Below are 140860 nucleotides of genomic sequence, written 5' to 3' on the forward strand. Positions count from 1 at the left end.
TCGCTCCCGTTGCTCTGGTCGAGGGGAAACGACCACGAGGGGGCGCGCTGTGTCAACAAATGCTCAGCCCTGGCCGGCATCCCGAGCTGCGCGCCCCGGCATCCCGGTTAGACCGCAGGTTGCGGGGGGGACCTGGAACTTGACAGACGACCTGGATGATAGAGGTGGCCGCCGATCAGGCCCCACAGCCTGCCCGGGCTCCCGCTCCGCTCCTTCTTCGCGCCAGGCTCTTATAAGGAAGAGAGAGGCAGGGACCTCACCCCTACCCTCCCTATGGGATGGGGTACCTGTGGCCTCCAGCAGCCCAGCTGACATCCAGAATCTCAACTCACGGGTTGCAGCTGGCCCTGGCAGCCGATCCTTGGGCTTGTGAGGTCACAGTGAGCTTCCAAGATCCTTCCCTGCACCACGGGGCGCCTGCCTCAGTGTCCACGCCCAGCCCTCCTGCTCCGCCCCGCCCTGATTCCTCCCAGCCAGTCCTGGAACGTTGACTCCCGGCCAAAAACAGAGCCAAGGCGCCTAGTGCCCTGGTTCCAGCGCCTCCGCTTACCTTAAACTTTCTGATCCTCACAACCAAAACCAAGACCACGACCACCCCTTAAAACCTCTTCTAAGGATTAACCTCAGAGACATGCACAGGGTGTATCTGCCATGAAAAATGTCTGCATCATTTACAAGTAAAAAATTGAAAACAACATAAATGTCAGATAAGAGATTAGTTAGGAAATTATGGCAGATCCATAAAACACTACCTGACAGTCATTAAAAGTCATGTTGTCACGTGGTGATCTTGAGCTGAATTCAAGGTCAAGCAAAAGAGCAGAGCCCCATGCATTAGACAGATCCTAATTTTTTTCTAGTAGATATCCACCTCCAGGTTGTAAGATTGCGAATAAGGTTTCTTTTCTTCTTTATTCTGTGTTTTCCGATTTTCTATCATCAGCATGTATTATTTTTATAATCAGAAAAAAGTGTTATTTTAAGGTTAATTTGTAAACACTTTCTTATAATTGAAAAACAGTGAATTGATAAGCAAAATTTGTCCCCAAATATCATTTTTTTAAACATTGACAGTTTTTGTTTTAATAAAATGTTTTGAGTTCATTATTAATGCAAACAGACTTTTAAAAATTAACTACATTGCTTTAAGTCATTACTCTTAAAACCCAAAAATCTGCTATTGGAGGGTTGATTAACTTTATTGTGCGTTTACTTCTGAAAACATTTCTTTGAGTTTGGTCTGTAGGGCCTAACCTTCTTTGCCTTTGGACTTTTTTAACCCCAGATTTCCAGGAACTTTCTATATCAGAGCAATTGTAGTCCACAGAATGAGGAAAACCTGGTTTTCCAGCCAGCTGACTTCCATGGAGTTCTGTAATGCACAGCCATACCCAGCATTCCTCTTTCTCAAGGGTAAGAGAAACAGCTGGGGCCGATTTCTCTCAGCCCACCCAGAAGTTACCTGGGGTATCTAGGAAATCTGTGTATACACCAACACTTAGGAACTGCATAGGACTCTTGCAACGTGCCTTTGGAGCTAGGGCATAGGAAGCAGTTAACTTATGATGTTCCTGTGTAATGGTTGCTGGGGGGATGTTTGATGATGTTACACAGGAAGCTGCTGTGAATAAGGGGGATTTGTTTTCAAGTGGGACTCTGGGTAGGAAGTGAATCTTCACATCAAAGCAGGCGTCCTCAAACTACGGCCCATGGGCTACATGCGGGTGTTTTTCCCCCGCTTGTTTTTTTACTTCAAGATAAGATATGTGCAGTGTGCATAGGGATTTGTTCATAGTTTTTTTGTTTTTTTTAACTATAGTCCGGCCCTCCAATGGTCTGAGGGACAGTGAACTGGCCCCCTGTTTAAAAAGCGTGAGGACCCCTGCATTAAAGGAAGCAATCAAAACTCTATCTTTGGCTTTTCCTGCCTGAGCCCGGGAGGCCTACAGGCACAGGGGGCTGAGGAGGAGCTAGAACAGCCCTGCCTGGGCCACTCCATAAAACAGCCAACATTTTGCAGAGCCTAGGGAAGAGTGAAAAGTGATCTGGGGCATTCGTAGACATGACACTGGGAACCTGATGACAACATCCCTGAAGCAAAACACCAGCATGTACTGGGCAGGACTTAGGGGAAGCAAGACAGGTCATCCAAAGATGGCAAACATGGCAGAGTCCATTCTGCGGGCCCTCTCAGTAGAGCTATGTAGACAAGCCCATCATGGTTTGCCCAGGACTTTCCTGGTTTTAATACTAAAAGCCCTGTGTCCTGGGAAGTCCCTCAGTGCCAGGCCAGGTGGTCCAGTGGTCAGACTGGGAGCTCTGGAAGTTGGCAATCCTGGGAGTGACTCAGCACTCTCCACTAATAGGCAAAGGCATGTTTATTAACCTCTCTGAGCCACAGTTTTTTCATCTGTAAATAAAACAGGGGTAATACTAGAATGCCTACTCTAAGAGTTTATGTGAAATTCAAAGAAAATAAATCCTGAAAAGAGAACAGAACTGAATCTGGTACATAGTAATTTCTCAATGTTAAGAGGAAAAAAGGGAGGGAGAGGGAGACAGAGGAAGAAAATGTTAAAGGATTGTATTTTTAACACTAAAATCATATACTCTTTACTAATAACAAATATAAAATGAATATGTGTCAAAGATTTTATTTAATTCATTAGTTTATGATGGAACCAGTAGGATGTTACAACCCATTCAAAGGATTATTCAAAGAATCACATGCACATAAGCAGTAAGGAATGCTGAAATGAACTTACAAACATAAAACTGGTCTACCCAAAGGGTTAAAGATCAACTGCATTCCATTGGACACAATCATCTGAACTCTTGTGGACATGAGAAATAAAAATAAAATCCTAAGCTCCCAATGAACTGAACAGACCTCCTCTTGGCCAAGGGGATCCAGAGAAACCTTAAAAATTGAAATCCTGGCCATGATGGGATGGGAGGTGTAACACACTTCATTACACCCTCTCCTTCATTAACTGCCTTTGGGCTTTCTACCCTAAGGGTTAAACAGAAACCAGCATTTTGGAAGGACTTGCTCCACTGAGGATTTCAACCAGCATCCCTTGTTCACACAAACTTAATATATCCCTCCAACAGAGCCCTTGTCACATGGTGCTGAGATCATCTATGGTCTCTCCCTGAGCACCCAAAGGGCAGGGCCTGCATCAGGTTCATCCCCATGTCTCCAAAGCTAGCAACAGTAATAACCAACCAGGACTTACTCTGGTCAAATCAATGAATGAACGAATATTTGGGTGAATGGATGAATTAATGTGAATGGGATCTAGCACGTTCCTCCATCGTCCCTGAGAAAAGCCCAGGCTCATCATTGGAGAATGACTCTCTGAACCTGGTGGGGGCTGAGCTGAATGACCCTTTGCTACCACAGCTGACCCTTCTCCCTAACCCCTCAGGGCCACACGACCCCTTCAGTGAGTGCTTCGGGGCTGTAAGGCTCAGCACACTAGTCCCCCTTCCCACATCCACTCCCCACGTCCCCCAGCAGGCCTGGCAGAGAGAGAGAGAGAGAGATCTCGGATCACGTGACTCCAGGGAAGTGTGCACGCCAGGCCTGCCAGTCCTGGAGCCTCCCCTAATTGTTACCAAAGGGGACAACTGGAGAAAGCTGTGCAGGGGAGGAAGAGCAGGAAGGAATCTTCGTCCATCCCAAGGTCAATGTGCATGGCTAATTGCATAATCGACTGAAATTAGCAGTCGATGGGGAGCTCTGCCTATGACAGCCAGAGGAACCTCCAAGGTCAAGAAACACTAATCACCTCCTCATGAAGCTTTGCTCTCTAACTGACTCTTGATCCAGAAAATCCCAAGGGAAGCCAGGAGGAAGAGAGGAGGAAAGGAAAACCAGCATTTATCCAGAACCCACCCTACAAGAAGGCCTCCAGGAACTTCAATCATCTGGAAACCAACCAGGAACCAGGAACAAATAAAAAGCTCCTATGGAAAAGATCAGTTCCCATCAGGGGAGTCAAGGTCACGAGAACAAGGGAAGGATGAGGAACTGTCACAAATTGGAAGAGTCTGAAGAGACCCAAGAGCTATGAGCCACGTGGGATCCTGAATCAGATCCTGAAACAGAAAAAGAATATTAGAGAAAAACCAGTGAAATGTGCAAAAGGTACAATAGTAGTAATGTACCAATGTCAATTTCCTGGTTTTGACCATTGTGTTATGGATGTGTAAGTTGTGAGCATTAGGGGAAGCCGGGTGAAGGGTATACATTTAACTCTCTATACTATTTTTGTCATTTTTATGTAAGTCTAAAATTATCTTTAAAAGTGTGCTTTGTTTTTTGTTTGTTTTTCTTTTTTTTTTTTTCTTTTAAAAGACTTCTACGCAGCCAGCAACATCCTGGTAAGAATGAAGTCATTCCCACCAAACCAGGTTTTGCTGAATTGTCCATGAATGTAGCTTATTTATTTAGCAATCATGGATATTGTTCCCTCCAGAAACATACAGTTCCTCCGTGAAGATTAGACATCTCAAACGGAAGGAGGAAGAGAGCTAGAAGTGCCACGCTGAGAAGTGACAGGAAGAGAGAAAGGACTAGTACAGGCAGGTTGGAGCTATTTAGTGCAAAGGCAGATGGGACTGCACGCCCAAAGAGCCTCCAGACACAGACCCCTGTTCCAGCACAGTCGCTGGGGTCTTTATGATCCAGCTCCATTTGGGCAGCAGATGTTTGTGGAGCCCTTAAGCCACACCCTGAGCTGGGGACACAGTGCTGAAGTCCACAGTCCTTTGGAGAGCAGGACTCAGTTTCTACCCTCCAGAGGCTCACGAATAGAGAGGCAAGTATGCACAAATGCAAAAGAAAATCTTGTGTGATTTCGATCATTTTGAAATGTGAGGTGTATTATAGGGCCAGAGAGGAAGGAGCTACTCATTCAACCTGCAGGAAGACAAGGTCAGAGAAGCCTCCAAAGAAGGGGGTATTGGGGTGTTAAAGGTACAGAGTGGTTGGAATACAACCCGGGGAAGGTGGGCAGGGACCAGATCGGGAAGGACCTTGACGGTCGTGGTACATACAGGGCCATGTGGACCTGACCCTGCAGCACTGGGTCACTCCTGCAGGGCGTAAGCAAGGGCGTGGCTTGATTTAAGGAAGCCCCCGAGGCTGCAGTGGGGACGTGTCCTTCCTTCAAGAGTCTGAGTCAGGGGAGGTCACAGTGGGGCCAGTCTGTGCTCTGCTGGAGAGGGTGGGATGCCCGCAGCACACTGTGTGACAGTGACAATGATCAAAGTGATAATCCAAACAGAGATGCTGAGCTTCTTCCCCACAGGGCCGAATTCCCGCACAAGCCTCCACTGCCCACCAGCCCGCCCTCCCTTTCCCCACATGCAAAAGCTCAGCTGCTCTGGGCCGGGGGTGCCAACTGTTCATGCGCTACGCTGCATTCAGATGACACGATGCACGCTCTGCTCAGGAACAGCTTCCCCGGCAGCATTTCAAGTCCATGGTCAGCTCAGGACGAATGGCAGAAAGACTCAGCTCTCCTAGCACCTGCAGGGGGCAGGGAAGCCCCCCACAGCCATAGCACTGGGCTCTGGGATTCCCCGTCCCTGTTCTTCTAAGTGTAGTGAATGGGTGTGGGTGATATGGAGGACATTCTTGAGTCCCCAGGCAGAAGACACTGTAGAGCACCCAGGTCCCAAGCGGTGCCCAAGGGAGACCCCTGCTGCTGGCTCTGAAACATGTGATTTGTTCCTGGACACACAGCAGGTAGATGGCAGAGGGGTGATTTGAACCCAGATCTTCTGGCTCCAAACCCAGAGCTCCTGAACCAATCCAGAGTGAGCATCTCTGGGCTTTCTGGAACTTAGAGAAAGCAAAGATCTCGAACGGCCCCCTGTGTTCCCTCCCTATCCCCTGCTGGGCAATGCCCCACAAGCGTATAGGGCACCTACTAGGTGCCAGGCCACCCACTGGGTGGCTGAACCGCAGCCCTTGCCCCTTTATCCTCTGAAATGAACGGCAGAAATGCCTCAAACACACACAGATCTTCTATAAATGTTTTCTGCACCATTTTGTTTATCCCTAAGCCATCTTAATCCAAAAAGAATGAAAGGCACTTGAAAACACATACACAATACAATGTTTTCTCCAACAAATGAGTAAATAAGGGCAAAGGAAAAATACACGCATCTCGATTCTTTTAAATCAGGGAGTGAATCAGGACAAAGGAAACACATATACATTACAGTTTAAAAAAAAAATAAGTGAGTGAATTGGGACAAAGGAAAAATCAGGGTAGAAAATAAAAGAAAAAGCCCAGGTGACACTGAAAGGTACAATTCCTGCACTTGCCAGAAGGGGATCCCCCAAAATTGTGTTTAAGTAGTGGTCACTCCACAGGGAAGCATTCTCTGTCGCAAGATTCACAATATCCAAGAGACATTTAAAAATAAACAAAAAGAAAAAAAAGTGTTGGTCATTAAAAAAATGAAACTATTTTTGTCTCTGAGACCAGAAAGTTCTCCCATAGACTGAATAAATATTACTCCCTTTCCTTTTGCCTCTTTTGCCTGGAATCCCAAATTCCTCCTCTTATCTTGAAGCTAGGAGCCTCTCTTGCCTTGACTGGGCAAATGCATAAAGATGGGACACTCTTTTTAAAATTAAAGTATAGAATACATACATTGAAATGCACATAAGTGTTCGGTGAATTTTCACACATAAAATGCACCTGTGTGCCCACCACCCAGCTCAAAAAACAACATCACTAGCAGCCTGAAGCCCCCTCCCAAGTCATTGCCTTACCCTGGGTAAGCACTTCCCAGACTTCCAACACCATAGATCTGCTTTCCCTGCCTTGGAATTTTATATAAATGGAATCATACAGCATCTGGCTTCTTTCGCTCAACCCTGTGTTTGTGAGTCATATTGTCACTTGTAGTTGTAAGACGCTCATTCTCGTTGCTGTAGAGTATGCCGAGCTGTGACTCTACCACAACTTCCTCTCGTGTGGATGGGCAGGTCCATCCATCCTTGGTAAGGAAAATACAGGTGATCACAGGTTGCACGTAGGTATTTTTATCCAAGGTAACGCTTAATAGTTCGTTTAAGTGCTTGAGTTCAGGAGCTGCCAACGTTATTTTTCTAAACTTTTAAATTAGACTCGAATGCAACATCTGAAAACTGTCAGTCTGGCAGCTGACATTATTTTGAACACTGAAATCTATCTATTTTTGTAACCAAAGATGTCCCAGTCCTGTGGCCAAGGAATCGAAAAACAAATAGAAGCCATAAGAAATGTTTTTTCTTATGAATAGACATTCAACATTTGTAGGCAACATTTGTTAAGACTTCACTGTGTGTTAGGGGCTGTACTAAACACTTTGCTTGTATTATTACATTTAATCATGATGACAACCGTGTGAAATAGTTTTACTTTTATTACTTCCATTTTTTAAACTTTGTGTCGCCCAGTACCTAGTGTAGAATCCAGTACAAACCGGGCACTCAATAAATGCTTATTAAATATAGCAATGAATGAATAATAGCAGCTGCCATTTATCAAGCCCTTGGTATATACCAGGCACTGTGCCAAATGTTTACATTCATGACCCTATTTAATCTTCCCAGCAAACTTGTGAGGTGACATAGGAGATACCCACAGGGATTTTGCCCAGCTCTCAAGTCCCATTTTCTCTGAGAACTACCCATGCTCATGTCCTCTGGCAGCCATGTCTGTGCTATATGATCCCACCCCTTTGGTCAGTTGATTGGACCAGGGATAGGCAGTTAATGCAACTCAGCCAATCAGATTCTTTCTTAGGAATTTTGACTTGTGGTTGAAAGATGGCCAGCGAGTCCCACTTGTGGCTAGAATTGAGGTGCCATAAACTCATTCCCAAGATGCAGTGTGGCTTTTTTTTTAAATGAAATAATGGAGAAAGAAGCTCTGCAGAGAGAAAAAAAAAATTAAGTAACTGGGCAGAGAGGCAGAGTCTTGCCTGGATTCCTGTCTGCTTCTGTTTCCCATTCCAAGACCTCAAAAAGCCCAGACTTGCATTCTAGTAAATTCTCCTTTTTTGCTTAAAATGGTTCAAGTTGGTTCCCATTAGTTACTATCAAAAAAAATCCAAACTAAGATAGGTAAATATTATTTTTTTCCATTCCACAGATGAAGAAACTGAGGCATAGAAGAAATAAAGTGACTTGCCCATGGCCACACATCCAGTGAGTGGCAGAGCAAAGACTTGAAGCCAAGCCCATCAATTCTGCAACCTGAGCCATTTCCCCTTCACACACTAGTTAGTGTTCCTTGGTCCAAGCTAATGGGACATCTGTTTTACACCAGTGCCACCCACTCACCCTACCCCCTGCTGCAAGCTTTTTGAGGTCTGTGGTTCTCTCTGACTCATTGTGGCAGCTCCACCTGGGCTGCACACTGTCAGGTGTCATTTGCAAGCCACCATGATGGAGATTTCACGGTGTTAGATGAAATGTCATGGTGTGACTGATGGGAAGCTAATGGGCACTGTGGATGCAAATTGTAGAGGCAGAAAAGTGGGACATGGAACTGAGACACTCTCTGGTGACCTTGACAGACAAGCCAGTGAGCAATTGATGAAAGTCCATGGCAGCCCTAAAGCTGGAGAGGGACCACCACAAGACTAAAGCCCTTAGTGGGATACTGCATGTCACCTGGGAAATGGAGAACCCCTAAACCTTCCCCATGCCCACACCTCTCAGCCTGGCTGCCTTGACTTCAGCCTTGGCAAGGTAAGTGGGGTGAGAACTGGGTTTGGGTGCAGGCCAAATGTGGAGGGGCTGGGCTGACCCTAAAGGCTGGCCCCAGAGAACCCTAAGTCCTCATTCTGCAGAGGCTGGACCATTGGATGCCCTCTGCACATACATACCCTGTCCCATCTTCCACATGGAAGCCAGAAAGATCTTTCTAAAACACAAGCCTGACCATGTCACCCATTCCTTGAAGCCTTTACATGGCCCCCATGGCCTTCAGCTGTCATTCAAAGCTTTATGACCTGCCTTTCCCATCTTCCCTCATAACACACCACTCATTCACACTCAACTTTGCTCGCAGTACTGCAAGTTACCCATGTCCCTGAATCCCCTTGGTCTCTTGACACCTATGCCACCATTATACACACAAGTTATTCCCTGTCCTGGAAATTCTCACCCTATCTCATCCACCTGGTGAAATCTTAATTAAACTTTAAGCTCAATGCAAGATGTACACCCTCAAAGAAGTCTTTTCTGACCTCCATGGATCCAGTTAAGTGGTCTTTCTTTATGCCTGGTGCAGAAAATGTATTGTTCTGTGACCATTTGTTCATATATCTGCCTCTCCTAACAGCTTGTGGGCTCCTAGAGAGCAGGGACCCGGTTTTTTATATCTTTTTTTTTCACCAGTTCATAGCAGAGTGTTGGGTCTGTGGTGGGCATCAGTGAGTATTATGGGATGTCTGGGTAGATGGGTGCAGATAGAATAAATGGATGGGTAGATGGGTGCAGATAAAGTAAATGGATGGGTAGATGGGTGCAGATAAAGTAAATGGATGGGTAGATGGGTGGAGACATGGGAGTTGGTATGGGTAGGTGGGTGGGTAGATGGAAGGAAGAATAAATGCATGTGTAGGAAGATGGGGAGGTGGAGAGAGGAGAGGAAGGAACGATGGATGAATGGATGGATGAACTGGAAGATGGGAGGAGGGACAGGTAGATAAGTGGGAAGATAGATAGGTGAATATGTGGATAAATGGATAGGTGGTAGGAGGATGGAGAAAGGATAGGTGGGCCCATGGGAGGACAGATGGGTGGATGGACAGATGGACAAATGGGTGGAGGAATGGATCAACCTTTTCTAATGTCTAAGCTCAGGGTTCAGTCCTTAAGTTGTCTTTGTGGCCTGGACTCCTCTTCAGAGTTCTGCTGCCTGCCAAAGACTCCTGAAATTCACCATGTGGATGATCAAACTCATATTCTTCTTTCCCACACTTGAATCCCTCCCAGCGTTCTGCTCCTCGGGGACAGGCTACACCAGCCATCCAGCTGCACCAACTAGAAATGTGGGCATCCTGGCTCCTGCCACCTCCTCCATCCCCACTCCAAGACATCGCCAAGTCCTGCAGTTCACCTCCGATGCATCTCTCCAACTGTCCCATCCCCCTCCAGCCCAGGGTCACCATCGCTTCTCTCCTGGGTCAGTACGATCACCACCTAGCCAGCTTCCCTGCCTCCATTCTGTCTTGCCAGGACCGTCCACCTTCCCAGTACCTATAAAGCTGTCTTTTCAAAACACAGGTCTGCTTGTGCCGCTCCAACATTGTTGAAAACACTCTAAGGCCTCTGCTGTCCTGATCACATTCAGTCCTTGGCCCTGCCCACTTCTCTGGCCTCATCCCACCCCCTGACAAGGTCAGACCTTGGTGGCACATCTATCGGTGCAACTTCGCATTTATCCCTGTGACTCCTTGATTAGCATGTGTCGCCCACTCTAGGCAGTGAGCCCCATGAAGGAGAGATTTTGTGTGGTTTTGCTTCACCTATTTGGGGCAGGCTTGGGCACACATCTGAAATCTGCCCCTAGTTGGCGCCTAGTGTGACCCCAAGGAAGTCACTTGACTTGTATAAACCTTTTTTTTGAGACAGAGTCTCGCTTTGTTGCCCAGGCTAGAGTGAGTGCCGTGGCGTCAGCCTCGCTCACAGCAACCTCAAACTCCTGGGCTCAAGCGATCCTGCTGCCTCAGCCTCCTCCAGGTGGCTGGGACTACAGGCATGCGCCACCATGCCCGGCTAATTTTTTCCTATATATATTAGTTGGCCAATTAATTTCTTCCTATTTATAGTAGAGATGGGGTCTCGCTCTTGCTCAGGTTGGTTTCGAACTCCTGACCTTGAGCGATCCTCCTGGCTCGGCCTCCCAGAGTGCTAGGATTACAGGCGTGAGCCACCGCGCCCGGCCAACATGTATAAACCTTGTTGCTGCATGTGGAAAATGAAGAAAATATTACCCGCCGCTCAGGATGTTGGGAGAATGGAATTAAATAACATGTAAGTGAGGACAGAAGAGGAGGGGCTGCCTTTTACCCTTCAGTACCTGGAGACCTCTCCCAGGCCCCTGGAAGGGAAGCTTCCCTCCTACAGGAAGATAGAAAGGGGTGGCCCCACCCAGCCCCTCCAGCCAGAAGAAAGACTGGGCAGGGTTTATAAAATCCCCAGAAGGATCTAGGACCCCAGAGAGTAAGCCTTCTTAACATGTCCACTTCATTAAGTCCCTGCTTCCCTCAAGAGTCTTCAGTGGCTCCCTACTGCCTTTAGCATCAATTGCAGCACCTTTTACCTGGAGTCTCACTCCCAGCTCCCATCTGGTCCCCAGCATCTCAGGGCCCACCCTCCATTCAGACAGGCCTCTTCTCCCGCCTCTATGCTCCTTCCTGACCCCAGGCCCATCCGTCTGGCCTAGAAAGCTCTCTACCCTCAGGTCTCACTCTATAAACCCTTCAAAGCCCCCTCTTCCAGAAAGCCCTCTAGGACTGACCCAGCCAACACTAATTTCCCCTCTTCTGAGGTCTAATGTCTCCAACAAAAGACAAAGCTCTGGTGTAAGACAGACCATCTGGATGAAATTCCGAGCTTACCACTGTTGGAGGACACTTTTTTTTTTTTTTTTTTTTTGAGACAGAGTCTCACTTTGTTGCCCAGGCTAGAATGAGTGCCGTGGCGTCAGCCTGGCTCACAGCAACCTCAATCTCCAGGGCTCAGCGATCCTACTGCCTCAGCCTCCCGAGTAGCTGGGACTACAGGCATGCGCCACCATGCCCGGCTAATTTTTTGTATATATATTTTTAGTTGGTCAATTAATTTATTTCTATTTTTGGTAGAGACGGGGTCTCGCTCAGGCTGGTTTCGAACTCCTGACCTTGAGCAATCCGCCCGCCTCGGCCTCCCAAAGTGCTAGGATTACAGGCGTGAGCCACCGCGCCCGGCCTGAGGACACGTTTTTTTAAAGGATAAAATCATGAATGTCAGACAACTATATAATGAACACATGTCAAAGATTTTATTTAACTGGTTAATGAGGAAACCAGTAAGGTGTTTATGCACAATTCAAAGGAGAATCCAAAGAGCTTTGACCACCCCCTACCCCAAGATCTCAATTGACCTCACCTGACAAAATTCATCTGCAGCTCAATGAACAAAAATAGCTTGCATTATTACCAGTTTTCTATAACTGACAGAATAATAAAATAGCTCACAAACCCCTACAGAAACAGGTAACATCTAATAGGCAATTAAAAGAACACCTGCTAATCTTTTTAATCTATTTTAAAGTGTTTCGTAATCTTACCTGGCACTACTCAACCAGCTGCGCCTCTCTGGAAAGTCGGTTAACTTCTGAGGGCCTCAGTTTGCTCATCTGTAAGGTGGGAGTAAAAGCACAAAACCCTCCAAGCTCTCAGCAGAGTGGCGCTGCAGAAGAAATGCTTCTGAGGTTACAGACATTTCTCTGCCCTGAGTTTCCTCCTTCTATGTCAGCTGCCACCTCTGAGCTTGTGGCCCTGGGAGGGCCCTGTTCCTTGTCCCCTCCACATCGCCCCCACCAGGTAGGAACCAAGGTCTCTTCCTGCGTCTACCCCCCCCCCCCCCAGCACTACCAAGGCATATTAAAGGGGACCTTTAAAAATCACATGGAAATGGGAAACATTTTTCACAAAACTGGTGAAATAGGTTTTCCCGCCTCCCTTTTTAAAGTAGGATGTGCTCCCATCCCCAAGGTCAAGACAATACAGAGAGCTGGGATTGCAATTTTAGGCTGGGAAGACACTTTCGATAGACAAGTACTCCTGTAAAAGGGATCTACTAGCAAGAGGTAACCTTCCAGAAAGGTCTGAAGGGTTTTTTAGACAGACATCCCACCCAGAGGCCAGGCCATCCTTTCCCCCTCACCTCTTCTACCCTTAATATCAGAAGACGCCCCTAACAATAAAATTGGCAAATTAACCATCACGGGGAGGGGGGGAGGGGAGAGGCAGCAGGACAGAAAGATTCAGAGGGGAAGGAAGGACGGTGGGGGAGGCAGAAGCTGAACAGGCCCAGAAGGCCACTCCGACATCTCCACCCCACGGGCTCTTTTAGAAGGAACGACATCATGGGCCTTGTTCTTTACAAACTGATAGCACGGTCCTTGGGATTCCCTGTGAGTGACTGGGGTGACACGAGAGACACCACTGTGCTTCCCCGGTGTCCAGTAGATGCCACCCCCGCAAATCTGACTCCACACAGAGGAAATTCTCAAAGATACAATATGCCTATTGACATTGAGAATAACCACGGACATGGACAAACTCACCCACAAAGATGTCCATTGCAGTGTTGTTTACACGTGTGAAAACCTGAAACAAACCAAATGCCCAGCAATAGGGGATTTGTTACATCAAATACAGTACAGGAAATGGGGGTTTAAAGAGACGAGGGGATTCAAATCTATTTAAGGACACTTGTAGAGTTATGCAACTCAAAAGAAAGGAAAAAAGAAACCTCCAGTATTAACAGTGACTGGTTTTTATTTTTTTCTTTCTCCTTCTGGTATTTGCCAAGTGTACTACACTAATGTGCATTTGTGGATGGTTAGATAGAGACAGGTAGGCAAACAGCCATAAGACAACTCCCTGAAACCAGCTAGATCTAACACCGCTGGAAAACAGTTCTAGGTCCCAGTCTGAGGAATATGCCCGGATTGCCAGATCAATGATGTTCAAATGGGGAATGGAGGGGAATGACATCTTTAGGGCTAGAACCTTCCACGAGGACTCAAAGTGAGCACCACCACCACCACACACACACACACACACACACACACACAGTCTTGCCAAAGGAGATGCTTCCAGGTAAAACTGCTCAACAACTAGAATAGCCATCTGTAAGGGTCAGCAGGTGTCTGCTCAGGGAGATCAAGGTCATCTTAGCGTTGTTGTTTCTCTTTATCCCGGCCCCATCCCCCGCACGGTGCAGATGTCCCCACGACAGCCCCAGATGGAGCAGGAATGCGACAGTCTGGGTCGTGACCCCCACAGTCTGCAGCAGGGATGGGGTAAGCAGTGCAGGAGGCAGAGCGCAGAAGGAACAGTGACCAAGGGTGGCTGGGAGGTGTCCTCACCCACCCAGGCCCTGGCCCTCAAGGCTCCCCCAAATACCCCCATGGAAGCCCAAGGCAGGACGATAGGCAGGGCCACCCCAGGTAGAGTAGGGTTGTTTCCCCACCCTTCCCTTCCACTCCGTCCCCGGGGCTCTCCCAAGGCTGATCATGAACACGTTCAGCTCCTTGTCACCATGTTTTATTTTTGAGAACCTTTCCAGGCAGGGTGGCAAGCCTTTGGCTTTTGAGACAAACCCAGCTTTGAATCCCCTGGCCTCCTTAAACCCCAGTTTCCTCATCAGCAAAACGGGGGCTTGGAGAGGGTTAGCAACAGTGTATTCCACTGGTTCATTTATCAGATTTGCTGAGTGCACGGGTGTGCAGACTCCTGTCTGTCCCCCACCCGGACCCTGCCCTCGTGGGGCCCCCAGGCAAGTAGAGGAGATGAAATAAACGATGCCACAAGGGAGGAACGCACAACATAGTAGGGGTGCAATAGCCTAATGAAAAAGGGGACTTGGGGGATGGACAGGGATTTGTCCAAGGCCCCAAAGTAGGCGAGGACAGAGCAGGTCCTGGAAGCCAGGAACCCTGCCCTGAGCCAGGCATCCTCTCGGGACAAGCTGGCATCTGCCAGGGCTGAGCTCCATGCCCTGAGGTTGGGGGCGGGAGGGGGCACCCAGGGTGGAGTGAGGGGTGAAGGAAACAGGCCTGCTGGTGGCTCAGAGGGAAGGCCTGGCTGCCACCCTGGCGCGCCCCAGAACTCACCTGCTAGCAACTGGGAGCAGGAGGCCCTGCCAGGCTGTGACCCCTCTCCACGCTGTCCTTCGATCTCTGCCTGTGGCAGGGTCCCCTGCTCAAGTGCCCAGCCTTGCCTCCGTCCAACCTGTCTGGCTGTCCTTCCCTGACATGTCGTTTATCTACCCTTCTCTGCACGTGTCAGTCCTCCGTTCCCATCTGCATGCCATTCTCTACACACGCCTGTCGTCTGTCCTTTTCACACGTCTGGCTGGTCGCCGGCCTCCCTGCGTCCCTCGGCCTCCCTGCCGCCCTGCCCCGCCTGCCTGCCGCTGTGTGGGTGTCGGGCTGGCTGTGCGCAGAGGGGCGCGGCTCGGCCCTCCCCCCTCAACCCGCGTCCCCAGTTCAGGGATGACCCGGGCCGCGGCGCAGCGCTGCTGAGGCCCGGGAGCCGCGCCGCCGCCGAGGGGGCCAAGCCAGTGACGGTGGCGTGGGTGGCGGCGCGGGGACGACAGGCTGCCGGGCGGGGCTGCGGCAGGGCAGGGCCGGGGCCGGGGCCGGGGCCTGGGAAGCCGCGGCCGCCGCCTCGGCCGGGGATCGCCGGCGGCGGGTCTGCTGGGCTCGGCTCGCCCGGCCCCGCCCCGCCCCGCCCCTGTGCGCCCTGCAGGCCGAGGCGGAGCGGCGCGCCCCCCGCGACGCCCCAGCCGGAGCCCGAGCGCGGTGGCATCCGAGCGGGAACCGGAGCGGGAGCGGGAGCGGGAGCCGGGGCCGGAGCGGGAACCGGAGCTGGAGCCGAAGCTGGAGCCGGCACTGCGGCGCACGGAGCGGAGCGCGGCAGCCAAGCCGAGTAAGGGGCGTGGGGCCGGGGGCGGCGCTGGGAAGGGGTCGGGGAGGGGGTCCCGGCCCCCTGCCCCCGCGCTCTGCGGTGGCCCCGGCGAACGCACACACCGGGGTCGCGCCGAGCCTCGCCGCGCCGGGCGGGCGGATGCGCGGTCCGGAGCGGAACCGCAGCGCGCTCGGAACGGAGCGGCACCGCAGGTCCCCTGCCTACCCGCGCCCCGGGCGGGCCACCTGGACCGGCGCGGGCCGAGGCTGCCCTGGAGCACGGGCCCCGAGAAAGGGGAGGTCTCTGCGGCTCCTGCCTGACTCGAGTCCCGGAGGAGCGCCCACCCCATGTGGGAGCCAAAGGCAGTCTCCCCATCTTCGCGCCCTCGGTTTGGGGACCCCTGAACAACCCACCCAAGAAGGGGAAACTGGGGCACACTCTCGGCCGCGGTGGGACAGGAAAGGGACTGGGGCTTTGCAGAGTTTGGAGCTTGAACCACCCCTTACCCCTTTGAGCCGGGAAGTTTGACCCTGTGACAGGCGGGTCACCCGGGCCATGCCCCTGTTTCCGTGCCTGCCGCGCTGGCCTATTTCAGCACCAGCGGGGGAGAGCGAGCGTCCCCGCCGCACCTTCTCCCCATTTGGGGCAGACTTTCCCTTGCGCTGTAGGAGTGACCCGAGGCTGAGTCCGAGGCGGTGGCCTCAGCGGGCTGCGCAGCGCCGAGCGGCATAGCTGCCCCTCCCAGGCGCCCTCGGAAGCTGGCAGTGCCCCTCGCCACGGCTGACTCGCGCGGCCCTTCTCTCCCCATCGGGCTCCGCGGGCTGAAGGCTGGTGAGCCGGGAGGACCCAGGGCTGCCCTCCTGATCCCGGGCTGGTGCCAGCGTTGGTGGCCGGGCGCAGGCCGGAAAGGGGGGGGGGGCTCAAGTGACCGGTGTGAGAGGCGTGGGTTTCCGGGGCCTGGGCCTGGGTCTTGATCCACGCAGTCCCACGGGCATCTGCCAAGAGGATGCCCGTCTGGACTTTCTCCTCAAACGTCATGACTGCTTAACTGGAACAAGTGGCTTCAAGACCCTGTGCCTCAGTTTGCTCATCTGAAAAGTAAGCAGGTTTCCATTGTAAGCAGAATGTGCGAGGGTTTTGGAACTGCAGGGTGGACTTGGATGACTTCCTGGCTGTGTGACCTTAGGCAAGACACGTAAGGTCTCAGAGCCTCAGTTTCCCCATCGGAAGCATGGGGAAGGTTCATTGGGAGGATTAAATGAGATGATGCTTGTGGGGGGCCTAGCCCAGAGCCTGACATATATCCAGTACTCAACTGCTGTTGGCCACAGGTGTCATTTTATGAGATGTCCAGCACCAGGAGATGCGGAGAGGAAGTGAGTTCCCCTGCAGCGGTGGGGACATGATGCCCTGCTCCTCCCCTCCAGGGAGGCCTTTGAATCCCGCATGGCCTACTGACATCTAACCGCAAAGCATAACTTTCTCCTTAGGGCCGGCCCTTTCTCCGCCACCCAGCCCAGTTCCCCACTGTCTGCCCACCCATCTCCTGGGCAGGCTGGACAAGGCTGTATCTGATCGTAGGGTGCTCGTTCCTCTCCCTCCTGGCTGATGTCTGCCACCACAGGCAGGGGAGCCCCACGTGTCGCACAGGGAATTTGCACACACCTCTCTCCACTCCGGGGTTTGGAGTCAAGGGGAGGGTTGCTTTCCCTGAGGGGTGACCCTCCAGGTGGCTTGGACATGCCCGTGGTGATGGTTCGGGCAGCCGGGAGGTCTGAGGCGTCCCAGCCTTGAGTCCTTGCTGACTGTGTTGTGTCTATCCAGGCGACTGGGGCACGGGGCACCCGAAACGATGGCCCCCAGGGAGGAAATGGTGACTGACTGAGAGGTTAGAACTGCAGAGCCAGGCGGTCCCCAGGAAGGGACCTGCCCCAGTCTGTGTAGCTGGGGCCTGAGGCCCAGAGCAGAGCGTGCCGAAACCCAGGGGAGGATGCTGGGGTCCTCGAGGTGGCATGGAGGGTATAGGTGTCAGGAGCATTGGTGGGAAGAAAGCATGGCCCAGCTTGGGGACACCCATGTCGGGACTTCAGATGAGGAAACATGTCCAGGTGTTGCCAGGTGGGGACCTGGGGAGACAGGCAGAATGAGCTACCTCCTCTCTCCTTCCTCTGTAGCCCTCCCTCCCTTCCCCCACACACCGCTAGGGTGTCACATTCCTGCATCTTCCATAATCCTCACTCCTCATCTTCCCAAAGGAGTTAATCAGATACTAATTAGGTGTGTGGCTACTGGTTCATACGGTGTTTGGAACAGCCAATAGGGAACATGGTGGGGATATGGACATTATCGTCAGTCTTTGGGACTAAGCCACTGGACAGCCTCAGAGGACCATAACCTGAAGTCCTTGCCCCGGAAATGCTCAGAGCAGAGGATGAGAGCCAGGAAGACATAAATCTGCTCTCAGCCTCCTAAAAGGAGAAATTGAGGCCAGAAGGGCTTCTGGAATCCCTCAGCAAGTGATTGCAAACAATAGTTGTGGCTGAGAGCACAGCTTCTTGGAGCTGGACTGCCTGGGTTTATAGCATGTGATTCTGGGCAGTTGACATCTTTCAAACCCTCAGTTCTCTCTTGAAAATGGGAATAAATATTGCATGCCTCCTGGGATAGTGTGAGAACTGAAGAAATAATATATAGAAAGCAAGTAGCAATGTCCAGTGGACCTCGGCCAGTGGCCCTGCTCGGTCTGCATTATGAACATGCATGACACATGGTTTCCTAAGCATGAGCATTCTCTCTTTGATTTCTGATAACAGCTCTCTGACTTAGATACTATAATCGTTCCCATTTTATTGATGGGAACACTGAGGCTTAGAAAGGTTAAGGGCCATCTCGCTCTGCTAGGTATAGAATCCTTAAAACCTCACTATGACTCATCATAATTTTATATGCACTTGTAAACTTGATAATTAGCACATTGTAACTTAGATGGCATGTGATTAGTTATTGGAATGATTCCCCGTGTATATCTTCAAACAGTTTATGTCTGAGAACTGAAAAAGAATATGTTAACGGTCCATGGGCTATAGAATTTTTAGACACCTTCATTTCTTTCTGTTCAAACAGGAATCAAACTGATTTAAAAGAGCAACCTCTCATACATTCCTGTCCTTTCGTCTCCATAACACTTATCAGCCCTAACATCTGTATATCTTATTCATTTGTTTATTATGTAATAATATAATGTGAGCTCCTCAAAGGCAGGAACTTTTGACCATTTTGTTCACTGAGACATCCCAAGAGCGTAGAATAGTACCCACGTTTCGTGTGCTTTGCAAAATTATAAAGTGTTTTACAAACATAAGGTCTATTATTGTTATTATTTTTGCTAAGTGTATATATTCATTGAAATTAAAACATTAAGGTTCATAGCAGAAAGCGTTCCTTCAAATATTTGGCAAATAAGACTTACTTAAGTGCCAGAGATAATTTGATAAAGGCTAAAAACAATGAAGATTATGTTCCTAATATTTTAACAAAGCTTCTTATCAGTTAAGTTCAAAGACATGTGCATGTTTTAAAAAATCTTTTCAATAGCAAATGACATCGTCACAGGTGATTAAATTAGCTTTAAAAACTTTCAATGAGTTAACTATCCTTGACTCGTTCACTTAATTACTTTTTTAGTTTGCTATCACAAAAGGTTTTTTCAAATCTTCACTTTAATGATTTTTCAGATTATGAAAGTCACACATGTTCATTGTAGAAAATTTGGAAAAATTCATAAAAAATATAAAGAACATAAAAATCCTCCTTAATCCCGCTACCACCCAAAGAGTACAATTTTTTTTTTACTCTTTTAGTCTATTTCCTTTCTGATCTTTTTTTTTATTGTGTATGAATATATTCTCTAGAGATTTTTTTCTTTTATAAAATAAGGATCATGGTGTATGCACAGTCCTATAACCTGGTGTTTTAATAACCTGATGTTCTTTTCCTCTTAACATTATACTGAAAGTCTTTATGTTATTAAAATTTCCTTGAAAACGTGATTTCACAGCATATAATATTTCATTGTAAGCTTAGCCTAGCCTTCCTTGCTGGACATTGGGTTTGCCTTCCATGTTTCACTGCTATAAATAATGCTCATCTATGTCTCTACTGGTATTTTCTGAATCTGGTTTTTCTAGCCACTTGGTCAGGACCTATTTGCAGCTTGCAGATGGACTGGTTTATGCAGTTAGACAGTAACTCAAGCCTTCTAAAATCGGGCCACAAGAGTGGGGAAGGGACTGGCAGTGGATCCTATAGAAGGCAACTCCAGGTAGATTAAGGCAACATGGAGACCCAGCAACCTCCAGGCATACCCTGACCACTGCCCAGGGGGTGCAAACATGTGGCCAGGTGTTGCTTGTAGCCAGAAAGCCGCCTTCCTGCAGGGGCAGCCAGAAAGCCTCACACACCTGGATCCCTTTTCTAATATCAGGACCACGTTACCTGTTTGCAAACCTGGATGCCTCCTGCCCACCTTTTTGTCATTGTCCTCTCGCTCTTTTGCCCCCTGCCCCAATTCATTCATTCCTCCTTTCAACCATATGACAAACATGACATTTATCTGCACTTGCCAAGGTATATTCTTCTCCATTAGGGAAGTTACCAGCTGGGTCCCAGCCTCACATAAAGACCTCTCATGATGAGAAAAAGGTTTTCAGCTGCCCAAGGACCCCCACCTGCAGCCCCAGGAGTTAGCCCCTGCCTTGCTGAGGCAGATGCAGGCCTTTCAAGATTAGCAGGTCCCTGGAATTCCTGACTTCCTCCCAGACCTGAGCAATCACACGCACACCCACAGATCCATGGAACGCCTGGGAGATACCACCACGCATTCATTCAGTAAACAGTCGCTGAGCACCTCCTATGCGCCAGCCACTGGGCTAGGCGCCAGGGACACAGTGGTTGTCCGGACTGCCTAGACCTGGAGTCACTACCTTTCCCATCTCGACTGTCCACCAGTCGCCCAGGCAGATGCAGAAAAGCGTCCTCCACTGCTCCCTGTTCCTCACTCTCCGTGTCAGATCCATCTGTCCCTAAAACCCGGCCAGCATGTTCCTGCCCCGGGCCCTTTGCACTCTCTGCTCCCTTTACCTGGGATCTCCTCCCCAGGTACCCGCCCCGCTGGCAGATGCATGTCATCCTCTCCCCAAGACCTTCTGCGGCTGCTGCATCTAAATGCGCAGTCCCCACCTGTACACGCTGCCTCCGTGTCTTCCCGTACTGCCATCTAAACAACGATGCCGTTACTGTTGTCGCTCCACCTGTAGCGGGCAAGCCCCCTGAGGACAGGGGCTGTCAAAGTGTGGCCATCCACTCCACCCCAGCACCCAAAGCCTGCCACACCAGGTGACAGAGGTCTCTCCCCCTCCTCTGCGGTCACTGTTGCCTCTACCGAGTCCCTATTGCCTCTGCCACAGCCTCTCATGCTCCTGCCACCTGCCTCCCACCCCTGTCCCACTCTCCACCTTCCTACAGAGAGGAAAGGTGACCAAGTCGAGCCCTGATTAGAATCCTCCTCGGGGCACTCTTGGGGCAGACCGTGCCCCTTCGTGCTTCTGAGTCTCAGCGTTGTCATCTGTGAAATGGGGGTTTGTTCTGAGACTCCAGTGAGCTGACAGCGTGTGACAGCGGTTGAGCAGGTGCCGTGTAAACAGGAGGATACCGTAGGCCCTCTCTCATGAGGCCAGCGGCTCCTGCAGCCCTTTCCGGTGTGCTGCCCGCGACACGTGGCTGCTGGGCTCCCCTCCCACTGGCGACCCGGCTGCCGTCCCCCGGCTCCCACTCTCATCCGCCCAGCTCTGAGTGTCACAGCAGAGCCCAGAGCGGAGGCATTCCAGGAGTAGGGACACGAAGGGGAGTGATGTGGACTCGCCACACACCATTCAGCCACTTCAAAGCCTGGAGTGCCACCCGCCCGCCCTGGAGCTCCCAGCCAGACAATCCAGTCGGAGATGAGTCACCAGCGGGAACAAGCCTCCTCGAATGCTGGGCTCTGGGCTCGGATCGGGGCGTGGGCCCACGCTTGCCCGGCAGCTGGGGGCCTGTCCCCACCCCCAGTGTCAGCCCGTCTGTGCCCTCATCCCTGTACCTTCACTGCGGCACTGGCCACACTGGCCACACGCAGGGAAGCCAGGGTGGGCACTGGCTCACGTGGCCCCCTCCCCCTTTGTGTTGATGGCCCCCAACAGAGCTCCCCCCCCCCCCCAGCCGAGGGGCTGATGCCACCAGGAAATGGTTTTCCTGCAGGGACCTCTTGCTGAAATCCTCAAGTAGGGGGAGGGGAGAAGGAAGCCGACACTCACAAAGCCAGTCCTTGCGTTTTCCCAGGGTTTCGTGGGACATCAGAGGTGCTTGGTAAATGAGTCAATGAATGCCAGCCCGGGTGCCAAGGGGCTGCGGCGGTGTGTGTAGAGTGCCACTTGTGCTGCACGAGGCAGGGAATGGTAGCCCTGGCTGATGTCAGCGTCATTGTCACCAAGGGTGACAAGATGCCTGGGAAGCATCTCAGCTCTTACTCAGGCATCCTCCTCCTCGGCAAGGTGAGCACCACTTAAAGGCGGCCTCCACGCCCCAGTCGTGTGTTCCCATCAGGCCGAAGCTGGCTCATCCTAGTGCTTCCGTGTGCTTTTGGATGTCCCCTCAGTGCCCAGCCCTGAGCTGGTTGGCAGAGGCCACGCTGGCCCTCCACACCCTCGAGGAGCTACTAGTCTAGAATAATTTAGGACCAGGGTCATCCTGGAAGGACGTCCAGGTGCCTCAGAAGCACAGCCAGCGTGACTGTCCTAGCAGTCAGGGGAGACCTGGCTGAAGAGGGGTCTCTTGAGCTGGGTGTTGACAGACACGTAGGAGTTTGCCGTGTGTGGGGGATGACATGCCAGGGAGAGGGAACAGCCTGCAAGAATGGCAGGCTCAGTGTGACCATGAAGCAGGCCAGCTAGAGCCCCAGAGCGGCAGGTGTCTGGGGGTGTTCCTGGCAGTAACTGAGGGGCACCGGGCATGACAGGGTCCCTCCCCACACAGCTCCTCCTACATCTCTCCTCTGTGCACTTGGATGGGTTTCTCCCTGAGCCTCAGTTTTCTCATCTGCAAAATGGGAGTGATGTTCTCTACCTCAGAGGGCTTGTTGGCATCACGTTGGTGACATTACCTGGCACATGCAGGTGTTTGGTGAGTGTGAGCCATACCTATAGCCCCCAGTGTCCAGAAGGCGTCCACATATGGGAATGCAGCCAGACTGCATTGACTGATGATTGGTTTTTCTCTTTAACAAATGAATCACAGCCCCATTTTTGCAGAATTTATGCTCAGAAATCTGATCCTCAAGTGCTCATAGCAGCCCTGCTGCTTCCTTGGCAGTGTGGCTTTGGGCAAAGCGTCTTGCCTCCCAAGCCTCAGTGTCCTCCCAGGGAAAGCAGTGATTAGAGGCATTCGCATACTTTGGGGACAAAGGGCATGCCCCACTCATGACACCTAGAGAGGGCCCGATCTTTTCCTGTTGGCTTCCCTACAAGAGCCCACTGGGCTTGGCACCCATGGGCCCCGCTCAGCACCCCCCAAAGGTGCAGCTTGGTTTCTGCAGGCTGAGTGACCACACCCCCTAGAGACCAGGAACCCTCTCTGCCTCCGGTTCCCAAAGCCTCATGTCACTTGAGGATACACCAAGAGAGACTGGACCAGTTCAGATCTTTAGCATCATGGGAGGATGGGTGACTTGTTGAAAATGTTCCCTCCATTGCCAATGGGTGTCAAGGGGACCTGGCACTCCCTCACTGCCCTGGACATCCAGGCTTCACACCAAGTTCATATGGGAAGGGGGCGGAGTTGGTGAAGAAGTATTTTCATTCCGTAGGCATTTATTTCCGAATCAGTAATTTAATATATAGATGCCTTCCAAAGGGGAGTGCTGGCTGACAGTGTGGGCTTTGGAATCCAGAAGACCTGGATTCTAGACCCAGCCTGTAGTTAGAAGCTGTGTGACCTTGGGTAGGCTCCATAACCTCTCTGAGCTTCAATTTCCTTATTTATAAAATGAGAATGAAAACTCCTCTTAGAGTTGTCAGGATAATAATAATAATAATAATAATATGGTTCAGGCTTGGTGTCAGTAACACAATTCCAAAACTATCTGTGAGACCTCGAACCAGCCCCTCACCCTCTGCAGGTGTCAGTTGTCCCAGCATGACGTTATAAGGTGCTCAGGATGCCGTGGTCTGTTGCGGTCGTCCAAGGCAAAGGGACCTCATGGGTTCATGAGACTGGAGAACTCCGTGACATCTCTAATTCCCAGTCAAGGGCCCACCCAAGAGAGATAGTCCTCTCCCCATCCGCCACTCTGCACCGGGGCCCCTGCAGGCCCCGCCCACCCCTGCACCCACACCCAAATACCCTGTAGCCCAGAGGTCCCCCAGGCCTTGCCCAGACTGGACTGTGTTCTCAAGATCACCGTCCTCTCCCCAAGAGGCTGAGAGCTTGGGAGATGTGAGCACCCAGCCTGCAGGGGCAGCGGGGGGTGCGGGCACCTCCAACACCTGCCTGTTTGTGTCTCTGCAGGTGAGTGGAGGTGCCTTCCCTGCGAGAAGTCAGAGCCGTGCCCGGGGCAGGCTGGCTCCGCTGTTCTGCTCCAAGGATTACATGTCCTTCAAACGTCCCTGCCCCTGTAAGTCTCCTCCCTGCATCGTGCCGCCGCTCGGGGCCAGGTGAGGGCAGAGCTTGGAGTCAGGTTTGCAGAGAATGGCTCTAGGATGTTCCGCCAAAGACCTCCAGGATCCAGCCAGAAGCTGATGTGGCATGCTGGGTGGGAAGAGGGCAAGAACCCTGCTGTCTGCAAGGTGCTCCCAGAAAATTAAAAATCCCACTTTGGCCAATTCCCCTGTATCAGCCCTTCCCAAAGTAGTGTGGATCGGAGTTCCTTTGAGGCATATTAATGGGATTTTATATACACACACACACACACACACACAGAGACTCTGTGGCCAAATATTAATGTGTGTGGGAAATGCTGGGTGAAACACGTTAAAAAAGTTTTGCTGCTGCAGGACTTTTCAGAGCCTTTAATATGATGATGAGTGTTATGGGGATCCCATGGGAAAGAGAAAGCCTGCCGCCCTTCCCGCACTTAACTGACCACAAGGAGTGTCTCACAGGACTGTGTTCCACAGGACACACTCCTTGGGGTTTGCTGTCCCAGGGAAACCCGTCCCGAGTGAGCATCCCTGCCAGGAAATTCCTCATTTACGGAGGCTGTTGGATGATCTTGCCCCTCCCAGTCTTCTCGTGACTTCCTCATGCCTGTGAGGCCAGGGCATGGGCTCAGCCGGGTGCACCCTGGGACCCAAGGCTGCAGCCCCCCTCAAGCTCCTCCCCAAGCCTCCCGGCTCTGTATTCACCAACTCACGCCACCACCCTGGCCCCGGGGTCCTTTTCTGCTTCCCCTGCGGCAGACACCTGCTTGCTCCCTTGATGTCCCCCTGAGCCCCCAAAGCCATTGACCACTTGCTAAAATTTGGGGGGACGTGCATAACAGCCCCATCCCTTCTGCTTGATTAATCAGGAGTGAATCAGGGACAGCCGACCTCGGCCGTCACCTCCCCTGTCCCGAGCCCAGGGTGGCTTCCCACAGGCTGGCGGGAATTGCAGCCTGGCAGGGCCTCTGGTGGGCTTGAGTCCGCCTCAGACTCAGTGTGACGACAGAAAATGCTTCAGTTCTGGCGAGCAGCTGTGTGACCCAGGGCCACCTACTGCGGGAGGCCACGGGAGGGCTGTGGCTTCTGCCACGTGGAAGGTTGGCCATTGGAGGGGTTTGAACTGAAACAGGATCCGATCACCCTGGTTGTGGCAGAAGAGGCTGGAGGGCAACCCAGGTGGGAGCGAGGAGGCCAGTTAGGGGGTTAGGACAGCAGTCCGGGTGATGACAACCAGGCCTCTGACTCGGAGGCTAGCGGCGGAGGTGACAAGACAGGATAGACTTGAAGGTGAAACTCTTAGGATTTGCAAAATCATTGGATTTGGGGTGGATGCGAAGGAAAGGAGTCAAAAAGGACAATGTGTGGGGTCTGGGACATGAAGGACAGAGCTGCCATGTGCTGGGATGGGAAAGATTGTGGCAGGTTTGGTGGAACGTGGCCCGTGAGTCGTTCTTTAGGGTTTGGACATGTTACATCTGAGCAGCTTTGCAGACACTGGAGTGAAGACACAGGGCCAGCAGCCAGACATATGAATCTGGGGTTCAGGGAAGAGTCAGGGGCTGGAGATGCAAATCTGGGGGCTGTCAGTGTGTGGATGCTGCTCGGTGCTGTGAAGCTCAGTGCTGTGTCACTCCCTTGGGTGACATCGCCCGGGGACCGAGTGTGGGAATGTGGGAAAAGAAGAGTCTAAAGACCGAGCTGGCAGAGGGAAAACGATTTCTGCGTCTGGAAGTCTTGCCAAGGAAAGCGTGATCCCCGGGGTTGTCACCCACGGCATCCCAAAGCCAAGCGCAAACAGGAACGAGTAGGGACACTTCTGTTTCTCCGCCCGAGATCACCCTAGGGCTACCCTAGATCAGCTACCTTGAGGCTCAGCCCTGCCTGCGCTCAGAACTGTGCCCGGGTGATTGGGAAAGACTGGTCGTGTTCTCCGATGTCTCTGCAGAAGTGTGCAGCCTGCATGCTTCAGAGACGAGAGAGAGAGGGACGTGGAGAGAGAAGTCACACGCCCGGGGACCCAGCAGCCGGAGCAGACAGGATTCAAAAGGAGGGCGTCTGGATCCAAGCCCAGGGCACTCCCCACACTGGACCCTCTGGAAGCTTGACTGCATTGTTATTTCCTTGAGTTCTATTTGCTTCTCTTTGCATTCAAAGCAGCATGTCCCCGTCAGTCCCCAAACCATCAGCATCTAGGGTCTGCTCCCCCTGGCCACCGGAGCCCACCTGGACTCCATGTCCCTCTGCAGCAGCCCAGGCCCTGCTAGAGAGAATCATTCCAGAGCCTTCCTCTGTCCATAGCCCAGGGCCTTCAGCGCCTGGGTGGCACTTGTCTTACCTCGGCAGGGGGCTAAGGGTGTGGGCTGGGGGTGCATGGGGCCTAATGCAGCAACAACGGCGAGAGCTGAAAGACCCAGGTTCTAAACCCACTGGAGCAAATGTTTCCATCATCTGAGCCTCTGTTTATTCGCCTGTAAAATGAGATAATTAGGCCCGTTTCCTTTGTGACTGTGAGGGTTTGGTGAACACATAGGTGCTCGACGAGGGTTTGTTCTTTTCTTTCTTCTCTGGTGTTGTCATCCCACAGTGATCGCTGCAGAATGACACACAGTCTTCTCGGCAGGGTCCTCCCCTGACTGCTCTGGGGGAGGACACGTCTTCTCTCTCCCTTCCCTTGAGTCGCGCGGCAGCTTGGCACCCTGGCCCACCTGCGTTTGCCAACCTCCCATCGGGGGCCCAGCCCTGTGCCAGCCCCTGGCACGAGCACTTGATGGGCATAACTCAAGCAAACGGGTTCCCTTTACCTTGTAGGTTGGACCCAAGACGGCATCTGCTGAGCCTACAGATCTTACCCTGGGGCTCTACCCCAACTGCCTCATATACAGCACATCACTAAATATACATATAGAGGTGGAAACTGAGTCCAGAGAAGGGACTGGACCAGATCACACAGCATGTTAGTAGCTGAAACTTCAATCTCCCGTCCTGACTTCACATGAACACTCTTTCCACATAAAAGTGGGAAAATGCCCTGGGAGGGAGCCTGTCGCTCTGTTCTCAGGGAAGATGCAGAGAAAGAGCAGCTCTCTCTTGAAAATAAAACTGGGACCCAAGCTATGTCTTTGTCTATGACAAAGGTTGTCACAACCAGGTCCCCGCCTGCCACTTACAAGGCAGTGGACAGACAGACCAGCAAACCTTCCCTTCCTGCCTGTTGCTGTTCCTCCCCTCTGGGACCCAAGACACCAGACAAATCTCTGAACATCTGGAGTAAGAACAGAAATTATTTCATGGGGAGATTCTCTAGAGATTTTTTGTTTTAGTAGAAATACCTGATACGTGCCCACAAGAGCCAATAGTTAAATAATCAGGAATTTCGTGAGCCAGTCATTGAACCACTGCTAGCTTGAAATCCACCATAATGGGAATGTTTACACCATGGAAATTGGCAAACAGTACAAATCAGGGCTCTTGCTTCCTTCTTTCTTTCCTTCCTTTCTTTTTCTTTTTTCTACTTTTTCTTTTATTCTTTTCAAAGCTGGTTTACCAGCACACCACTAAATATACATATAGAAAAGTGCAAAAATCAGTGTGCAGCTCTGCGAATTTTTACGAAATGAACACAGTCATATCAAGAAACACAATGCACCCCAGAACTCTCCCTGTGTCCTCTCCCCGTCACTGCCCAAGGCCAAACATTGTCTTGATCTCTGTCACCATAAATTAATTTTACCTGTTTTTGAACTTTATATATACGGAGTCATACAGTATGTTCTCTTTTGTGTCTGTCTTCTTTTGTTCAGCACTATGTGGTGACATTCACCCATGTTATGCAGCATAATTGTAGATCATGTATTGTCAGCACTATATATAGCATTCCATTGTGTGAATATACCACAAATAACTGATCCATTCTATTTTTCTTTTTCTTTTTTTTTTTTTTTGAGACAGAGTCTCGCTTTGTTGCCCAGGCTAGAGTGAGTGCCATGGCGTCAGCCTAGCTCACAGCAACCTCAAACTCCTGGGCTCAAGCAATCCTCCTGCCTCAGCCTCCCGAGTAGCTGGGACTACAGGCACACGCCACCATGCCCGGCCCATTTTTTCTATATATATTAGTTGGCCAATTAATTTCTTTCTATTTATAGTAGAGATGGGGTCTTGCTCTTGCTCAGGCTGGTTTCGAACTCCTGACCTCCAGCAATCCGCCCGCCTCGGCCTCCCAGAGTGCTAGGATTACAGGCGTGAGCCACCGCGCCCGGCCTGATCCATTCTACTTTAACGGGCATTTGAGTCATCTCCAGTTTGGGGTGGTGAATGCATAGTGCTGCCGTGAGCATTCTAGTCCAGTGCTGTCCAATAGAACTTTCTACAATAATGAAAATGGTCTATATCTTCACTGTCCAGTTTAATAGCTGCTAGCAACATGCAGCTATCAAGCATTTGAAATGTGGCTAGTGCAGCCGAGGAACTAAGATTTTAATTTAATGTAATTTGAATTTAAATAACTACTGGTGGCTCTGGCTATCATGTTGGAGAGTATAGTTCTATTACGTGGTGAACATGTGAGTGCTTTTCTGTTGGAGGATGCATTCTACCTAGGAGTGGAATTTCTGAGTTACAGGGTACACGTATGTTTGGATTTAATAGACAGAGCTAACCAGTTTTCCAAAGTGGCTATACTAATTCATATTCCCACCAGCAATGTTTGAGAGTTCTAGTTGCTCTACATCCTCACCCAACACTTGTCTGGATTTTTTTTTTCATTTTAGCCATTCTAGTGCATAGTAGAGATATCACATGGTGATTTTAATTTGAACTTCTTTAGTGACTAAATATAATTTAGCACCCTGAATAGTCTCATTTGTGAAGTGATTGTTCAAGTCTTTTTCACACTTATTTTATGGGATCTTTTCATTATTGATTTCTAGGAGTTCTTTATATATTATGAATATGAATCCTGTGTTGGATATATCATTGCAAAAATCTTCTCCCTCTCTGTGGATTGCCTTTTGATTTCCATAGTGGTGTAGTTAGATTAATGAACATTCTTAATTTATATATATATAAAGTATTTATTAATTTTAAATATGATTATTCCCTTTATGCATATTTATTATAATTTCAAAATATACAGAATTTAAGGTTATGGAAACCCCTCTTGCATGCCTTAGGAACAAGGGGTTTTATTGCTGGAGTGCAAAGAAACAAAATTTTATAAATGTGAAAGCCATCTTGGGCACATTTTAATTCAGATAGAAGCCTTGTGAAAGAGTTGTTCTCTATTCTTATTGAAATTTCAGGTTTTAGACGAAATAAAAGTTAAAACATTGCTCATGAAATAATTTAAACTTTTTCAAAAATTTTATTTTTTTTCCAAGATAAAAAGGTACCTTCAATACTTTAAAATACCAACAGTGATCCCAATAATTTAAGGATTATCACAGTATGTGTGGCTATTAACACACACAGTAGGTCACCAATATTCTCTCAACAGTGAGAACAGTAGCATCGTGACATCGGTCCCATATTGTTCTTGTGAGGAAGTAGAATGATCAATTACACCTGCAATACCAGTGTGCTGGCATGTCTACCAAGCGTGAAATCCAATTATCTAAAACAACACAACTATTGAACTCCTAGACAGTATGTAATTTATAACAGAATTTATATATTCAGAAACCTGTAGAGTATTCTTTTAAGTTCTTTTAAACTATAAATTAACCTGAGCATTAAATAAAAACAGTGAACTAAACAGTATAACCACAAGAGTGGCAGAAGTTGAAGATCTAGTTTAACAAATGTTTACCTATAATTTTGATATCAATCTTAGCGCATCCTGTGTTTCTCCTGCAGTGGGATTTGTTTTTCAGCATACAAGAATAAAAGGTCCAGCTCTATACGACTGTCTTACTGCAAAAGCCCTGGGAATGGCAAGTGGAGGAAACACACACAGGAAAACAAAGGGGCATACAGCATTTTCCCTTTGGCTTGACCTTGACTTTGGCTTTGATTTGGTTAGAGAATACAAAAATAATATGACAACTGAATGAAGGGCTGGGAATGGTGGCTCAAGCCTGTAATCCTAGTGCTTTGAGAGGCCAAGGCGGAGGAGGATTGCTTGAGGCCAGGATGCCTGAGGGCAGGAGTTCAAGACCAGCCTCAGCAAGAAAAAGACCCCATCTCTACAAAAAAATAGAAAAATTAGCCAGATGGTAGTGGTGCACACCTGCTGTCCCAGCTACTAAGGAGGCTGAGGCAAGAGCATCGCTTGAGCTCAGGAGTTCGAGGTTGCTGTGAGCTATGATGACACTACTGTACCTTAGCTGGGATGACAGAGGGAGACTTTGTCTAAAAAAAAAAAAAAACTGAATGAAGGTCTGTTTCTAAGTATAACTCAGTAACCAAGAACTGTACTTCCGACTACAAAAATGTTTGCGGGATGGGAAGTACTCACATGACACTTATACTAAAACATAGGTAAGCAGAGGTGCCACAGGCACTGATAACATGAATCGTCATCAAAAGACAGTCTGGGTAAATATCACACATTTCCTATCAGCTGCTGCTGAGACTTGGATATTTCGAACTGAAAAAATATCTGGGGGCTTTTCCCATGTCTCTTATTTCAAGAAAGACTGTTTTATTTTTATTTATTTATTTATTTATTTATTTATTTGAGACAGAGTCTCGCTTTGTTGCCCAGGCTAGAGTGAGTGCCATGGCGTCAGCCTAGCTCACAGCAACCTCAAACTCCTGGGCTCAAGCGATCCTCCTGCCTCAGCCTCCCAAGTAGCTGGGACTACAGGCATGCACCACAATGCCCAGCTCATTTTCTCTCTCTATATATGTTAGTTGGCCAATTAATTTCTTTCTATTTTCAGTAGGGACGGGGTCTCGCTCTTGCTCAGGCTGGTTTCAAACTCCTGACCTCAAGCAATCCGCCCACCTGGGCCTCCCAGAATGCTAGGATTACAGGTGTGAGCCACTGTGCCCAGCCTAGAAAGACTGTTTTAGGTCCCCTCATTGACCATAGGGCCTAGGTTTCAAATTAGTTTTCTGGTATCACCACAAGACACATTCCTCTCTGTTAATACTGTTTGCCATTGAAGTGCTGTCATTGATGATGAGACTACTCTCTTGGCTATAGCACAGAACAAACTTATTAGAGTGAAAAGCTAATCATGAAAAACAAAAATAGATAATTCCGTAAAGATGTGAAGAAGGGCCTTTTAGTGTCTTGGGATCTCTTGACCCCTTCCAGGCATCTGTGTAGACAGATCCCTCCGTGAAAAGCATTGTCCCGTATCCTGGCGGGTCACAAATGACGAATGCATCTAGAGAGTCTTTCAGAAATCTTGCAATTTCTCCAGCCATCGCCTGACTCTTTGTGTTTCTCGGTCCCTGTACAACCTCTTAGCACCCAGCCACTTTGCAACTCAAAAACTCTTGCCAAATGTCTTTATTTTAACACAGTCCATTTTTTTAAGTGGTTAGTACCCTTTGTGTCCTGTTTAAGAAATCCAGGGTCACGAAGATGTTCTCCGATGTTTTTCTTCTCAAGCTTTTATCGTTTTGCCTTTCACATTTAGATCTATGTCTAGGGAATATCTTTAAGAGTTTAAGATTCGCTTGTCATATATTGCACACCTATTATGAGCCGTGTGTCCTGCTAGGCGGTGTGCTTTTTGTCTTTTGGTTTTTTTTTTTTGAGACAGAGTCTCACTTTGTTGCCCAGGCTAGAGTGAGTGCTGTGGCATCAGCCTAGCTCACAGCAACCTCAAACTCCTGGGCTCAAGCAATCCTTCTGCCTCAGCCTCCCGAGTAGCTGGGACGCATGCACCACCATGCCCGGCTCATTTTTTCTATATATGTTAGTTGGCCAATTAATTTCTTTCAATTTATAGTAGAGACGGAGTCTTGCTCTTGCTCAGGCTGGTTTCGAACTCCTGACCTCGAGCAATCCGCCCACCTCGGCCTCCCAGAGTGCTAGGATTACAGGCATGAGCCACCACGCCCAGCCTAGGCGGTGTGCTTTGATAAGCTCATAGCAGAGATTGCTGTTCCCATTTTACAGATGAGATAATAGAGGCTCAGAAACCTGACTTGCTCAGTGGGCACCGCCTGCAAGAGGCAGGGTCAGAATTTGAACTCAGGACTGTCTGTGTCTTACTTAGCCAGCATGCTGTCCTAGGGGACGACAAAGGTCAGCTGTGGCAGAGGGGCTCTGGGCTTTGGCTGCCCCAAGGAAGGTGGTTTCCTCCTCCCAGAGGACCCTAAGACCATTCACCTTCGCAGGATACTGGATGTTGGTGGACAAAAGGCCTGGGACCAGGACTGGTTTGACCCTCAAGACAGCTCAGAGCTGCAAGGCGATCTGATGAGGGGAAGAGAGGGAGAAGGGGCTTGTCTCCAAACACCCCATAATGATTTTTGGAATCCATGTTCCATGAATCGCATGCTGGGAAAGTACTCCAAACCTCCACGGTTTAGTGTGATGTTGCAATCAGTTGAGATCATCAGAATTTATCATGATGAAAACGTTTCTGTCTTTTCCTAGTCCACTACTTTGTTTCGTCTTACCTAATAAAGGAACATTATGGTAATAGATTTTCTGATCTTAAACCATGTATTGCATTCCCAGAATAAGTCCTGCAACTTGTGATACATTATTTTTAAGACACTGCTACCCTGATGCTGGTTTCTCAGATGCCCTGTACATGTCTCCTTTTCCTCCCCCCACTTTTATGCTTTTATTTTCATATAATAATATAATAAGCATATATATAACATAATAAAATATTATAATTATTATTTATACAATATTTTATCTATTAAAAAAGAGAAAAAATGAGAAAGAATATATTTATAGAATATTTTATATTTATCTACAAATTTACTATATCCAGAACTTCTCATTTCTTCCTGTTGACTCAAGTTAACATCCGGCATCATTTCTTCTAAGCCTGAAGGACTACTTTATTATTTCTTATAAGGCAGGTTTGCTGGCAACAGAATCTCTCATTTTTTTGTTTATCTGCAGATGTCTTTGTTTCACCTTCAATTTTGAAGGATAGTTTTGCTAATACAGAACTCTTGTTTGGGCTCACGCCTATAATCTTAGCACTTTGGGAGGCCAAAGTGGGAGGATTGCTTGAGGCCAGGAGTTCGAGACCAGCCTGAACAAAAGTGAGAACCCCCATCTCTACAAAAAATAGAAAAATTAGCCGGGTGTGGTGGTGCTCACCTGTAGTCCCAGCTACCTGGGAGGCTGAGGCAGGAAGGTCACTCAAACCCAGGAGTTTGAGGTTGCAGTGAGCTATAATGATGCCATAGCACTCTAGCCTGGGAGACAGAGCAACACCCTGTGTCAGGTCATGGTAAGCCTTTGGTCAATTTCCAGAGAACGGAAATGGTAGTTTCACAGTTTGGTCTGGCTTTTTAGTTGCATTTTCAGAGTGCTTATGTAACTTATGTAAACTGTCTCACTTAATCCTCACAGAAGCACTCTGAGCAATCATTACCCTGTTTTAGAGACCAGGAAACTAAGGAACATAAGTGGCAAGTGACCTGGACAATGTCACTGAGCCAGGCTCTTAAATGCTGCATTTACTGCCTCCAGGGGGATCCTCTCCCTACAGGTTTTTAAAGCAATTTGGGAAACACACGCAAAGCAGGATGGTTATTCATAGCTACGCAGCAAGTAATATAATGGTGACCTGCACAGACCCTAAGTGAACCTTGTCCCCCAAATTGGCCTCAAAGAGGGAGTCGGTGAATGGGCTGTGTGGGATGATGCGAACCAGCCCCAGAGAGCCAAGGAAGGACTGGTTTCCTTTCCTGTTGAAGTTGGAAAGCAACAGAGTATCTCTGGGCTTCCCAGGGCCCAAAGCAAAAAAGGCAAAAAGATTAAATTGCATGATTCTCCTCGTCTATAAGGAGAAAGTAGCTCTTTGGAGAAAACAAAGCTTTTCATGGCCCTCATATCTTGGAGAAATGTCTCACCTAGGGATACTGAGAGCTATAGTGGACAGACACCTTCAGAAACACACTTGTGATAAAGCTAGTTGTTAAGCTAGTGCCCTCAATATGGGCTCTGAGGCATAAGGCCAAAGCAACACTCCAGGAATACAGTTCTGGGGAGGGAAGCTCAGCCACTGGCTGGTCCAGCCAGTTCCAGGGACTAAAACCTTTATTGTGCAGAGCAGCGTGTGCCTGGCGTGGCCTTCGCATCATCCTCCATAATTTATCATCTCTCCCTTAGGTGGGTTAGCTGATGAAAATTCACAGCATTCATGAATTTAACATTTTATTTGTCCATTATTCACGAGCTTCCTGGAAAGTCCATATTCTGGGCAATGGTCACTTTTCTGAGCTACGACTTTGAGTCTCATAATGCAAGCTGGGGGGTGGGAGCTAATCCCCTGGCTCCGGGGAGAGTGGCTCCTACTCACCAGGCATGCGCAGCGACTCTAACGGTGTTATAAAAACCCATGTCCTTTGTGGGAGATGGCCCAAGAGCCAACTTGAGGTGGTGACGGAAGAGAAGAGAAAATGAGGAGGTGGAGGCCGGTGATGATGATTCTAGCAAGAAAGTGAGTTTGGTGTGAGTTCAAGAGCAATGTCTAATGCTACCGTGGCTTGGTTCTGTGCTGTCAGCCCGTTCACAGTTTCCATTGCAGAAAGGAGAAAAAAATGGTTTGTGAAACTGTTTCAGTGAGTTTTCCAGCCAATAAATAAATTGTTCTTCAAGCCAAGTGATAAAACCTTGGTGGATGATGACAAGGTGGTAAACTTGCGGAATTTGGATATGCAGAGGAACATGTGAGTTAATTTTAGTGAGTTTATTTAAGAGGCAGAATGTATCTTAATAGCGGAATAAATCACTTTCATCTTGTATTTATAGAATCATTAAGGGTTTGTGGGTGGTCACTTATATTTTTCCAGTTATATTTTAACACGGTGGTTGAAAACCTTCTACTTGGCAGGGGGAGCGTTCTCCTATTACTTCTGACATGTGAGACAGGTGGAAGCAGAGCTGCTCTGCCGAAGTGGGAGCAGGGAGCTCCATGATGCACCTAGACCCCCACCCCCAGCACCGGGCACCTGTGCGGAGTCCCCTTGCTTTCCATAGTTTCAGAGGTTCATCTTAGCGTGATTCATATTCGTGTTGCCAGTGTCTAGCATATATCCAAGCATGGAGTAAGCGCTTGGTGAGTACTGATGTGTAGATGGATGGATGGGTGGATATATGGATGGATGGGTGGTTGGGCAGGCGGTTGGGTGGGCGGATGGATGGGCAGATTCATGGGTGAATGGATAGGCTTATGGATGGTGGGAAGCATGGGTGAATGCATGGGTGAATGGTTGGGTGGATGCATGGGTGGGTGGATGAGTGGATTCATGGGTGAATGAGTGGGTGGATGCATGGATGGATACATGGAGGAATGGATGTGCAAATGAATGGGTGATGGATGGTTGGATGGATGGGCAGATGCATGGGTGGATGGAGTGATGGATGGGCAGATGCATGGAGGAATGGATGTGCAGATGCATGGATGATGGATGGGTGGATGGATGGGCAGATGCATGGGTGGATGGAGTTATGGATGCGTGGATTCATGGGTGAATGGATGGGCAGATGCATGGATGATGGATGGGTGGATGGATGGGCAGATGCATGGGTGGATGGAGTAGATGGACAGGTGGATTCGTGGGTGGATGGATGGGTAGATGAACAAGGAAATAGATGGGTGGATGCACAGATGGATGCACACACTGGTAGTTGGATGATTGAGTGGATGCTGAGTAGACACCTAGGCAGATAAATGCCTGGGAGGATACATGATTTGTTGGTTGAGTGAATTGATGGGGGATTGATGAACAGGTGGATGACTTTATATCCCATTTCTCCTTTCCACCATAATCTGCCCCAATCCCAATGCCACACATGCCATGTAAAGGTGTCAGGACCATGATATGACATTAGTTGACTTCTTGTAGGGATATATCCCCAGTGTAAAAAGAATCCTGAACACCAAATACCCTTTTACCCAGCCCATGATCCCAACATTCAGCTGTCACAAGGTGACACCCCACAGCCTCACCCCAGGAGCAGCCCCTTTCCCGAGCTCTGCTGGGACCACACCCCTCTGTGTTCCTGTCTGTGCTGCTCCCTCCCTCCCCTGACCTTCTTCTGCTGGTTCATCCTTCCAGACCCACCTTCTGTGTCCTCCCTGAGATGTCCCTGGCCTGCCCCCAGCCCTCTAACATCCCTCTGCCAGTCTCCTGGTGGCCAGAGGGTGGGTACCAGCAAGAGAGCTGAGAAGTCACCCAGAAAAGTAGGGGAGGAGACTCAGAAGTGCCCAAGCCAACGAGCCCCTCTCCAGCTCGCTGCTGGGGGGCGGGGGGCCCCGGCTGGTGGGCAGAGGGAAGACGGTGCCTGATCACGTTTCCCGCACCCCCTCCGGTGACTCCTCGGCCTCCCCCTGGCCGTTTCAGCAGCGGAGGAAGAGTGCACCGCTGAGGCCAGTCTTGCCAGGGAAGTGGACCCATGACAAATGTCCTCAGAATTTTTGTGATAGGAGCCATCAATCCGATCTGAGTCCTTGGTCCCCCTTCTCCCTGAAAACAGCATCTCTGAGGGGCTGGGCAGGATTGGCAGTCTAAAGACGTTGACTCAGCACCCCCATGTCTTTGTGCCTTCCCTTTGTCACTGCGGCTAAGGTAGCTTGGGGCTGCGAAGAGCAATTCCCTGTACCCAGAGAGGGGGGCTGTGGAGCTGCCTGCACGCTATACTCAGCAAGGTCTTATGAGCGATGTTCTGCCTCAGTTTCCCTGCCCTGCATCTTTCCCAGCTTCCCCATACTTGAGCCAGCCCTGACCTCAGCCCTGTGACACGGGCCTGGATCTCCCATTGCCTCCCCTCATAGTTCCTGGGCCCTTCCCCACGCCCCCAAGCCTATTTACCCACCCTGGAGAGAGAACAGTTCATGAATAAGTGCCTCTTTGGACAGGCAGTCAGTGGGCCCAGAGAGGGCAAGGGCATTTTACTTTCACAAGATTCAGAAAACATGAACTCCCAGTGCACAGTTCCTGGTAGCCACAGAATAACGCCTTGACTAAGAGCACAGGGCTTCAGCTTTCCACTGACCCAGGTCCCCGTGTGTGGGGCTGTGTGACCTTAGGGTAGTTGCTTAACCTCTCTGTTTCCTTACCTGTTAACTGGGGATCCAATCACAAGCCATCATGAGGATTAAGAGAGATAATATAGCGCTTGGAAAGTACTGAGCATCGTGTGGTGCACACAGTAGGTGCTCAGGAGATGGTGTGGGGGGAAGGCGGACTCTCAGGGAAAAGCCTATATTTGGAGGTATCATTTCCGCTTGATCATGGCACCTTTGGAGAAGCTGCTTGGGAAGAAAGTCCAGGACGGAGGCGAAGCTTATTTGGTCCCCTGTCCTTGCTGCCACTGGTGCAGGGGGACAGGGAGGCCAAGGGTTGGAAAGAGGGGGCTGTCGTCATGTTATTCCTCTGCAGTCCTATTTATCTTGTTGGTAAAATGGGCCCTGGGTTTGGAAATTTGGAAGAGTTTCCATCGTAATTTAAAGCAGCGCCTACCTCTGGCAGTTGCAGTGACAGGGAGATTGATTTCCCAGCCGGCCACGCAGGCAGATGCCTGCGCCAACTGGCCCGGTCTGCAGGCACGGCTGATGCCACCTCCTGCCCGGCCGGTGGACAGCCTGGCGCTGCCGAGCGAGGGCGAGGCTGGCTGTCATCTGGTGGAGGGAGGGGCGTCTCCAAGGCGACCCTGTGGGGCTGGCCCCTCCGTGGCAGGTTCTGCGGGCTGCACGGGCAGGTGCACGTGCACACACACACATGCGCGTGCACACACACACACACATGCACACGCGTGTGCACACACACACTCACACGCACACACAGATCCAGCCCCAGGTTTGTGGTCTGGGCACCTGCAGCCCTGCCACGGCCAGCTCTCCAGCAGTGTGTCTGCCTCGGATCGTGGAGCCACCAGTGCGTCCCAAACCACTGCAGCAGCTGGGGTCAGAACAGAACATTCCAGATCCCTGCTGGGGGCAAGATTCTCGGAGCCAGCCCACTATTCCACAGCAGGGCGAGCCCCACACACTCCTACCCTCCCCATGGACAGCTGGTGTCCCTGACACCCCCAGGTCCTGCCCTTGGCCCTGAAGGTGAGAGAATGAGTGGATACGTGTTCTCTCTTCTTCTGTTTTTTAGACAAATTTGTGAAATTGGTATCATTTCTTTTTTTAGCATTTTTCATTGTGGTAAAATATATATAACATAAAATGTACCATTTTAACCTTTTTTTTTTTTTTTTTTTTGAGACAGAGTCTCACTCTGTTGCCCAGGCTAGAGTGAGTGCCGTGGCGTCAGCCTAGCTCACAGCAACCTCAAACTCCTGGGCTCAAGCAATCCTCCTGCCTCAGCCTCCCGAGTAGCTGGGACTACAGGCATGCGCCACCATGCCCGGCTAATTTTTTCCATATGGTTTTAGTTGGCCAATTAATTTCTTGCTATTTTCAGTAGAGACGGGGTCTCTCTTGCTCAGGCTGGTCTCAAACTCCTGAGCTCAAGGAATCCTCCCGCCTCAGCCTCCCAGAGTGCTAGGATTACAGGTGTGAGCCACAATTTTAACCAGCTTTAACTGTATAGTTCAGTGACATTAAGTACATTCATATTGTTGTGTGACCATCACCACCATCCATCTCCAGAACTTTTCTCATCTTCTCAAACTAAAAACCTATGCCCATTAAAGTTATTATTTATTCTTTAAATGTTTGGTAGAATTCTCCAGTGAAGCTACCTGGTCCTGGGCTTTTCTTGTAGAAAGTTTTGGGGTTTTTTATATTACTAATTCAATCTGTTTACTTCGTATAGGTCTATTCAAACTTTCTGCTTCTTCTTGAGTCTGTTTGCTTAGTTTTATGTCCTTCTAGGAATTTGTACATTTCATACAAGCTATCCAATTTGTTGGCATATAATTGTTCATAGTACTCCCTGATAATTCCTATTTCTATATGGTCTGTGGCAATGTCCCCTCTTTCATTTCTGATTTCAGTAGTTTGAGTCTTCTCTTTTTTGCTTGGTCATTCTACTTAAAGGCTTGTCTATGTTGTTAATCTTTTTAAAGAACCAACTTCTGGTTTCATTGCTTTTTCTCTATTGTTTTTCTCATCTCTATTTCCCTAATGTCCACTCTAATCTTTATTATTTCCTTCCTTCTGCTTGCTTAGGATTTAGTTTGCTCTTCTTTTTCCAGCATCTTAAAGTAGAAGGTTAGGTTTGTTTATTTGAGATCTTTTTTTCTTTTTTTAATGTGACATTTACAGATATCAATTTTCCTCTAAACACTGCTTTAGCTGCATCCCACAAGTTTTGGGGCAATGTCATGTTAATTCATCTCAAAGGATTTTCTAAGGCCGGGCGCGGTGGCTCACGCCTGTAATCTTCTGGGAGGCCGAGGTGGGCGGATTGTTTGAGCTCAGGAGTTCGAAACCAACCTGGGCAAGAGCGAGACCTCATCTCTAATATAAATAGAAAGAAATTAATTGGCCAACTAATATATATAGAAAAAAATTAGCCGGGCATGGTGGCACATGCCTGTAGTCCCAGCTACTTGGGAGGCTGAGACAGGATTGCTTGAGCCCAGGAGTTTGAGGTTGCTGTGAGCCAGGCTGACGCCACGGCACTCACTCTAGCCTGGGCAACAAAGAGAGACTCTGTCTCAAAAAAAAAAAAGGATTTTCTAATTTTCCTTATGATTGCCTCTTTCACTCATTGGTTATTTATTAATGTGTTAATTTCCACATATTTGTGAATTTCACAGATTTCTTTCTGTTAATTTCCAATTCTACTTCATTATGATAGAGAACATATTTTGTATAATTTCAATCATTTAAAATCCATTAAGCTTGTTTTATAGCTTCATATGGCCTATCTGGAGAAAGTTCCATGTGTGTTGTAGAAGAATGTTTATTCTGCTGTTGTTGGGTGTAATGTTCTACAGATGTCTGTTAGACCTAGTTTGTGTAGTGTTGTTCATGTCATACTTTATTGATCTTCTGCCTAGCTTTCCTATAACTTATTGAAAATGGGGTATTGAAGTCTCCAACTGTTCTTGTTGTATTGTATGTATTTCCCCTCAATTTTTCAGACTTTGTTTTACATATTTTGGGACTCTTTTGTTAGGTGCATACATGTTCATAATTGTTATAACTTCCTGATAGATTAACCTTTTTATAATTATTAAATGTCCCTCTTATCGCAAATGACATTTTTTGTTTTAAAGTCTATTTTTTATGGGTTTTTCTTTGTTTGTTTTTGTTTCATTTTATTTGTTTGTTTTCTTTTCTTTTGTTTAACATGGTCTCTCTCTGCCATCCCAGCTAGAGTGCAGTGGTGTCATCATAGCTCACAACAACCTCAAACTCCGGGGCTCAAGCAATCCTCCTGCCTCAGTCTTCTGAGGAGCTAGTGCTATCAGCATGTGCCATAATTCCCAGCTAATTTTTTCTATTTTTAGTAAAGATGGGGTCTCACTCTTGCTCAGGCTGGTCTCAAACTCCTTAGCTTAAGCAATCCTCCCACTTCAGCCTCCCAGAGTGCTAGTATTAAAGGAGTGAGCCACCACACCCAGCCTATTTTTTTCTGATATTATTATAGCCACTCTACCTTTTTTATGATTGCCATTTGCATGGTATATCTTTTTTTCATTCTTTTACTTTCAACCTCATTGTGTCTTTGGTTCTCAAGAAGTGAGACTCATATAGACAGTATATTGCTGGATCTTATTTTTTACCTGGCTTGACAATCTCTGCCTTCAATTAGATTGTTTAATCAATTCACATTATTATTGATGCAGTTATTATTGATACTGTTGGATTTACATTTGCTGTTTTACTTTTTGTCTTATATATGTCCTGTGTATTGTATATTTTTTGTTCCTCTATATCTTCTTTTTGCTTTAAGTGAATATTTTATAGTGTAATATTTTAATTCCTCAGTGATTTTTTTCACTATATTTGAGTTATGTCCTTAGTGATTGCTCTAGGACTTACCATATACATCTTAACTTACCTGAACCTACTTTGTACTTATATTAAGAGAATTAAGTTACTCCTATACAACTCTATCCCCTCGTCCCCCTTTTTGTGCTATTATTGTTATACATTAGAGAGCTTCTAATGTGACTCCTTATGGGAGTTTAAATGGGAGACCAAAGCCCAGAGACAGTCTGGCTTGGTCTTATACTAGCTGTATGACTGTGGGTAAGACATTTAATATCTTTGAGCCTCAGTGTCCTCACCTATAAAATGGGGAGAATTGAATGAACATAGCTCCAAGGATAAAGTGGGCTCTCAGCACTGATCCTACACATAGTAGGGGCTCTGGAAACAGAGGCCCGTGTTCGGCCCTCAAAGAATCCCAGGAATCCACTCACCCCAGCATGCTTACATCAGGGTCCAGAGCACGCATGCCCAGTCAAAGCCCGGGGAGCTCCTTCTCCCTAGCACATGCCTCTGCAGGGGAGCATCTTCCAGTGACCTTCAGCAAAGGCTTGGATCTCAGGCTGGGATGACTCACTGGCCCATCCTCTGAGCCAGCCCCTCCTGATGAAGGTCAGTAGGCTGCAAGAACGACCAGCATGGGCCAGAAATGCCCCCAGGGCATGTTTTAGCCCCAGCTAAGGTCCTGCATTTGTGCTTTAACACCTGTCTCTGCCACAGGCTGAATGCGATGGAGGCTTTTGGAGCCAGTGCTGGGAAGGGATGGGAAGGGGGAAGCAGCCAAAGCTGAGTGTCCAACCTCTGATTGGTAGATGTCCAGGCCCTCATGTGCCCTCCTACAGCTACTCTGTAGGTGGCCACCCAAACTCTGCTTGACAGAGGCCACATGCCCCTGGACAGCTCAAAGCCTCCCTGCCCATTTCCCCACTTGGTCACTCACTCAGTACATGCATCAGGCACCTTGGTGTGCCCAGCCCCATTGCTGAGTTTGAGAACACAGAGAGTGATCAGACAGAAGTCATGGAAACCACACATGCTGATGTGCAACCGATGCAAAGCAGGGACCAGGACATGGGCTCTGGGAGATCACGCAAGGGGACCCTCTCAGAACAGGGCCCAGGAATGATCTAGCATCTCCCCACGCTTGCTCCTGCCCCTGTGGTCCATTGAGTGTCGGAAGCTGGCTCCCTGATGCTGTCCAGAGATCAGGCCGGGAGAATTCAGGAAGGACTCCAAGCTAGGGCAGGGGACACTGGAGAGTGAGCCCTGGACTTTGAAGCCAGACCTAGATTTCTAGCAGGGATCTGCCACAGAGTAACTGGGTGACCACAAGATAGTCACTCACCAGTGCTGAGCCTCAGTCCACACATCTGTAAAAGGAGAGAACTGCATTCCCGTGGGGATGAGATGGAGGGAATTAAGTGGCACTCCAAGGCACTCACTAATGAGGTGCTATCTGTCCCTGAGCAAGGCAGTGGGTACCTGTGGCTGCCCCTGGCTGACTCTGACCCTTCCCCAGGACTCCATCCCCTAGGGCCCTGGGAGGACAAAGTCACCAGGTCCCAGGAGCTTCCTTCCCTAGGGCCCCTGGAGACCCAGCCATTAGCCCTAGAGGAGGTTCTTGCCCCTTCCTCTTGTCTCTCACACCACACCACTTCCCAGAAGTCCCCTCCCACCTCTCTGTGCCTCTGTCCTGCCTGGATGCCTCCCCTGCCTTCCCCGAGCTAACCCGTTCTCACCCTCCACTATCACCTCTGCTTCACCTCCCCTGGGAAACCTGCCCTGACCTGATCCAAGCCCCTAGGCCTGCCTGAGGCCAGCAGAGTCCTTCCTCATACTCTGTCCCCCTGAACATCCCCCACCCCTTCCCAAGACATTGGTAAAGTCATGTTGACCTTTCAAACTCATATCTTGGTGGCGGAGACTCCTGGTCTAGCACTGAGAGTCTTGGATTCAAGCCTCTGCCACTAAAATGCTGTGTGACCTCAGGCAAGTCCACTGCCCTCTCTGAGTTTCCCTTTTCCTATCTGAGAATTAGTTGTAGAGCTCCTAGGGCTTCATCGAAGTGGATGGCGGTCAGGCCCCACTCCCAGAGGCTCCTGCAGGCGGCAGGGCAAGGCCAGGAGTGGCCAGGATGGAGCCCACGGGCCTGACCCCAGACTGTCCTCCATTTACGCAGGGGTGGGGGAGGAAGGTGCGTGGCGGGCCGGGCCCCGCTCAGTGTCCCCTCTGTCTGTCCGCAGTAGCGCGATACAACCGCACCAGCTACTTCTACCCGACATTCTCAGAGAGCTCAGAGCACAGCCACCTGCTCGTGTCTCCGGTGCTGGTGGCGAGTGCCGTCATAGGGGTGGTCATCATCCTGTCCTGCATCACCATCATCGTGGGCAGCATCCGCAGGGACAGGCAGGCCCGGCTCCAGCGGCGGCACCACCGCCACCGCCGCCACCATCACCACCACCACCACCGCCGGCGGCACCGGCACCGGGAGTTCGAGCACGGCCATGGTGAGCTGCCGCCCGCCCCGGCCCGGGCCCGGGGACCCTGGGACTCCCGTCCAGTTGTGACTGCAACCCAGGAGGCATCGAGGAGCTGGCAGCTCTGCCTTGGGTGGGGCGAGGTGGTCAGGGAAGGCACCCTAGAAGTCTTGGGTGGCCAGGAAGAGCTCACAGGTGCCACCATAATGTTCTCAGGGGCATGAGAGGCCCTGTTGTCTGCCAAGAGTGAGGCCGAAGGTCAGAGGGAGGGTGTCACTGCTCCCCAGCCCCTGCCGTGCTGGTCCAGCAGGTGCCTGGATACAGGGATGAAGGATGGAGGGATGGGCAGATGGATGATGGAGGGTTGAGTGGAAGAATGGGCGCGAGGATAGAGAGATGGATGGGTGGAGGGGACCAGTGGATAAATGGGTGGACGGAAGGGTGGACCAATGGAGAGGTAGAGGAATAGGGGCACAAAGGAATGGATAGATGGGTGAACTGAGTGGCATGCGGAGTGGATGGATAGAGGTATGGGTGGGTGGAGGGGTGGGAAGATGGACAGATAGGAGGGCAGGGGAATGGGTGGGGGTAGGGGTGAGCATATGAATACATGCACAGACGGATGGATGGAATGAATGACGAGTGAATTAAAGCTGTCCCCAGAGAGCCTGCAGAGTGCAAATAGCACCGATTTGAGGGTCTCCCGATTATTAGAACCACCCTTAAACAGAGTTGCTGGCTAATTCTTGGGTGACAGTCCCAGAAGGGTCCCTCTGGCCAGAATGCTTGAACTTTTTACAGGATGCAGCCACCTGATTCTGTCTCATTCCTAGAAGGGCCAGTGGTCTAAAAGCAGCAGGAAGGAACTCACTTGCATTCAATTTTCAGACAATTTTCAATGGCAGGAAAAAGCCAGCCCCCTCCCACCCCTCTCAAACTCCCACTCCACCCCCATCCCTGCTCATCTGAGGCCACCCACCAGGCGGGGAGGTCCCTTCACACTGCAGAGGAAGTGACTGGAGCCTCTGGGATCCAGAGCCACAGGGCTGTCCCCATCCAGGGCAGGAAAAGTTGGGGAAAAAGAAAGAAAGGAAACATGTTAAAAATAGATCCAACTGGATCCCATCAGCCCTCTTCCCCTCCCCCAACACATCCTGATTAACCAGCAGGTCTGGGGCATTTCCTCTCCCTTGTCACAGAGTCCACTGAGTAAGGAATTAAGGAATTAAGGGGCACGTGCAGCAGCCAGCAGAGGCCCAGCGGTGATGGCCAGTGCCTGAGGGCACTTTCTGTGCAAAGTCCTCCCCATGGTCCTAGGGAGTGGCTACTTTTTATCACCCTTCTCATCTGCAGGTCAGAAGCTGAGGTCGGAGTGGTTAAGGGACAGGCCTGGGGCCACCCAGCCTTCATCTTAGACTTGGGGGCCCAAGCAACACCTCAGAGCAGCCTCAGTTTCCCTGAGATGCTCAGCCTCTGGGAGGCCCAAGAAAAAGCAGCCCAAGAGGAGAGAGTAAACGCAGTTGGGTTCAGCCCTAACGGCTCTCAGGGATGTCGCCGTAGCCACCCCACTGAGGTCCTGGAAACAGCCCTTGCTTTTCCCCAAGAATCCCTGCGTGAGGACCACAACCTCCTGCTCTGCAGGTAGAACTCTTCCCTGAGCCCCAAGGCCCTTCCCTGGCGATGCTGGCCGGGACAGGACCCCATCCCAGAGCCTGGCGGCCCTGGTTCAACTTCTAGCCTCACTGTGTTGTTTTGTGTTTACATCTTTCCTTAGTTTCTTCCCAAAGTCCTTCTAAAATTTCTATCTTTCAGCCGAAGCCCTGAAGGGAAACAAATATCACTTCAGCTTCCTTTTTTACAGTATGTGTTATTGGGTTCATTTTTCCTAGTGGTCAAGTAATATACGCTCACTGTAGAAAACCTGAAAAATGCAGACAATATAAAGAAGAAAATAAAAGGTCATGATCTTGTCATCTGGACAGAGCCACCGTTAACATGTTTGTAATATTTTCATCTGAGAGCTTTCTCAGTGTCCATATTATACCTGCAGTTTCAAATCTAGATTTTTCCATTCACTTTGTATCAAGAGTGGGAAAAAGAGAGTAGAGAAGTGGGAAAGCAGTCTTTGGGGTTATACAAACTGCATGAATTCCAGCTCCAGGTTTTGCCAGGCTTGTAACCCCGAGCCTCAGCTTCTGAGTCTGTAGAATGGGAATGGCCACCCAGGACAAAGAGAGGTCAGAGCCCCGCCCCTGGTGCCAAGCCCCACCCCTAGAGGGGAGGAGTCACTTGGGAGCCCTGGGGCTGGGGAGACCTCATGCCCCAGCCATCTTTGCAGGTCCCACTGTTCCCAGCTGCGACTAGACCTATCAGAAACTGGGAGGTGGAGAGCTTAGCCGGTGAGGAGTCAAGACATCCACTGCCCTCTGGCCCTGCTACTCACTGTGTGTCCTCTAGCAAGTCACCAGGCCTCCCTGAACCTCAGCTGTAGAATGAGTGGATTGTGCCCCAGTGGCATTTCCTAAGCAGTGTCACTAGGTCTAAGAAAGTAAGATTCTGTGGTCAAATGCTGGACAAGCACAGTTAAATGTGTTTCTTAGATGCAGGACTTTTCAGAGCCTTTGATGTGCTAATGTGTGATTGAAAACCCCAAAGGAGAATGCAGTATGTGGAACTAAAGGGAACAGTATGTGACTGGAGTAGGGGGCTGATCCCAGGGTTGTCTGCAGCCCTCATTCTTTCTACTCCCCTCCCCATTTTTCATGCTCCAGCTGGACTTCACAGCTCAAAGCTCCCTGTTCACACCACACTCTTCTCATCTCCCTCCTTGGCTCAAGCTGATCAGTTCCCTCCTCCTGGCCTTCCCCTCCACCCCTGGCTAATTCCAAGGCTCAGCTCCAGCAGCGCTTCCTCCAGGAAGCCCTCCCTGACCTCCAGGCTGGGCAGGCCTGTCCCTGCTCCCACAGCCCCAGAGCTACCCCTGTCAAAGCTCACAACACGCTACCCAGGACCAGGCCGTTCCCAGGGCAGGCTGCCACCGCCCTGGGAGTCCCACCTGGACAGAGCCAGCTCTGCTTCCTCTCTGCGACCTCATGCCCAGCCTTGCAATGGCACGCACGTTCTGGCGCTGCCTCTGCAGGAAAAAGGGAGCTGTGCCCGGAGAGGGGAGATGGGAGCCTCGGTGGTCTCAGGCAGACTCGTAAGGGCCATGCCTGGGTACCGGCCTGAGGCCCAGGCTGATGGTCCGTTCCCTACAGTGCCTGACGGACACACATACAGCCGCTCAAGCCACAGGACGCGCTATGCCTGCAGCACCACGGAGGACTGGCCCCCACCCTTGGACGTCAGCTCTGATGGGGACATGGATGCCACGGTGCTCCGGGAGCTGTACCCAGATTCTCCTCCAGGGTAAGGAGGCCACGTGGGCAAAGTGGCACGAGAGGGCGGGGCTCTGGACACGAGGACACCCCTACCAGGGAAAATGACGGTGCCTCTCCACATGGGATAAATGCAGGAACCACCTGCGTGGTGGCTGTGGCCATCTCCTCACCCCTCCTGGCCAATCGGGTCCCCTGAGGTGGTGTGTGACTCAGCAGATGTCACCAGGGAGTGCTAGGAAAGGAAGAGAGGCAAGCTCAGCTCCTTCAGGCCATGAGCAGGCCTGCTGGGAATGCCCCTGCAGCTTCGGGGCTTCCATGGCAGCTGCCCAGAGCCCCCTGGGCATCTGTTCCTGCAGGTGTCTCCCCAGGAGGCTGGGCCAGGGTGGTGTGAGGTTATTTCAGTGCCCATGCGATCAACCCCCCCTCCCCAGGGAGAAAATTCGCTGTGCTTCTATAAGTAACACCAAGGACCAGGGTGGCAAAGACGGTACGAACGCACACGCTGGCATCTCATGGCCCCAAGGTTGACTCGCTCTGGAAATCCTTTCTTGTGTGGTCTTAAGCAAGTTATTTAACCTCTCTGTGCCTGCTTCTCCATCGTTCAAATGGCCACAGTAGCAACACCTGCTCTACAGGACAGTTATGAAAATGACACGAAATCGTGCAGGTCAAACGCTCGGCAGCGCACCCAGCACGTGGCACTTGGCACTTGCTGGCTCTGCCTAGCACTGTCATCGTTACTGCCCCAAGGTCACGGGTGGCAAGGCACCGGTGCCGAGAGCACGAGAGGACGTGACCCGGGGGGACAGGCTGACATGGGAACCTGCCTTTGTTGGGGGCGCTCAGTGGCCCCCTCCTGTGTGCAGAGGGGCCACCCGGGCCCCATCGGCCCTCTCTGGGCAGTGGGCGCATCTTTGCTGTGCGTGGTGGTTCAGAGGGGCCCATGGACTCTTTCCTAAACCTAGAAGGGCGGCTTTGGAGTGACTTGAGGCCAAGGGGTGTCTGGCAGCCTGCAGGGGACAGGGCCTAGCAGGGGACATGCTCCACAGCCAGGGCAGCTTGTCCCTGCAGATAGGCCCCCGGCCCTTAGGGACAGACCCCCACACCCAGCCCTAAGGCCCAGGCTCTGCAGGGCGCTGAGGCAGCCTCTTATCTCGCAGCTACGAGGAGTGCACGGGGCCAGGGGCCACTCAGCTGTACGTCCCCACGGACGCACCGCCGCCCTACTCGCTGACGGGCTCCTGCTCCACGCTGGGTGGCACCCAGGACTCGGGCAGCGGCCACGGCCCCCGCCAACACCAGCAGGAGCAGAGGACCCCGGGCCACGGTGGCGTCCGCACCGTCTCCATGGACACGCTGCCCCCGTACGAGGCAGTGTGTGGGGCCGGCCCCCCATCGGGCCTGCTGCCACTGCCGGGACCCGGCCCAGGGCCGAGGGGCTCACAGGACTCACCCACCCCGACCCGGGCCCCCGCCTCTGGCCCAGAGAGGATCATATGAGTGACCCAGCCGGCCAGGGCCTGCAGGTCCCTCCAGGCTGGGCCACACCCCACTGGCACAAACACACACGCACACACACACATGCATATGAGACTTGTATACACAGAGACATGTACACTCACACACCCATGTGCACACACACAGCTAGACATGCCTCACCTGTGTGTACACACGTGCACACACAGGCCCACCGCACCCACTCAAAACCCACCTGCGGCTTCCCACCTCCTCCTCCCAGCCTGCTGGTCGTGCCTCTGGAGACAGCGCTGGGGGAGGATGGGTGAGCAAGCACGGGGCCGTCTCTGCCCTCTCCCGGCAGTCCGTGCCCAAATTCTGATTCTGCCTCCGGAAACTACTTGGCCATCCCAGGTCAGCTGCCTGCCCCAACCCTGACCCCAGGGCCAGCTTGTCCTCCTGGGAGGGGGGACAGGCCCCAGTGAGAGGCCACTGTGCGCTGTGCCTATCTCTCAATTCAAGGGCAGAAGAGCCACAACATCACCACCCTGCCACTTATGGGGTTGGGGACACAGGTCTGGGGGCTCAGGTATAACCTGGAGGCCCTCACAGCCCGCCAGGCCCCTTCCCTAACCCAGCACCCTCAGTCTGGTGGTGCTAGTGGGGTTATCTCAGAAGCTGCTGGGGAGGAACAGGGCCCTTGTGGCGGGGGGGGGGGGTGGCTGGGGTCATGGGTTACAGCTGTTCCCATGTCAGTCCAACTACTGCCCAGGATAGAGGGTCCTCAAGGAAGATGAGGCCATTGCCCTTCTCCAGGTGGCCTCCCCGCCATGCTACCTGGACACCACACCAAGGCAGAGAAGTGGCCCCTCGCTCAGCCCCTGCCCAGCTGACCACTGTGGCCTGAGCTTGAATGGATGGAGCAGACCCCAGGGCTGGCGCTGTCCTCCTGGGTGGCAGCTCACAGCTGGGAATGGCAAGTCGACCTGTTCTGGCCCTGCCCCTCCAGGGTGTCTGCAGAGACAAAATAAAGGGGATGTGAGCCCCATAGATGCCACCACGCCTCCACGAGAGGACCAGTGGTTGTGTCTCGGTCTCACTGCCACTGTCCTGCCACAAAAGGGGCTTGTTGGGGTCCACCTCGTTGTGGAAAGGCTCAGATCTTGGCCCAGGAACCCCAGCAATTTCCAGCAAAGACCACGCAGGTAACAGAGGTGATTCCTAAAGACCCAGCCTGCCAAGCTTGGTGGCCACGAATCAGTGAGGAGTGTCCCTGCCAGCATCGCCAGCAGCCAACACCCTGCCCTTAATCAACAGCACCCCATCCATCCTCTTCCCCACCCATCCATCCTCTTCCTCACATTTCAATTCCTCCAACGAAGGGCTAAGACGATTCAGTAATTCCTTTCTTAAACAGAGGGGTGGCAAAGATGAATTTTATTTTCTGTAGAAATAGCATTTTTTTCTGGTACGGAGCTGGAAGGAAGCCACCCAGAGGTTCTGTAGCATCCTGTGTCCTGGAGCCCCAGACACCTGGGGGAGGGACCGTGTTTACAAGCAGTTCTATACAGTGACACCTTTGCGGTGTACTGTTTTCTAGGCAAAAAATATCTGTCCACTGTACTGTATAGCCTTTTAAATGCACTCTCCAGGGATGAGACTCTTTTAAAAACTGCATCCTGCTTCTGCAATTTCTAGAGCGTGCTGTCAGGGGAAATAAAAAGATACAATTCCCCTATCTACTCGCCAGTGTTGGAGGGATGGAGCTGAACAGCTTTTCTTGTTCCTGGACGAGGCACTGAATAAGCAACAATGTATCTTTTCTGTGTTCAAAATAAATATGTCATATCAATAAAAATGTAGCAAGAAGTAACACTTTTAAAAAGTGCATGGGGCTTCGCACCTTCTGCAACTTGTAAGAAAAGGGAACACCAAAATGCAACAAACTGAAAATATGCCTCCAGCTAGCAAGCCCTGCCCTTTGCTGCTCAAGATTAGGCATCAATGAAGCCTTGTCATTTTGTCATTTTCTTGTTGATATGGATATCTGGGTAGTCAGTGACTTACAGGAGGGTTTTTTTTTTGTTTTTTTTTTTTTTAATCTCACTGAAACATGGCATCATTTCTGAGACTTGGCTGGTGTAAATGTCACTAGGATGAGCCATCAACCTCAGGAGCTGACTCTAGGAACATCAGGGACTACACGTTTTACTTGAACAGCAGTTGGCTTCCAGCACCCTGACCGTTTGTACTACCAGGAAAGAAAGGAAATTGTACTGAAACTGACATGAGTGGTTTTCTCCAGCTCTGCACAAATCCTCTTCTTCCTTTCTGTGTCCTCCGTAAGACTGTGGCTCTGGCTGTCCATCTCTTGGCAGAGCCTGGTTCCCTGTCTCTGTCCCACCCTCCCACTAGAACCCAAGCAAAGTCCACTGGCATAGCCCTACACCCCCAAGTGCTCTGAACGTGGGGTGTGCCCCTGTAGGAGGGTGCAAGCAGGAGGGGGAGTGACTGTGAGTTGGGGAAACACCGGCTCCTCCTTCCTTGTCCAGCGGGGCCCCCACCCCCACTCCGAGCCCACACCGCCACCTGCCGGCTCCCTGGTGCCACTGTTCAAAGCTGATGCGTCAGTTCCAGTGAGGAACCCCCACTTCTCCCACTTTGAAACCCACTGTCCATGGACACTCATAGTTGTAGACACAATTTGTCACGTTGATCCTGGGCTTGTCTTCCGCCCTTGGGATATGCCATGAGGTTAAACCCATTCTAGCATCCCATTTTTAGGACAAGCTCCTGTCCCCCAACGTCTCCCTCTGGACACATCCTGATCCCTGTGCCTCCCTCTCTGTATGCAAAACAATCCCTCCTTTGTCCTTGTAAACACCAGCAGGTGTGGCGCGGGTGCCACCTCCATGCCCTGCGGCCCCTCCTCCTGGGAGTGAATATAGAAACCTTCTTAGTGATGGTGTCAAGCCCCACTCGGACCCCAACCTGAACCACCCGCCACTGACACCTGCTCCAACAGCCCACTCAGCCCCGTGGAACTGTCGAGCTCTTGGCGCTTCCTGTCCCCGCCATCCACGACGTGCCCTGTGCTGTGCTATGTCCACGCACATTCCCGCAAAGAGACTGGCCTCCTCTCTGTGCTGGGGCCCGAGGGGTAGGGGCCGAGGAGAACACCCCCGGTACCTGGGCTCAGGATTGAAGCCACATCACCGCATCACCTGGACATTGGGAATCGGGGATGAGGGGTTGGATAGGCAGGTGACCCAGCAGCTCCAGAGGGAATGGGGCAGGGAAACAAGGAAGGGCAGGGGCAAGTGAGGGTGTCATCGAGCAGGTCACCACTGAGCTCAGGCAGGGGCGGGGTAGAACACGACTGGAAGTCAGCCCACCTGCAGGGTTGGGGAGAGGCACCGTGTACACACCACTCTCAGCAGTTTCTGTGGGGAGGCCACCCTTTGAAGAATGTTCATTCCTGCCCCTTGTGCAGGCAGGCAAGGAGGCTCCTCTGGACCAACAAAGTCTTCAGGCAGGGGCGTTGCGATGCTGGCAGATGAAGCCATCGAGGTGGCCAGCATGGCTGCCACCGGGTCAGCATGCACGGGTGTGGCAAGGTCCAAGGTCTCCAGACAGGGCACCAACAGCATCTGCACACGTGAGCAGCAGGTGTCAGCCCAAAGGGGGAGGGAGGAGGGTTGATACAAAAGATGGAACCTCCGCTCTCACAACAGCCAATCCCACACATACACAGGGGTCCCCAATACCAAGTTCCTCCAGACAGCCCCAGACACACACTCCTCTGTGTGTGTCCTGTCTCCTGTGGGTTTGTGCACAGTTGCCCAGACAGCGTTGGTGCACACACTAGTGCCCCCTCACTTAGAACTCGCGCACGTGCACACCTGGCATTGCACGGTCCAATGCCGCCCACGCTCAGGTGTTCCCAGCCACGTCCGCCTGCATGGCTGACCAGGCGCTGGGCGTGAGCAGCAGAGGGACAGGCAGCTTCATCGTCTGCAGGAGTGAATCTTCTGTCCTGGGCTCTGCTCTGCTCCATGGCACATGGCACCTCCCCTGGCCCAGGTGAACTCTCTGGAGGACGGATCACCTAGGTCAGGCCTGGTATCTCTGGGCACATCTTTGCCCCCTGGGTGACAACCTAGCTGCACCTGCCCATCAGGTCTCCAAGGAAGCCAGGTCTGCAGGCCCTGCCACTCCAGCCTCAAGCCATCCACAACTGGCCCTCCTCACAGCAGGGGGCCTGGGGCCTGGGGCTGCCTGTCTCTGCCTCACCGCTGGTGGCTGCCTGGTTTACAGCCTACCACGGAGCTGGCAGCATCTGGACTGTAGGGTGGAATAGGGGGACACCACTTGAAGAGGACCCTCCACCCCATGGCAGGCTCTGAGTCTTATGACCCACCCCCATTACTCAAATGCACGAGGCAGAAACCCAACTTGAACCTTCTTAAGCAAGGAAGGATACTCACTGGTTCATGTAGGTGCATTGTCCAAGTGATAATTCCAGCTTCAGGCACGGCTGGATCCAGGAAGCCTGAGAATACGGGCAGGTATATTGTCCCTCTGGGCTCTGCTGTTTGCCTTGTGGCCTTCATTCTCCCATCAGCACAATAGCTGTGGAAGCCCCACATCAACCTTGGTTGGTTCATAATCAAAAATAAAGAAAGATCCTCTCTCCCATAGAGCATATATCAAATCTCGGAGAGAACGCCATCTCTGAATGGCATGGTTGGGATTGGAGTCCCTGACTATCTGGGCCTGGGTCCTGTGCCTACTGGGAAGGGGGGGAAGGGGAGGTGTCCAGTCCCTCCTGGAATGGGTTTTCCAAAGGAAAGAGGGAAGGAGGCTGGGAGGACCAGGCACACGCAAGACAGCAGACCCTGCCATGTTCCCTTGGCAGGCCGGGCCCTACCCACCAGATTGCAATCAGGCCATGGGTGGACAGTGACCCCATGGGGGGGCGAGGGCAGGAGCCCTCCTCCTCCTCCTCCTCCTCCCCCCTCCTCCTCCTCCTCCTCCCCCCCTCCTCTTCCTCCTCCCCCCTCCTCCCCCCGCCTCCTCCTCCTCTTCCCCCCTCCTCCCCCCCTCCTCTTCCTCCCCCCTCCTCCCCCCTCCTCCTCCTCCTCCCCCCTCCTCCTTCCCCCCCTCCTCCTTCCCCCCCCTCCTCCTCCTCCTCCTCGCCCTGCCCTTCCTGGGCTGTCCCCAGGGGTCTGAGTCATCCCTCCCAGACTGGGGACGCAGGGACAGGCCCAAGCTGGTTGCCGTCCAGCATGGAGCCTGGGGTAGGGGAGGGGGTTGATGGAGTGGACAACTGGCAAGACGTCCAGCTCTCAATTCTGAGGGAAACAGGTTTGTTCCTCTCTGTGTGTCACGCAGGGACTTGACGACAGTAAGTCCCGAGTTCCAGACCTGGGACCCCCACCCCTGCTCTCCCTGTGGCCTCTGAGCTGAGCCCCAAGTCTCTGGCAGGAATCTGGGAGCCGCTATGAGTGAGCTGGTCGCTGGGACCCAGAGGTCTAGCTTCTCTGCTTCTGGCTCACCGGTGACCTTGAGCCAGACTCTTTCCTTCTCGGGGCCTCAGGACCCCGACGCCCCATCAGGCTCCCCAGGCCAAAGCTCCCCCTGCAGATCTCCTGAGCCCCACCTCCCATCCCACCCAACCTCCCTGTCCCACCCACATCGTCCCCAAGGACAGTCACACTGCGGAGAAAGCGGGTTCTCACTAAGCCCATCACTCCCTGGAGGGCCCAGGAAGTGTGAATAATGCAATTAACGAACACCAAGTGCAATGTTACAGGAGGCTGCCGGGCCAATGGGCAGACAGAGGAGGGCTGACTCCAGTGGAGACGGTGGCGAGGGGGTGGTCCTAGGCACCACACTCAGCCCCAGAGTTCTCACTGTCACAGGCTCGGCCACCTGGGAGCGGTGGGGGTGGCAGGCAGTTCACAGGTATGCTGAGGACCAAGATGTCCAGAATGAATCAAGTAGTTAACAAGTAACCAAAAGCAATAGAAGAATCACTCAGGGGAAAGACGCTGGACGCTCAAGGACATTTTCCTGAGCAGCCTGAAGGGAGACCAACTCCCAGGCTCAGGCCTGGTCACCTTCCCCAGGTGAGACGGTCACCCCCTCAGGTAGCAGCAGTGAGTGGGCCCTGGTCCCCCATGCAGCTCCTGAGAGCAGAGGGGTCACCATCCTCGGTGGGCTCTGCCTGACAGCAGGCCCCCAATCTCCAGGGGAGTCCTTAGACCGGAAGCCGGAAGCACAGCTGGGGCCACCAATCATGGCGCCCACGCCACTCCTCCACGCACCTCCTCTGAGCTCCGTGAGCACCCCCTACCTCCTTGGCCCCCCAACTCCAGCAAGCCATCCTGGAGGCCTCCCAGGCCCTGGAGTTGAGGAGAAAGGACAACTAGATCCCCTCGTGGGTGTTAACTAAAAAAATCAGCGCGATTTATACTTTGGGAAAAGGAGAGCTTTATTTCTCATGAAGGGTAGTGGCCTGTGGGGCGGCCATTCCAACAGGCTGGTAAGGAAAGCAGAGCCCTGGCCGGAAGCCAGGCACACGGGCTTCGAAGAACAGACAGAAAGAACAAGATTTTATACTGGGCAGGCTGGTCAAATGTGCAAATTCAACAAGCAATAGGAGGAGTCATGAATATTTATGAAAATAGGGAAATCATACACGTTCGTAATTGTGTTTTATCTGTGCCAGCCCATCATGGCTGGGAACTCAGTTTTAAGATGTTTCTGGGGTCCCTTTGGCCGAGAGGGGTCCATCCAGTTAGCAGAGGGCTTGGGATTTTATATGTAGTTCACATGGGCCCAGAGCCAGCTGGCGATGGTGGCAGCACAGACACTAGGGTCACTCAGCTCTGGAGGGCTACCCAGGCCCCCTCGAAGATACAAGAGTTGCTCCCCCCAGCACTCACGACATCGCCCCAGGGGGGCTGCCCAGGGACTCCACTTCAGCAATGGCTGAAGGAAGCAGATGGCTCTCCCATGACATCCACCAGGAGGTAACCGCTGGGGGAGGTGCTAGATCGGGACCAGGGCAGGGGAGGGGGAGCAGGGCACTGGGGGAGCAACAGCCAAACCCATGGCTTGTTGAGCACAGAAACCAATCTCCAACCCAACTGGTCTTTTTTTTTTTTTTTTTTTCTTTTTTGAGACAGAGTCTCACTCTCTTGCCCGGGCTAGAGTGCTGTGGTGTCAGCCTAGCTCACAGCAACCTCAAACTCCTGGGCTCAAGCAATCCTCCTGCCTCAGCCTCCTGAGTAGCTAGGACTACAGGCATGCGCCACCATGCCCAGCTCATTTTTTCTATGTCTTTGTAGTTGGCCAATTAATTTCTTTCTATTTTTTAGTAGAGACGGGGTCTTGCTCTTGCTCAGGCTGGTTTCAAACTCCTGACCTTGAGCGATCCTCCCGGCTCAGCCTCCCAGAGTGCTAGGATTACAGGTGTGAGCCACCGCACCCGGCCCCAACTGGTCTTAAATCCCAGTCCTGCCACTAAGAACTGTGTGACTTTAGGCAACTCCCCCCACCTCCCTGAGCCTTGAGTTCCTCATCCTAAAGTGAGTGTGGTCAGACCTGCCTCCCAGGAGGGGGAAGAGGTGGCCAGGTGAAGTGTGCATAGCGCCCATCTGCACCTGACCCAGGGAAGGGCCCCCCAGGAGGCTTCCTGCCCCCTTCACATCCCAGCTCAGTTGTGTGACCCTGGGCAAGTCACCCTGCAGCTCTGAGTGGCAGCTTCCCTCAGCACCCTTCAGACCCACTTTATCTGTCACAGTGCAGCGTAGACAACCAGATGTGTGGCATGTCCTTAATCTGTCTGGGCTTCACTGCGAGCCTCCCTTTCCTCTGGCTAACTTGTGGTTATATTTAACCTTTATTCATTCTTTTCCGAACGTTAACATAATAAGTGTGCTTATCCTCAAACCCAAACAGAACTTCAGCTGTCCCCCTAAGCCTGTTCCTGCCGGCATTCCCCATCTGGGTAAACAAGTCCTTCATCTACTCATAGCAATTGCCGAAATCATCTTTGATTCTTCTTTCTCTTTCCCTCACATCCCTCGTCCAATCCCCAGCTCCCTAGCTCTCTTTCCCAACAGAGTCCGGATCCAACCCCTTCCCTCCTCCTTCCACGGTGACCAAATGCACCTGAGCTGCCTTTGTCTCTCACTCAGACCCCTGGAGGTCTCCAGCCTCCTGCTGGTCTCGAAGCTTCCAGCCGCTGCCAGAAGATTCTGTTAAAACCTCAGTTTGACCATGACTCTCATCAGTTCATTTCCCTCCAGGGTGCGCAAGGTACCTGTGCCCTTCACTTCCCCTCTGACCTCATCTCAGGCCCCTTCCCCCACGGCCCCCTGCAGCCAAAGCCACACTGGCTTCTGCAAGGTTCTGGAAGGTGCTAAGCCTGGCCCTCCCCCAAGCCCACCTCCCCCTACTCCTTTCTCTTTCTTCTTATTCCCATCTCACCTTAAATGTCACCTTCTCAGAGAGGCCCTCCCTAACCAATCATCTGGCTACCAGCTTCATTTTCTGCACAAAGACTTTTTAAATGTATTTATTCATTTTCCACCATCTCCACTAGAATATAAGCTCCTTGAGAGACAAACTTCATCTTGTCCTCTCCTTCACCACTGTTTCCGAGGATCTACCAAATGGAACCATCTGAGTAGAAAACTCAGAAAGTACAGATGAGGATGAAAACAAAAGCAAAAATTATCATCATCTCCACCATTCAGAGATACCCAATGTTACCGCGTTGGTGCAATTTCTTTGTCTTTTCTTCTATACACACATATATTACAAATTGGGAATTGTAATGTTTTTAGTGTTGTGTTCTGCTTTTATTTCCCATCAAGAGTGATTTTAACAGGCCGGGCATGATGGCTCACGCCTATAATCCTAGCACTCTGGGAGGCCGAGCCGGGAGGATCGCTCAAGGTCAGGAGTTTGAAACCAGCCTGAGCAAGAGCAAGACCCCGTCTCTACTAAAAAAATAGAAAGAAATTAATTGGCCAACTAAAAAATAGAGAGAGAGAAAAAATTAGCCGGGCATGGTGGTGCATGCCTGTAGTCCCAGCTACTCCGGAGGCTGAGTAGCTCAGCCTCAGGCTGAGGCTGATCACTTGAGCCCAGGAGTTTGAGGTTGCTGTGAGCTAGGCTGACACCACGGCACTCTAGCCCAGGCAACAGAGTGAGACTCTGTCTCAAAAAAAAAAAAAAAAAAAGAAGAGTGATTTTAACTAATTTTAGACTTAGAGAAAAGTTGCAAAATAGTACAACAAATTCCTTTATATCCCTCACCCAAGATCCCTTGAAGTCAACATCTTACATTAACCAAATATATAAGGACTGAACTCTGATCTTTTTCTTTGCCCAAAGAAATTCCTAAGAGGGCCTGGTGAGTCATGCCTACAAATGATAAACTCTTAGTAAACAGGATTTTATGATGAGGTTTACCTCCCAATCTGATTCCAGTGTAGCATCACATAGAAGATAGAAGACGCTTATCCTAGCTCAAGCATCCCTTTCCTCTGATTCCTAGTCTTCTGGACAAAACCTAACTTGAATTTCAGCCAACTGTCAACTAAAGAATCACTAAACCCACCTATGACTTGGAAGCCCCCTTTTTGGGCCAAACCAATGGATGCCTTCCATATATTGATTTATGACTTTACCTGTAATTCTTGTCTTGTTTCCCCACAGTCTTACTGACAGAATATGTTAAAATACACACATACACATAAAATTTGGGAGGCAAGTCTGGTAGGTGAGAAATTATATCATAAAATTCTTTTAATTTGCATTTCTCCACTTGAGTTTGAGCTTGACTATTTTTCATAAATTTAAGGGTCATTTTTATATCTGTTTTTAGCAACTGTCTGTGTCTTTTTCTCATTTTTCTATTGGATTTTTGATCCTTTGTCCTTCATTTTTTAAGAATTCTTAATGGGTATTTAGGGATATTAGCCTTTTGTCGATGATATATGTAGGGAATATTTTCTCCCAGTTTGTCAATCACCTTTTAACTTTGTTTATGGTGTTTTTTAGCAACCAAATCTTTAAAAGGTCAGTCAAGATGGTCCCTGATTAATCTGTTCACGCATGCATCTGCACCACTCTGATGCAAAGTGCCAGTCACTGCAGTTACCAAGCCCACTAACCACACAACGGCACATCAGCTGAATTTAACATTTATCAGGCACCTGCTGCATACCGGGGCCTGATCCAGGCTCCTTTCCATATGCCAGGTCAGTCTTCCTCACAACAACCCTGGGAGCTCGAGACAGATAACCAGCACTCACTAGAGGTTGAATCACATGCCAAGGCTCTTTGAACTCCTGGATGTCCGGTTCCAGAAAGCACAACTCTAGAGAGGTGGTTCTCAAAAGGTGGTCCCTGGACCAGCCTCTCCAGCATCGCTGGAAAGTTGTTAGAAAACAAATGCCCAGGCCCATCCCCGCCCTGCTGAATTAGAAACTGAGAATGGGGCCCAGCAATCTTGGTTTCTTTTTTGTCTTTTCTTTTTTTTATTAAAATTTTCTTTTTCTTTTTTTTTTTTCACCTGCATCTCCATGTTTATCGCATTATAGCAATCTCGGTTTCAACAAGCCCTCCCTGTGATCCGGATGCTCTAAAGTCCGACAACCACTGAGCTAGAGAATCCCAAACGGCACAGAAGCTAGAGGCATGAGCAGCTGCACATCAGCTGAAAACAGTGATTCCCAGCTTGGGTTCCAAAAATAACTGGAGCTTCTGCCAGTATTAATGGTAGCGCCCGGATAAGGAGTTCCATTAGCAAGTCAGTGTGAGAGCCCCTGGCTTCAACGTTTAAAAGGCATTCTTATCGCAGGACTTCTTGAGTTTTCACTGGGCTGTTGTACCTTGTGCATCTCAGAGAGAGTTCGCAGGTCGTTTCCCAAACTTCCTAGACTAAGGAACCCTCTTTTCTCAGAATATCTATTAACTATCTCCCAGGACACCCAGTGGAGCCCAGTCTGGTAAGCACTACTCTCGAAGACAAAAAAGCCAAGAAATACAGAAATTCAAGAAGACAGCTCCTATGGGGAGCAGTAAATGTCAATACCCATTCTGGATTCCACGACATAGACTTTCTCTTGGCTTCTGTTTAATGACAGCTTTTGCCGAGTTCACCCCCTTACGTAAACTAGAGGAATACAAAACTCTCTCCAGCCTTAGGGGAGCTTCGGGGTTGGGGCGATTAGGAAAAGAAAGGCTGTGCCAGTGACCCTGGGGCCTTCGGTGAGTAATCCTGCCCAAGCCCACGGGAGCCAGGCGCTGTGTTACTGTTATTATATTCTGAACAATGGAGGACTGACATTTTCAAGTTTGTCAGTTATTTTACTAACTGTTTAAGGCGGAGAGGCCAAGGAGATGAGTGTTCTGCATTCCACAAACAGGTAAACGTCTGAAGCGTGTTCCCGGACCCCAGCCCAGGAATTTAGGGAAATAGAGCTGGCCCATAGTCATCGGATCCCAGAAACATCTCTTACCTACTCTGGGTTTTAAATATCACCACCCTTCCCCAGATCTAATGGTGGGACTCTGCGGGGGGCCAGAGGAAGATTTTTCTGACTCATGTGTTCCCTAGGTGGGGGTGGGGGGACACCTGTTATCTAGGTGAAGGGCTCAGATGACAGTGAAAGGGGGCAGGAAGAGAAATTGAGAGGTAAAAGCAAGCTGAATAACATCATTCCCGAAGGTCCACACTCACTCATTCGAGAATTCAGTCACTCATGTCACTGGATCGAGGACAAGGTGGTCTCGGTCCTCACGGGGCTAGAACTTGCATGGAAGGTGGGCTGAGACGAGGATGTTGCAGTGCAGGGTGGTGAGGGTGATGTGACGTGGTGACAGAGGGCAGAGGGAGGTGGGACCCAGAGGGTGATGCCAGAACACGTGGCCCAGGCTCGGGGTGTCGACTGCCCTCTTAACCTTTCCCCCACCTCCCAAAGCCTCTAGCGAAGTCCCGTTAGACCCTCCAAGCTTATCTTACTCATGCCCTGGAAAGGGTCATTGTCTGAATCCGAATGAAAGTGTGAATAGGGAGCAGCAGTCGTTGATGCCAGCACCGGCCAGAGTGAGGGCTCCAGTGCCACCCTGGACAGTTAGGACCCTGGAGGGAAAAAGCCAGGAACCGGGAAGTCGAACTGGATCAGAGGGATAGGAACAACCTGGGACACCGAAGGCCACGGAGCCACCACCCTAGCCCTGGACCACCCACATCCACACTTCTTTTATGTAAAAGAGGAGTAGATTTCTATCTTGTTTTCTGAAAAACCACCAGGTACATGAAATACTTTTTAATAGTTTAATCGTATATTTTACACGTAAAATCAAAAAGCTTACATACAAATTGGAATTACTTCACTAAAAATGTTGATCAAAAGAAAATGTATTAATACGTGCTGTTCAACATTTTTTTAAAAAACATTAGCAAGAATCAGAGGCGCTGGAGTGGCTCTGGGGTGTGGTGGTGACTTCATGCCCTAAGGAACCCCAGCCTTGGAGTGAGAACCGGGTGAGGCCAATGCACCTGGAATGTCGCAGCCTGGGCTTGCCCCCTCCAGCTCTTCAGGGACGCCAGCCCCTGCCCTGCCCCTCCCAGCCATTCCATACATGATATATGTTGGGAATATTTTCTCCCAGTTTGTCATAATTGACAGACTTTTTAACTTTGTTTATGGTGTTTTTTTAATCATCCAAATCTTTAAAAGGCCAGTCAAGATGGTCCCTGATTAATCTGTTCACGCATGCACCTGCATGCACAGTCTGAGGACTGTGCCCTCTTGTGCCTCCGAGGTGCCATCAGCCTGTTTTCTGACCTATCTATTCCATACGTGATATATGTTGGGAAAATATTCCCAACATATATCATGTATGGAATGGCTGGGAGGGGCAGGGCAGGGCAGTTCACAGTGGTGTTTATAACTGCACTGTGAACCCTGCCTCCACCAGTCCTGCCTGCCACGCGGGGACAGCAGCCCTTGGGCAAGCTGGCTCCAGCCGTCTCAGGTGTGATCCCCGGGCTGGGAGTTTCTGAGACGAGCCTGGCCACTGCTGAAGCACACAGCCTCCTCTCCAAGGCGCCAGGGTGGGAGGACAGCACGCTCTCTGTGGACTCACACATTCCACGTTAGGAAACAGGGTGTTTAAAAACTAAAAACACATTATCCTGCTGGCAAAAGGACGCTGCAAGGGAGCTAAAAGGACTGGCATAGAAAGCACTCCAAAATCAACAGCAGGGCTTAGGTGAAGGGTTTATTGGGTACCATAGAGCCAGAGAAAAATCACAGAGTCAGAGAGTTGCATGCACGGGCGCCCACACTAACAGAGCCTGGGGCGTGGCCTTCGTACCTTCATTTACAGCCAACCACTTCACTTCTGTGACAGGCCTCAGCCCGTCTCTCTAGCGTGCACCACTAATCCCTCCCTGGGTTCGCAGCTAGTCTTCTTGAAGCTCTCTCTGCCCACCTCCAAAGCATCAAGACTGCAAAGCTTCAAGAGCCTTTGTTTGCAAACCCCGACTTTCCTGTCCAGACCATCCCCAAAGGGAATGTTCTTCCTTTCTCTTGCTTCCTACTTGATTCAGGAAACAGCTGTGCCTTCCAAGTATTATTACAGCTGAGCAAAGCGAAGATATTTTCTGGACCAATAAAGATGGTTTCATGCTCTATGGCACAAGATGTCCCCTTAGATGGGAAAACATTTCACAAAGACTTAAGGCCATTTGTGTCTCTCCCTCTGGGCCACAAAGTTTCAGTGATTCCGAGAGCAATGCTCCTCACACAAGGACATGAGGGAATTGGGGAGCCTCACAGGCCAGGGCTGGCTGCCCCTGGCCCCAGCTTGGTGCTGGGCAGGCCAGCCAGGCGCCAACCGCTACTCCCCTGACACAGGACTGGCAGCAGGACCTCCATCCCCAAGGAGACTGAGCACCATTCAGGAGCCAATGTGTGCGTCTCCTAAGGCTGTCAAAGTCCAGATGACAAAGTGGTAGATGCTGTAGCGGCCTCATGCTGGGAAACCACTGAATACTGGGCTCCAGCCAAACAGCACAATTTTGTTGAAATCTAGAAATGCTGATTGTCCTTGAGAACTGCTCAATAACGAGAATATGATACCGGCTCTGCACACTGCCAGCTCTCCCCACAGGGGTGGGAGGGCCTCTAGCAGGACAAGGCAGGACTTCGGGGGACAGCACTCAGGGCCAGGCAGCACGGGGCAAGAGAAAGTTCTGCAGTTGGCCAAAATTCTGAATGATGCCAGCTAAACTGCACACTGGCTATGTGAGCCAGGGAGTCCCTTAGCCTCGCTGAGCTTCAGATTCCTCCCCTGGGATGTAAGACTGCCACCTCGCCCTCGTGAGTGCCCTGAAGGGTGAGGCGACACATATACGGAGCCCAGTGTGACGTCAGGCACGCAACGACCCGTCAGGAGCTCTTTCTTAACGGCTTCACTAGAGGGACCCGGCAGTGAGAAGCCACCAGGAGAGGCACCAGGGGGAACGTGAGGCTGCAAACACCAAAGGGCACGACAAACCCGTTGGTCCCATTTGTCGTTTATCCCTGAGGGCCAGAGACCCATGATGAAGATGCTGGCAAGGGAGAAAAGACAATTAGGAAAATAAATCTGGCCAGAGAAGAAGCCCTGCTAAGAGTGGATTTTTCCAAATTGCTGCTAATAGCTAACTTGGCAGCTGCAGGCACTTTTCTGGCATGATCCTACAGACCTTTCCCGTCCTATGGGCCATGCTTCCGATACTCTGGAGTTAATATTCGGTCCCGGTTTTGTTCAAAGAGTTCCAGCATTTTCTCCATGTGGTGGTCGGCCTCAATCACCTGGAAATTGAACACACAGCAGGTCACAGGGCTGCATGGGCCTCGAATCACTGTCCCTTCACAGATGAAGAGAGGACGAGACAGGGATGGGCAGAGAGGGCTGCAGGCAGATCCAAAGCAAGCTTAGAGCCAAACAGCTCCCCGCTCTAGGGAGTCTACATTCCCAACGAGATTTTCACTTAAGAACCCACTACGGTGGTTCCTATGGTGAGCTCACTAATGGTGTTTGACTTCATCACTTTATACTCTCTAATTTTTTTTTTTATAAAGGAGGGAAAATAAATTTGACTTCTTTAAAAATCCACTATAGGCCGAGTGCGGTAGCTCACACCTATAATCCAAGCACTTGGGAGGCTGAAGTGGGAGGACACTGGAGCCCAGGAGTTCGAGACCAACCTGGGCGCCTCTACAAAAAAAAAAAAAAAATAGCTGGGTGCAACAGTACACATCTGTATGCAGGAGGCTGAGGCAAGAGGATCACTTGAGTCCAGGAGTTTGAGGCTGCAGTGAGCTATGATCACACCACTGCACTCTAGTCTGGGTGACAGAGTGAGACCCTGTCTCAAAAAAAAAAATCTACTATGGTAATATCTCACTTTTCGGCAATATCTCACTGCCTGCAAGAGCCATGAGTAGAAGTATTTGGGCAGCCCAAAGAGATGTCCTTAAGGCCATGCATAAGAGCTTGAGCATGACCCTCTTTAGATCCTAGGTTATATATGGAACATTCCTGGGTACCCACTTGCCTGCCTAAAGAAACCTGGGAACAGCAAACTAGCAAACAAGAGGATGGGAAGTGAAGAGACACTGACAGGGCTGACACATCAGTATCAGAAATGGTACATGTCAGCAAGAGAAAGGAGGGTTACTACAAAAAGCACACATAGGAACTCAAAGACATTAGTTATCTGAGCAAACAGTCCCACACAGCTCAGCACGGCCTAAGGCATCACTGTGTCACAGCCCGGACCAGCAAAGATGCTTCTCCGATGACCTGAGTCACCAAGCAAAGGTGAAAGGAGGCTCTGTGTCACCCACTCAGTAGAAGGGTCACACCAGAGGGACCACCATCCCAGGGGTTAAAACCAAAACCCAGGTCTAGGGGCTTCGGGCATCTCCAACACTCCTTTGCTAATGAAGCTGGGCAAGTGGCATGTTACTGCGACCACCAGGTGTGACAGCACCAGGACAGATCAACTTCTCTTGAGTCTATCCGACTCGCTCTGAGACTCAGGCCAGAAATGGGGACCGAGAGAGAGAGACACCTCATCAGCCTCCCCACCACCCTCCTCCCAAGTGCTCAAGCCCTGAAGGAGTAGGCCCTCCTCGTGTACAGGGTGGCTGACACTCCCCGGGTCACTCCTCCTTCTAGAAAAGTCCCCTACCCTGTGAAGGAGACTGACTTACCAGAACGGGGGCTGCCATAGGGAACAGGCTTCCTTTGATGAGCCACTCCTCGTGGAGGTGGTGAATAGCGCCCAGGTATTCCTGCCAGGGAAACAGGCTGTTGGGAGCAGCAGGGGGACAGACCCCTCCCACCAAGGGTGTCGGGCAGGTGGAGCAAAGTTGTCAATGGCCATGCGGCGGTGACTGGGACAAAGGAACCTTGCAACAGCCAACCTGGCACAGACGGGCCACGGTGGGTGCTGCCACACACTCTGCCAGCCCACCCAGACATCACAACAGTCAGAGTGTCTGTCCCCAGCCACCCTGCCCTGCTCCTCTGGGGATTCGTGAGCACGAACACCGGGCCTTCCCCTGGGGCCTGAGTCAAAGCCAAGTCAAAGGCAGGTCCCCTCCTGGCTTCTCTCATTTCCTGCCACTTCTCCAGCAGCTGGGCCCCACTTCCTCCATGTGGCGGTCCATGGTGACTCCGTGACCAGGTGTCCCAGCCCAGGGCAGCCTCTCAACCTTCCCTCTGTCTAACCACCAAGAGGGCTGTGACTCTCACCCCTTGCTGCTCCTACCCCCTCAGATAACCTGTAACCTGTGGATCCTCAAGACCAGGTGTCCTCAAACTACCGCCCTCGGGCCACATACGGGCCACCTAGCACATTTATCCGGCCCTCCGGGTGTTTTTGCCGCCGCTGCCTGTCCTGCTTAGCAGCCGACTCATTCGGGCCCACAGTGCGCACTCAGCAACGGTCTGAGGGACGGTGAACTGGCCCCGCTTAAAAAGTCTGAGGACCCCTGCTCAAGACCATGAAGACCACCAACTGTAGAAAACCTGTTGGGATGGAGCCCGGGGAAGAGGGGTACAGCCTGTCCCCCTAAGCCACGGCACACTGGGTGGCACTGGGTGCCCACGCTCTCCCCCACGTGGCCAGCGTGCTCTGGGCCACCCTTAAACACCTCCTCACTCGGCATTCTACTCGCCGTGCCAGAGCCTCACGGGTACACCACGCGGCTGCCTTTTCACCCGCCACCAAGCTCTCCCTCGGCAACAGGAGCCAGGTTTGTCCCACGGACCTTGTCAAAACCGTTAAGACAACAGCTTGGATGATGGCTTGGAGGGACGCCAGGCTTGGTGTTTCTTTGGAACGTCTGGGTCACCGCACAAAGCTGCTGTGCCCCATCACAGCAAGGTCCAGCCTGGCCCCGCGCCATTGCACCCCATCTGCCAATCACTCCTGTCCCCAGGATTTCAAAGCAGCTGCCCAGAGTGCGAGCCCTAGGCCTCCGTGGCTAGAATGTACCTTGCTGGCACCAGGGCAAAACAAGGCTGGGCAGGGCCTCGGGAGTTGGACAGGCCTGGGACAGGCCCCAGTCCAGCCTGTCCTCAGTTCAGAGGCCCATGATGCCTCACTAAATGCCTGCCCAGCCTTTGTGTACCTCCAGTGGCAGCTTCTCACATGGGGCATTCAGTTCAATGTTAACTGAGCAACTACTAGGTGCCAGGCCCCAGGACACATGATGAGGACACAGAGAGAATAAGACTGAATGTTTAAAAGCTCACATTAGGGAGGGATGGGGAACAAAGGCATAAATAAATAATGTCAACAATGGGCCAGTAATCCCAGCACTCTGGGAGGCCGAGGCGGGTGGATAGCTCAAGGTCAGGAGTTTGAAACCAGCCTGAGCAAGAGTGAGACCCCATCTCTACTAAACAAATAGAAAGAAATTAATTGGCCAACTAAAAATATATATAGAAAAAATTAGCCGGGCTTGGTGTCACATGCCTGTAGTCCCAGCTACTCCGGAGGCTGAGGCAGAAGGATCGCTTGAGCCCAGGAGTTTGAGGTTGCTGTGAACTAGGCTGATGCCACAGTACTCTACTCTGGGCAAAAGAGTGAGACTCTGTCTCAATAAATAAATAAATAAATAAATAAATAAAAACAATGGAGGGAAAGTCAGGGAAGGCTTCCTGGAGGAAGTGGCATCTATGCTAAACTTTAAAGGCAAAGGAAACCACTGTGCAGAGGAACATTTGTGTAGCCACGACTAGTCCCTTATGGCCACAGCATGGAAGGCAGGGAGTGGAGGGAGAACGCCAGAGATGCAGTTGGGGCTGGGTCACCTGGGATCTTATATGCCATGCTACAAAGCAGGGACTGCATCCCGGACAGCAGGGAGGCACTGAAGGGCTCTGGACAGGGAAACTGCGTGAGTGCTGTCCGTACTGGAAGTATCAATCATGCAGCAGCCTGGAGGGTGGACTCTGGAGGGAGATGTGGGGAGTGAAGGACCAGGGCAAGGGGAACAGTCTAGGCCTGTTACGACAGTGCCCATCAGAGTCGCTGTGGCCTGAGCCACACCCCAGAAGGGCAGGTCTCCCTGCAGTGGGCAAACACGACTGAGCACAAGCACCACATCCAGGCCAGGCCTGCGCTCAGCACTGGGGTACAGCAGCGAGCAAGAGGGCTCAGTCCTGCCCACAGGGACTCCCGTGCTAGTGCGCTCCAGAGCGTGCTACAAAGCCAAGCAATCTGCAGGAGGTGGAACCCACGGGCCTTGTTGCCAAGGCGGGGAGGGGACATTTCTGAGCACGGTGGGTGCTGAACCGAGTCAGAGCCCATAGGAAGTGAGGCAGATCTGGACATCCACTTCGGGTCTCTGAGCCACAGAGGAAGTCAGAGCTCACCCTCCCATGCGCTCAGTTCCTGCTTCTCTCTGCAGACAACAGCAGTGATCTCAGAGAGGGTGGCGCCCGGGAGAGGAAGCCAGGCTGGGACGGGGGTGGTTTCCAGCTCTGGCCTTAACCAAGTCACAGAGGCCTCTTACCAGTGGGATGGCCTTCTCCTCGTCCCTGCATCTCCTCTTCAGCCTCTGGTAGCAAGTCTCAGGAGAGGTCCGGAGATACACTGAGGTTAAAATAACAAGTGGTTCTGGTTACTCTGCTCAAGGCTTGGAAGCCAAAGACAAGCAGCAAGGAAGGCAGGCGCGTGGGCACAGGGCAAGGCCTCCATCTGCCATTGCGTGCCACGCCGGAGAGACAGACCGGGCCAGCTCTCGGCTTGACCGCTGGCCAGCTGTGTGGCCAAACAGGCACCTTGACCCTCACCCTTCACGTCACCAGCCCCAGGGGTCGTCGTGGGCCCAAATGAGATTCCGTATGGAGACAGAGATTAGCACAGGGCCTCACACCAGGCGGGTCTCAGTGAATGTCCAGGTTCTGTCCCTCCCCTTCCGTTACAGACTAGAAAAACCATCAAATCACAATGGATTTGGGTCTGAGGGTAGCTGACCCAGGGGAGGGGAGCTCAAGGAACAAAGGCCAGGGTTCCTCTGCAAGAGGAATCAGAAGCCCCAAATGCTGTCGGCCCCTGCGAGCTGGGGGCCCGGCCAAGCACACCCTGCTGGGCCCAGGGAGGGCGGTGGGGGAGGGGCCGTCTTACCTATCAGATCAACGGACACGTCGATGTTCCGCACGATCCAGTCAAACCATTCCGACAGGACCACGTAGTCTACTTCAGGCATCTTCCCACTGCGAAGAGAGCAATAAGAGAAAGTTTCCGGGCCGTGCCATTCCCCAGAAAGGACCTGGAGATGGCTTTCATGGAAAGGAGTCACCGAGAGCACACTACCGTGCAATCCACACAATACTGGACAGGTGGCCATGACAAGGGCCCTGGGCACTGCAGACCTCCCGCTGCCCGGGGACGGTTTATGGTATGACATGATCAGCAGGAGCCCTGGCACTGAATGGTAGGGGAAGTTCATTTGGAATTTGAACTCCAAGCAGAGGAAGGGACTTTAAAGCCTGTCCCCTGAGAATGGAGACAGCATTCAGGTTGGGAAACGGATAAGCAAACCAATTTCACTTCTAGAAATTTATTTTGTGAAAATAATCACGGGTGTTCACTGTAGCACTGTTTAAAATAATGAAAAACTAAATCTTTGTACATCTGTACAACATCAAGTCATGCAGTAACTGAAAGATACGGTAAAATAATATGTAATGGCATGGAAAATGCTCGTAATCCAAATGTTCAGTGAAAATAGCAGGATATAAAACTGCATATACAGTATCACCCCAACCATATGTTCGAAAGTATTCACCTACAGGTCTTGAAAAGACTGGGAGGAAAATACCAAAATGCTACAGTGCTTTTCTCTGGGCTGCAGAACTGTGGGAGGCTTTCGTTTTTGTTTTTTTTCTTTATACTTTTATGTGTTTTCCAAGTTTTAACAACATATTAGTTCTCGAATCAGGAATGGGGGGTAGGGCGCGCTGCTACCTATTTTAAATGTTAACTTTAAAAGGAAGAAAGGAAAGCAGGGAAAGGAAAAGGAAGAACAAGCCCAGGAATAAAGGAGAAACCTGGCGTCTTGCTGGTGTCCCTGTGTTGCCTTTGTGCTGAGATGACAGGCACAGGGAAGAGACGCAGGGAACGGCTGCAGCTGGAGGGCACAAACCTGTCAGCAAGCGGGTGACCCTCACAGGCCCAGGCAGGGGACAGCGCCACTGGGCAGCCCCGCACGGCTGGGGCACGAGGATGGAAGGAAGGAAGAGGCTGGGAAAGTGTCTGCGGGAGGTGCTCTGGGGGGAGACTAAGGGCACGAGCAGCCCTGCCTTGGGACCCAAATGGCGGGGCATGGCACCAACCGGAGAGGGACATTCTCCCGTCATCCCCAAGCCCCCACGATGCCCTCAGCAGAGCTTGACAGAGAGCAGGAGAGGGCCGGGGAGGGGGGGGGTCGGAGAGTGGACCTCAGCACAGACCAGAACAGACCACCTGCGGGGCGACTCCCAGGAAAGTTGGGGGAAGCTTCGAGGGGGATGGACAAGGGCATGCACGGGAGGAAGTCCTACGGTGCCACATAGGGAAATCCTGGCCAATGAAACTCAGGTACTAAAGTCAAAGTAATGACTTTGTGCCCACAAGCTGGGATGGCATGAGGACAGCTGTCCTCTCCCTCCTTCCTAACAGTCGCCCATGCAGGGTCCATCCACAGCCCCGAGTGCTTCTGGGAAAGTTGCACCCACGCAAGCTTTAGGGTAGACCCGATCGTCTAAGGGAAATGTCCCCCTGGTTCCCATGGTCCAATCGGGACCAGCAAGGCGAGAGGGAGGTTTTCAGGGCCCACGGAGAAGACACTTCCTCACGCTTAGCGAAACGCTATGGGCAAGACACCTGCCCTTACTCCGACCGGGAAGGGAGAAGCCTGGCACTGCCACAACCCTTTTGTCACCACGAGGGAATCATATTGAGGACGCAAAAGAGACACAGAGTAGGAAACACACAGAGAAACAAGGCCACAGCTGCGGAATTAAGCCAACCTGTTAAGAGAGCCAATGACAACCTCGCTCCCAGAAACAGAAGCCTGGTCCCCCAGATTCTGAGATGTTGTGCACAGCAGGTGCTGTTTTGACCATGTTTGTTTTCCTCCCAGGGACTCTGCCTGGCTCCTCACACCCCCAACGAGCCACTGCCTTTATTTGCATAGTACAGAGGGCTGCACCTCTCTATGGCAAATCCAACCACGTGACTCACTGACCGTGGACAGTGGGGGCTTCACAGTCCCCTCCCTTACCCAGTGGTGGCTAAGCCAAGGTCTTGCGGCCACATGAATCCCGCCAACTGCTTTGTTTGGCACAATTTGCTACAACATTCCCCCTGAGGCCCAGAGAGCCCCCCAGTTTGCACTGGATGGATTAGAACAGAAGTCTCACGCTCAATACAGGCTACCTTGTATACATTACTTCTTTTTGTTTTCACGAGACCTTGTGAGGTCAGTTTTAGTCCCAATTTACAGATGAGGAAAACTGAGGCTCGGAGAAGTTAAGCCCAAGTCTTTGTGGACAGGGATTCCTGCCTGGCTCTCTGTGGCCCTCAGAACCACGTACTTGCCATCGTGGCACCCGCCCACTCTGGTCTGTCCACTGTGGTGGCTGTCCCGGATCAACTCCAGGTGTCTTTGGCCTGAGCTTATGGAAAACCACAACCGAGGGATGACAGCCCATGACGCAGGCCATGAATCCTTGTCTACACCACGGCAGGGAGGGCCCCAGCTCCAGGGCCAGTCAGGGAGGTAGGAGGACCAGCCTGTTGTTCCAAACACCAGGTCATAATCAATGTCCCTGAACACCAGCTGCAGGTGAGTCAGCAAGCCACCTCCCCAGCCAGCCCCACTCAATTCCTTCACTTCTGTTCTTAGAGAGAGCGACCAGGCAATCTTGCACAAGCTTGGCGTTCAATTGCTCAGCCCACGGGGCCTGGGCCACACAATTGCTTGCATAGCCTCTTTACAAGATTCTTGCTCACCACCTGCAGTTTTCCACGCCACCTGGTGCCCACCCCTCGGAAGTTCCTGTAACCAGAATCTTCCTCTTCAGCCATCAACACAACCCTCTCGAACCCTTGGTGGCATAAATGCACTTACATCCTGCCCACCCCAACTGCGCTGGGGTATGGGGGTGCGGAAGAGGTGGGTCCCTCCCTGGGTGAGCTCTCTGCTTGTTCAAGGCCCAAAAGGCAAGAACGCCCTTTGAGCAATTTTGCTTTGGGGAGAGATGCAGAATTCGAGTATACGGACTTTTCTGGAAACCTGAGCCTGCAACTTAAGACAGCAGCAGGGCCATGACTGCCATGCTCCCTTTTGTCCAGGCCCTGCAGACCCCAAAGCAAGGCTGCAAGGACTCCTGAGAAAAAGTTCAACCCCAGCCCTGAAGGGGGCGCAGCAACACGCCCTCCGCCATGGGAAAGGGCTCAACGAACCATGGCGCGTCAGGGAGCTTTTTCCTTGAGCATCCAGGGACGTGGTGAGGAAACACAAGCTCCCAGGCAGGGAGCTGGTGTCCCCACATGCCAGCGCGTGGTTCCCAGTACCCTGGTGGACACCCCACGGGCGGGAACCAAAACCCCCACAACCCAAACCTGAAGCAACAAAATGCAAAATGAAGAAGCGTCAGGCCAGGGGCAGGAAACAGGAAACCCTGTGCCGTGCAGAACTTTCCCCCGTGGCCCCGAAGACGACGCTTAGGACGGGGCTCTTGTTCTCACGGCCCCCAAAGGTCCAGGGAGGCTCCAAGGAAGCCACCGGGGGCAGAACCTCAGGGAAAAGGGGCCAAGGCATAGGGCAGGTGGCTCTCCATGGCTTCTCTAGGCCTCGGTCCCCAAAGTGTGGTTCTCGGCTGGCAGTGATATGGCCTCCCCGGGGTGCTCGCTAGAGACACCCAGCCTTACTCAAGCAGAATCTGAGAGGCACAGGAGGTTGTGGAAGAGGCCTACAGCGAGGCCTGTGTGCAAAGGGCAGAGTTCCTACCCGAGGCCAGCACCTCTAAAGTCTCAGCTTCTGGGGGTTCCTACAGGCCCCGAAGCCTTTGGTTTGGCCTTAATGCCAGAAATCTAAGATGGCTCTCATCACATCCTCACTCATTGCTTGCCCCGCTCACCAGGGTGCAGATCAGCTTCCCCTCCCGCAGTTGGTTCCCTGCCCAGTCAGGAAGGAGCCCTGGCTTTGTAACCCCTTCTCAGTTCCTCATCTGCCAAATAGGGTCAACACCAGACAATAACACAGGTCCTATCCGGGGGTCCCTGCCCTGCCCCGCCCCTCAACTGTGTGAGAAATGCCCCAGTTTCCAGGGAACACATAAGCTGGTCCAGTGCACAAGTGAACCACCTGCCCTGGAAAGGTGTTTTTTAACACCCCTGACCCTGGGTTCTCTGTCCCCCCCCCAACTTGGGGGCTCTGGGGCATGTGGTGAGGGAGGGGTACGCCAAGCCACATGCCAAGCACAGTGTTTACTACAGGACCACCCATTTTTCTCAATGCTCTCATGTAAACCATATTATTTTTAGATATACACAGAACAGCATATTATGGAGTAGAATGGAAAATCCAAATGAATTCTAGGATAAAAGTGGAGACTTCGAGAAATATCCAGGTGGTGGCTGCTTTGGGCACAGGGGCTGGAAGGCCAGGCTGAGGCAGCACTTTCCTCTGCCTTCAGAGGGCTCCAGTGACAGGGCTTGGGGAGCATCACCCTCTCCCAATTCCCTGGAGACTGTGGGGGGATGGCCTGCCCCCCCCTCCAGGGAGCCTTGGTGTTCCCAGCAGCCTCTCGGGTACTCGAGGCCACGCGCCGGCTGACAGTCTTGGGCTTCCCCGAGTGATACCCGTGACGGGTCTCGAGGCTCCAACAGGGTCTTCCGAGGAGTCTGTGTCCTCTTGGAGGCCGTGTGAACTTGGACAACTAGACCCCAAGAACAGAAACAAGGACTTTGCAAATTTCTTCTGTGGCTCCTTGTCCCACAGAAGTCCTAACCACAGATGTCATGCCCTCTGGGAAGGCCACAGGGAGGAAACAGGGCAGGAAAAGAGCTAAACAAATCTAAAACGATATTCTTTTCCCATATTGCCCACAAAACAGGCCAGGGCAAGGCCCATGTTATCTGGATCGATGCCACAGCCACAGAGATTGGGAAATAGAGAACCACCCACCAGAAGTATAGTGACAAAGGACTACAGGTGTGAGGTACCAAAGCCCACGGATGTCAGCAAGAACTGGGACCTGGGACAAGCACCAACAGCTCCCAAAATCCACCTGGCGCTGGGCAGCCAACAGGTGGTGTGGGTCAGGTAAATAACAAATTGCATGAAGGCCAAGGTGGGCAAGGACTCACTAAAGGGTCATTAAGACCTAAACAAGGCTACTGGTCCAGGCTGGGCACGGTGGCTCACGCCTGTAATCCTAGCACTCTGGGAGGCCGAGGTGGGCGGATCGCTCAAGGTCAGGAGTTCGAAACCAGCCTGAGCAAGAGTGAGACCCCATCTCTACTATAAATAGAGAGAAATTAATTGGCCAACTAAAATATATAGAAAAAATTAATCAGGCATGGTGGTGCATGCCTGTAGTCCCAGCTACTCAGGAGGCTGAGGCCGAAGGATTGCTTGAGCCCAGGAGTTTGAGGTTGCTGTGAGCTAGGCTGACACCACAGCACTCACTCTAGCCTGGGCAACAAAGCAACACTCTGTCTCAAAAAAAAAAAAAAAAAAAAAAAAAAAAAAAAAAAAAGACCTAAACAAGGCTACTGGCCCAAAGGCTCTTCAGAGGTGGAAGAGGGGGACAAGAGATGGGAAATGGGCTCAGGGAAGTATAGAGATTTGGTCACGCTCACAATGAGAGCAAATACCAGGGCCCACATGGAAGCCACGTGCACCTAACTCCACACCTCGCTCTCCCCACTCGACCTCTGGCCATTCCATTCAGGTTCCCCCTCTTCAAAAAGAGCCACTGGCCACCATACAGAACAGGCCAAGCTGACCGCAGCTAGAAGACTACATGGGAGGCTGAGGCGGGAGGATCGTTGAGCCCAGGAGTTCAAGGCTACAGTGCACTATGACAGTGCCTGTGAAGAACCATAGCACTCCAGCCTGGGCAACATAGTGAGACACCCCCTCTAAACAACAACAACAAAAAAAGACAGACACAATCCCGCTACTCAGGATTCACAGGAAATCCTACCCAACTGCTCAGGGTCCGCTACAGTTTTGTCAGAGCAGTAAACAAACATCGCATAAAGTTACTTCAGGTAGAGTTAAAAAAGAAACACCCAATCATCACAGGGGCTCCCTTTCTTTGGCTTTTCTCTCCTCTCTTCTGCCTGTCCTCCCTCTGGCTGCGGCGCTAAGAACAGGGAGTACAGGAGACTGAGGTTGGACAAACCTCACCTCTTGCCCCGGTGGAAACCCAGGCAGTGGGGGAGGGTGAGGCTCTCACACTGGGAAGGCCACAGGACAAGCCCGAGGTCAGAGGACAAAGCCACGACCAGGACATGCCGTGGCTGCCTGCCCCAACCCTACAATACTGGTCTGATACTCGGAGTGGATTTGGGGCAACACAAGCTCAAGGACAGCATCCATGGCATCTCAGGACCCCTAGAGAAGCCTTTTTTAGGGGTCCCTGCAAATGCAAGGGTGCAAAACAGCGGGGGTCAGAGCCTGAGGAACAAGATGGACTGGAGAGCAAAGAATAGCTATAGGTTCTATCACTCAACAATATTTAACAAGTACCGACCAGGTACCCAGTCTGTGCTGGTCCAAGCTAGGTAACAAGAGCAAACTCGGAGCCTGCCCTGAGGAGCTTATGTCCAGTTAGGGCAGGGGTGTGTGCAAAACAATTAGACATATACAAAACAATCAGACATATTCAATAAGTTGAACCACGTGGAACTGCCAATTCTGTAGGTCAAAATTGGTCAAATAGTAACAGTTTTTTTCATATGTTTGTCATAAATACTACAAAGAAAACCAACAGAAAGTAGTCATTAAGAATACCAAGGGGCTCAACCATCTAGGTTGCTGGTCCCAGGAAGAGGGTGACAAGCAAGGGGAAGAGAGAGCAGCCACCTTGTCACCCTTACTGAGGCCACTGAGATTTTTGTGGTTGTTTGTTTACACGGTGTTACCATGACAATGAGTAACAGGTACAACATAGTAGGGTAGTCCACATCTGTCAGTAGGATAAAGTAGTTTCATTTTGAAAGATTAAGGGTTGACTAAATTATCAATTGTGAAACTACAGTACCTTCTATACAGGTTTTCTACAAAAATGTATCTTGCGCTATGAATCGACCTCTCCATCAACCGTACGGGTGACATCTAAAAGAAAACAAAAAGTGACTCACTGACTCAGGAGAAGAGGAGGGGGTTAGGAAACCTTGAAAAATGCCTGCTACTCCGCCTGCCTCAGGTCTCTGTGAATACAGAGAAGGGAGGGGAAGCCGACACCTGGGGAGAAGCCAGGCCTGACATCAGCTAGGCTGTGTCCCTCCCTCCGCCCAGAGCTGCCCCGCACCCTGCTGGGAGGGGAGAGGCCCACTGGAGCACTGGGGAGAGGGCTGTCTGCTTGAGGCAAAGTGGGTCATTATCACCGGACCTAAGCAGGATGAATTTGCATCATATGCCTGAGGCGGAGCCCCAAGAAAGCTGAGGTAGAGGTGACATTCTGGGGGCTTTGCCTGTGGAAACTGGAGGGAGGAGGACCTGACGTCACCCTTCTCTGCCAGGATGCTCACACCCTCCAGGGATGACCTTCCTGTCCAGTGTTCCTCTGGGAGGCAGGAGGGGCCCTGGCTCTTGATGCCAATTACACAAATACTGCTAAACTCTGCTCTCACGTGGCTGTGGCCCACAGCTCCCATGGGGCCTGGGCCAACAAATGAGAGGCAAACTCAAAGCTATAAGCCAGGCATTTCCTCTCTTGCCCTGCCTGTCTCTCTGCCCATCTGTCTTCCTTGCCATTCTCCCATCCTCCCTTTCCTGATGACTCTGTTGCCCATCTCCTCCCAGCTCTTCACTCACCCCTCTCTCTCCTTCGGCTCCCCTTTCCTGGCCTGTCCATGCTCTTTCCATCTCTGCTGCCTTGTTTCTAGATTTCCTTACAGAGAGGAGCATACTATGTCCCCTTATATTCGGATATAATTAGATACAATTTGGGTTTGCAATTGAGTGCCTGCTCAGGAAAAGCAGGGTTAGCAAAAGGGAAACATGCTCACTTCAGACCCTCCTATCCAAGTCCCTTAGACACTTGGGGAGATAGAAATTCACATTCACCAAAAAGGTTCTGCTCACGTCTTTCCATTTTAAAAGACACAGATTTGTAGCAGATTGCTGGGCCTCATCCCCACAATTTCTGATTCAGCAGGTCTGGGATGGGGTCAGAAAATGTGCATTTCTAACAAGTGCACAGGTGCTGCTGCTGCTGCTGCTGCAGGTCCGCTGACCCCACTTTGAGAACTGAGTTAAATGGTGTTGGGCCCAGCAGTAGGTAGGTCATAAAGACGTGAGCGTCGAATAGCAATGGGGAGGCCACCGGGCTGAGGGGGGTGGGTGGAGGCCGCTGGAGGCTGGCCCTCAGATTGCTGCTGGGGCAGGACAGCTTGGCCCCAGACAGAGAAGCCTGCATTGCACCGAACACCTAGCTGGGCTCCCTTGTGAGGTTCCCCTTCCTGGTAATCACATACCCCTAATATCAAGAAAGTTTTGTTTAAGGTGTGAACTGAACATCTGAAACGTACCTGAGGACGAGTGTGCTGCTCCAGCATGGTGAGCTGCACATACGTCTGCAGCGTGAGGCCCCACCGGCTGGCGTCGCTGTACATCAGTCCCTGCAGAAGGGGGACACAGCGCTTTACATCACAGTGGCAGCTGCAGGACCCTGGTCCCATCAGGCACTGAAAGCCCTCTCAAGAAACCCACACAGGGCGGGGCTGGGGTCAGAGATGAACCCAGCAGGGTCTCAGGGCCTTCAGAACAGGGTGGACAAAAGACAGACACTCACACAATTGTAGGACAGCCCAGTAACAGTGGTAACAGGAGCCCATAGAAAGTCCCCGGGGAACTTGCAATTCAGTCATTCAACAAATGATCCTTGGGCCCCTATAGTCTGTTCCCTATTCAGCAGCCTAAGTAAGCCTGGTAAGTCGAAGTCAATTCTTGTCACTCCCTGTTCAGAACCTTCCAGGGGCTTCCCATTGCATTCAGAATGAAATCTAAATGCTTAGCATGGCCCACAAGGCCCTGTGGAATCACTTCTCTCTTCTCTCATGTCCTACCATCCCCCCTCTGGCCCAGTCAGCTTCCAAACACGGAAGCTTCCTTGGTGTTCTCCAAACATACCAAGCATGGGCCCACCTCGGGACTTTGCATCTGCTGTTCCTTCTGCCTGAACACCCTTCCTCCAGATATCTGCAGTGGTCGGTCACTCCTTCATGTTAAATCTCTGCTCAAATGGCACCTTCTCAGAGACACGTTCCCCAGCCACCCTGTCTAAAACAGAAGCCCACCACCCGCCAATCTCTCTCCATCTCCATAGAGGCAAACACTTCCCGTTCCGTAGTCCACTCGCTATAATCTCATTCTGCTCTTTTCCATCTTTTTGCTTTTCACTTTTCTCTTGGTGCAAACTAAAGAAACTTCAATGCCCTGCAGCACTGAAACTTGCAGACTCTCCTAACTGCAGGTGAAAGGAAATCTTAGAAAGGCTAGGAGGATACGTTCCCTCTTGCCTGGTGGCTGCAGAAACACACACTTTTCTGCATCAGAAAACCAATCCAGATGAAGTGATGAATAGAGACTTTTCACAAAAACACCCATCTTGCTCTTCTGTCCAGGGTGAAAACTCATGTAAAAATAGCTAATTCTATTGTATTTTTTTATTGTAGAAGTCTCATTGGAAAGGCTAATTTGTACCGAGGATCCTGGGACTTCTGAGACTGTGACTCTGTCCGGTGACATGTCACCTGTAACCCCTAACATCCAAAACTCTAGTTGTCTTAATAATCAAGCCCTGGTTCCTCCCTGGCTTCTAGAGAATGCGAATGTTTCTTAGGTTTCTTTGTTACACGAATATGTGTCATTCCATCCTCTCCCACATGCACAGAGAAGAAATTCTTGTCATGTCTCTGTGGGATTCTTTATTCAAAGAGCTGAGAGGTTTTGCCTTATTTAACTAACATCATTTCACCTGCTTTCGCTTTCTTCATTGCTCCTATCACCACCTACCACATTACACATTTAATTGTCTTCTACTTCCGCACACTGGAATGTTAGGCCCAGGAGAACAGGGGCTTTGAATTTGAATTGTCACAGCATCCAGAAGCATCTGCCACATGCAATAAATGCTGGTTGGATGAATAAAGGAATGAACGAGCACCTACTAAGTACACCTATGTTCTAGCAAACAGTGGTGAACAAAATAGGCAGAGTCACTGCTCCTGGGAGAATTCAGTGTCTAATGAACCACACGAGACATGCCAATTGTATCGCTAAAAATGAGGGGGTGGCTTCTGATTACAAGGTTCAAACCCGAGATCTGTCATTTAACAGCTGTGGGACCTCGGGCAATTTATTTAAGCTTCAATTTCCTCACCTGAAAAAAATGTGACTAATCATCCCTGCATCATGGGATGGGAGCCCAGAACCAACACCTCTGTCTTAAACTCTCTCTTGGGGGACCCAGATTCTTCCTATCTCTTTCAAGCAGCTGGAACAAAACCTTCAGAATGGGAAGGAAAAGAGGGCAGGAGCACACTATAGCCCCTGCTTGCTAGGTCCACCTTGGGGAAGCAGACAGGTGGCTTCAGGGTGAGCCAGAGGCCAGACATGGACCCTGTTACTGGACATTGCCAAGTGCAAACTCAAATAGGGGTTCACCAAGGAACCTGGTTACTCAGATAGGTACTGAGGGGCTAGGCATGAAAAGACCTGGGTTCTGATGGGTTTCTTCTGGGGGTGGGCATAAAATGATGGACACCCTGGTGGCTAAGGCTGGCCGTTTGGGACAGCTGATGGGAGGTCCCTGGTTTCTGTGCACACCCACCCAACCTAAGACGTCCTTGGCCTCAGAACACCAACATGCCTCCAGTTTCTGCTTGTCCCCCCTGTTCCTCTCTGACTCAACCAAGAAAGAGGGGACACCTGGGGGTGGGTTCAGGCTCAGGTATCAGTGCCAGGCACTTAAGGGGACGCTGGGGTTCATGCAAGAAACAACCAACTTACCAGAGGATTATGGCCACGGACATTTCTCCACTTGAGCACAGGCTCCTTTAATACCTGCAAGGAAAGAAAACACCAGAGAGCGGCTGTTCTTCAGTTCTGAGCTTTGTGAAAGTGTGTAAGTGTTGAAAGAGAGAGATGGTGGGAAAGGAAAGAGAGAGATAACGACACTATCATGATTGGGGTGCCCAGGGTGGGCCAAAATAGCCCAGCAACCCCATCTGTGAGGCCACAGCTCCATCCAGACAAGGCTTCCTCACGTAACTTCCAGAAATGACCTGAGAACCACTCTCTCCATCTTTGTATCTAAGCACAGGCATATCCCACCTCACTGACTGCCCTGGGAGCCCCCCAAGGGCAAGGCTGGTCCCCTCCATCCCTCCTGTGTGTGCTCTGTCCCAGCCCTTCCTGCCCACCACATCGGGCTGGGCAGGGGGGTGGGAGAAGCCGTAGGGAAGCTAGATAGGGCAGGGCTTGAAGCCCCGCTTACCCACCTGGGATCTTGCCCGTGACCTTGGCAGGTCACTTGGCTCCGTTTCCTACCTCTGAACACTGCACTGGGTGCACTGGCTGCGAAGAGTCCGTGTTGCTTTACTGTGTGCCCCGTCTCACTGGTTTGGAGGCATTCTTTCCCTCTGGTCCTGTCTGTGCCTTTCAGATGACCGCCAGCTTCTCCAACATCCTGCGTGTTCTGAGACACAGTTCAGGATTTCCGCTGGGCAACCCTAGAGCCTCCATCTGTGGTCTAGACACTCAGATCTGGGACAATCCCAGATCGCAAGAGCCTTTCTGGGTGTCAGCGTGTAGGCTAGAAAATATTAAATGGTGTTTAGGGACCAAAATCGTGAGAGTGCCCATCCGGATCCACCTGACGACCTTCATAGTACATGTGAGCAGGTGCCACAGGTGACAAGACACCAAAGGGAGGCAATGCATGGGACTCTTGAAGAGCAACCTCCCCTGACCCTTTACATCTCTGTGCCTTTGCTCATGCTGTTCCTCTTGCCCTACATTCCTATCCCACCCCCTTTCACATCCACTTTCATTACATGGGAAACTTCTATACATCCTTCAAAATCCAGCTCAAATATCCCCTCCTCTGTGAATCATTCCTTGGCCTTCCCAACCCCCCTCTCCTTCTTTTTTTTTTTTTTTTTGAGACAGAGTCTCGCTTTCTTGCCTAGGCTAGAGTGAGTGCCGTGGCATCAGCCTAGCTCACAGCAACCTCAAACTCCTGGGCTCAAGCAATCCTGCTGCCTCAGCCTCCCGAGTAGCTGGGACTACAGGCATGCGCCACCATGCCCGGCTAATTTTTTCTATATATATTAGTTGGCCAATTAATTTATTTCTATTTATTGTAGAGACGGGTCTCACTCTTGCTCAGGTGGTCCCCCTCTCCTTCTTCTGGGTTTTCCACACTGTACTCCCAGACCCCAAGTAGTATACACTGCACCACTCAGGCCCACCCAGGCTGGGTCATAAGCAGCCTTGCTCTCTAACCCAGCTCAGAGGTGCTCTGTCTGTAGCAGTGTCACCTAACAAACATTCACTGAACACCCACTGTGTGTCAGGTACCCATGCTAGGCACTGAGGATACAACAAAAGCAAAACCACCCTAACTCCTGCCTTTGTGGCACTTTAAGCCTAGTATGGGAAGCAGACCTTAATCAGGTAATCAAAGAAATGAACACACATTTTCAAACTCCAAGAAGTGGCATAAAAGAGAGGTACAGAAGGGCCAGAAGAACTTACATCAGGGAGGGTACCCTAGCCAGGGAGCCCAGAGAGCACTAAGCTGAGATCTGAAGGGTAAATGGTCTTAACTAAAGCCAATACAAGCCGGGCATGGTGCCTCACGCCTAGCACTCTGGGAGGCCGAGGCGGGCGGATTGCTCAAGGTCAGGAGTTCGAAACCAGCCTGAGCAAGAATGAGACCCCATCTCTACTATAAATAGAAAGAAATTAATTGGCCAACTAAAATATATATAGAAAAAATTAGCTGGGCATGGTGGCGCATGCCTGTAGTCCCAGCTACTCGGGAGGCTGAGGCAGAAGGATCACTTGAGCCCCAGGAGTCTGAGGTTGCTGTGAGCTAGGCTGACACCACGGCACTCACTCTAGCCTGGGCAACAAAGTGAGACTCTGTCTCAAATATAAATAAATAACTAAAGCCAATACAGTCCTTCAAACCACAGAAGAGCCAAACAAGGGTGTGGCCACTAGAGCCAGCCAGCCTGGGCTGGGACCTGGCTCCAGCACACACTGGCCACGTGACCCTGGGCAGGCCACTTCACCTCACTGAGCCTTGTTTCCTCATCTGCAACTGGGGTAATGATAGTACCTACCTCAGAGGGGCCACTCTTGTAAGGATCAGTTAGATAAAATGACAAACTCTTAACAGAGTATCTGGCAAGTAGTATCCTCATTAGATGTTAATTATCACGGTTACTATTACTATTGTTGTTAATTGGCTCCAATGTCTTCAGTGAGAACATAAGCACTTCTAAAGTGCCAGTGAGAGTCACACCACTCAGGACAGGTGTCGGAGTCCCCAGGACCCCACTCCTCTGCAGGTTTACTGACTAAGACACACAGGACACAGCAAAGAGCTGTACTCACAGCTAAGATTTATTACAGTGAAAGGACACAAAGCAAAATCAGCAAAGGGAAAAAGCACGTGGGGCAAAAAGTCTGGAGGAAACCAGGCACGAGCTTTCGAGGGTTTTCTCCCAGTGGAGGTGCACAGGACACACTTGACTCGCCCAGCAACCAGATGTGACAACACATGTGAATGTTGTCCGCCAGGGAAGCTGGCCTGAGCCTGGGAGTTCAGGGTTTTCATCAGTGCTCAGCCACGTGGGCAGCCACTGTTTGACACATATGAAAATTCCAGACCCCCAGGAAGAAAACAGGTGTTTGGCATATACTGCAGTGTTGCACAAACAGTTCGGGCACGGTGAGTCACTGTTATCGGTTAGGAATGGTGGGAGCCCTCCCAAGATCTAAGTTCCCAGATGCCAGTCAAGGGCCAACCGTGCAAGCAGGCCTCTCTAAGGACAGCAGCCTTAGGCCTGTTGTATGAACTCTTTCCTACACATCAGCACATGCACACAAGGGCCACGTAATGTTTATTATTTTTATCAAGCCATATATCTTTTTCTTTTTTTAAGACAGAGTCTCACTTTGTTGCCCAGGCTAAAGCGAGTGCCGTGGCATCAGCCTAGCTCACAGCAACCTCAATCTCCTGGGCTCAAGCGATCCTACTGCCTCAGCCTCCGGAGTAGCTGGGACTACAGGCCTGTGCCACCATGCCCGGCTGATTTTTTCTATATATATCAGTTGGCCAATTAATTTCTTTCTATTTATAGTAGAGATGGGGTCTCGCTCTTGCTCAGGCTGGTTTTGAACTCCTGACCTCAAGCAATCCTCCCGCCTCGGCCTCCCAGAGTGCTAGGATTATAGACGTGAGCCACCGTGCCCGGCCAAGCCATATATCTTTTTTTTTTTTTTTTTTTTTTTTGAGACAGAGTCTCGCTTTGTTGCCCAGGCTAGAGTGAGTGCCGTGGCGTCAGCCTAGCTCACAGCAACCTCAAACTCCTGGGCTCGAGCGATCCTCCTGCCTCAGCCTCCCGAGTAGCTGGGACTACAGGCATGCGCCACCATGCCCGGCTAATTTTTTCTATATATATATCAGTTGGCCAATTAATTTCTTTCTATTTATAGTAGAGACGGGGTCTCACTCTTGCTCAGGCTGGATTTGAACTCCTGACCTTGAGCAATCCGCCCGCCTCGGCCTCCCAGAGAGCTAGGATTACAGGCGTGAGCCACCGCGCCGGCCGAAGCCATATATCTTTTAGTGGAAGTAAAAACAGGACAGGAAGGAAGGAAGGAAGAAAATGACTATAATGGTATGGAAATTACAGGATCTATAATTACAAAAGAAGCCATAAAATGCAAAGATTATACCACTAAAATCTAGAACAAGGAAGACAGGCCAGGGTCTTAGTATAGAGATGATTCTTAAACATCTGTGAGGTTACTTTTAGTGATTGGGCTTTAAATAAACTAGAAATTATATTCATTGGCTATGCATAGTAATACCCCTGGTAGGACACTGATATCTCAGATATCATGCTATAACATTCCAGCCCTGCTCAATAACCTGACTTTTGTTCTTTCACACACAGACTCTTTTCCTAACCAGACTCCAAGGCAGTCTGTACCTGCACTGTCCAATATGGTGACCATGAGCCACACGTAGCTATTAAGACCTTGAAATGTGACAAGTCCAAATTGAGATAACACTGTAAGTGTAAAATATATACAATTTGAGCAACCCTAATCCAAAAATCCTAAATCCTAAATGCTCCAAAATCCAAAACTATTTGAACACTGACATGACATTACAAGTGGAAAATTCCACACATGAGTACGTAACACAAACTTTGTTTCATACACAAAATTATTTAAAATACTACATAAAATTACTTTTAGGCTATATGTATAAGGAGTATATGAAACATAAATGGCTTTTGTGTTTAGACTTGGGTCCCCTTCCCAAATTATCTCATTATGTATATACAAATATTCCAAAATCAAAAAAAAAAAATCTGATAATCAAAACACTCCTGGTTCCAAGCATTTTGGATAAGGGATACTCAACTGGTAAAATATTCCAAAGACTTAGTATAAAAAACAGAATACAAAATAGCTCATTTATAATGTTTATACTGATTACATGTTGACATGATAACATTTGGGATAGACTGTGTTAAATGTTTTTGGTTTGTTTTTAACGAGGCTATAATAATAGAAATGTTAAATCACAAATGTGGCTTGCACTTGTGGCTCAAATTATATTTCTATTGGATAGGGCTGGTCTATGCCTCTGTAAATTAGTCCATCAAGGTTTTTCAGGTTCCTTCAAATTCAAACCCAGTGTGGAAGCCATACCTCGACGTCTGTATTGTTGGAGAAGAACTCCAGGCATGTCGTCTTCCCACTGGCAATATTCCCCTCAACACAGATCTGGCAAAAGACAAATGCACATTAGAGCCAGAAACCAGGCACCCAGGGGAACATTAGGGAATGACGTCTACGGAAGGGCTCAGGTGAATAGCTTACCTGGTTCAGTGCAAAACTTCAACCTCCAGACCAGACCCTCCTCGACGGACCATGCACAGTGTGTCCACCCAGCCTAGCTCTACCCTACCTCACCCCTCAGACTATTAGATTTCAGGCATAATTGTCCTGCCTTCTTAATCAGAGCCTAATTAATGGCTTTGAGGTCAGGAAACACAAAATCGAATTCACTGCTTTATACAGGGAAAAAAGCACTCTGTCACTGCCTGGAAAGTATCAGGAAATGGGAGAAGAAAAAAAAAGCAAGGACTTTATTAAGCATCTTGTCAAAGGCCAGGCCCTAAAAACAGTAGCACACACCATCATCACATTTAACCTTGCCAGAACCTGAGAAGTGGTAGGTCCTAACATTTTTCACAGAAGCAAAAACAAAAAACAAAAATATGAGGCTAGCAGAAGAGAATAAAAGACAGCTTGGACCTGGCACTCTGCTCTCCAGCTGACTGCACCTGGGCGGGGGGTCATGGCACGGGTTGGGGGTGGCTACAGACAGCCATCTGGGGCTCTTGCACACCAAAGACCAAGGAGCCCTGTACAAGTAACTCATCAAGGAAAGAGGGCATTCGAGGGAGCGGCTCTCAGCCTTGGCTATGCATGAGAATCACCTGGGAATGTTCTAAAATTAGATTGTAGTGATGCTGCACGACTCTAAATTTACTCAAAATCATTGAATTGTATACTTAAAATGGGTGAGTTTGTGGCATACAAATTGTAACTCGATATAGCTGTTTTTTTAAAAATAGGAACTCAGTTCAATTTCACTTAATATTCAAAGAATGAAGGGAAGACACCCCACTTTCACCCTATCCCACACCCAAACTCTCTCTCGTACACAGCCATTATTAACTCCACAACTTTCTCTTAACCAGACTGAGAATTTCTGATTAACAGTTTTTAATATTTCTTTCCTGTTTTTTTTCCCTAAGGGCAGTTTTTTTTCATTTAGATCACATTTCACATACTTTTATTCTTGCTGGTTTGAGCTCTTTTTTCATTCCCCATCATTAAATATTTTTCAAAATCATGATCATGAATGGCTTTATATATTCCATCACATGAGATACACCATGATTTACTGAAATCCCTACTGTTGGAGGGGCAGAGGTGGAGCAAGATGGTCGAAGAGATCGTCCCTCTGCACAAACACCTCTATCCACGCAAACAAGCACCTTTGAAAGAACCAAAGTCAGGTGAGCGATCATACTACATTTAACATTATGTCAAGGAAAGAGGCACTAAAGAGAGCCGGAAAAACGATCTTGCATTGCCAACGCCACCTCTTCTCGATCTCCCCAACAATGCCACAAGCACAGTGACTAGAGAATCTGTGTGCCTGGGGTAGGGAAAGAGAAGTGATTATGGGACTTTACATCGAAACTGAGGGCCACCCTGGCACAGGGGAACACAGCACAGAGCAGAGTTTTGCCAGTGCCCATAGAAGGAGTGAGGGAAATCCTCCACCCCAAAACCTGACTTCCAGCCAGCCCCAGCACTGGCTGTCGAAAAGCAGCCTGGGGCTAGAGTAAATTCATAAGGCAGTGGAGTGGGGCCACAAAGATTACAGTCCTTGCGCAAGTTCTGCAGCTGTGCTGGCTCAGAGCCAGTGGACTTGAGGTGCACATGACCCAGTGAGACAGCAGCGGCTGCGGCCAAGCCAGTGCCTGTGTCACCCTGCCCCCAGCTACAAGTAGTGCAGCTTAGAGAGTCTTCTTCCACTTGGGGGAAGGAAAGGGAAGAGCTCAGAGGACTTTGTTTTGCAACTTGAGTAGCAGCTCAGCCACAGTAAAATAAAGTACCAAGCAGACTGCTGAGGCCCCTGAGTCCAGGCCTTAGTTCCTGGAAGGTATTTCTGGACCCACCCTGGGCCAGAAACATGCTGCTCTGAAGGGAAGGACGCAGTCCTGGCAGGATTCACCACCTGCTGACTAAAGAGGCCTTGGGCTTTGAATAAACATCAGAGGTAGCCAGGCGACAGTCACTGCTTACTTTGGGTGAGACTGGGCTGGCTTCAGGTGTGACCTGGCACAGTCTTAGCTGCAGTGGCCAAGAGGGAATGCTCATGTCACTCCTCTCCCAACTACAGCAGCCCAGCATTGAGAGTGAGGGAAGAAAACTACAATGAGATATCATTTCAGCCCAGTTAAAATGGCTTTTATCAAAAAGACAGGCAGTAATGAATGCTGGTGAGGACGTGGAGAAAAGGGAACCATTGTACACTGTTGGTGGGAATGTAAATTAGCACAACCACTATGGAGAATGGCATGGAGGATCCCCAAAAAACTAAAAATAGAACTACCATATGACCCAGCAATCCCACTGCTAGGTCTATATCCAAAGGAGGGGAAGTTAGTATATTAAAAAGATTTCTGCATTACCATGTTTATTGCAGCACTATTCACAATAGCCAAGATCTGGAATCAACCTAAGTGTCCATTAACAGATGAATGGACAAAAAAATTGTGGTACATATACACAATGGAATATTATATAGCCACAAAAAGAATGAAATCCTGCCATTTGCAACAACATGGATGGAACTAGAAAACATTATGTGAACTGAAATAAGCCAAGCACAGAAAGACAAATTTTGCATGTTCATACTCATATGTGAGAACTAAATATTAAAAACAATTGATCTCATGTAGACAGAGAGTAGAATGATGGTTTCCAGGGGCTGGGAAGGGTAGCAGGAAGGGGAAGAAAAAATGGGGGTGGTTAATGGGTATAAAAATACAGTTAGATAGAGTAAATAAAATTTGATGGCACAAAAAAGTGACTATAATCAACAATAAGTTAAGCTATACTTTAAAATAACTAAAAGAGTAGAACTGGAATGTTCCTAACACAAAGAAATGATAAATGCAAGAGGTGATAGATACTCCAATTACCCTGATTTGATTAATTCACATTTTATGCCTGTACCAAAATAATCACGTGTACCCCATAAAGATATAACTATTATATATTCATAATTAAAAATTAATTTAAAAAAAGGAAATCCCTACTGTTGGATGTTAAGTTCTGTCCAATTACTTTATTATAAAAGTACATTGTGATGCCCAATTTTTGCTATTATAAATATTGCCATGTGATGACTGCACCATCCACTCAAACACCCTCAACACCCTGGACGTCTCTCCCCACCCAGCAATACCAGTCAACCAGCAACATCTCTGGACCCTGCTTTCTACTCAGCTGCAGGCTCTGTGCCTGTCTCCTGACACCTAGTTTAGTTAAGGCCTCTCTCCCTCCAGTCTGGCCCAGCAAGGCCCTCCACCCACGGTCCACCATGATCTCTTTCAGAGAGGCAAATCAGATCATGCTGAGTGAGGGCAAAAACCGTCAGTGGTTCTGGGTGTTAGGACCTGTCCCCAAGCCTCCCCAGCCGCCTCTCTAGGGACTGGCCACAGCCCAGGCCTGCAGTTCCTCTTCCTTCTCCTCCACCTCCCAGGAGGCCTCAAGGCTTCCCAAGGCTCTCTTCAGTCACTGGCACCCCTACTCACAGCCCCCAGACTCACTGCTGTTCTAGATCCACCATATTTACTGCTGTCTCCTCTATCAGACAAACTGTGGGCTCCCTAACAGCAGGGGCTCTTTGAATCCCAGGTCCCCAGGTCCCCAGGTCCTAGTCCAGTGCCTCCCACGCAGGGGCTCACAGGCCTTGAATGGTTACGAGCAGTCCTGAGCCTGCATTCAGCCTCAGCCTCAGCCTCCCAAGTAGCTGGGATTCGTGTGCCATTGCACCCAGACAATAGCCAGATGTGGTAGTGCCTGCCTATAGTTCCTGCTACGCAGGAGGCTGAGGAGGGAGGATTGCTTAAGCCCAGACATTCAAGGCCAGCCTTGGCAACACAATGACCCCTCCTAAAAAATAAACAAATAAATGAATAAAAATATAATATTGCATTAATTCCCATCCAGCTCAACTTTGCATCCCCCTCTCCTTCCATGGCACCCACTGCCATACCCTTTGAGTCCCTTAGGGACCTCTCCACACCTACCACCTTCTGTGGATCCCAGCCAATGTATTCCTGACACCATCAGCCAAGCCAAGCCATCCCCTTTCCAGCCATAGGAGCTACTGACTTCCAGCTCCCTCAAGAAACTGAGCCTTGTATGGTGACCTAAAAATACAGCCCCTCACCCCAGCCAGCCAAAGCACCCAACATCCCCACAGACCTGTCCAATTGGACCCTCCTTTGACCTTCAACCTCATACCAGCCACAGCCCCCTGCCCCAGAGCCGGCATCTCAAAGGCACCTCCATGACTGAACCCACATGTGTGGACTTCATGGATTCTCTTTGACCCCTACACACCCACCAATCTCAGCACTGGAGGGCATGGGGTGGTGGTCAGCAGACCTCCCTCACATCTGGGCTGCCCAACCAAGGGGCAACCAACTGTCCCCAACACAGGATGAACACTTTTCAAATCATTTCACAATCATTTCTCAAGCTTTCACAGTCCAAATCTATCTGAAAGATATGAATACATATACATACTGGCCTCGGGGTAGTAGATTCTGGGGAAGGACATGCAAAAAACGACATGCAAGAAACTGATAAGAGAGGTGGCCTATGGGGACAGGGCCGGAGGTCCAGGGATGGCAACAAACTTCCTTCCCCCTGGAGATCCTCCTGTATTTCTACTTTTTACTATGTGCATATATTCCTTCTCTTTCCTCCTCAAAAAAAGTAAATAAATAAAAATTATCCTACACTGGAGAGTGCACATAAAAGAGGAACTTACCACTGATTTTTTCTCTTTTTCCTGTTCTCTATCTTTATCTACAAAAGAAAGGAAATCAATTTTTAAACTGAGTGTTAAACAACTCACTCTTCTTTGCTCTAATTTGCTAAGTGACCACAAAAGCAATAGTTTTTATGCTTACTCCCTAGCCTAAAAGTTTTCCAATTTGGGGACCCTCCATGGGTGAACAGTGGCACAGTCACCACTGTCTACCTATGTGCGACACTGTGCAGCAGCTGCCAGGGTCCAATAGGCACATGGGTCCTCAGTGTGCTCAGGGCCGGTCAGTTAGCATGTTATACTTTCCACTGCCCACACATTTTATAATTAGAGCTTCACAGATGGGTGTCCAGCAAGTGGAACCGCAGGGCGGCAGCCTTCACTCACAGGGCACGGGGGAAGAGTGGGCGGTGGGCATGGGTTTGGGCCTTGGGCCCAGGTTCTCCTGCGGGCCCGGGCCAGGGGCTGACATCGCTGCCCATCCAGCCCTCAGGTGGTTCTGGGGTGCTTCTCGACAGCCCAAGCCAGAACCTGGTGATGAGGGTGACCCACTCCTGAGTGGGTCCCCATTCCCAGGGAGGACCGCAGGGGAGCCTAAACCCAACTTCCACCGCCAGTGGCGCCAGGGTCCGCTGAAAACTGGTTACACGCACCTTCCAGTGCACCCCCAAGGCCTGAAGAACCAGACCAGGAAGTGGGCTGGGAGAGCCGGGCCTGGGTCGGAATGTTCGGAGCAGCCCCCGCCCCACGGGGTGGGGCTCCTCCGTGCTCTTTACAGCGCCTCTCCCCAGCCCCGTGCGACAAGCGGCCCGGGGCCCCACCTGCCGGGTACCCGCTAGTGACCGCCCCTGCCCCTCCTCGCCACCCCCCGCCATAGCTCCGGGAGAAAACCCCGCGCCTCGGAGGAGGAGTTTCGGGCTCCAGCGGGCCCGCGAGCCGAGGGGCGGGGAGTGGGGGCCGCATAGCGGCGCCGGCGATGGGGAAGAGAGACACGAGTTACCTGGAGGCCAGGCCAGGCGCTGCGTCCCCCGCGGCCCCGGGCCCGAGGCGGGGATCCCGGGGCTCCCCGGCCCAACGCTGCGCAGCGCCCGGGCGGCCCAGCCCCGCAGCGGCCTCAGCAGCATGGCGGGCCGCGCGGATCCCGAGGCCCGGGTCGCCTGCCTGAGCCAGTCGGCGCGAGCGGCCGCACGGCCAGCCTCCGCGCACGGTCTCGGTCCCCGCGCCCGCCCCGCCGGGGCGCCTGCTGGTGCCGGGCCCTTAAAGAGACCGGGTCGCATTTCATCCGCTCAGCGAGAGGGGAAATAATCCGAGGTGAAGAGTTCGCCGCTTGCAGCCAGAAAGTCTTCCCGCTGCTAGGACTCTGGCAGAATGCACCCATGACCTGACAAGACTCGGAGGATGGAAGGCAATTAATACCAGCGACTAACTGGTTAATTAATGATTGCAGATTACTTAATTGGGCACCTAGTCTTCAGACACCTGGCACACACTCACTCTTGGTACCATTTATTCCTCCCAACAACTCTGCCAATAGTTATTGTCGATCCCATTCTTCAAGCTTGTCCTCAGAGAATTAGGCAATTTGTTCAAAATGATCAGAAGCGTTAATTAAAGGGTGGAGCTGGAATTCAAGCCTATCTGTCTTACTTGGCAGTCCAAGCTCTTTCCTCTGAACTTTGACGTTTCCAGGGTCTGGACTCTAACTAGATCCCTCGGGAAGGCACAACCAATATTCCAACTGGACAGAAAAATTGGCATGGGAATACTTGTTAGGTCCATCTATAGTCAGGTAGCAAAAATTCAGCCTGGGAGCCAGGCAGTGAGCCTATAGTCTCAGCTACTAGGGAGGCTGAGGTGGGAGGATTGCTTTAAAGCCTGGAGTTCCAGGCCAGCCTGGGCAATATAGCAAGACCTTTGTCTCTAAATAAAATAAAATAATTTTTTTAATTCAGCCCTTGTGTAGGAGAGTCAGGTATAATTCAACAGGCCCAGGCCCAGTAATGGGGCTGGACTGTATGTGAGAGCTCCAGTGCTTGGGTGGAAGGGTTTCCCACCCCTTTCAGTCGCTGGCAGTCGCCTCTTAGGCAGGGAGAAGTCATTTGCCAGAGAGTTCACTTAGCCTCTAGATCTGTTATCTGAAAGCCACCGCCCTATCCCTTGCTTCCTGCATATCTGCCATAGGCCTAGCAAGTGTGCTCTCCAGAAATAAACTTCAGGATAAAAGTCAACATTTTTGTGAGTGATTTGGAATGAGGCTGTTGGAGGTTAATTGCTGATCGGATTTAACAGAATGAAATGAACTAAGGCTGAGATGGGCAGGATCCAAAGAAATCTGAATCAGACTGGGTGATGGCCAAATTATCCAAGACAGAATTTAAACCACATAAAAGGAGCGACATACACTTCACATCCCTAAGGAGAAATGCTCCAAGATGGTGGAACTCAAGAGCTCTGGCTTCATGGGAGCACTTGTGAAAAACACGAATTAAATTCAAGTATCTGAAAAGAACTAGCACCAGTGGGAAGCAAAAGTAAGAGTATATACAATAGACTGCGATGCTCTGGGGGCGGCAGGGACAGGCAGGCCATTAGTTCCGACTAGACACGCTGTAGACCTGTGTGCCAGACCCTGGGAACCCTGCAAGGAGAGAAGCAGATGGGTCCCTGCTTTTGTGTAATGTATATTCTTATGATATTCTGAGGAGTGATGGTGGCTACTCTAGACGGGGTGCCCAAGGGCAATCCTCTGTGTGGCATTTGAGATGCCCTAGATCTGGGGAAGCAGGACAGCCATTCCTGGACCTCTCCCCTTCGCCTCCGTCCCTGCTCCCTCCCCCAAACCTGGGAGCGCTTCCCAGCAGGAAAGCTGCTCAGGAGAGCTAGAGAGCTGTGGTCAATAGTGACAGGCAGGTAGGGGCAGGCTAACTGGGGGTTGTCCCCGCAGCTGTGCTAATGACAAGCCAAAGCAGAGAACCCAACGAGAGAAACCCGCGGACGGCTCCCGTGGGGCGCATGCGCGCGGAGAGGGGGCGCGGTCGCGACGCCGTACGCATGCGCACGCGAGGGCGGGAAGCTGAGAATGGCGGCGCGCGGCCGCGGCGGCGGTTGTAGTCGCGGCGCGAGGACTGGTGGGGCGGTGCGCTGAGGAGAAGGGTTGACGGGGAAGCGCGACTGTTGGGTATGCCGGCGCGATGGACGCCGCACAACGGAAAGCACATCATCGCGCCTTCTGCTTCAGTGTGAAAGGCCACGTGAAGATGCTGCGGCTGGTGAGGGCCGGGCTGCGGGGCGGGAGGCGGGATTCGAGGTGCTCTAGGGCGGTGAGGAGCGGCTGTTAAGTGTGAACCCGTTTGCTCTTGCAACCTTGCTTTTATCAGCGCCTCCTCAGGGCAAGGCATTTCGTTCTCCCCGCTGGGGGAAGGAGAGAGGTAAGGGACTGTCCTCCCCTTCACACTGTTTAGGGACGCACTCGTAAATCAGAATCAGCAGATCTACCCAAATGGCCTGCGCTTGGACCCACAAACCGGGTACCCGGGTTAGCAGGCGAGGCAGCTGCAGTTGTACCACGGAGCCCACAAGATTTTTTTAAAAAGCGTCTAGTGTTTCAGTGGGTGCCGTGAGTAGTTACTGTTAATTTTTTTTTTTTTTTTTTTTTTTTTTGAGACAGAGTCTCGCTTTGTTGCCCAGGCTAGAGTGAGTGCCGTGGCGTCAGCTTAGCTCACAGCAACCTCAAACTCCTGGGCTCCAGTGATCCTTCTGCCTCAGCCTCCCGGGTAGCTGGGACTACAGGCATGCGCCACCATGCCCGGCTAATTTTTTTTTTTTTATATATATATCAGTTGGCCAATTAATTTCTTTCTATTTATAGTAGAGACGGGGTCTCGCTCTTGCTCAGGCTGGTTTTGAACTCCTGACCTTGAGCAATCCGCCCGCCTCGGCCTCCCAAGAGCTAGGATTACAGGCGTGAGCCACAGCGCCCGGCCAAGTTACTGTTAAAATAAGTCAGGCATTTGATGTGACCGAGCTCAAGGCGGATACAGTCCAGAGATAGGACAAGAAGGAAACTGCCGGTCTCTAGGGCTTTCGGCTTCCCAGAAGCATTGCAGTTAGTTTTGAACAAAGGTTTGGAGAAAGTGAAGCATCATTCAGAGCAAAGTGACCTGGCTCCTTAGAAAGGAGAGACTATCATAGTTGAGTCTGTCACAGAAATTTAAAAAGTGAAAACTTAAGGGGAAGGAAGACATACATTGTTTTAAATTTTAAGAGTTGACATGTGGGAGAGGGGTGGAAATAAAATAGTTAAAATTTACAGGAAAATATTTGCATTTAATACGAGGAAGAATTTTATATTGGGAAAGGTCCCAAAATTAGATGGCCACTTGGGAAGGCAGTACCTTCCCAGACAGTAAAAGTAACAGGCATAGGCCGGGCGCGGTGGCTCACGCCTGTAATCCTAGCACTCTGGGAGGCCGAGGCAAGGGGATCGCTCGAGGTCAGGAGTTTGAAACCAGCCTGAGCAAGAGCGAGACCCGTCTCTACTATAAATAGAAAGAAATTAATTGGCCAACTAATATATATACAAAAAATTAGCTGGGCATGGTGGCGCATGCCTGTAGTCCCAGCTACTTGGGAGGCTGAGGCAACAGGATTGCTTGAGCCTAGGAGTTTGAGGTTGCTGTGAGCTAGGCTGACGCCAGGGCACTCACTCTAGCCTGGGCAACAAAGCGAGACTCTGTCTCAAAAAAAAAAAAAAAAAAAAAAAAGGCATAGATGAGCACTTGATGAGGGTGTTGTAAAGGAGACTCAGATTTAAGGTGCATGTACGATCAAAGGAGACTCAGATTTAAGGTGCATGTACGATCCTTCGCACACTAAGTGTCTGGGATTGTGAGAAATAGCTATAATATGATAAAAGTTAGAATGCATACGAGAGGTTTAGAAAACCACTTTGGAGTCAAAGGAAGAAGAAATTACTTTTGGTTAGAAGTAAATAATCAGGGAAAAAGGGACCCAAAGGTCTGTAATTTGATGTCAGGTCCTTAAAGCTCTGGAACACTGGAGGAGGAACAGAGTTTTGTAAAAAGATTTAGTTTTTGACATTTTGATTCCTTCACCAAACCATTTGAATATTTAAGGTGATCCAAGCTCTCAGCTAGGACCTGAACAATAATAATGAACCAGAACAAAAGTCCCTGACTCATGAAGTTCTTCATTTTTAGTCAAGGAGACAGACACATGAGGAGATAGCTATAATATGTAATAAGGTGGAGATAGGGCACAGAATTGAGACATCTAACAAAAGAAATAAAGAGAGATGTCAGAAAATTCTTCCTAGAGGAACCTAGGGTTGGCTCTAAGGGAAAGCTACCTGAACAAAGACATGAAGGCAAAAACAAACAAACAAACAAACAAAAAACCACAACATGATTTATGCAGTGAACTATAAGAAGTTGAGTGTTGCCTCAATTATTCATTCAACAAAGATTTATGGAATGCCACTGTTTCAGGCTCTTAAGAAATATGAGTGAACAAAACAAAGATCCCTGCCCTCATTGAGTTTACATATTAGGGTGGGAGGACAGGGAAGACAAACAAACACAGTAAATAAATTACGTGATATTCTAGAAGGTGGCAAGTGCTGTGGAACAAGAGAAAAGTAAAGCCAGGTAAGGGGAGAGGGAGTTGGAGAGGAGGGTTATAGGTTACAATAATAAACAGAATGATCAGGTTAGGCCTTGTTGAGATGACATCTGATCCAAGAGTTGAGTGAGGTGAGAGAGTCTGTAGGAGGAGGAGGAGTACTTAAAACAACGGGTATAGAGTGCAATGGCTTTATGTTAGGAATGTGCCTGAAGGGATCAAGAAAGAGCAAGGAAACCAGTGTAACTGGGGTAGAGTGAGTAAGAGGAACACAATGGGGATGAGGAAGGTTTTAAGTAAAGGAGTATATGATCTAACTCGCTTTTTCAAAAAAATACACTTGCTGATATGTTGACAGTAGAGTGGTGTGGAGGGACGGAAAGGGATTGCTGCAGGGGCAATGGTAGAACCAAGGAGACCAATTGCAGTAATCTGGGCACGAGATGATGGTAGCTCAGACCAGCCACTTGAGGAATCCAAGATAACTTCAAGGTTTTTGGCCTAAGCATCAGGAAGAATGGAGTTGCCATCTGCTGAAATGGGAGAGCTGATGGATAAAGCAAATGTGAGAGGCGATCAGAAATTCAATTTTGGATTTCAATATTAAATTAGAGTTATCTAGTAGACATCCAAGTCAATTGCATGGAGAGTTAGAATAGACAAGACTGGATTTTGGTAGGGAGGTCAGGCTTCAGAAATAGAAGTAATTTAACATCATATACTGATGAGGTCAAAAAGAGAGGAGTGTAGTTAGAGCAGAGGAGAGCCCTGGAACACTTCAACATTAAGAGACTAGGGAGTAGAGGAGGAACCAGCAAAGAAGAATGAAAGGGAACATTTGGAGAGGTAGAGAAAACCAAGAGTATGGTGTCTTGTCAACTGTGTCAAATACTGATGATAGTTTTGAGTAAGATTAGGACTGAAAATTAATCATTGGAATTATCCTATGGGTAAATTGTGAAGCAAGTCTTTGCTAGGAAGTAAATAGGAGCTCAATCATAGAAGATCTTAAATACATGGTGAGAGGTAGGCTATAGTCTAAAGACCATGAAAGCCATTGAAGGATTTTAAATAGATGAAGAAATGCATTAACAAATTTACATTTTAGGAATTTTATTGTAGTATCTTTGTCATGGGTAGTTTAAGGAGAAGATGCTGAAGGCAGTAATTCTAAGGATGAAGAGGAAGGAGTACCCAAAATGTTTAGGCATTAAGTCAGCAGTACTTGATGGTTCATCAGTTGTGGGTAATGAGTTGGAACAGTGATCTTAGGTTCCTAGCATGGGTTATAAGGTAGATGTGGTACTGCCAATTGAAGTTGTGAATATAGAAGGAAGGGGCAAGATGAGTTCAGTGTTAGACACTGTGAATTTGAGATTTCCGTAAGTTGTCCAGAGGGGGATTCTAAATGGCTATTTATATGTGAAATGTAGAGGACAGACCTGGGATAGAGACCCAGATTCATTGAGTGGAATGTGGACAGAGTTCAGAGGAATGCCAGATTTTAAAGGAGTGCATAAAAGAAGAGGAACCAACCAAGAGAGAACAGTTGAGGTTTAAGAATTAGAAAAGATGACATGGAAGCCAAAAGAGTAGAGTAGTAGGAGGAAGGACAGCTAATGGCAAATAAATCATAGGAGTCCACTTGGATAAGGATTGAAAAATATTTGTCAAATTTAGTACTTTTGAAATCATTGATGATGTTAGCAAAAGCAGTTTCCATGGACTGGTGGAGAAATGTTTGAGATATTAGTGGGCTTTTTAAAAGATAACTGAAAACAAAGGCCAGGAGTGGCTCACACCTGTAATCCTAGTACTCTGGGAGGCCGAGGTGGGCGGATTGCTCGAGGTCAGGAGTTCAAAACCAGCCTGAGCAAGAGCGAGACCCCCATCTCTACTATAAATAGAAAGAAACTAATTGGCCAACTAATAGAGAGAGAGAGAGAAAATTAGCCGGGCATGGTGGCACATGCCTGTAGTCCCAGCTACTCGGGAGGCTGAGGCAGGAGAATCACTTGAGCCCAGGAGATTAAGGTTGCTGTGAGCTAGGCTGACTCTATGGCACTCACTGTAGCCTGGGCAACAAAGTGAGACTCAAAAAAAAAAAAAACAAAGGCCAGGAGCTTAGGAAAGATGTAAGAACTGTAAATATGGATCAGGGAAGAACCCAGTGTGACAGAAATTGTGGGAAATTTTAAGAAAATGGAGTAATCACCAATGCCAGTTACCATGGTACAAAAAGGTTAGAGAGGATGATGAAAAGGTGACCTTTGATTTCATAATCCATGAACTCAAGATCTTGATTCAGTAGAGTAAATGGAGTGGTTTAAGATGACATGTTGCTATTAGTAATTATATTAATTATAAAGAGTGGCGTTATTTAGTAACTAGTTATTGGTAGTTAAACCAACTCATTTAGACGTTTAAAGGTAAGGTATTTTTACACTAATAAAGTAATTGAAAGAATTATGAATAAGTAGCCTATATAAATTTAAATTTAAAATGAGTACGTAGATATTACCAGCTGATAGGGTATCATAAAAGTGTAGCCAAGGGAAGATTCTTGGTGGAACCATTTACCAGAAACACAAAGAGACTGGGACCCAAAAGCTCATTTTTTTCTCTTAACAACTCACTTAACATTGCCATTTTCCATGGAAATAAAGAAATTGGATCAGACTGGGTATCTTCAGGTTTTTGTTTTGTTTTGTTTTGTTTTGTTTTCACTTAAAATATCCTAAATCCTGATTGTATTTCATTTAGGTAAAAGGAATTATGTAAAAAGTGGTACTTTTTGTAATAAAGCTATTAAACATAGAGTTGTTTTTCTCCAATAATATGTTTTAAACTTTCTTTCTCAGTATTTTTATGGCAACATTGTAAGCTTAAGTTTGACAGTATATTCCAGATTGCTAAGAGTTTAGAGATAAGAAATTTTAGACAGCGATTTTTTTGAGACACACTTTTTTGAGAAGTCTAACAAGAAGTGGAAAACAGAAGAGTTTCTGTGGGGAGCAGGATGAAAGGAAGGGGGTTTGTATATGTGTATTTTAAGTTTATAGGATGACAAGGAAAAAAGCTAGCAGAGGAGGACAGATGGAAGGTACAAGAAGGAAAGGAGATATTTGGTGGAAAAGATGAAGAGAACAATTGTGTGAAGTAATGGTATCAGAAGTACAAGTGGAGTAATTAATCAGGATTAAAACAGGGAGGAACACCTACTCTTAAACACAAAGAAGTCAATACATTTTAGTATGCCTCTTTTATATATGTGTGTAAATAAATGAGGAACTCATTTATTTATTTACTTTAGAAATTATTTCTACAGCTTAAATTTGTATTCAATAGTCATTGAATAAATTATGATTTTTTTCTTCTAGGCACTAACTGTGACATCTATGGCCTTTTTTATCATCGCACAAGCCCCTGAACCATACATAGTTATCACTGGATTTGAAGTTGCCATCATTTTGTTTTTCATACTTTTATATATACTCAGACTTGATCGATTAATGAAATGGTTATTTTGGCCTTTACTTGTAAGTATTCGGTTTCATCCTCAAAATTTAACTACTTTTTTCCTATCATAGTGAGACATTTTGATAAACTCTATTCTTCAGTTCTCTTAAACCTTTAAGGTAATCTCTGATAGGTTTAGGAAGGAGGAACTCTACCCACTGCTAATGTGCTCTGTATTGTCCTAGTGGGAGGTTCTCAGAGATCCACGGCAGCCACAGAACATAAATTCTGTATGATCTTCTAATAGATGTATTAGAAGATCTAGCTGATCCCTGTGTTAGAATTCACTTAAGTGTAGGTCTTCTAAAGAAATTTAAAATTAGGGCCGGGCGTGGTGGCTCACACCTGTAATCCTAGCACTCTGGGAGGCCAAGGTGGGTGGATTGCTCGAGGTCAGGAGTTCGAAACCACCCTGAGCAAGAGCAAGACCCCGTCTCTACTATAAATAGAAAGAAATTAATTGGCTAACTAATATATATAGAAAAAATTAGCCGGGCATGGTGGCGCATGCCTGTAGTTCCCAGCTACTCAGGAGGCTGAGGCAGTAGGATTGCTTGAGTCCAGGAGTTTGAGGTTGCTGTGAGCTAGGCTGACGCCATAGCACTCCCTCTAGCCTGAGCAACAAAGCGAGACTGTGTCTCAAAAAAAAAAAAAAGAATTTAGGACCACATTAATAAAATTATAACACATTCTTAATCTCTACCTCCCTTTTAAATGCATATTGATATGGCCTCAAAATCAGGGGATGGAGATGGAGACAGGTACACAAGTATCTATCCTCACACATCCCTGATCACCAAAGGGAAAATCAAACTAATTGTAGAGGCTGAATAAAGCATAATATTATCTCATTTGAAAATATCTGTAATCATTGTAATCATTAATACTAAATAATGTTAACTCATATTTTGTAGCATATAAATTTCAACCTACTGTATGCGTAGCATTAGGAATAACTGCTCAATGGAATGCCCATTGGTTCTGAAAACTGTCAAAATAGGCAGGTTGAAGATACTAATTAAAGTGTATATAGCCCTTCAGCCTGGACTAGAAGCTGGTTCTAGGAAAAACTGAGTGATTCACCTCTCCTTTGTTAGGTCTCATCCCCAGCAACCTGTCTTCATAGGTCTCCCTCTTAAGTCCCCGTGCTGTCCTTCCCCTCTTTGGCTGGACTGATAGCTGCCATGTCTTCCACTGCTACACTTGACTCATCATCTTGGATCCCAAAGTTCTGATAGCCAAGCTGATAACTCCTATTAAGGAAAGAGAACTTTAGAGCTATTCTCAAACCATAAGTATGCCTTAAAGTAGTACTTTATGGAACCACCTTTAGAGGCCAGTGGTGAGCATTTCAGGCTAATACAAGCTTTAAAAGTCCCAAAAAGGGGAAGTTGTGAAATAGAGTCCTCATAGCACCTCCCAAAACTGCTACTTGATCTACAGTTCAGAACTGGACCTGATTACAGGAAGGCCTAGGAAAAGAGATTACAAAGTGAAGGCCTTAGTCAGCCCTCACTTAGTGGCAGAAAAGGGCTAAACTAAATTATTCTAAGGATTTCTTGAAGGAGATGACAAACCTGATCCACATTTTGATCTCGTACTCAAAAAGCTATATATCAGGAGAGTCTAGATAATTAAAAAAAAATTGTATAGTTCTTCACACTCTGCTTATTCAGGGTTTAATAAAACTAACACATTTTAGCCTTTCTTTTTCTCCAAACTGTAATAATTCTCTGGAACTTCTTACATGACCCAGTAATAAACTTGGAGCCCCAAGTTTAATAGAATACACTGAGAGAGAGTGGCTTATGCATAGCATACTGAAAGGAGTAGTCTCCAAATCTCTGAGGACCAAACTTTGCTGAATTATAATCTCTTAGAAATCGTGCAATATGGGTAACTAAGTTTTTCTCCATTATGAAACCCAAACTCCTCTCTGATCTTGATCTAATGAAATTATTTATTCAACAAATATTAAGCATCTGCTAATCCCAGATTTTGTTATTGGTATAATGGACATATACCCAGGATGGGATGGATATACCCAGCAGGGAAGGAGACTAAATCACAATAGGCTTATAAAGAAAAACTGCCTGAACCAAAGGCTGAAGAATGAACTGTAAACTCAAAGGCTGAAGCAGTAAACTCATACAGGGAAAAGAAAGGGCTTTCCTAGTAGAAGCAGCACATGGGAGGTTCTAGGTAGAGAAAGAGCATGACTCTCCAGGACCAGCAGGTAGCTCTGAACAGCTGGGGTATTGAGTTATGAACAAGAAAGGGGGCAGAAGTGGAGGCTTGAGGCAGTAGGGAGATCAGGACATGCAAGATTTGTGTGCTATGGCCTTTAACCCAAAGGCTTTTGAAGCTTTTGAAGATAGCTTGATAGCTTTTGAAGACTTTTAAGTAGGAGTGTAATCAGTTTACATATCTTGAGAGGATACTGAGATAGGCAGAATAGCTTTAAGGAAGGCAAAGAGAGCAGTATGTAATGAGTTCAGTTTGAGAAATATTAGGTTTTAGTTGCTTATGGGATATTCAGGTAGAAATGTTGAGAACAAGTCTTAAGTTTACAAGAGCCAGAGCTGCAGCTTTGGGAGTCATCACCTGGTGATGGAATCTGAGCTCAGATTGGCCAAAATGGCTCAGACAGAGTAAAGAGAGAGCTGAAGGAAAAACTGGCCAACATCAACATATGGGATAAGAAGTAGGAGTGGCCAGAAAAATTAAAGAGAGGGCCCAAGGGAGACTGGTTTCACAGAAGCCAAGACAGGAAAGCATTTCAAGAAGAAAGGAACGGTGAATAATGCCACATGTAAAGAGAGAAAGATAAGTACTAAAATATATATATTTGCTGGCTGTATTAATAGAGAGGCTTCTGGTGACCTTTTCCAGAGTGGTTTGCCTGTGTCAAGTGACAGGAAATTGTGGAACTGAGCAGGGAAGGAAGGAGACAACTAGAAGGGGCACTACTGAGTTGAAGAAATATGGCCAAGGACAGAGAAAGGTGATGAGTAGAGTGAGGTCCATGCAGAGTGGAATGGGGGCCAGAGCACAGCTGGAGAAGTTGCCTGGGACTCTTTAACTCTAAAGTGAAGGACACAAAGATGGCTGAAGGTTCCGATTAATCTGTAGGTGGGGAAAAGGTAAGTTGTAAGTACTGCTGTCTGATAGCTATTACCTTTGCTGATAGGAGAGTGCTTGGTCATCTGCACTCAGATTGTCCCAAAGTTGTAGTCCATGATACAATCTATAGAGCAAGTCGTCTCTGCTTGCCCAAGTGTCCAAATGACAGGAAACACACAAACTGAGCCAACCTGGGGCTTTGAGGTGGTATCTAAGTACAGACTCAAAATTTCTTTGAAATATCCATTTTTGTAATTAAATATACATTCTACTCCATGGCAATGTTTTAAATTACTATTAAGGATCGTTGATGTTCCAGGACAGACATATCATTTTTTTCCCCCTGTGGTTCTCTGTGCTCCTTAGAACACCACTTTTATCCAAAGCTATCTATAAATTCATTCCCAAATTGCTCACAGGAGGCAGAGCTACCTGCTTGAGGTAGAGGTGTGGTCTATTGCCTTGAAGCAGAACAAAATATCCTGCACAGATCAGAGTTAACCTGGAATAGCTAGTCTCAATATCACCTACACATGAGAACTTTTTTCTTCCTAAATGTATCTAATCTGTCCCTGCCCCATTGAACCTCTTCATACTTTTCTTTTTAATAACTACTTTTCTGAGTTACCAGGGTTTTGAAGTTTGGTATTTCTGTGCTAACAGTTCCTTCCTTCCTACAGTTATCTGCAAACATACATAAACCATTTCCAGAATAAAATGTATTTACCTTTCCCACATTACACATTCATTCAAAAATGTAAATTGTACTTCTTAATGCCACAGTTCATAAAGAATATGCTTCCTTTTGGAAAATTGTCGAAGGAATGAGGATTATTATTTCTACATCATCAGAAATAATAACATAATTGGCCAGCCATTGCATATAGGTGTATGTAGGAGTTTTCCTAAAAATTGCCACTTTCTCTGAAGTGTACACTGTTTTAAGTTTTATTAATTGCATTTTGGTAACATGAAGTTCGATATATAGTGTAAACTATTCGACATTTTCTTATATTATTAAAAATGAGCATTTTTACTTCTCACAGTACCCATTCTGCCTTAAACCTTCTACATAATACATCATCTACTTTCTTTCTAAACCAGATCAGTTCTCCCTCCAACTACATTTATGTTAAGCAAAAAAGAAATAAAAGCTTGTTAAGTAAATGATTGCTGTACTCAAGATAAAAGAGAACCACTAGATGTCATTATAGACCAAATACTATATAGTTGTCATTTTACTGTGGCATTTTGGTTTCCTGAAAGATATACACTCAATAAATTTGTTTATTAAAAGGAAACTTTCAAAATTTTTAGGGAGCTGACCCATTTGGGGTTTTTTTAGCATTGCTTCATGGTCTAGTAAAGCAGACCTCCCTATTCTGTGTTTTTAGGATATTATCAACTCACTGGTAACAACAGTATTCCTGATCATCGTATCTGTGTTGGCACTAATACCAGAAACTACAACATTGACAGTCGTTGGAGGGGTAAGTGGAGTTTTTTTTTTTTCTTTAGGCTTGATCATAATGCAAATTTTTGACAAACAGATACAAAAATAGAAAGCTTGGAGTTCCTAGGCCAGTATACTGTGCCTACTGGCTTAATAGATTCTGAGTGTATAAATGCTTTCCCTGAAACATGAAGGAATAGGATTTTGTACTAGAACTAGAGTTAACCAAAGAAAGAGGTTCCTACATATTTCTTATCGGTATATAAGACTAGATTAGACTGAGAAAATCTGCTAGAATCAGTTATAACACTTAGCTCTGAGAAACCAGATGTCAAGCAAAAGAAAAACATGATGAGTTTCATATCTCTTCCTTTTAAAGAAAAGGATACATAGCACTTGTTAAGATGAAAAAGACTGTTTTGAGCTGTTCAGATCCTTCTTAGGATGGACTTATAGACAGACTATAATAGAGGATATCTTTATGATAAGGGAATGTTGGTAGGAAGCCTTGTGACTAAGGGATGATTTTGAATACTGCTTGAAGAGAAGCAATTCAGTTCCATCAGACTTTTACCATAGAAGGCAAGCCAAAATATGAGTCATGTAATTTAGTTACAGTTCTATCTGATATTCTTCAGGGATTTCTTAGAGGAGATTCAAAATCATTTGACTTTTCTATAGATTCTGATCCAGGGAATTGAATTAGAAATTCTTCTTAAATAAATTTTCCTCCTAGTTACTTGTTCTTTCATAGTATGGGCTGCTTAGGAGAACTTACCACTCTCAGACAACCATTTATGTCAGAACCCATGGTTTTCATCTCCCTTGGACTCTAAGCGACTTCATGAGGGATCAGAATTATTCTAGAAATTCGATAGTGCCACATCACAGTTTCTCCTAGTTTTTTTTTTTTTTTTTTAGATAGAGTCTCACTGTGTTGCCCAGGCTAAAATGCAGTGGCGTCAACCTAGCTCACAGCAACCTCAAATTCTTGGGCTCAAGCGATCCTTCTGCCTCAGTCTCCCAAGTAGCTGGGACTATAGGCATGCACCACCATGCCTGGCTAATTTTTTCTATATATTTTTAGTTGGCCAATTAATTTCATTCTATTTTTAGTAGAGACGAGGTCTTGTTCCTGCTCAGGCTGGTTTCGAACTTCTGACCTTGAGCAATCCACCCACCTTGGCCTCCCAGAGTGCTAGAATTACAGGCGTGAATCACCGTGCCCAGCCTCTCCCAGTTTTTAAAAATAATCTTATCCCTCTACTATGAAGAAAGAGAGACCAGGCATAGGATTTACTTTTATTCACTTATTTACTCAGTCATTCATTCATTAAGTGCACTTTGGCAGGTGCTGACAAAGTGTAGAGCAGTGCTGTTCAGTACGGTAGCCACTAGGCACATGTGGCTACTGAGCACTGGAAATGTGGGTAGTCTGAATTGAGATGAGCTGTAGGTATAAAATACACATTAAATTTCAAAGATTTATTACCCGAAAAAAATACAGAATATTTCATTAATAACTTTATTATACTGGTGAGATGTTAAATGATAATATTTTGGATATGTTGGGCTAAATAAAATTTATTAAAATCCATTTCACTTGGTTTTTTTCTTACATTTTTAATGTAGCTATTAGAAAAAAATCTTAATTATGTGGCTTACATTGGTGACTCACATTATGTTTCTTTCGGACAGCATTGAACTAGAATGTGAGCCCTATCCTCAGGTTGCTTAGAGTCTAACACAGGTGACAGAAGTGCAAACAGCTGTATATAAGCTGTCGACAGAGTGCTGCAGGACACAGAAAAGAGGGAGTAACTACCTCTCTCTGTCAGTGAAATTGCAGTTTGCCAAGAACAAAGGGGATAAAAGGGAAAACGTTCCAGGTGGAGGAACCAGCAATATGCAGAATGCCATAGTCATGAAAAGAATGATGGGAGGTATTCAGTGTGGTTAGAACCTAGGAGGCAGTAGCTTGAGACTCCAGGAGGGAAAGGAGCTGTGGGAGCTGTGTCTGGCATCCTGGAAATGGCGGCCGAGAGCTGGTGACCTAGCTGGGTGTGGATACAGGCTGGCTATGGCCTCAAGAATAGATGCCCAAGGGGTGCCACCCCCAGAAAGCTTCCTTAATTCACTTTGCCACTCACCTTTGTTTTGCCACATCTTTCCTCTCCACCTCCCCTTGCCCTCCACACACTCAGTTAGCAATCCTCCCACCTCAATTTTCAGAGTATCTAGGACTACAGGCTCAAGCAAGACTTCCTGGCCACTAGATGAAGCTAACTAAATGGCATGCAAGGAGTGACATCCCCCTTCTCCATCCCAGGCACTAGCTCTCAAATAGCCATCAGAGTATCTCAAGGCCCATTCATATTCTAGTTTATTGCCTTTACCTCAATCTTATTTTCCTATGGCCTATTTAGAATCTCACCTCTTAAGCAGATGTAGCCCAGCCTTTGAGAATTCACTTTGGATCATCTTACACTCCAGTTCTCTGAAGCTTTTATCATGGCTATGATCCCCATGATTTAATCTTGAACTAGTGTTAACTTTAACCCTTTTTCCAATAGAGTTTGGCAATAGGGAAATCAAATAGTTGAATGCTGAGGGATAAATATGTTGATTGATAACTAAATATCATCAGTAGGGCTTAAAAGAAATACATGCAGAAACAAGTCAAGAGGTAAACACAGACAGGTTTTATTTCAGAGCCCACACCACTTCAGTATTTGTGCTCATTTAAATTTTCTTTTCCCTTTCTGTAGACAGGTATTTGGGAAACTTAGCGATGAGGAGAATAAGATGATCTCTAAAGTCCTTCCCATTTTATTATTACGTACAGCACAGGGAGCAATCTCAGTACCCTAGCAGAAGAGGAATCTGGTCGGGGCACCATTTGAAACTTGTGTGAATAACAGAAGTTGGGAACATGACTGGGAGAGTAACAAAGGTGTCTTTTTTTCCCAGGCATTTGGATTCTTGGCAGCAGTGGTCTGTCTTGCTGACGGGGCCCTTATTTACCGAAAGCTTCTGTTCAATCCAAGTGGTCCTTATCAGAAAAAGTCTATTAGTGAATAAAAGGTTGTTTTGGTAATTGTATATTGCTTTTTAGTTTGATACTAAGTATTAAACACATTTCTTTATTCTTCCATATATTTTCTGCAGTTGTTCTTATTTTAATCTCAATAAGGAAGCTGGAGGAAGGAATTTCTGAATTCTGTGCCCAGCCTTCAGCCTTACTATAACCTCCAAGGGCAGCACTGAGAGCACTGGGGGCCTGGGTGGCAGGGAAGAATGCACCGGGACCGCCCTTGAATGTTCTTCAAATTCCCTTCCTGCCTGGCTGGCTGGCAGCTCAGAGAGATGGGGTTGCAGAGACTTTGAGTTCCCAGGGTAGGCAATGGCATTGCATCCTGGGCGATGACAAGGGGAGCTGGAAGGCACACCTTGTCCGCGGGGCGGCGAGGGGGGTGCGCGCGACGGGTAGGTGGCCAGCAGCCAGCAGCCGTTGGGGCGGGAAGCTGTTTCCCAGGGGAGAACCCGCTGCTCCCGCCTCACTGGTTCCGACCTGCGGGGCCAGCCTGACACAGCCAGGCCCTAAGGACCCACCATGGAGCCTGAAAAACAGGCACCTGTATCCAGCGTCTCTGAGGCACCTCCGGCAGCAGATCCCAAAGGCGCGGTTCCGCCGCAAGTGAGCATCGCACAGCCAAAGAAAGCTGCCCAAAGCGGACGCCCAAAGCCCTCTGCAGGTTTGGCCAAAGACTCAAAGCCGGGCAAGATCAAAAAGAGTGCTAAAGACGAGAAGAGCAAAAAGCGTGCTGAGGAGGAGGCGATCAAAAAACGTGCTGAGGAGGAGGTCAAAAAGTATGCTGAGGAGGAGGAGGTCAAAAAGCGTGCTGAGGGCCGGGCCAAAGTCCCTGAGAGATTCAGGGACAGCCTCAAACGGTTTTTCTTTTCACCCACTGGAATGTTGAAGATCCTGAGAATGGTGAGCAGAGAGCTGGTGACCTAGCTGGGCGAATGTAGGCTGGCTGTGGCCTCCTGGAGTGATGCCCAGGGGGTGCCACCTCCAGAAACTTCCTTAATTTGCTTTGCCATTCACCTTTGTTTTGGGACACCTTTCCTCCCCATCCCCCTTTCCCTCACACACACACACACACACAATCAACCCTTACTACTAAATTTGGCTCCCCTCACCCATCTTTTATATTTCTCAGGGTTTTCCCAATAAAGGGATTTAAGGAAGCAATGAAGATAATGGCAGAAATTAGTAAGTTAGCAAACAAAAATAATAGATGTGATCAATACAATAGTAGTCATTGGAAAGGCCTATTAAATTGATAAACCCCTAGCCAATATAATCAAGGAAAAAAAGGGAGAAGAGAGGATGTATATTTAAAGTTAAAAACCAAAATGGGAAAATAATCACAAACACTGAAAAAACTGAAAGGATCTGCAGGAGTACTTTGCAAAACAAATAGATGTGAATAATTGGTTGATTTTTCTGGGAAAATATAAATTACCGAAACTGATCCCAGAATAGTGAAAAATCTAAACAGACCAATATAAACACAGAAGAAAATAAGAACTTTATGAAATGAGTATCTTTCAAAAATGCATCAAGCCCAGACTTATTCACAAGTTAAATAAACCTTCACTGGATGTAATTCTGACACTATTCAAACCTTATCAAAGAATAGAGAAAGAAGAAACACTTCTGAACTATATTTACAAAGAGAGTATAACACTGTTAGCAAAATCTGACCGAGTTCAGAAAAAGAAAACGAAATAGAGATCTCACTTGTATCAAAGAAAAGTATTATAGTAGCAGAAAATATTCATCAGTACTTTTTAAAAAATATATCACAAGGAATAAACATAAAAATTATTTGATATTAGGACTCTTAAAATAATTTACTGTGTTGTAAGTAAAAGGAAAAAAAAATATGAGATTACATCCAATAGAGTGCAAAACACATATGACAAAATTCAACATTCATCCCTGATTTCCAAGAAGAAAAAAGGGAGAGCAGTAAAATAGGAATACATAGAAATTTCATTGGCCTTATAAAAATAAACATTGCAAACTGAAAGCCTCATATTTAATAAAAACAGAAGTATTGCCACTAAAATGAAGGAAAAAAAGGATGCCTACTAGCAACATTGTTATTCAATATTTTTCTAGAAACACTAGTCATCTGAATTAGGAAAAAGCAGTAAGAATATTTGAAAATAAGAGACAAAATATATAATTTCTTTAAGCTGATATGATTATATCTAAAAAACCTCAGATCAACTAGAAATAATTTAGAGCAAGATAATTTAGTTAGGTGACTCATTATTGAGTTAATAAGTAAAAGCTTTAAATAAACTAAAACTAAAAGACAACCACTTAAAATATAAGAAAATATTTCTTTTTACAACAACAATCAAAATGATCAAATATCTAAGAGTAAATGAAATAAAGTATGAAACACATGTATGAAGAAAATGTTAAAACTCTCTTGAGAGATATTTTTAAAAAACTCTAGTCTGAGAACAAGTAATAAAAGGAAAACTAGGTCAAACAATAATATAATATAAAATGAATTATCTATAATTTTAAAGGTATTAGAGAAGAAATTGGCAACTCAATGGAAAGGAACATTCTCAAAAGAGACCCAAATACATCTGAGGATTTAGTATACAATAAAGGTTGGATTTCAGATCAATGGGGGTAAAACCAGCATTTCCCAGTAAATGATGTTGAGATAATCAGTAGCTGTTTGGAAAGAAAGAAAACTGAGGCTCTGCTTTACTCTTTCTATCAAAATCAATATCTATTTACTTTACCAGTACATATACATACTTCTTTCCAGTATGAAATATAAACTGTTAATAGTGGTTACTTTTAAGGAGAGAGACTAGGGTTAGGTTGGGGTAAGAGAAAGAAATTGATATTTTTTTTACCCTTCTGTGTGGATTTTTATTATTTACATGCATTGTTTCATTTCTTAAAAATATAAGAAATTTTTAAAATGTATGTGCAAAACAATACAGGCAACTGCAATATAATCAGATTTACATTCTGACAATTTATGTTTTTTTAATAGCCATGTGCATTTAAAAAAATCCTGTTTCTTTTATTACAGGGGTTTACCATAGGAGCATTAACCTGTTTCATCATCAGTGAAGCCAATGACTCATATATCGCAATCACAGTTTTGGAAGTCTGCGTCGTCATTTTTTTTATTATAACATATATGCTAACCCTTCAGCACTTGCTGATTTATTTAGATTGGCCCTTACTTGTAAGTGTTCATTTTCATAATTTGCCTATAAGCTTTGCCTTCAACCCCAGAGTAAGGGCTCTCTTCAAGTGAAAACAACAGAGCTATATCTCTCTAGACAAGGACATAGCTGAACTGTGACGGTTAGGGTGCTGCCCTAGTCCTGGGAGAAAACTTAACCCAATACCCAGAAAGATTCCTTGGACCCTATAGGAGGGCCAACACACATTTCCACTTCCCGCTCTGAGTGAAGAAGCCCTCATATGGCACTAAAAACATGATACTTTCAGTTTGTCCTAAAGAAAATTTTAATTAATACATTCAGTAGGTAAACACATATCTCACCCAGTGCTTCTAAAACAGTGTATGCTCCCACTTTTCAAACAGCACTCTAACAAATTACAAACATCCCCCTCAAAGCAAGAGTTGACATGACAGAGTTGTAGAAAATTACTGTGCATCCCCTAAAAGATTGCAGAGTCAACCTTTTAGTGAGTGTTAAGGGTCCATACTCTCAAAGGGGTGCCATATGGCAGACAATCCAGAAAAAGACATTGCGCAGCCTCTTTCAATAGCTTTTTCCAGCCAACTGAAAAAATTCCTTAAGCTAATTCCTCAGGTCTTATCCTAGAGAGGCAGTACAGTTTTGTCCAGAGGCAGACATGGGCCCAGTTCCTGACCCTGCCACCTTACTATGCAAACTTTAGCCTCAGTTTTCCCACCTAAGAAATGCAGAGAAGGAAAAGTGTGGTGGTGATAACTACCTCAGGGTTCCTGAAACATTTAAATGTGTGTGAAGCCGAATATCGAATATCGCAGTCTTTGGCACAAAGTGAACACTCAATTACAAAGTATCCAAAAAGAAAAACAACCCATCAGACCTCCTAAGGTAGTTGGGTGGCTTTTGCCATTCGGTCCGTAAACACTCCTAACTCAGAGGTCAGGCCTCTTCCACATCCCACTTCCTTAGAACATGTTTTCTAACCTTAAAGTAGGATTGGTTGCTTTTGAGCTAAAACTCAAATACTTTCTTCAAATGCGTGAGGGATTTTCTGAAAAGGCTGCTGAGCTCTCTCTGTCCCACAGAGTGCCAAGCGACAGGAAGCAGACAAAGCAAAATACCAGCAACTGTAATTGGACATACGGAAGACCCTCTTAGTTATGGAGAGCTATACCCATGGAGAGGTTTCTGAGGGGAAACTAAAATCTCTGTCCATGGAAATTTTCAAGAAGGGAAGGTAAAGTAACCGTTTTTGAGCACATACCATGTGCCAGATACTTTTTCATATATTACCTTATTTAATCCTCACAACAACCCAGTGAGGTTGTAGTCATCCCTCACCCCCCATTCAACAGATGAGAAAGTTGGATTGAAGAGATTAAATTGCCCATGGTCATATGTAAGTGCATTGAAACTCAGATTTGAGCCCATGTCTGTCTGACTCTAAAGTCCAAGCTCTTTCGAAACTATTGTCTTGTGATGGCTTCTTTATCTCATTCTCCCTTAAGGTAAGGAACTCAGTGAGGCTACATCTTTTGCCCAGTTATTCTGATGCTCAATTAACTAACAGTACACATATTGAGCAACCACACAGTAGGTCAGATGGTGAGAGATCTGACTTGATCTCTCAAAAACTTGAAGTTTTTGAGAAAAATCCATTAAAACAGGACCCAAATTGTGTTCTCTTCTCCCATCCAGTCTCTTCCTTTCTTATCTGTCCTTTCAGATCCCATGAGATGAAAGATGTGTACATAAATGATTTCACAGGGCAACAAGTAGCTACTGTTAATAGGGAGGTCTTGGCACAGCAGGAGAAATGCTGCTTTAGTGAGGGTATTGGTGCTAGAAGGTGATGACTTTGCACTTCAGAGGGTGTCCCATGAACTTGGAGATGTGTCAGCCTCAAGCTGCAGGAGCCACTTGGGACCTTATTGCAAGGTCAGTGTGGGAAGCTGCAGAATACACAGCCTATTTCATACTGAAGTGATTTTCAAGCTCTGCATAGGCTCAAAGGCTTGCCCATAGACCAGAGGTGTCCAAGATGCACAGCTGCCATTTCCTTTCAGCCTTTTTCTCCCTGCGAGAAGATTTGGTTCCCAAGAAGTACAGGATTAGGGTAAAGAGTACTGACTTTAAGTGGTGATTTATAACTTAAAGTCTCCTACAAAGATAGATTTCCTTATTTTCCCATTCCAATTCCTATTTGACAAAGGGGTAAGAGTACAGTGCCACCAGGGAGGTAAATAGAAAGTCTGACACATCAAGGCTTTAGACCAGGAGTCCTCAAACTATGAGCCACATGCAGGTGTTTTTGCCTGTTTGTTTTTTGACTTCAAAATAAGATACGTGCAGTGTGCACATATTTGTTCATAGTTTTTTTTAAACTATAGTCCGGCCCTCCAACGGTCTGAGGGACAGTGAACTGGCCACCTGTTTAAAAAGTTTAAGGACCCTTGCTTTAGACCCTCAGCAGGGAAGCCTCAGGAAGAGTATTGGCGTCAGATACAGGTGACCTGCTGAAATCTGTGGGCTCTGGGACCATATTTTTTCAAGGCTGTCTTCTCTGAACAGATGGTGGAGCAAGGGCTTGGGGCCCCACACTAAGTTTCTGAGTTACAGCTGCCCATTTCCGTGAAGGCTGTGCCAGGGACCCCGACACTCTGGGGAGGGCACAGATCCAGCTCTCAGCTGCTAACCTATGTTAGGGCCTGTGAGGCCTGCTCCTTGGATGAGTTTGGGCATTCTTGGAACATGTAAACTCACAGAATAAATGTCACCCAACTTCCAGGGCATTGGTTTTACCTGCAAATGTGGGAGTGGAATTAAAGCAGTAAATAAAGTGCTAATCTAACATTTTAAAATTTAAGCCCTTTTTTTTATCAGCATGACTCTGCATCAAAGCTAGCAACAGTACAACTTTGCTCTCCCCACCACAGTCTTCATATTTAGAGTTATCAACTTTATCTACTCTAGTCTAGTGTCATCTGCCAATATACCCAAGAAAGTATGAATTATAATTATTGTATTCTGAATAGCCCATATTTTAAACACTTCTACACAGTAAAAAAAAAAAATATATAATCCAGCACGGTCAGAGAACCTGAGTTCTGGTCAAGCAGATGTTTTTGCCAACAGAAAGCAATTTTTTAAAAAGAATATAGTAAACTTATTTTAAAGTAAAACTCTATAGAAGTGATGATTCCAAAACTATCACCAATGTCTTTACATTTATAAGTAACAAGTAATGTCTCCTTCAAATAAGATTAATGAAAAATGGAAATCCTGGTGATTTCTAAGCCGACTCTGCCATGCCTTTAAAGAATCCCAAGGCTGAGTGTGGTAGCTTATACCTGTAATCCTAGCACTCTGGAAGGCAGAGGTGGGAGGCTCGCTTTAGGTCAGGAGTTTGAGACCAGCCTAAGCAAGAGCAAGACCTAGTCTCTACTAAAAATAGGAAAAATTAGCCGGGCATGGTGGCATACACCTGTAGCCCCAGCTACTAGGGAGGCTGAGGTAGGAGGATTACTTGAGCCCAGGAGTTCAAAGTTGCGGTGAGCTATGATGATGCCACTGCACTCTAGGGGGGGTGACAGCAAGACTCTATCTCAAAAAATAAAAAAATAAATAAAAAGAACTCCAGGCACAAATGAAACCAATGAAAGTTGCAGTTAGTTGAGTACCAGATAATGTTCATTGTCTGTAAATTCCTACTACAAATACTACATTTTGTAAAACAAATTGTAAGTGCTTAACTTTCTAATATTCAGGGTTTTTTTTTAAATAATAAAGCATTCATCATTAAGATGTCTTTTTCTTTCCCAGTTATAATTCTACACAATTTTGTACATCTCAAAGAACAATTTGGGAGCTTTATGGAAAAATTATAGTCAAGTGACAAACATTTTTTATTTTAGTCAGAGGAGGCTACTTGAGTCAATAGGGTACTTAGTCTAGGCAGAAAGAAAAAGATAATGAGTAAGGATGGCATTTATGGGGAAAGTCCTGCACATGGCCAGGCTCAGCTGCAATTTTAGCCCAGCCATCAGGGATATCTGTCTCCCTGTCCAGATGAAGCCAATAAGAGGGTCTGTGTCTAAGGCAAAAGAGAGGAGGGTTAGTCAGGGAGAAGTCCCTTGGGCATTCAAGTCAAACTGCCAAGTGTCATAGCTACTTACTGGCTAAGCAACCCTTGGCAAGTTGCTTACCCATCTATAAATTGGAAATAATGCAAGCTTGTTGTGAGAATCAAATGAGTTCACATATTAACACCTCGGCACAGTGCATGACACATAGTAGGTGCTCAATAAATGTGAGCTGTAATAGAATTGTTAGTTATGGGGCAGACCTTAGCTCCCAGGGACAGTTCAAGAAAGCACTGCTTTATAAGAACCAGAGTAAAACTACAACATCCAGTAGTCTAATGAGGAGATAAAATTATGACAAGGAGTCAAAGATTAGCTGGGCCTAGTCTGTAGCTGGCCTATTACTAAATTATTAATTTGCTTCACTTAAATTCTCAATGATCTAGGACCACAGCTAGTTAATTTTGATTTTTGAAAGTTTACACTCCACTTCTCAGTTGTAAGAATCCTCTTTCACATCTTTGAGTAGCTTGGTTTACACAATCCTCAGGTGCTATGCTTTCTGTAAAGCTGCAAACCATTGTACCTGCCTCAGGCCTGTCTACCGTGGGGAGACCTCTCACGCAGCCTACAGAACCCAGCTGGAACTGACTTCCTATCCTCACCAGCCCTGCTCCCTACCCCTGTGCCAGTGTCACCCATCAAATACCAAAAAACAGTAGGCATTTGTCCCCTTCCAAGAGTCAAGTCACATTCCGTAATAGGGCTCCTTGTTGGCTAACCTCAATAGGAAGAACATCTGGGGTTTGCCGAAGTTTACTATCTATGCACATTTTGAGGGCAGATATCATGAATCTGTGCCTTGACTCCCACTATCTACTAGATGCTAGGCTCATTATCAGATGCTTTCAGATTCACTATGCCTTGGATCAGCCCAGTGCACCCCAGGCATTATCCCCATATTAAAAATTAGCAGGCCAGGCGTGGTGGCTCACGCCTGTAATCCTAGCACTTTGGGAGGCCGAGGCGGGCGGATTGCTCAAGGTCAGGAGTTCAAAACCAGCCTGAGCGAGACCCCGTCTCTACCAAAAATAGAAAGAAATTAATTGACCAACTAAAAATATATATACAAAAAATTAGCCGGGCATGGTGGCGCATGCCTGTAGTCCCAGCTACTCGGGAGGCTGAGGCAGTAGGATCGCTGAGCCCCGGAGATTGAGGTTGCTGTGAGCCAGGCTGACGCCACGGCACTCACTCTAGCCTGGGCAACAAAGTGAGACTCTGTCTCAAAAAAAAAAAAAAAAAAAAAAAAAATTAGCAAGCTGGCAGAGGGGTGATAAAACATGCCCCAGGTCACACATCTAGGAATTGGCAGGCCAAAAGAGTTCATCAACAAAAATCACTCTCAAATTATATGTCCCCTACTGTTTTGACCCTCCAGACCCATTCCATGGAAAATGCCAAGGATTGGTTAGATGCTGCACTTCCAGCATAGGGGCATAGTTCATTTCCTCATTTTGGTGTCCCCGATGGGAAGCAATAGCGAGTTCTGATTCCACTCCTTGCCAGTTATTCAGTATTAGGTGACTTTAAAAAACCCTCTAAGCCTCCGTTACATCCTCTGTAAAATGGGGATCATAAAAATACTGACTTAGGATTGCTTTTTGAGGGTTAGATAAGATAATAACTGGGAAATCCTTGGCACACTGGGGAGTTCCATTAGAGCCATTATGATCCCATACACTGGATGGCAGTGCTCCTTGCTGTGCACCAGACAGGCTACCACTACCAAGTCAGGCCATCAAGACTTAAAGACTTAAATGTTCAGGCCGGGCGCTGTGGCTCACGCCTGTAATCCTAGCTCTTGGGAGGCCGAGGCGGGCGGATTGCTCAAGGTCAGGAGTTCAAAACCAGCCTGAGCAAGAGCGAGACCCCGTCTCTACTATAAATAGAAAGAAATTAATTGGCCAACTGATATATATATAAAAAAAAAAATTAGCCGGGCATGGTGGCGCATGCCTGTAGTCCCAGCTACCCGGGAGGCTGAGGCAGAAGGATCACTCGAGCCCAGGAGTTTGAGGTTGCTGTGAGCTAGGCTGACGCCACGGCACTCACTCTAGCCTGGGCAACAAAGCGAGACTCTGTCTCAAAAAAAAAAAAAAAAAAAACACAAAAAAAAAAAAAAAGACTTAAATGTTCAAATTAGGTATTTGGACTGTATTATGGTTTCATTGCCCTGGGCTTTTGCCCCTCCGCAGTGACACCACATTGGTGTCACTGAAGTGTTGAGGACTCTCTCTTCCATTGCTGCTCTGCCACTAAAGTTCAGCCTCTGCTTACTTAGAGGGGCACACCCACTCACTCATCCTCACCCTTTATTTCAGTACACAAAGAAGCAGGTGAGGCTAGCAGTTAAAGAACCCAGTACTTAAATCCAATTGAAATGCAGAAGGAAGGATGCAAGGAGCCTGCAGACATCAGGGCAGACTCCATTCTGGCCATGTCTCAGGAAAGAGCAAAAGTCAACAGCACAGACATTCACTCCAGAATATCAGGCCTACTCTTCAGATGGATTTGTGTGTTCTTAGGACACGTGAACTCACAGAATAAATGTGACCCGATTTTCAGAGCATTGGTTTTACCTGCAGATTTGGGAGTAGAATTAAATCAGTAAAGTGCTAATCTGGAATTTTACTTTTATATTAAAGCAAATGTGGTAAAAAATAGAATACAGAATTTACATTAAAATATAAGACTCTCCCCAAAAATCCTATTTATGGGGGGCCAATTTGGGCTAGGCCCAAGACCACTAGGTTTTTTCATGCTCACTTTCCTATGCCCTTTAAGAAAAATTTGATGGAAAAGTTGCCAGCTTTTTTTTTTCCTTATGGTACTCTTTAATGAAAATAAACCCATTTTCTGCAGACAAGTCCTATCCAGGACCTTAAAATCACATAAACTCATATCTCTGGAAGATGTAAGAATTATGCCTCTGAGGGTTCCTCTTAATCAAAGGGAAATTTTTAAAAGGCATCCCTCCTTAGATGGGTAATTGACCAATTTAAATATTTTATGCAATTATATTTTCATGTAAAGTCGATAATTTTCAATTCTGTATTACAGGATCTTATCAACAGTATAATTTCAGCTGTGTTCCTTGTAGTAGTTGCCATCTTGACTGTGCAAGAGAAGGACAGAAGGCATTTATTCTATGTTGGAGGGGTAAGTAGAGGCCTTCATGACTCCATTTAAGATCAATATTCCAGGTCTCTGAAAAAGGAAACTTGCACACCATCATTTTGTCATTAACCAAAAGTACCTACTGCCACCCCTTTTCCTTCGTGCACTGACTTCTTCAGATGATGTGAAGTTGCACAAACTCTAAGCTTATGAAAATCTTAACACTTATATGCATTTCCCAAATAGGTATGAAAACAAGAGTCTGCTGAACCCCTTTTGAGAATTGTCCATACTATTTTTGAAATGTTAAACAAGATATTTTTGTCTATAAATAGGACTTTGATTTTTTTCTGGACTAGAGAATTCTATTTTATTTTATTTTATTTATTTTTTTTTTGAGACAGAGTCTCACTTTGTTTCCCAGGCTAGAGTGAGTGGTGTGGTATCAGCCTAGCTTACAGCAACCTCAAACTCCTGGGTTCAAGGAATCCTACTGCCTCAACCTCCCGAGTAGCTGGGACTACTGGCATGTGCCACCATGCCCGGCTAATTTTTTCTATATATATTGGTTGGCCAATTAATTTCTTTCTATGTATAGTTGAGACGGGGTCTCACTCTTGCTCATGCTGGTTTCGAACTCTGGACCTCGAGTGATCCACCCGCCTCAGCCCTCCCAGAGTGCTAGGATTATAGGCATGAGCTACTGCGCCCAGCCTTAGAGAATTCTATTTTAAAGACATGAGGCCAGGCATGCTGGCTCATGCCTGTAATCTCAGCATTTTGGGAGGCCAAGGCAGGAGGATCGCTTGAGGCCAGGAGTTTGAGAACAGCCTGAGCAACATAGAGATGCCCCATCTCTATAAAAAATAATAAAATTAGCCAGGTGTGGTGAAGCGTGCCTGTAGTCCCAGCTACTCCAGGAGGTTGAGGGAGGAGGATCGCTTGAGCCTAGGTGTTCAAGGATGCAGTGAGCTATGATCATGCCACTGCACTCCAACCTGGGTAACAGAGCAAGACCCTGTCCCCCACCCCAAAAAAATACAGATGAAAAGAAGGATTGTAAGGGGAAAAAAGTTGCAATGTCAAAATCGAGTAACTCAGCCTATTCAGGAAGGAAGAAAGAAGCCTAACACATGTTGAAGTACCTAGTACCTGCCCTGTACCAAGCTAGGCACATTTTAACTTAATCTTTACAATTCTCATTTTTACAGATATAGGAACTGAGGTTAAATACCTTGCTCTGGGTCACAAGGCTGGGACAAACTGGGACTCAAACCCTCATCATATGGAAGAACATAAGAAATGGCAAATCAGGCCGGGCGTGGTGGCTCACGCCTATAATCCTAGCACTCTAGGAGGCCGAGGCGGGCGGATTGTTTGAGGTCAGGAGTTCAAAACCAGCCTGAGCAAGAGCGAGACCCCGTCTCTACTATAAATAGAAACAAATTAATTGGCCAACTAATATATAGAAAAAATTAGTCGGGCATGGTGGCGCATGCCTGTAGTCCCAGCTACTTGGGAGGCTGAGGCAGCAGGATTGCTTGAGCCCAGGAGTTTGAGGTTGCTGTGAGCTAGGCTAACACCATGGCACTCACTCTAGCCTGGGCAACAAAACAAGACTCTGTCTCAAAAAAAAAAAAAAAAAAGAAATGGCAAATCAAATGCTTAGAAGATGAGGGGAGTGGGGAGGTAGGACTTTGGTTCAAGAAGTTAAACAATGGTGACAGAAATTAATCCAGAAAAACAAAACACTTTAAGTTCCTTTAATTCATTCCGTAATCAGTAAATATCTGTCAATCCTATTGGATTGTGCCAGCCCTGAGCTCAGTGCTGAGGATAGAACTAAACTCATAGATTAGATGAGGCAAGACCAGCCCAGAAAAAGTTCATTAAACAGCCAGAAATCAATTGACGATAAAGAGAAACATCCACGGCTGACAAAAGTCCCGGAGCACCAGGGAATACTGGGTGCCATGGGCCTCTGGTCCCCTTCTGCTAACTCAGCAACCCAGCCTTCTACTGCCAGAGGTTCCCACCCCTAGATCTCTATCAATTCTTTTCTGATGGCAGCAGCCCCAGCCCCACCCCCGCTTCGATGTCCATTCCCCTGATGGCCACAGCGAGCTGGTCTTCTGAGTCTCACACTTGACCTCTTCAAGCCATAGAGTCCCAGATCCTGCACAGCCCCAGCCTCAACTCTGCCCCCTCTCCTGGTGTGGCTCCAGAGGTATTGGCCATCTGAGATTCCTTAAAGACCCCAGTCCAGTGACTAGAGTTCTCCTCCTCCCATTTGGTCCCCTTGCGAATTCCTTCCTGCCCTTTGAAACATAGCCCAAGAGTCCTTTCCTCCGAGAGGCCTTCTCAGGACCCCACCCCTACCTGCAGCCTTGTAGGGTCAGTGCACTCCCCTGGTCCTTTCCTTGGCGCCTCACCGGCAAAGCCAGTACTGGCAACAAAACCCACCACTTCCAAAACCCCTTTTTCTGGGAAGGCAGAATGGGCCTGCAGCAGCCAGCTGGGCAGATATCAAGAGAGTAGTGGAGGTCCCGCCTTAGATGGGGATAGGTTCCAGAGCTTGCTGCCGAGCTGCAAAATAACTCCCACCTTTCCTTCCCACATATGGTCTTGTGTCTGACAGTCCCTGTGTCTCACAGCGGCAATCACGTGTATCATCGATTCGATCATGGTCACCAAGTGGATGAGGAATAACGTGAAAAAAGTCCTGGGAATCAAAAAGGAAACCAAGACCGTCCCTGGCCCGGTGCCCGTGGCGCCCAAATGACATCTGCGCCGAAGCCAGCCCCCGCACCCTCGCGGATAAGCGTGTCTGTGTCAAATCACTCCCTCCGCGCCCACCCTGAGCTCACATGCTGTCACCCATTCCAGCCTACATGTGACCATAAAATCAGGGCTGCTAAGTCGGGAACACTTTTGCTTCCTCGTGTTGCCTTGTGTAAATGTCGCGTTACGTGTTCGCGCGCACGACGCCGCGCGCGCCCAGGAGCTCAGAGCACGCTGCCGCCGCAGGAGGTGCTGGTGAGGGCCGCGACCCGGTTCCGGGCCCAACCCGGCCTGAAGGCGGGAGCGGCGGCTACAGACCTGAGGCCCCCTCGCGAGGCCTCGCTGGGACGGGAGGGGAGCCCCGCACGTGGGTGGGACGTGGCGGGGGCTCCCGCGCGAGGGGCGGGCGGACCGGGCCCCCTGCCGGCCACGGGAGACCAGCGCGGGCCTCGAGGTGAGGCGGCCGCGCGCAAAGAACGCGCGGGCGTTGGCACTCACTGGTCCTGGCAGTTGGCTGGGCGCGGCCTCCGAGCAGGCTGGTGGACGCCAGGCTCTCTGGTTGGCCGGCGCTGTCCAGAGACAGCCGGGGAGGTTAGGCAGGCCGTGAGACGCCCAGGACTCCCACGAAGCGATGGCGGATAAAAAAGGCAAGGGAAAACCCGCGCCTGCGGCTGCGCCTCCACCTCCACCTCCAGCCGCCGCCGCCGCCGCCGCCAAACCTCCAGAAAAGAAGGAGGAAGGGAAAGACAAGGAACAAAAAGAGAAGTCAGTGCAGCCCAAGGATGAAGTAGGCACAAGGAAGGGATGTCGTCGCTACCGGTGGGAGTTAAAGGACAGCAATAGAGAGTTCTGGAGCATGGGGCACGCCGTGGTCAAGATTCTGAGTTTGGTGAGCTGGACTGGTATCCCCGGGTGAGGGTCCACGCACAAGGGCAGGGGAGAGGAGGGGCGGGCTCCGGGGGTCCTCCGAGAGGCTCCGGAGTCCGTGAGAGCCTTTTTGCCATTGGCTCAGGCGTCTGTCTCACTTCAGGGCTGCCTAATAGGGACGCTGGTAGCGTTCTCTTCACTGCCGGTGCACCCCATCTTGCCGCTCATCATCTCCATGGAAATAGCCATCTTCACCTTCTTCATCATCATCTACACCTTTGCCATCAATAGATACATGCCCTTCATCCTGTGGCCCGTTTCTGTAAGTGAGGGGTGGTGGGGAGTATCCTTAGCCCCTGTGCTGTTCACTTGAGTATCCTGGCACCTGGAGGTGACTGAACAGAGAGAAACACACCTCCCCTCCCATATTTTTGCTCGGGTCATGGGCTCTGCAACTTCCTGTGGCGCCCAAGCAGGGGCAGCTGCTCAGGGGAGGGGTAGCTAGGCAGAAAATGCTCCAAAAAAGCCTACCTGTGTGTTGGGATGAGAATTGGGAACTCTTAACCTATCTGGTGGGCCTGAGCCTTTGCTCTCCTTGGAGGGAGGGAAGGGGAGGTGTGGCAACCAACTGTGCCTCCTAACCCCTGTGCCAGCTCACACCTGATTGGGACAATCACCCCAGAAGGCACCTCATCCCCAGAATTCAAAGAAGGTAATCAGTCTCCCCCAAATCAATAAGACAAAATGAGTTGTTGCTGTTTTTTAAATCACTTCTAAAGCAGCGTTAGGTCTCCAATGAATATCCCTATAAAGGATGGTTAGTTCAGGAGAATGTTCAGCTCAAAGCAATTGTCCAGTGGAAGGAGACAGAGCTAGGCAAGCTACCAAACCACTCCCAGCTTCTATTTCCTCATCTGTAACACGGGAACAGTAATCATCCCTTGTGGGATTAACATTTAATCCTGAGGATTAAATGTAAATTGCATGACGCCGAGCCTGAGGACTCATGAGCTTGAATCCTGCCCATCATCTTTGTAATAACAAGGCACACCTACCTAACCCTCAGCCAGTCAATGATCACCCCAAGTCCCAAGTTCCCTTGTTCACTGCACATTTACAGCCTGGCTCTAAAGCCCTCTGGCCACTGTTTCAGTCATGTTACACGTGAGGAAGTGAGCTCAGAATGGTCATATAACTTGCCCCCAGGTCACTCAGCTAGTAAGTGGCAGGAAAAAAGACTCAAACCCAGCTTTGTCAGTATATTCTGTCCTGCCTCCTTTATTAGGGTTCAGGGATCCATAGGTCTCAGTGGGGTGGGCGAGAACTTCCAGAATAGAGAAAAAGAGGAAAAAGGTCAAATTAAGGACTCTTGGGAAAGAAACAAGTAGAAGACAAAGTAAAAGGACAGGTAAAGGACAAGTTCCCGGTCGAGGAGCCTGAGAAGATGCTTGTAGCTCCAGCAAGATGAAAAACCAATGAACCCTGGAAATCTTCCTGCTATACTTGCCTAAAAATACTAAGGGATATATAACCAGTATTGCTTTAACTGAATGGCTGAGCTGGCGAAAAAAGAAAGGGAAACACACAGGAACCAGAAATGGAAAACAGGTAATGATCACATAAGCTGCAAATTATGGGGTGGGAACGGCCCATGAGGTATTGTCTTAGGAAACTCACTGTGGGTTTTCATGTACTCTCAAGTCTAGAGAGGCCTGGATCCCAAGAAAAGTGGGAGTTTAGAACTGATAACACTACATAAAGCTGGAATCCTGGAAAGACTGCTCCCTTACAGAAAAGATATACCCTATAGACAGAAAAAACATATACCCTTCCCCAATACATTGGAACAAGAAAGCGTGTTCATCTCTACCTGAGCTTCAAGTGGGGGCAGGAGGGAAGGTCTTCCTTAAGAAACAGAAACCTTGAGACTTCCCTTCCCTACAGATTTATAGTTTGTATTTTTGCTGCCTATAGCCTAGAACCTTGTGTCTGGGAATTAGCATAAAAATTGATCCCAACCTGATAATATTCTGATGGTATCCTTGGGACTCCTAACCAAAACAAATGCAAAATCGCTATTTAGGAATGAAGAGAATGGAAACCCTGTCAAAAATAGACCAACATTTCAAAATTACAAAAGACTTGATTTTAAAAAAGAAAAAAAAATCCCCATGACTAAGAATCAATAATCAGCAAACATGACTAATAAGAGGATTAGAACCCTGAGAATATACTAGAAGAGCTGTCTGAAAATAATAATAAATATATTTGAAATGATTATAAACATAAATAAGATCCCTAAGAAAAGAAGAAACTATGAGGACAAAATAGACCGATTTTTTTTAACCCTTTGCTTCGGATGTCGAGGGTAGAAATGTTGAGTGGATAATGAGAAAAAAGCAAGTGAATGCAGAGGGTTAAAGTACAAAGTACAATGTCTAGAATAGAAAATATAGTTACTGAAATAAAAATGTCAATTTTTATTGACAGTTCAAAAGTAGATCAGAAACCGCTTAAGAGAATTTATGAACTTAGAGGTGTGGAGAAATTCCCCAGCACATACCACTAAGAGATAAGAGAGAGAATAGAATATGGAGTAAGAACACCCATCGGGAGTTGTCAAGAAGCACTCTGGGAGGCTGAGGCAGGAGAATCACTTGAGTCTGAGGTTGCTGTGAGCTAGGCTGATGCCAGGGCACTCTACCCTGGGCAGCCGAGCAAGACTCTGTCTCAAAACTTGAAAACAGGATACCTCATAAAAATTTAAAAACAAACCAATAGAAAAATGGGCAAGGGGTATGAATAGGCCATATGCCTGAAACATGTTTTTTAAAATACTCATCTTCATTAGTAACCAGTGACATGAAAATTAGAACAACAGTGAGGTACCATTTCAACTCCTCAGATTGGCAGAAATCAATAAACTTGATAATCCTGGCTGTTGCCAAGGACAAGGGAAATGGGACCTTATCCATCACCGGTGTGTGTCAGTTGGCACAAGCACTTTAGAGAGAAACTTAGCAATATCTAGCCAAGGAGAATATGTGCCCAGGAATCACGGACAAGGGCATTCACTGCAGCAGAGTTTGTAAGAATAATAGTTTTTTTTAAAGGTAGAGACCACTTTTCTCTAGTTTGGTTTATTCATACAATAGACTGTATCAGTTAAAATTAATAATTTAAATCTGTATTTCTCAATGTGGATAAATCTCAAAAACATTAAGTTTAGAAAGCAAGACAGGCCAGGCACGGTGGTTCATGCCTGTAATCCTAGCACTTTGGGAGGCCGAGGCAGGCGTGTTGCTCAAGGTCAGGAGTTCGAAACCAGCCTGAGCAAGAGCAAGACCCTGTCTCTACTATAAATAGAAAGCCTGAGCAAGAGTGAGACCCCGTCTCTACTATAAATAGAAAGAAATTTATTGGCCAACTGATATATATAGAAAAAATTAGCCAGGCATGGTGGCACATGCCTGTAGTCCCAGCTACTCGGGAGGCTAAGGCAGCAGGATTGCTTGAGCCCAGGAGTTTGAGGTTGCTGTGAGCTAGGCTGACACCACAGCACTCACTCTAGCCTGGGCAACAAAGCAAGACTCTGTCTCAAAACAAACAAACAAACAGAAAGCAAGACATTAGAAGGTATGATACCTTCATATAAATTTTTGAAACCTACAAAATAGTATATATTGTACCTAAATATATAATATGCAAGAAAATACAAATACAGATTAGGAAAACTATACATCAACTTCCAATGCGTGGCTGCCTTTGGGAGGACAAAAATGGGGGACAGGAAGAGGGATGGAAGGGTGGGACTGCAGCTCCCTCTATTTTAAAGAGACCTTAAGCTAATATTGCAAGACATTAACATCTGTTGAATTTCAGTGGCTCAGTGGCCTGGTGGAGGTGGAAGTGGGGGTGGGATGTTCTATTATTTTCTGTACGTTTGAAATGTACCAAAATTCAAAACATTGAAAAGGAAAAGAAAAGCTCTGAGACAAAGTGGCCAGGGAGGGACAGCCGGCGGAAAATGCCTTCATGGAAACCAAGGGGAATGATGGGTGTGCTCAAAGGCTGCAGGTCCGCTGCCTCTCCCCCAGCGCCTCCCTGCAAGAGTGACAACGGGAAAGCCAGCCTGCCATGGCCATGGCCTTGCCAGTGGAGTGAGGGAAACAAATGTGTGGTGAGGGATTAGGCAGAAGTTTGAACATCATTCCTTTGGAGGAAGCCACACTGGGTCAGGTGTTGACGGGGGACCCTTGGCCCCGCCTGAGGCTGACCACTCTCTCCCACCTGCAGGACCTCCTCAACGACCTATTCGCCTTTGCCTTTCTCGTGGGAGCCGTGATCTTCGCCGTGAGAATCCGGTCGTCCCTGCCCACGCTCTACTTGACTGGTCTGGTGAGCCTTTCCCTGCTGGGTTGTGCATTTGCTCTGAACTCACCTCTTTGGGAACATGGGTGGTTTCCCCTGCTTAAGGAAAAAGCTTCTTTTCACAGAGGTCTTGGGATCAAAGCAAAGTTTAAAAGTAATGTTGGTAGGCTGGGTGCGGTGGCTCACGCCTGTAATCCTAGCATTCTGGGAGGCCGAGGCGGGCGGATTGCTCAAGGTCAGGAGTTCAAAACCAGCCTGAGCAAGAGCGAGACCCCGTCTATACTATAAATAGAAAGAAATTAATTGGCCAACTAATATATCTAGAAAAAATTAGCTGGGCATGGTGGCACATGCCTGTAGTCCCGGCTACTTGGGAGGCTGAGGCAGAAGGATTGCTTGAGCCCAGGAGTTTGAGGTTGCTGTGAGCTAGGCTGACGCTACGGCACTCACTCTAGCTTGGGCAACAAAGTGAGACTCTGTCTCAAAAATAAAGTAAAGTTGGTACATGTTTCAGGTGGAGCTGCCATTTTAAGTAGAGATGATATCCAGGGAGCCAGCCCAAGTTAATGGCTTCTGGCTCATAGCTGGTGCTTCCAGGGCAGAGGGCCCCACTCCGTCTGGGCTTAAAGAGAGAAAAGAAAAAGAGAAGAGATGATGGGACAGTGGCGATGGAGAAAGCCGAGGCAGAGGGAGGGGCCCAGTCAGGGCCTCTGGGGCTGTTAGTCCCAGGGGATGTCTTAAGCAGCATCAGCCCTGTGCAGTGGGAAAGCAGAAGGAAACACCCATCCTTTGCAATGAACAGCAAAAGTAATGAGGGTCCTTTTGTTTTCCAGATCCTTATGGGTATGGCTGCATTTTTTGCTTTAATTGATATGTGTTTGCAAAGAAACCACTTCAGAGGCAAAAAGGTCCAAAAGAATGTGCTGGTTCCTCCTCCAGGACAGGACAAGCCACCTGCACCGGCACCAGGAGCAGCACCAGCAGCAGCACCAGCCGCAGCCCCGGCAGCACCAGCAGCCAAAGGAAAAAAGTGACTTGGAGGAGGCTCCCGTCATCAGAAATGGCAGCGTATTTTACAGCAAACCGCTGTCTCCCCTCTCTCCTTTCCAGAATGGTTTTCTTTTCCATTTTAATGACCATCTGTGTGTGGAAAAGAAATGTCTCTTTAAATCAATTTTAAAGGCGAAAGTTGCTGTAAACATTATTTTGTTCATTCAACAGAAGTTACTGAAAGTCGTGGTGCAGAGGGCAGCAGAGCCGTCCGGCGGCCTGGGGGAACAGTTGTGGGTGACACCGCCCACCAGCGCTGACCAGCCAGAGGGGCCCAGGGAACATGAGAACCTGGAAAGCAAAAGGATGCATTTTGTTCACATCAGTATTTTTAGATTACTTAAAAAAAAAAAAAAAGAAAGAAAGAAAAAAACCCAAGCAATTGATATGAGGAAAATAAGTTTGCCAGCCTTCCTTGCTCTTACTTTACAGTTTAGTATTGATGCTCATGAAGTTCACTGAGTAGGAGGGCAAGGCTGGAGTGTCATCTCCTCGGGGCCTGAGCAGGGTAGGCAGCGGGGAGCTGAGGCCAAGTTTCCCTCAGAGCCGGCCAGCCAGCCCTCCGGAACCTGAGCAGCAGCCCGAGCCGGGTTCCAGCTGGGCCCTGGCACTGAAGTCCCCACAGGTAGGCCTCACAGGCTCCTCCCCTGGGGAGAACCCCACTCTCACCGGACAGTCCAGCCACCCAAGCCAGAGAAGAGCCATCCTCACAAGGCGACAGCAAGCCCCCCCCCTTTTTTTTGAGACAGAGTCTCACTTTGTTGCCCAGGCTAGAGTGAGTGCCCTGGCATCAGCCTAGCTCACAGCAACCTCAAACTCCTGGGCTCAAGCAATCCTTCTGCCTCAGCCTCCCGAGTAGCTGGGACTACAGGCATGTGCCACCATGCCCAGCTAATTTTTTCTACATGTATTAGTTGGCCAATTAATTTCTTTCTATTTATAGTAGAGACGGGGTCTCGCTCTTGCTCAGGCTGGTTTTGAACTCCTGACCTCGAGCAATCTGCCTGCCTCGGCCTCCCAGCAAGGCCCCTTTTGCTTTCCAGTTTCCTCACAGACCGATATGTGAGGAGCTGAGCAGAGGACTGCATGGGGCAGACAGGCTGGGAGTCTGGCTGAGACTTGGGGTCCGAGATGATGACTTGAGCCTTTGTGCTACGTGCCACCTTCGGGGGTCACTGAAGGTGAGGAAGTGGCAGGCTCCACTTTCCCCAGGGACAAGATCACACGTGGCCGCTGCTGCAAGGGGTGTGCAGTCGCAGGAGGCTGCTGCCCGTCCTTCGGGGGAGGGAGAGGCAGCGTCTAGTGGTGCAGGCCGGGAACTTGAGGTGGCCCCAGCCCCAGCTCCTGTACCCCTCAAGTCCACTGCTCTCTCTGTGGTCCCCACACCACCCCCTGCAGGCTGGGCAGTGTGAGGCAGACCTACCTCAAGGTGTAAGCGCAACTAGAGGGAGTTAAACAGTAGAGAAAAAAACTCAAGGATGCACACTCTCCTGCCATTTGACCCACGGTGCCTTCCTCTCCTAGGCGTTTAGCCCAGAGAAGTGATATACTAGAATGTTCACAATAACCAAAAGCTAGAAAGAGCCAAATGCTCCAAAGGAGAAAAACTGTGCCACACTCACAAAATGGAATCTCCTACTCAGCGATGACAAAGAACACACCACGGATATACCAGCACGGACGAATCGCACATCTTAGTGAGGGAAAGGAGCCAGACACAAAAGGAGGACATACCGTATGATTGCGTTTCTAAGAAGTTGAAGAACAAGCAAAAATCTAGTGAAAGAAATTAAAACAGCAGTTGTCCTAGAAAGTGGAGGTTGGGAATTGATTACAAAGGGGCAGAAGGGAACTGGGTTGCCTTTCTAGACCAAACCTAGACAAAAGCTACCACTCTTAACCTTGAGCGTGTGACCACTTTCAGAGCCTAAGAGACTCGCCGAATTCTGAATAGTATTGAGGGCAAGAAGGATGTCCTGGGAGTTGTGCAGCAGACAAAGGAGCAGTCTTGAAGCAGAGACAGGTAAGTGAGGTCCCCATACGAACCACCAAACGTTAAGGTGGGAACTCATAGCATGGGATGAGAAAGAATTCTCGACACAAAGATTAGAAGTAAAAAGTTTATTTTCCTTTCCCCAAAAGATATTGGGAAGAGCTTGGCATGACAGTGAAAGAATGAAGGAGTGCTGGCCCCAAGGATTTTATGGGGATAAACAAAAAGAAAAAAAGTGATTGTTGTCAGCTGATAGCAAAAGGCAGCTGTGAAGTGGCTGAGTCTGTTTTTCCTTTTTTTACTGTCTCTTTTCTGTGAGCCTGGCTTATCAGGGTCCTCGAAAAGTGGTCTGGTGAGAGCCAGAGCCAGGGAAGGGTCACATTCCTTTTATCTCCTCAGTCCCTTCCAAGTGCTCTGAAAATAGGTTCTCAAATAAAACAATTTAAGCCACAGGTGATTAATCAAACAAAGGGATAGCTGTGTTTCTCTCTCTCTCTCTCTCTCATTTATTTATTTATTTATTTATTGGTAGATAATTTATTTTCCTCCATTAGATAGCTTAGTAGCAATGCCATCCTTTCAGAATGACTTTTGTTGTTTTTGTTGTTAAATCCTTTATTTGGCTATAAAAAAGGCAAAGAGAAGAAAATAAAAAATACCTTAGCCACAACATAAACTTTTTAAAAGTTATGATAAAATAAACATAAAATTCACCATCAGTGACATTTAGTACATTCAGTGTTATACAACCATCACCACTATCTAATTCCAGAAGATTTTCATCAACCCAAAAAGAAACTGTGCCCAGTAAGGAATCACTCCTCATTTCTTTCTCTCTTCAGCTTCTGGCAAACACTAATCTTCTTTTTGTCTCTATAGAGTCGTAATAAGTGGCTTTCTGTGCCTGGCTTCTTTCACTGACCATGTTTTCATGTTTTATCCATGTTTATAGTATGTATCAATGAAACAATCACTTCGGTGCTTTTGTTTTTAATAAGAATAATTTAAAAGCTTTTTTTGAGGTGAAATCAATCATTAATCACACACAACTACCCCTTTGTATATATATTTTTTTAGTTGGTCAATTAATTTCTTTCTATTTTTAGTAGAGACGGGGTCTCGCTCAGGCTGGTTTCGAACTCCCAACCTCGAGCAATCCGCCTGCCTCGGCCTCCCAGAGTGCTAGGATTACAGGCGTGAGCCACCGCGCCCGGCCACAACTACCCCTTTGTTTGATTAATATAAAATTAATCGTTTTAAAGTGAGCAACTCAGTAGCATTTAGTACATTCACGATGTTGTGCAGCCATGACTTCTATCTGGTTTCAAACCATTTGCATAGTTTCTCTTGTTTCTATGGCTGAATGATATTCTGTTGTATAGCTAGCTGTACCATGTTTTGTTTATCCCTTCATCTGTTGATGGCATTTAGGTTGTTTCCATCTTTTAGCTAGTGTGAATAATTGCTGCTATGAAATGTAGTATACAAGTTTTTGTTTGAACACCTGTTTTCAGTTCTTTTGGGTATTTACCCAGGAGTAAAATTGCTGAGTCAATATGGTAATTCTATGTTTAGTTTTCTGAGGAGCTGCCAAACTATTTTTCACAGTGGCTGCACCATTTTATATTCCCACTATCAATGTATGAGGGATATCCTCTCCAACACTTATTATTTTCCTTTCTTTTTAAATTAAAGACATCTTAGTGAGTTTGAGGCGGTATCTCATTGTGCTTTTGATTTGCATTTCTCTAATTACTAATAATGTTGCACATGTTTTCAAGTAATTGTTGGCCAGTTGTAGATCTTCTCTGTAGAAATGTCTATTCAAGTCCTTTGCCTATTTTTCAATAGGGTTGTTGGTCTTTTTTGTTGTTAAGTTGTAAGAAGTTTTAATATATTCTAGATAGTAGACCCTTATCTGATACATGATTTACAAATCTTTCTCCCATTCTGTGGGTTGTCTTTTTACTTTCTTGATAGTGTTGTTTGATGCACAACAGTTTTTAATTTTGATGAAGTCCAAGTCATTTATTTTTTCTTTTGATGCTAAGAAAAAGAGCATTATAGAGTTCAAAAATCAGTGGTGAGCAAATAACTCTTAAAAACTTAAAACTAGGCTGGGTGTGGTGGCTCCCACCTGTAATCCTAGCACTGTGGGAGGCTGAGGCAGGAGGATCGCTCAAGGTCAGGAGTTGGAAACCAGCCAGAGCAAGAGCTAGCGAGCCAGACCCCCCAGTGGGCGGGATTGGGGAGGAAGAGAGGTCTTGAGCGGTCCCCTGGCAAGCCCTCATTTCACTGCCCCCGGCTTGGGGCGCCTTCCTTACCCGATGGCAGGACACCTGGCTTCGGATTTTGCCTTCTCACCCCCGCCAGGCAGTGGAGGCGAGGGGCCAGGAGGGCCAGAGCTGGGATGGGTTGACCCTCGGACCTGGCTAAGCTTCCAAAGCCCTCCAAGAGCCAGGAGTCTGGCCGGGGGTCGGGCCGGGCTCCGAGGTGGGGGGATCCCCGTGCCCCCCGCCAGCCGCTGAACCACCGTAGGAGCTGTGTGGCGGGGTGGCTACTGTGCACCTCAGGCCGGAGCGGGGCTCGCGCCCCAAGACGGCCTTGGAGACCCCTCACCCCGGTCCCCCCAGCCCTGCCCCGTCCCGCCTGGAGGCCCCGGGAAGCCGAAGGAGAAGCCAGAGCAAAACCCTGAGGAGTCCCCGGATGTCAAAGCTCTGCAGAAAGAGCTTGAGCAGTTTGCCAAGGTCCTGAAGCAGAAGAGGATCACCCTGGGGTACACCCAGGCCGATGTGGGGCTCACTCTGGGGGTTCTCTTTGGGAAGATGTTCAGCCAAACCACCATCTGCCATTTTGAGGCTCTGCAGCTCAGTTTCAAGAACATGTGTAGGGGGAGGGGGGTGTGGGAAATATATGTAACCTTAACACTTCAACCCCCATAATATGATAAAAGAAAAAAAAAAAAAAAAAGAACATGCGTAAGCTGCGGCCCCTGCTGCAGAAGTGGGTGGAGGGGGCTGACGACAATGAAAATCTTCAGGAGATATGCAGAGACCCTAGTGCAGGCCCGAAAGAGAAGGAGATGGAATATCGAGAACCGAGTGAGAGGCAACCTGGAGAACTTGTTCCTGCAGTGCCCGAAACCCACTCTGCGGCAGATCAGCCAGATCGCCCAGCAGCTTGGGCTCGAGAAGGATGTGGTCCCAGTGTAGTTCTTAACCCGCGCCAGAAGGGCAAGCGATCCAGCAGCGACTGTTCACAACGGGAGGAGTTCCAGGCTGCTGGGTCTCCTTTCTCAGGGGGCCCAGTGTCCTTTCCTCTGGCCCCTGGGCCCCATTTCTGCACCCCAGGCTATGGGAGCCCTCACTTTACCACCCTGTACTCCTCAGTCCCTTTCCCTGAGGGGAAAGCCTTTCCCTCTGCCTCTGTCACCACTCTGGGCTCTCCCATGCATTCAAACTGAGGTGCCTGTCCTTCTAGGAATGGGGGGCCGGGCAAGGGGAGGAGCTCGGGAAGGAGAACCTGCAGTTTGTACCAGGGCTTTTGGGATTAGGTGCTTCAATCACAAAGGAAGGAATTGGGAACACAAAGGGTGGGGGCAGGGAGTTTTGGGGGAGCTGGTTGGAAGGAGGGGGAAGTTCAATGATGCTCTTGATTTTGTTTTTTTTTTTTTCTTAAGCCTTTTTTTTACTATTATTTCAGCATATTATGGGGGTACAAATTTTAAGGTTTCAAATAATGCCCTTGCTCCCTCTCCCCCCACAAGTCTGAGCCTTAAGTGTGACCATCCCCCAGACGGTGCACATCTCACTCATTATGTACATATACACCCGCACCCCTCCCCCCTCCCACCTGCCCAATACCCAATTAATGTAGTTCCTATGTGTCCATTTAGGTGCTGATCTGTTAATACCAATTTGCTGGTGGGTATATGTGGTGCTTGTTTTTCCATTCTTGGGACACTTAGTAGTATGGGTTCCAACTCTAACTAGGGAAATATAAGGTGTGCTGTTCACCATTGTTTCTTAGAGCTGAATAATACTCCATGGTATACACATATCACATTTTATTAATCCACTCATGAATTGATGGCTCAAGTGCTCGTTAGGCCTTTTACTAAAGGCTTCCTTAAAGAAAGGACGCTGGGGCCGGGCTTGGTGGCTCACGCCTGTAATCCTAGCACTCTGGGAGGCCGAGGTGGGCGGATTGCTCGAGGTCAGGAGTTCGAAACCAGCCTGAGCAAGAGCGAGACCCCATCTCTACTATAAATAGAAATTAATTGGCCAACAAATATATAGAGAAAAAATTAGCTGGGCATGGTGGCACATGCCTGTAGTCCCAGCTACTTGGGAGGCTGAGGAAGGAGGATCGCTTAAGCTCAGGAGTTTGAGGTTGCTGTGAGCTAGGCTGATGCCACGGCACGCACTCTAGCCTGGGCAACAAAGTGAGACTCTGTCTCAAAAAAAAAAAAGAAAAAGAAAAAGAAAGGACACTGGGAGACTGAGTCAACTGGCAGACTCAGTAGTTAATTAGGCAAAGACTGGGGATCATTTCTAGATAGAATACTAGCTAAGGCATGATGTTCTTGATTTTAATTCGCACATCACTCATCACTTTTTTCTTAAATAAAGAAGCCTGGGACATAGTAGATAGATTTGAAAAGAAAAGAAAAGAAAAGAAAAGAAGAAAAAAGAAAAGAAAAGAAAAGAAAAAGTAGCGAGACCCTTGTTTCTACTAAAAATAGAAATTAATTGGCTAACTTAAAATACATAAAAATAATTAGCCAGGCATGGTGGCGCATGCCTGTAGTCCCAGCTACTCGGGAGGCTGAGGCAGCAGGATCACTTGAGCCCAGGAGTTTGAGGTTGCTGTGAGCTAGGCTGATGCCACGGCACTCTAGCCTGGGCAACAGAGTGAGACTCTGTCTCAAAAAACAAAAACAAGGCCGGACGCTGTGGCTCACGCCTGTAATCCTAGCTCTTGGGAGGCTGAGGCGGGCGGATTGCTCAAGGTCAGGAGTTCAAAACCAGCCTGAGCAAGAGCGAGACCCCGTCTCTACTATAAACAGAAAGAAATTAATTGGCCATCTGATATATATATAAAAAAAATTAGCCGGGCATAGTGGCACATGCCTGTAGTCCCAGCTACTCAGGAGGCTGAGGCAGGAGGATTGCTCAAGCCCAGGAGTTTGAGGTTGCTGTGAGCTAGGCTGACACCATGGCCCCGGCAAGAGAGTGAGAGTCTGTCTCAAAAAATTAAAAATAAGACAAGACACCAGACAGTGTTTGTTTCCCTGTAACCCCATATGGCACAGAGGAAAGTTCCGTGTGAGGACACAGTGAGTAGGTGGCCACCTACAAGCCAAGAAGGGAGTCCTAACCAGAAACCGAATTTGCTGGCACCTTGATCTTGGACTTCAAGCCTCCAGAACTGTGACAAAATTAATTTCTATCATTTAAGCTCCCCAGTGTGTGGTATTTTGATTTGACAGCCTGAGCTGACTGATAACTAGTCCAAGGAGCAAGAAACAGAGGCATTATGAGAGTGGGGGAGGCCCTTGGGCTTTTTTTTTTTTTTTGCCTGTCTTGTAACTCTATTATCATCCGAGACTGGGGAGAGGGATGTTGTGGGAGACACTATGTCACTCAGGAAACACGGGTCCTTGCACAGCTTCAAGGTGGAAGAACTGGGGGAAGAGGAGAAAGACCTCTTTCCTGCTAGCAATGGCAACTTAGGGAGAAGCTCTGGACCCAGTGGCAGCTGGAGGCTGTGTGGCCTAGTTCCCACCAAGGGACCAACTTTTAGACCTAAGTAGCTACCACTTCCCAGGAGTCAAGGAACTGCTTGGGGACTGAGCTAAGGCAGCCTGCTTCCTCCAACAGGAGGCATGGCGTGGCCTCAGCAGGGCTAGGCCAGCTGGCAGGCAGTCAGTGTTCATTCCCCTCATCCGACCCCGCCCGCCGCCCAGCCAGGGGCAGCCGGTCCGTTCCTGCCAGCAGCTCGGGCTGGCATGCTGTGGGAGGGGCAGGAGTGGTCACTTCATGAGCTTCGCAGAGAGGCGGATCTGAACGTCACAGAGGAAGATGTCCCTGAGGTCTCTGCCCACCTCCTGTGTGATATGGGAGATCGCTTGGCCCTTTGGACCAATCAGGAGCCTCACATGAGATTCTTTGGGTACCAGAAGCTTCTGTTGGATCACCAGCTCCCCACTTGGTCCTTCGTCCCACAAGATCGTCTTCTGCTGCACTCCGTAGGGTCCCTCCTGGGGCAGGTGCTCTAGGAGCTTCTCTCGGATGGTGTTGGCGCGGATCCCTTCGGGTGTCTGGCTAGTGACGACTCCACTGTGGAACTCGCAGGGCCCTGGCTGCGCCTGTGCCAGGAAGTATTTCTCTGGTGTTTTTACATCGTCCTGGCTTAGGGCTGACAACATGAGGATCTCCTGGAAGCGGGGCCGGCCAGTCCCCTGAGGGCTTCCCACAGACCTTATGTTTGGGGCCCTAGCTGCTGGGCTGGGGCCATGCATGCCAGCGCGTGAGCGGAAGGCTGGTTTCATGCCCAGCTTCTTGCCATTGACCACACCTTCGGGGAGGGCCACCGTGAGCTCCAGGGGAACTGACTTTTGCTTCAAGCAATCTACCTTGTTCAGGACAAGGATGCTGGGGACCTGAGAGTACTGACTGGGTCAAGCACTGGAGCACCTCGGCGCTGAGCTGGTTCTGGGTCCACTTGTCTGAGACATCCACAAGAAGAACAACAAGATCAGCAGACTCCATACTCTTCCACGGATCTTCCAACCAAGAGAGCTCCAGGTGGTGCCTCTTCTGTTTAACAGGACTGATAATGCCAGGTGTGACCAACAGAATCACCTGGGCCTCCTTCTCCGTGATGACACGCAGAGCTTGGCAGTGAGCGGTGAGCACTTCCTCGGAGACAGGAAACGCGTTGACTTCCCTGCATTCAAAGCTCCCGGGAGAACCACACGTAGGACCCGGGGATTCTCAGGCATGTCAGGGCGAGGGACAAGAGGATACCCTGCTCCTCTCTACGTATGGACACCACGGGGACGCAAGGAGTCAGCAGCGAACTGCCAGGCTGAGGTAATCCAAGAAAATGGTCCAGGGCTGAGCCCGGGCCGTATTGGGAAGAGGCCGATGCCAAGCGGGGACCAGAGAAAGTGGCGCCTGAGACACAGGACAGGCACCTCAGCTGACAGCATGAAAGCGAGGAGACTGGAGTCACCCACTCCCCCGAGAAGTGGGGACCCAACTGCCAGACCCATAACACTGCTTGAACAAGCCCAGCCCCGTGTAGACTGGGGGCAGCCATTGCAGCCACCATGCACCGCCCTTGGGTGTTTTGTTTTTTTGAGAGAGTCTCACTCTGTCATCCCAGGTAGAGTGCAGTGTTGTCATTGTAGCTCACAGCAACCTCAAACTCCTAGGTCCAAACAATCCTTCTGCCTAACCCTCCCAAGTACCTGGGACTACAGGTGCACATGACCATGCCCAGCTAATTTTTCTATTTTTAGTAGAGATCTTGCTCTTGCTCAGGCTGCCTTCGAACTCCTGAGCTCAAGTGATCCTCCCTTCTCAGCCTCCCAGAATGTTAGGATTTACAGGCATGAGCCACCACGCCCGGCCTGAGGTGAAGACACTTTTATAAGAGATGATACCAGCTTTTTTTTTTTTTTTTTTTGAGACAGAGTCTCACTCTATGGCCCAGGCTAGAGTGCCATGGCATCAGAGTGGCTCACAGCAACCTCGGACTCTGGGCTCAAGCAAATTTTTCTGCCTCAGCCTCCCCAGTGGCTGGGACTACAGGCATATGCCACCATGCCCAGCTAACTTTTTCTATATATTTTTAGTTGGCCTGTTAATTTCTTTCTATTTGTAGTAGAGACAGGGTCTCACTCTTGCTCAGGCTGGTTTCAAACTCCTGATCTTGAGCGATCCGCCTGCCTGTGCCTCCCAGAGTGCTAGGATTACAGGCCTGAGCCACCGCGCCCGGCCTAAGGTGAAGACACTTGTATAAGTGATGATATCAGCCATTTAGTCCATCTCTAAAGAATTTAGGGTCCTGGGAATTGAATCATATCAATTCAGTCTTTTTTATGGTATTAACTGAAGAACAGTGGTGCCCTTTACAGATTTTACAGAGCCAAATCAGGACTGTCTGAGGGATTTTCAAAAAGTTCACGGAAAAATGCATATTATGAAAAAACTATGCATGGATTTCAAACTTTTTTTGTACTAAAAGAAACTCATACTAACTAGTTACAACATGTCTGAACAAGATCTAGTTTGAGGCATTTAGAAGGATAAGACATCAGTTTGAAAAGAACCCTTATCGGAATAACATGAATTCTGCTCCAATTAAAGCAAGAATAAACATCAAATGCTATGGGGAAGTGTGGATGGGAGAATGATGAAATCACTGATGCTTTATGAAAAGTTTATAGGGACAATTCCTCAAAAAATCAGCAGTTTACAAATGGATAACTTGTTTTCAAAAGGGATGAAATGATGTTGAAGGAAAAGCCCACAGTGTCAGACCATGCACGTCAATTTGCAAGGAAAAAAATTCATCTCTGTCACGTCCTAATTGAAGATGAAGGATGATTAACAGCACAAATAGCCAACACCACGGACATCTCCATTGGCTCAGCTGATACAGTTCTAACTGAAAATTAAAGTCGAGCAAACTTTGCACCCAGTGCCAAAACTATTGCACCCAGATCAGCTGCAGACAGACGGGCGGAGCTTTCAATGGAAGTTTTTAAAAAGTGAGATCAAGCTCCCGAAGCATTTCTTGGAAGAACTGTAACGGGCGATGGAACGTGGCTATATCAGACAAAGCGCCATCCAAGCAGCCACCAGCAAGAGGCGGAAGTGGCCCAGGTGAAGCAAAAAGGGGACCCGCCAAGAACAAAGGTCCCCTGGCAAAAGGTTTACGACATGCTGAAGGTATTTTGCTTGTTGACTTTCTCACGGGCCAAAAAAATGATAACATGTGCTTATAATGAGAGCATTTTGAGGAAGTTAGCCAAAGCTTTAGCAGAAAACACCCAGAAAGCTTCACCGGAGAGTCCCTCTCTGCTGGGACAATGCTCCTGCTCATCAGTCTCATCCAACAAGGGCAATTTTGTGACAGTTTCAGTGGGAAATGATTAAGCATCTACCCTACAGTCCTGATTTGCCGCCTTCTGACTTTTTTTTTTTTTTTTAATTTTCCTAGTCTTAAAAGATCTGTACAGGGCACCCATTTTTATTCAGTTAATACCCTAGAAAAGACTTCATTGATACAATTAGGTTCCCAGGACCCTCAGTTCTTCAGCGATGAACTCAACGGCTGGTTTCATTGCTTACAAAAAGTGTCTTGACCTTGATGGAGCATATGATGAGAAATGAGGTTTATATTCTTCATTTTTATCTTTTAATTCCATTTTTCCACAAATTTTTTGAAGTCCCCTTCAAATGCAAGTTCCAGTTGCTCCATATCCTCACCAGCACCTGGTAAGTGTCCTTTTTTATGCTATTTTAATAGGCGTGTAATAGTACCTCACTGTGGTTTTAATTTGCATTCCTAGCTATTTAATGATGTTGAGCAGCTTTCCACGTGCTTATCAAATATTCATATATCTCCCTTGGTGAGTTGTCTGTTCCCATTTTAAAAACTGGGTTGTTTTCTTATTATTATTGAGTTGCAGTTCAGAGCCATGTTTTTAATAACACAGATCAGAACAAGAGCTCTCTGTTAGAACTCTCACCTGGTCTCCTCCCAGGCCCTTGAGAGTAAAATCCAAACACCAGGGTCTGGTCTGCTAGCACACCTGGGCTGCTAGCACAGCTGTTAATGGAATAAATGAATGTCGGCAAAGGCTTCTTTGAGGAAGTGACACTGTATTATTACAATCACCAAAGAATAAGAACTTAATCAGACAAGAAGGTAGAGGAAGAACATTCCAGGTAGAGGGGACAGCATGTGCAAAGGCCCCGTGGCACGAGGGAGTGTGGTTTGTTCAAGGAACTGTAAGGTTGATGGGAGAAGCAAGGGAGGAATTAAGAATTACACAGTTAAGAATTGCATTTCGCTTTTATCCCAAGACCCTGAGCAAGATGGGAACCTCCCAAGGTTTTTTTTGTCTTTGGGGAAGGAATGGAAGTGCCATGACTTATGATTTAAGCATCCCTCTGGCTGCCAAGGGAGGAAACCTAGAGGCCTCCTAAAGACTCTCACACCAACAGTTCAGGGAGGGGACAGGGTTCAGGGTGGTTTGGGATCTAGCAGTGGCCGTGGTGGTGAGAAGTGGACAGAGGTCAGAGAAAGCTTAGGAGGTGAAGATGGGCGGGCCTGGGCAATGGATGGGCGGTGAGGGAGGACAAGAGTGGACAGACGGACCGACGGCAGTGCGCTTTGAAGAGGCCCAGGCACGGCGGAAATGTCACCGACTGGGTCTTGATCACACCGAACTCCAGAGGCCCCAAAGACTCTGTGTGTGTGTGTGTGTGTGTGTGTGTGTGTGTGTGAGAGAGAGAGAGAGAGAGAGAGACAGACAGACAGACAGACAGACAGACACAGAGAGACAGACACAGAGAGACAGACAGACACAGAGAGACAGACAGGCGTGGGGGCCGGCAGGTGGGGGTGGAGAGAAGGGGTGCAGAACGGAGGCCTGGGCAGCCCACAAAGAGGCCCTGGAGGAGGGCGGGCCAGCCAAGGATGAGAGGGGCGGCCAAGGAGCGGGGAGCCGACATCCCGGCCAAAGCCGTGGGAGGACGGGGCGGGCGGAAGTGGGGGTCTTTGCTGTTTAGACGCCTACACTCCCGGACCCCAGACGCGCGCGCCCAGGCTGGCAGTTAGACCCGAGACAGCGAGTGTAGACAGCGCTCTAGGCAGGGATAGATAGGTGGGAGCTCCGACGGGTCGTTCGGGGCGGTAGTAAGGCCAGGACAGTGGTGAGGGAGCAGGCGGGGGTCTGGGGACGCCTCGGGCCAGTACGGGCGGGTCGGCCAGGCGGCTGGAGCGGCGCGGCGGCGGGGTCGGGGAGGCGGGGCGGCGCGGCGGGGACGGGAGGGGACGGCGGGGCGGGGCGGGGGCGGGGCGCGGGGGATGCGCCCCTGCGCCCAATTAGTCTCGGCTTTTCTCCTTCCGCGCAGTCTGCGTTTCCGCTTCCCTCCGGGGCGCGGGGCAAGAGGGAGGGAGGCCGAGCCTCGGCCCTGCAGCCGCCGCCATGTGGCCCCCAGACCCCGACCCGGACCCGGAGCCCGCCGCCAGCTCCCGGCCGGGCCCCGCGGTCCCCGGGCTCCGCGCCCTGCTGCCGGCGCGCGCCTTCCTCTGCTCGCTCAAAGGCCGCCTCCTGCTGGCGGAGTCGGTGAGTGCGCGGGCCCCGGCGGCCTCTCCTCGCCGCTCCCTGCGGCGGCGGACGGCAGCGCCCGCGCCCGGGCCCCATCCCCGAGCCCCATCCGCGAGCCCCCGCGGCACTCCGCTCTGGAGCCCCGCGGCGTCGGGCCAGCGTCCCGAGCTGCGAGGCGGAGGCGGGCGGCCCGCACCCAGGCCCCCTCCCCCGGTTTTTTAACTGGCGAGTGCAAAGTTGGGGGCTGCAGGAAGCGGGGAGGGGCGGCCCCAACTGCACGCTGTGTGACCTCGGGCGCCGCCGCCCTCTCTGGGCCCGCGGGACAGCTGCGCCTGGACAGCTGCTGGCCTCCGTCGTGGGTTGTCGGCCGTGCTCCGCCAACCCTCTCGCCGCCCCGGGCTGGGCCCCGGGAGGAATCCGCTCGCTCGGCCCTTCGGGACCCCGGGTCGCGGGCAGGGCCTGGCCGGGCCTCGAGCTGCCGGGCGGAGGCTGCAGCGCTTCTGGGGCGGGAGGCCGGGCCGCGTCGGCCGTCTGGGCGGGGGACTGGCGAGAGTGGAGGGAGCCCCCGGGAATGGGCGAGGCCGGGCCGCACAGTTGGGGGCGCGGGCAGCCCTTGGGGGTGACTTCACCGCCGCCTCCCCTCCCTCGTCGGGCTCCAGCCGCCCCGCCCCCGCTGCGCTCCTTCCTCCTTCCTGCTCGCCCCCACCCGGCCGGTCTGGCCGCCTTTGTCCTCCTGATCCTCTGAAAACTCCCGCACTGGGGTTCGCACCGTCCGCGTGCCGGGTGGGTACTGGCCTGGGCCTCCAGGGGTGCAGAGGGAGAGGCCAGGCAGAGGGGAGGCGGGACGAGGCAGGACGAGGGAGCAGCACTGCCCGGCGGCCACTTGTTGCTTAGATCCGGGCAACTCGGTGGCGCAGGTCTTTACTCCCACTTTCTAGATGAGAGAGCGCGCAGGTGCCTGGCGTTTAGGGGATTTGATAGGTGCCACAGGTGAGAGACAGAGTGAGAATGAGGAGGAGGGTGGGGGAAGGAGGATTCTGTCCCGGGGCCCAGGTCAGATGGCAGCAGTCCTTCCTACAACTACTTCTGCTGTCAGCCCAGAGGTCACCAGCTCAGCACGTGGCCAACTCCCAAGTGAGACTCCAGGGCTGGACTCAGAGGCCACACTCCCAGGGAGACGCCTTCTGGCTGCCCCACCCCCAGCCCCACCCTGAGACCTCAGGGAGGCACTTTGGGGGAGAAGCCTGAATCCACCTATCCCCAACCCCTGCCCACCCAGGACCACCTCATGGGTGGGGGCACCGTGCCAGCCAGAGCATAGTCCCAACCCAGCTGGATGGCAGGAGTCTAGGACTAGACAGAGAAGGAAGGGTTCATGATGGCAGGAGTCTAGGAGTAGACAAAGAAGGAAGGGTTCGGGGAGGGCACTCAGGGTGCATGGGAGCCACTCCTGGTCACTCCTGCCTCACTGGTCACCTCCCTCCCACCCCCAGGCCCAAGCAAGTGCAGAGGCTCACATGGGCAGGAACAGGGAGGAAGTGGCTACCAGGAATTGGGGAATGAGCAAACAGGAATTGAGAGGGGGATCCCCAGAATCAGGCTGGGGGGATGGGAGGCAGGAAGGGGAGGGCCTCAAAACAGCCTTGGGCACAG

At 48.9% G+C, this 140860-nt stretch overlaps 5 protein-coding genes and 3 pseudogenes across 12 annotated transcripts in view; 6 read left to right on the forward strand and 2 right to left on the reverse strand.

Annotated features, from left to right (window-relative positions):
* The first annotated feature begins 14017 nt into the window (after positions 1-14017).
* Positions 14018-49460, forward strand: BEAN1 (brain expressed associated with NEDD4 1). The gene is made up of 6 exons (XM_075995576.1): positions 14018-14096; positions 15547-15726; positions 15843-16154; positions 43726-43989; positions 47217-47367; positions 48500-49460. The coding sequence occupies exons 1-6, from the start codon at positions 14018-14020 to the stop codon at positions 48837-48839; spliced, it is 1326 nt and encodes a 441-aa protein (XP_075851691.1). The 3' UTR covers positions 48840-49460.
* Positions 49461-62092: 12632 nt separating this feature from the next.
* On the reverse strand, positions 62093-90782 carry TK2 (thymidine kinase 2). Of its 2 annotated transcripts, XM_012742573.2 has the most exons (11): positions 90520-90782; positions 89520-89557; positions 84581-84655; positions 79631-79684; positions 77149-77238; positions 75657-75730; positions 68521-68609; positions 67907-67986; positions 65093-65173; positions 63577-63685; positions 62093-63441 (listed from the first exon to the last, which is right to left on the reverse strand). In XM_012742573.2, the coding sequence occupies exons 1-10, from the start codon at positions 90641-90643 to the stop codon at positions 63587-63589; spliced, it is 804 nt and encodes a 267-aa protein (XP_012598027.1). In that variant the 5' UTR covers positions 90644-90782; the 3' UTR covers positions 62093-63441; positions 63577-63586. The 2 variants fall into 2 exon arrangements, with proteins under 2 accessions (XP_012598027.1, XP_012598026.1); XM_012742572.2 differs by having other exon boundaries at positions 62093-63685.
* A 1761-nt stretch (positions 90783-92543) lies between these two features.
* On the forward strand, positions 92544-119720 carry CKLF (chemokine like factor). 5 transcript variants are annotated; one of them, XM_075995693.1, is made up of 5 exons: positions 92544-92788; positions 98540-98698; positions 103196-103291; positions 116736-116834; positions 119431-119720. In XM_075995693.1, exons 1-5 carry the CDS (start codon positions 92711-92713, stop codon positions 119572-119574), a joined length of 576 nt encoding a protein of 191 aa, XP_075851808.1. In that variant the 5' UTR covers positions 92544-92710; the 3' UTR covers positions 119575-119720. The 5 variants fall into 5 exon arrangements, 4 of the variants coding, with proteins under 4 accessions (XP_075851808.1, XP_012598030.1, XP_012598029.1 ...); XM_012742576.3 differs by lacking the exons at positions 116736-116834; positions 119431-119720 and adding an exon at positions 106225-106354 and having other exon boundaries at positions 92545-92788; XM_012742575.3 differs by lacking the exons at positions 92544-92788; positions 98540-98698; positions 103196-103291 and adding exons at positions 106387-107248; positions 109392-109550 and having other exon boundaries at positions 119447-119720.
* Positions 119721-119976: 256 nt separating this feature from the next.
* CMTM2 (CKLF like MARVEL transmembrane domain containing 2) lies at positions 119977-125999 on the forward strand. The gene is made up of 4 exons (XM_012742577.3): positions 119977-120462; positions 120604-120762; positions 124737-124838; positions 125645-125999. Exons 1-4 carry the CDS (start codon positions 120205-120207, stop codon positions 125843-125845), a joined length of 720 nt encoding a protein of 239 aa, XP_012598031.1. The 5' UTR covers positions 119977-120204; the 3' UTR covers positions 125846-125999.
* Positions 126000-130181: 4182 nt separating this feature from the next.
* On the forward strand, positions 130182-130711 carry LOC142861038 (POU domain, class 5, transcription factor 1-like; annotated as a pseudogene).
* Positions 130712-130828: 117 nt separating this feature from the next.
* On the forward strand, positions 130829-131341 carry LOC105859080 (POU domain, class 5, transcription factor 1-like; annotated as a pseudogene).
* A 2547-nt stretch (positions 131342-133888) lies between these two features.
* LOC105858912 (GTPase Era, mitochondrial pseudogene) lies at positions 133889-135260 on the reverse strand (annotated as a pseudogene).
* Positions 135261-138972: 3712 nt separating this feature from the next.
* The window catches only part of CMTM3 (CKLF like MARVEL transmembrane domain containing 3), an 8169-nt gene continuing 6281 nt past the window's right edge, over positions 138973-140860 (forward strand). Inside the window, exon 1 of one of the 3 annotated variants that reach the window (XM_075995695.1) lies at positions 138973-139225. In XM_075995695.1, the coding sequence (XP_075851810.1) occupies positions 139085-139225 (141 nt within the window). In that variant the 5' untranslated portion in view covers positions 138973-139084. Of the gene's footprint in view, positions 139226-139971; positions 139991-140860 lie in introns of those variants that run through there. The other 2 variants (XM_012742552.2, XM_075995696.1) reach the window with 2 other exon arrangements.

This window comes from Microcebus murinus, chromosome 20, assembly GCF_040939455.1.
Source record: "Microcebus murinus isolate Inina chromosome 20, M.murinus_Inina_mat1.0, whole genome shotgun sequence".
Lineage (NCBI taxonomy): Eukaryota > Metazoa > Chordata > Mammalia > Primates > Cheirogaleidae > Microcebus > Microcebus murinus.

Bases quoted from the DNA above. Each gene is read 5' to 3' on its own strand.
- BEAN1 (XM_075995576.1), top strand. From the start codon at position 14,018: ATGTCCCCACGACAGCCCCAGATGGAGCAGGAATGCGACAGTCTGGGT. The intron at 15,727-15,842 runs GTAAGGGGCGTG...GGTCGCGCCGAG, and splicing joins GAGCGCGGCAGCCAAGCCGA to CCTCGCCGCGCCGGGCGGGC. The intron at 47,368-48,499 runs GTAAGGAGGCCA...CTTATCTCGCAG, and splicing joins TACCCAGATTCTCCTCCAGG to CTACGAGGAGTGCACGGGGC.
- TK2 (XM_012742573.2), bottom strand. From the start codon at position 90,643: ATGCTGCTGAGGCCGCTGCGGGGCTGGGCCGCCCGGGCGCTGCGCAGC. The intron at 68,610-75,656 runs GTACTGTAGTTT...CTCTCTTCGCAG, and splicing joins GTAGAAAACCTGTATAGAAG to TGGGAAGATGCCTGAAGTAG. The intron at 65,174-67,906 runs GTAAGAGGCCTC...TTTCCCTGGCAG, and splicing joins AGGAGAAGGCCATCCCACTG to GAATACCTGGGCGCTATTCA.
- CKLF (XM_012742574.3), top strand. From the start codon at position 106,868: ATGGAGCCTGAAAAACAGGCACCTGTATCCAGCGTCTCTGAGGCACCT. The intron at 109,551-116,735 runs GTAAGTGTTCAT...TCTGTATTACAG, and splicing joins ATTTAGATTGGCCCTTACTT to GATCTTATCAACAGTATAAT. The intron at 116,835-119,430 runs GTAAGTAGAGGC...TGTGTCTGACAG, and splicing joins ATTTATTCTATGTTGGAGGG to TCCCTGTGTCTCACAGCGGC.
- CMTM2 (XM_012742577.3), top strand. From the start codon at position 120,205: ATGGCGGATAAAAAAGGCAAGGGAAAACCCGCGCCTGCGGCTGCGCCT. The intron at 120,463-120,603 runs GTGAGCTGGACT...GTCTCACTTCAG, and splicing joins TGGTCAAGATTCTGAGTTTG to GGCTGCCTAATAGGGACGCT. The intron at 124,839-125,644 runs GTGAGCCTTTCC...TTTGTTTTCCAG, and splicing joins CGCTCTACTTGACTGGTCTG to ATCCTTATGGGTATGGCTGC.